General features: G+C 42.7%; 6 protein-coding genes and 1 non-coding gene across 15 annotated transcripts; 5 read left to right on the plus strand and 2 right to left on the minus strand.

The window, feature by feature from the left end:
* The first annotated feature begins 3632 nt into the window (after positions 1-3632).
* On the plus strand, positions 3633-6283 carry LOC121536108 (gamma-crystallin M2-like). Its single transcript, XM_041843407.2, has 3 exons — positions 3633-3715; positions 5283-5525; positions 5957-6283. The coding sequence occupies exons 1-3, from the start codon at positions 3662-3664 to the stop codon at positions 6230-6232; spliced, it is 573 nt and encodes a 190-aa protein (XP_041699341.2). The 5' UTR covers positions 3633-3661; the 3' UTR covers positions 6233-6283.
* Positions 6284-6829: 546 nt separating this feature from the next.
* On the plus strand, positions 6830-12801 carry LOC121536098 (gamma-crystallin M2-like). Its single transcript, XM_041843401.2, has 3 exons — positions 6830-6908; positions 11618-11860; positions 12181-12801. The coding sequence occupies exons 1-3, from the start codon at positions 6900-6902 to the stop codon at positions 12454-12456; spliced, it is 528 nt and encodes a 175-aa protein (XP_041699335.1). The 5' UTR covers positions 6830-6899; the 3' UTR covers positions 12457-12801.
* Positions 12802-14392: 1591 nt separating this feature from the next.
* On the minus strand, positions 14393-30554 carry LOC121586398 (delta-1-pyrroline-5-carboxylate synthase-like). Of its 6 annotated transcripts, none has more exons than XM_045225946.1 (18): positions 30530-30554; positions 25657-25796; positions 24352-24503; positions 24031-24180; positions 23624-23728; positions 23357-23515; positions 22660-22750; positions 21962-22086; positions 21567-21711; positions 21210-21283; positions 21022-21121; positions 20559-20779; positions 20264-20401; positions 18129-18324; positions 17706-17827; positions 16657-16843; positions 15975-16070; positions 14393-15892 (listed from the first exon to the last, which is right to left on the minus strand). In XM_045225946.1, the coding sequence occupies exons 2-18, from the start codon at positions 25745-25747 to the stop codon at positions 15687-15689; spliced, it is 2358 nt and encodes a 785-aa protein (XP_045081881.1). In that variant the 5' UTR covers positions 25748-25796; positions 30530-30554; the 3' UTR covers positions 14393-15686. The 6 variants fall into 6 exon arrangements, with proteins under 6 accessions (XP_045081881.1, XP_045081879.1, XP_041758981.2 ...); XM_045225944.1 differs by lacking the exon at positions 30530-30554 and adding an exon at positions 26503-26650; XM_041903047.2 differs by lacking the exon at positions 30530-30554 and adding an exon at positions 25987-26474 and having other exon boundaries at positions 23363-23515.
* Positions 20024-20154, minus strand: LOC121537453. Its single transcript, XR_005995077.1, has one exon. It is a non-coding gene; the product is annotated as a small nucleolar RNA SNORA15 (small nucleolar RNA).
* On the plus strand, positions 29519-55835 carry grnb (granulin b). 4 transcript variants are annotated; one of them, XM_041903017.2, is made up of 17 exons: positions 29519-29706; positions 29881-29982; positions 31108-31239; positions 31532-31669; positions 31864-31977; positions 34603-34738; positions 35293-35384; positions 35630-35759; positions 35953-36044; positions 36159-36306; positions 36464-36561; positions 36825-37076; positions 37433-37669; positions 38694-38963; positions 39203-39436; positions 50255-50512; positions 54408-55835. In XM_041903017.2, the coding sequence occupies exons 2-17, from the start codon at positions 29980-29982 to the stop codon at positions 54555-54557; spliced, it is 2484 nt and encodes an 827-aa protein (XP_041758951.1). In that variant the 5' UTR covers positions 29519-29706; positions 29881-29979; the 3' UTR covers positions 54558-55835. The 4 variants fall into 4 exon arrangements, with proteins under 4 accessions (XP_041758951.1, XP_041758941.1, XP_041758960.1 ...); XM_041903007.2 differs by lacking the exons at positions 29519-29706; positions 29881-29982 and having other exon boundaries at positions 30753-31239; XM_041903026.2 differs by lacking the exons at positions 29519-29706; positions 29881-29982; positions 31108-31239; positions 31532-31669; positions 31864-31977 and adding an exon at positions 33908-34231.
* A 17840-nt stretch (positions 55836-73675) lies between these two features.
* On the plus strand, positions 73676-80039 carry LOC121586369 (ADP-ribosylation factor 1). The gene is made up of 5 exons (XM_041902997.2): positions 73676-73778; positions 77393-77545; positions 77669-77779; positions 77913-78037; positions 78269-80039. The coding sequence occupies exons 2-5, from the start codon at positions 77398-77400 to the stop codon at positions 78428-78430; spliced, it is 546 nt and encodes a 181-aa protein (XP_041758931.1). The 5' UTR covers positions 73676-73778; positions 77393-77397; the 3' UTR covers positions 78431-80039.
* A 2905-nt stretch (positions 80040-82944) lies between these two features.
* grb7 (growth factor receptor bound protein 7) lies at positions 82945-100275 on the plus strand. The gene is made up of 14 exons (XM_041902985.2): positions 82945-83023; positions 88464-88645; positions 88957-89077; positions 95233-95389; positions 95698-95819; positions 96477-96551; positions 96894-97031; positions 97586-97696; positions 97788-97886; positions 98086-98277; positions 98668-98725; positions 98852-98939; positions 99059-99152; positions 99425-100275. Exons 2-14 carry the CDS (start codon positions 88473-88475, stop codon positions 99569-99571), a joined length of 1575 nt encoding a protein of 524 aa, XP_041758919.1. The 5' UTR covers positions 82945-83023; positions 88464-88472; the 3' UTR covers positions 99572-100275.
* Positions 100276-130869: the final 30594 nt, after the last annotated feature.

Genomic DNA, 130869 nt, shown 5'->3' on the forward strand with positions numbered 1-130869 from the left:
AACGGTAGTGTATATATTTTTTTACTCCATATACAAACTTATACATCTGCCCAGACCCGCATGCTCACACCCCCATCCCTAGTGCCTGCATTATTATTTGCCACTTGGCCTTAAATTTTATCAATTTGTTTTTCTCGGTCGCCTATGCTATTTCAATATTTCAATAATAAATCATTAAAGTTTTCCATTGTGAAAATGATGGCGGATTTATTGATTTCCACGTTTTTAGTATACGTTTTTTCAAGATGAGCGATGAGAAGAGAATCTTCCAGCCCATTGGGTATCTCACTACACCCCCATATGCCATGTCTTGAATGCAGACAGATGGATTAAAAGTAAGTTTACATTGTAATACTTCTGACAGCCAACTTTCTAGCTCCGTCCACAACTTTCTGACTTCATAGCGTTCCCAGAAAGCATGGAATATTGAGTCATTCTTAGTGAGTTTTCCATGGATAGGATTCCCCACTCTGCTTCATCCAGGCGCCCCGTGTTGAGGGCTATCTTGTTGTTGATGGCAGACAGACAGGGTGTTTTCCAGGGTTGTCACTTTGCCCCCTATCTCACTGAGCTGAGAGTTAATGCCATCTAGTTTGTTGTGGAGTTCTGTATGGTGGGATCTCAGCTCGGAAATAATTTATTTGACAGAGGACGTGGTTGGCAGTTGTTGGGCCTCGGGAGGTGGCGGGTCCTCCTGCTCCTGGCTAAAGGCGCTAGCATTTTCTGCTGCTATTGCTCGAGTCCTGGTAAAAATGTCACATTTAATGTCGCCTTTTGTAGCTGCCATGGCTTTTTTGACAAAAGATAGTGGGTTTTAATTTGAAAGTGGAGAATAGATTAATATTTGAAAATAACTTGTGTGGAACTCTCAGTTTATGCAGCTCGTTCAAGGGTCATGCGATTCCCCCCTTATTTCTAACCAGATGTAAAATGTTCCTGTTTTGATTAATTTAATAGAGTAAGTTAGGTCTGCTCTATAGCAAATTAACATACCCCCTGAGTCTCTTCCTTGTTTCACACCTGGTAGTTTGGTGGATGGGACTAACAGCTCTCTGTAACCTAGAGGGCAACCAGTGGGTCCGTCTCCTCTATAGCATGTTTCTTGTAGGATGACAATGTCTGTATTTCCGATTTCTTTGGTGAAGTCTGGGTTCCTGCTCTTTAGGCCAAAGGCCTTGTATTATCCAGCATGAGATAGTAAAAGCTTTGCGTTCCATAGTGTCCAGTGTTGCTATTTCTGTGGTTTAGGTTCGGACGATTAGGTGCGAGCAGAACATGCTGAGCATCTGATACATGCCTCTTAAATCAAATCACATTTTATTGGTCACATGCACGAGCCCATTCCCAACAGTGGTGTCTGCTGGGTCCTGTGTTGTCTGTCCCACTCTGGTGTTGAGGCTGTGGTCCGGGTCTGAGGTGGGCTGTTCTACAGGCTTCTTTGGGGGAGTGGCCTGCTCTCTGTCACACCTCAGATTTCTCACCTCTCCCTCACTCTCTCACTCTCTCTTTCTCTCTCTCTCGCTCAATTCAATTCAATTCAATTTAAGGGCTTTATTGGCATGGGACACATATGTTAACATTGCCAAAGCAAGTGAAGTAGATAATAAACAAAAGTGAAATAAACAATAAAAATGAACAGTAAACATTACACTAACAAAAGTTCCAAAAGAATAAAGACATTTCAAATGTCATATTATGTGCAAATAGTTAAGGTACAAAAGGGAAGATAAATAAATGGATAAATAAATTGTATTTACAATGGTGTTTGTTCTTCACTGGTTGCCCTTTTCTTGTGGCTACAGATCACACATCTTGCTGCTGTGATGGCACACTTTGGTATTTCACCCAATAGGGAGTTTATCAAAATTGGGTTTGTTTTCAAATTCTTTGTAGGTCTGTGTAATCTGAGGGAAATAATTATCTCTCCTTTCTCCTCCTGGAGTACCAGAGATAGCAGGCAGCAGCGTATGATGTTGCTTTCCCTTCAGCTTGGGGAGGAGAAGTCTTGTAGCTCTGCTAAAGACGATCATTTGAGAACCTCTGAAACAAGGTTCCCCTTTGCAAAACACAGGGGCACACAGATGCTGCAATCAGAACTAATGAGTGGAAATGTTGGAAACCGTCCCTGATGGTGAAAATGTTGACAACAACAACAAAGATGGTGGTGGTTGACTTGCTGTGATGATGGGTATGATAATAAAGATTCCGACCTATTAGGTTTTAGGAAAGAACCGGATGATGATAGTGGTGGTAACGACAATGATGAAGATGAAGTCCAAAAGCTTTAGCAAAAAACCTAAGGTGATTGTAACGAGAATGATGAAGAGTCTGACGAAGAGGCTGTTTAAGACAGTCCTATTATACACCCAATACCTCAATTTGGTCACATTTTCTACTCTATGTTGCCCAAAAAAGTACAAAAAACATAAAGAAGCCAACCCATCTGATAAATCAGATACAATTACACTGCACAACGTGATAAAAGGATATCAATGATCTATTTATGTCGTAGAAAAAGAGAGCTGCTTGAAACCTATTGAAGCCTATGGGAATTTCAAGGCAATGATTGATCAAAAAATGAAAGTTTATCAACACAGTTCCTTAACTCTGAAAATGAGTCACATCTGGTTAGAGAAACTGCCAGAGTAGCAGGTTTTTGCCCAGGAACAGAATGGCTATTGTGTTTCAGAAACCATTGTCTTTCTACAGAGTTGAAGCAGAAAAAAGCATACACAGTAGAGGACATGGGCTCTTTATCCTCATGAAAGGCTAAAGGATGAGACTGACCTTTCTAGCATCAGCTGGGCTTTGGGAACAGAACACACAAGGGCAACTCTTTCTGGCTTTTCCCCTTCCGCTCTGGGGTATGTTTTACAAGCCAAAGACAGAAGTCCAAAGCACTATTACTTTTCACATAGACTCAGACACACAACTATCCCCTCCTTTTGATAACACACACACACACACACACACACACACACACACACACACACACACACACACACACACACACACACACACCACATAACACTGTTATCTGTACATGGCATCAGAGTAGGTCTGCAGGCTATGGAAGCAAAAAGAGAACATATCACTCTAGATTACATCAACACAAGGGCTTGATTCAATCAATACCATCAGAATCACTTACACACACACAGGTCTATGAACAGTACACAACCAAGACTCCGTGACCTGCGGTCAGGGAGAGGGAAAACATGAACCCACACTGAAATAAACGATGATAATCCATTTACATTTTCATAACATTCTATTATCAACGTTCAATAATTTTTTTCATATCAACTCCAAATATTTTTTGAATATATGGCTTTGTTTTGTTTACTAGAGAGTGCATGAACCGTCTCACCTCCTGTAAACGTTAAAATCTCTGTTGTTCACACTACATACCTAAAGGCCTTTTGTGTGATGTTTCAATGGGTGCATGGCTGAACAAGGGTCTGTGTACAGAAAACATAGAATGGGGCAGGCATATGGGGTGGAGGTTTCATATTTGTATAGGTAAACTAGCACTTGCGGGGAAAAGACTAGCCTATGGTTTGAGAGACAATGGGAATGGTCAGTGACGTTTAAAAACGTAACATCTAGTCACTTCGACACATCAGAGCACTCTTGTCAGTAGAAGAGTATAAAAGGCCCTATGACTCTGTTGAAGGCTACGGTGCCGACATCAAGCCCTCCAACCATGGGAAAGGTATGAGCTAACACACGTTTAGGTTACTTGTTTGATGACTGCTGATATAATTAGGGAGAGCACCAAATGCTGTTAGGCGTATAGTGAAGCTATTTTGCAAGTAAGCTACGCATACAGTTTATGAAGCTATGTCAAATATTTCAGTTGTGAAACTAATACCAGTACATAAAAGGACTTGATACGAGGGACTTTTTTCCACTTGTTTTCCAAAAATTGTATTACTTGGATTATATAAAAAATCCCATCTATACTGGATAGGATAAACCAGGAACCCAAAGAAAAGGTCAATTAAAGATGCACTCTGGGAGCACAACAAATGTGCAACATATTGTACAAATTGGATTTGTAACATATCACAGGAATTGCAAAATGATATCATACAAAGCAATTTATAACATATTACAACTGTAAGTGCTGTTATTGTGAAGTGGAAACGTCTAGGGCCAACAATGGCTCAGCCGCGAAGTGGTAGGCCACACAAGCTCACAGAACGGGACCGCGAGTGCTGAAGTGTCCTCAGTTAACGTTCGCTACCGAGTGCAGTCTGACCTCGGTAGTGAGCGTTGCAGAACTGTTTGTCCACAAACAAGCCTAAGATCACCATGCCCAATGCCAAGCGTCGGCTGGAGTGGTATAAAGCTCACCGCCATTAGACTCTGGAGCAGTGGAAACGCATTCTCCGGAGTGATGAATCACGCTTCACCATCTGGCAGTCCAACGGACAAATCTGGGTTTGGCGGATGCCAGGAGAACGCTACCTGCCCGAATACATAGTGCCAACTGTAAAGTTTGGTGGAGGAGGAATAATAGTCTGGGGCTGTTTTTCATGGTTCGGGCTAGGCCCCTTAGGTCCAGTGAAGGGAAATATTAACGCTACAGCTTACAACAGTTTCAGCATGACAATGACCCAGTGCATAAAGCGAGGTCCATAAAAAAATGGTTTTTCGAGATCGGTGTGGAAGAACTTGACTGACCTGCACAGAGCCCTGACCTCAACCCCATCAAACACCATTGGGATGAATTGGAAAGCCGACTGCGAGCCAGGCCGAATCGCCCAGCATCAGTGCTCGACCTCACTAATGCTCTTGTGGCTGAATGGAAGCAAGTCCCCGCAGCAATGTTCCAACATGTAGTGGAAAGCCTTCCCAGAACAGTGGAGGCTGTTATAGCAGCAAAGGGAGGACCAACTCCATATTAATGCCCATGATTTCGGAATGAGATGTTCTACGAGCAGGTGTCCACATACTTTTGGTCTTGTAGTGTATCTCAATATAGTGAGAGATATCTATGGTGTGCAGCAACCCTTTACAGACCAGATAAACATACATAGCATAGGCACAATGCTTCTTAAGCTTGTCACATTTTCAAATACAACTATATTCGTCACGTACGTAGTTTACAGCATGTATAAAAGGTGCAGTGAAATGTGTCCGCTATTGGCCAATCAACACCACATCCATGAGTACTTCTTTCAGTCAAAAATCATTCGCCTTTTACTATCATCATTCTTGACTCAGTCTAAATAACACTATATATAAACTATTTTATACATTTCTGTTCTTCGTAGATTATCTTTTACGAAGGCCACAACTTCCAGGGCCGTCACTATGAGTGCAACAGCGACTGTGCCGACACCTTCGGGCACTTCAACTACTGTAACTCTATTAGGGTGACCGGCGGTCACTGGGTGGCCTACGAGAAGCCCAACTTCAACGGCTACCAGTACATCCTGAACCAGGGCGAATACCCAGACTACCACCGCTGGATGGGCTTTAACAACTGCATCCGTTCCTGCCAGATGTTCCCCCCCGTAAGTCAATCAAATTGATAGGGTTAACCCTGCCACACATCAAACTGTGCTTTAGAAATCAGCATCAATCACCAGCCTTTTGATGTCATTTATAGATAAGGAGAGGAGTCAAAGCATGAAATCTCTGTGGCAAGGTCCACAAGGAGATCCAGTCATGTTATAAAGGAATAGGCTGCACACCCCCAAAGACTTCTTCATTTTCATTCTATTCATCATCGCTCAGTGTTTTTGGCAGTTAAGAAAAAATATATTATGCTTTGAACAGTTGCTCCTCATTTGACTGAACATCTCTTTCTAAAGGAAGCAAGTCTCTGGTATTATTCGATGTGTAGAAATGTATGTTTACCTCTACTGTGAACCTCTGTGATCATTTGACCCCTAATCACTTCATGTCCTCCCTATCCTCTCCTTTCTGTCTCTTCCGCCAACAGTACAGAGGATCCTACAGGATGAGGATCTACAACAGGCCCGAGATGTCTGGTCACATGATGGAGTTCATGGACGACTGCCCCAACGTGTACGAGCGTTTCCGCCACCATGACATCTTCTCCTCCAATGTCATGGAAGGCTACTGGGTGTTCTATGAGCACCCCAACTACAGGGGTCGTCAGTACTTCCTCCGCCCCGGCGAGTACAGGGCCTGCAGCGACTGGGGCTGCCACAACCCCATGGTGGGCTCCTTCAGGAGAATGAGGAGTGGCCTGTAAGCTTCTCACCTCTGGACTGTAACAAAGTGATTAAACGTGCTGGTTTTTAAACATGGCTTCCCTGTGTGATTTTCTTTCCATCTCAAATCATTGGCAAACCAATAGCAAAGTTAGCTTGTGTGTAAATAATTAAGTTTCAGCAATTGGTAAGTGTTGGATAAAGTGTATGGCTATTAGACTGGGAAATTAGATGCCCTACAAGTTGACTGCACCCTCATTAAAGGTTTATTTGCACAAATCAGTTGTGAACAAGCATGTCAAAAGCGCAGCCAAATCACCATACAAAATATACCGTTAAGTATATTATTGATTAACTAACTGATTGACTGAACTAACTGCAAATCAGAAACTCATTGCAACCAGTTAAATCTATTCAAATATGTTTAGGAGGCCCTAGTCATTCTCTCCCTTCGGCTGTCTATACATTGCTGGCCTCCATGCCAATAAAGGCAGATGTTGCAACTCTTATTGTGGGACTTCGGAAAGTGCAGTTACAGTATTTTCCATAGAGAGAGAGAGTGCTTTTGACAGAGACAAAGAGCTACTGCTGTGGTGCTGACGCGACAAAGCTTTGTGTCACATTTACAAAACCCTGATCCCTGCAGGGTCTATAAAAAGGTCCAGTAACGCTCACTACCCGGTCCGGTCTGAACTAAACACAGTCACAATGGGAAAGGTAAGCATGATCACACTATGCGTTTCACAGGGAAATACAGGAATGAGGCTCATTTAACTATTTTCTATGATAAACATGTCAACAGAATACGTTTCATATTTGGATTTGCTGGATAGTATTATAAATAACAAATTAGCTTGCAATTCATGCAGACATTAATGGCCATTAATGATAATGGATGGGGACTTTAGGAGATATTGAATAGAATGTGTCAAAGGCTCAAAGATCATGTGCAAGTATGAGTAGACTGGACAAAGGAGGGCTGCACAAATGCCTCAAAGGCAGCAGATGTCAAATGGCACCCTATCCCCCACATAATAAATGTTTAGCCAGGACAAAAGACATAAGAATATCATTATCAATCATTATTATTATTAATATTATTATTATTAATAGCCAACTATATGGGCAAAAGAGTGTTTGTCTGCTGCTGTAGGTTACTTAGTTGAATCATAACGTTACTGCTGTGAGAGTTGGCACACCTGATTTCTGCTAATTGCGCACTGCGGCCTAGCTCTCGAAAACCCTTCTTCTCCGTCTGTAGGGTTTTCAGCAGTTACATTCGCCCACTGTTGGCTCCATGTGAATTACAATTCCGACGCTGTGTTTTAACATTTAGAAACTTCAATAATCATCGCTTTCAAACCTCTTTTCGAAACATATGCTGCTATGCCCCTTATCTTTCATATCAGCGAGAAAGAATCTTTCAAATAAAAAAAGATACACTTACTGTAGCAGTTTTGCACAGATCCACAAGCTGTGTGTGCCTCCAGTTGACAAACTAACCTCCTCCAAAGTTACACTTATGGGAAACACTATTTTTTCGATGCCAAAGTTACTTTTTTGTAACAGGTTAGGAGAACTTACGCAGCAGTTTAGGAGTATTAACGTAGCAGGTTAGGAGACTGAGGTTAAGGTTAGGAAAATGACTTTGTATTGAAGTGGCGTGAGAAGAATGTGTCCCTTATGCTTACACACGTGTCTGGAGCACGCTAGATAGCTAATTAGCACAGACTGCTGCCTATGTCTTCCGTCTGTCTTCCGTAAACAAGCGTGATAAGATGGAGATATGGCTGTGTGGGAACACTAACCCTAACCCTTTAAAGGTGTGTAGTAATTTAACCTTTTTTTTTCATTATTTCTCTCAGATATGAAAGATACATTCCTAGTGTTTCCAAAACCGTACCGCAAATGATGCATTTTAACATTCAGAATGAGGGTTGGGGATCTTAACAAAACTCCCCCGACCAGAAGATACTATCGTCAATAGGCCCTAAAGTAAAAGTGTCTATAAATGGGTTAACTGCGGCCAGACAATAAATTGATATTTTGCAACACATTATGTAGATTATTCTTGTATTTAAAAACAAACACTTTTGTTATGATACAATTTTGTAAATTAACAGATTAATTTAATTCACATGTAGGACTATATGGACTTCAATAAATGCTAGGTGCCTACTTGTGTAGGTAGGTAGGGTATCTTTTTGAATTTTACAAACGTTTTTCACTTGTTCAGTCTTGCAGTTCAACTTAAAAGAAAACTCCACTCAAATACGATATTTTGGTATTTGTTTCATTAGTCCATTGTTGACATACAGTTGAAGTTGGAAGTTTACATGCACCTTAGCCAAACACATTTAAACTCAGTTTTTCACAATTCCTGACATTTAATCCTAGTAAAAATTCCCTGTCTTAGGTCAGTTAGGATCACCACTTTATTTTAAGAATGTGCAATGTCAGAATAATAGTAGAGAGAATTATTTATTTCAGCTTTTATTTCTTTCATCACATTCCCAGTGGGTCAGAAGTTTACATACACTCAATTAGTATTTGGTAGCATTGCCTTTAAATTGTTTAACCTGGGTAAAACGTTTCGGGTAGCCTTCCACAATAAGTTGGGTGAATTTTGGCCCACTCCTCCTGACAGAGCTGGTGTAACTTATTCAGGTTTGTAGGCCTCCTTACTCGCACACGCTTTTTCAGTTCTGCCCACACATTTTCTATAGGATTGAGGTCAGGGCTTTGTGATGGCCACTCCAATACCTTGACTTTGTTGTCCTTTAGCCATTTTGCCACAACTTTGGAAGTATAATTGGGGTCATTGTCCATTTGGAAGACCCATTTGCGACCATGCTTTAACTTCCTGACTGATGTCTTGAGATGTTGCTTCAATATATCCACATAATTTTCCTTCCTCATGATGCCATCTATTTTGTGAAGTGCACCAGTCCCTCCTGCTGCCACCCCCGTGCTTCACAGTTGGGATGGTGTTCTTCGGCTTGCAAGATACCCCCTTTTTCCTCCAAACATAACGATGGTCATTATGGGCAAACAGTTCTATTTTTGTTTCATCAGACCAGAGGAAATTTCTCCAGAAAGTACGATCTTTGTCCCCATGTGCAGTTGCAAACCGTAGTCTGGCTTTTGTATGGCGGTTTTGGAGCAGTGGCTTCTTCCTTGCTGAGCGGCCTTTCAGGTTATGTCGATATAGGACTTGTTTTACTGTGGATATAGATACTTTTGTACCTGTTTCCTCCAGCATCTTCACAAGGTCCTTTGCTGTTGTTCTGGGATTGATTTGCACTTTTCGCACCAAAGTACGTTATTCTCTAGGAGACCTGAGCGGTATGATGGCTGCGTGGTCCCATGGTGTTTATACTTGCGTACTATTGTTTGTACAGATGGATGTGGTACCTTCAGGCGTTTGGAAATTGCTCCCAAGGATGAACCAGACTTGTAGAGGTCAACAATTTTTTTTCGGAGGTCTTGGCTGATTTCTTTTGATTTTCCCATGACATCAAGCAAAGAGGCACTGAGTTTGAAGGTAGGCCTTGAAATACATCCACAGGTACACCTCCAATTGACTCAAATGATGTCAATTAGCCTATCAGAAGCTTCTAAAGCCATGACATCATTTCCTGGAATTTTCCAAGCTGTTTAAAGGCACACTCAACTTAGTGTATGTAAACTTCTGACTTCAGCTTTTTTCAGGTCTCTCCAGAGATGTTCAATTGGGTTCGTCCGGGCTCTGGCTGGGCCACTCAAGGACATTCAGAGACTTGTCCCGAAGCCACTCCTGCATTGTCTTGGCTGTGCTTAGGGTCGTTGTCCTGTTGGAAGGTGAACCTTTACCCCAGTCTGAGGTCCTGAGCGCTCTGGAGCAGGTTTTCATCAAAGATCACTCTGTACTTTGCTCTGTTCATCTTTCCTTCGATCCTGACTATTCTCCCAGTCCCTGTCGCTGAAAAACATCCCCACAGCATGATGCTGCCACCACCATGCTTCACCGTAGGAATGGTGCCAGGTTTCCTCCAGACGTGACACTTGGCATTCAGGCCAAAGAGTTCAATCTTGTTACTCATGGTCTGCGAGTCCTTTAGGTGCCTTTTGGCAAACTCCAAGCAGGCTGTCATGTGCTTTTTACTGAAGAGTGGCTTCCGTCTGGCCACTTTACCATAAAGGCCTGATTGGTGGAGTGCTGTAGAGATGGTTGTCCTTCTGAAAGGTTCTCCCATCTCCACAGTGGAACTCTAGAGCTCTGTCAGAGTGACCATCGGGTTCTTGTTCACCTCCCTGACCAAGGCCCTTCTCCCCCGATTACTCAGTTTGGCCGGGCGGCCAGCTCTAGGTAGAGTCTTGGTGGTTCCAAACTTCTTCCGTTTAAGAATGATGGAGGCCACTGTGTCCTTGAGGACCTTCAATGCTGCAGACATTTTTTGGTACCCTTCCCCAGATCTGTGCCTCGACACAATCCTGTCTCGGAGCTCTACGGACAGTTCCTTCGACCTCATGGCTTGGTTTTTGCTCTGACATGCACTGTCAACTGTGGGACCTTATATAGACAGGTGTGTGCCTTTCCAAATCATGTCCAGTCAATTAAATTTACCACAGGTGGACTCCAATCAAGTAGTAGAAACATCTCAAGGATGATCAATGGAAACAGGATGCACCTGAGCTCAATTTCGAGTCTCATAGCAAAGGGCCTGAATACTTATGTAAATAAAGCATTTCTGTTTTTAATGTTTAATACATTTGCAAAAATTTGTTTTCGCTTTGTATTGTGTCTAGATTTATGAGATGTTTTTTTTTTTTTCATCCATTTTAGAATAAGGCTGTATGTGGAATGTGGAAAAAGTCAAGGGGTCTGAATACTTTCCTAATGCACTGTATATAATGAAACCAGAAGATGGAAGTCATTTGCTCCTCCTGTCAACGTTGTTTTGCTTGCTTTCTTTTGACATTTAAAAATTATTTTACTAAATTGCTGGCATTCTTTCTAGCCTTTCAAAACATTGAACATCAAATGGGTCACGTGGTGATGAGCAGCATCACCTGTGACAAGGGAAGTGCGTGCAACAATGAAGTATCACCTGTGGGCAGGGCTTGGGGCCTCAAGGATGTGTGGTTTTTGGGATGTGAAAAAGAGAAGTGGATCATTTATTATTGGTCCAATAACACTATTTTCTTAGTCACATGTACTAAAAATATATATTATGATGATAGGCTTGATCTATTTCAATAACACATCATAAATGGTGCATATTGGATTGCAGTTAATGATAAAAATCATTTATATGAAAATGTAATTGTTTTTATTCTGTGCTATGTTATAAGAAACAAAATTAGAAGAGCCAAAACATTTCCTCAATATGTGTGTTATCATGTGTGTATAATTTTGATTTGAAGTTTCCATCTCTCTTTTGTAGATAATCTTCTACGAGGACAGGAATTTCCAGGGCCGCCACTATGAGTGCAGCAGCGACTGTGCTGAGATGCACAACCACTTCAGCCGCTGTAACTCCATAAAGGTGGAAAGTGGTTGTTGGGTGGCCTACGAGAAGCCCAACTACGCTGGCTACCAGTACATGCTGAACAAGGGCGAGTACCCCGACTACCAGCGCTGGGCTGGCTTCAACGACTGCATCCGCTCCTGCCGTATGGTGCCCCCTGTGAGTGTACCACATCGGGTGTCCTCAGTTCCACATAGTTTTCAGTCCCTTGAGTTGAGGGCCGCACTGTCTACTGTTTTTTTTCTACCTTAGCATTTATTGTCATTGTTTGGCTAGAGATGCTATGACAAATAGATTCACAAATTCCACCCTATTTTGAACACCTTTTTTTAACACGGTCAATTTCTTCTTCACAAACTTCATGGTTGAAGATATGTTTTATTCTCATTTTGGAACATTACCATCAATATATTGTTTTTCAAGTCAACAGTATAATTTACTATACCATTCTCCATTTCGGCTGTCTTCTTCTTTCCCAGTATCGTGGAAACTACAGGATGAAGATCTACGAGCGCTCTGACTTCAAGGGTCAGAACATGGAGGTGATGGAGGACTGCCCCGACCTTCATGAGCGCTTCCACAGCCGTGACATCTCCTCCGCCAACGTCATGGAGGGTTACTGGATCCTCCACGAGCACCCCCAGTACAGGGGTCGTCAGTACTTCCTTCGCCCTGGCGAGTACAGGAGGCACAGTGAGTGGGGAAGCTCCAGCCCCACCATCGGCTCTCTGAGACGGGTCACCGAGACCCCCTGAAGGTCAACTGAGACCCCCTCTTCCTCCCCTAATGCAACCCTATTATAAATCCTGTACTGTACCCCTACCCTTTTATTGCTAGCACTGTTTGAGTGTTGTGTATCTACTGTGGACTTCTGACCCTGAAATCACATTCATGTGATTGGGGGTTTTGGTCCAGTTGGTGTTGGGTCTTTGCTGCTCAGCTTAGACTGGGAAAGTAGACCTTGGGGCTCAGGCGATGCTCGTATGGTAACAGTGATGGTCTCTCTAGCTTGTTGTTACAGAGCAGAATGATGTGCTTTGCCAGTCCTCAACCTCCTGTCCTATTAGAACCAAAATAAATGAAAACTTGATGAAAGTCAACCAAAGGGCCTTTTGTTTTTATTAACTACTGTCATTATCAAAAGAGGTTACAGGAACACACTTTATTGCATACTTTTATTAATGGTGATTCTTTGGAGTTTCAAACAATAGTCATGGAGTTGGATAGCAACAGAGGGAAAGACACCAAGGTCCAACTCCACCAGTTTCTGCAGACTGATATGAGATCATCATTCCCCCCTCCCCCCACCCCTACACAGAGCAAAATTATCATGGAAACAGATATTATTCTTTGAAGCCGGTTATTAAAGAACAAAAAAAGGCTATATGAGGATAGGCTTGTAGGAGACTTTATGAGATCACATGGTGCCGAGCAGGCGCTTTGGGTCCATGAAAGAAGCCCGTATTAGACCCACATCACAGGGCTAGCGCCAACTCAAAGAGGAAGAGTCAAAGTGTCCTGGTACTAGCCCCGAGCATCAAGCCCTCTCAGAACAAAAAAACTAAACCAAGTTTGCATCCCTGCTCATGCATTTTTCATCAGCCAGAGATACGAAACCCTTTCAGAAATAAATATCAATTATTGAAATTGTTAATTAGACGTCCATAATTGGCAAAGATACACATGAATAAATAACTTTGACCATTAATTATTGATTTTAAAAAAATTAAAGCTCAGCAGGGAACACTTTTGAGTCTCTAAAGATCAAGCAAAATAAGAAATATGAGTTTTGGCCTTGAGTAATGTTCAATTAAAGGACTGTCAACTTTGCTGTAAAAGTCCAGTGATTTGCCCTGCGTCCTCTGATATATGTGGATTCCAATCCCCACGGTCGTCAGTATGTCAAGAGGGTGCAACATGGGATCTGGCTCTGCCTAAACGGGGAAACGTCAGATAAAAGATGACAGGAGATTCACAGGGTGGTTGACGTCTGTCGTAAATGGAAGTTAATGCAGGAGGTCATGAAGATGCAGTGATCTCAATCTAGTATCAGCTATGTACATTATGTACTGTATGTGTTCCAGTATGTTTACCTCTTTATGGTAATGCCGTAAACACGTATAGGCCCTACTAGGCCAAAAGCTGCATGATCCCTCATCAATAGGCCATTCTAGACCAGCAAAATATTCCTTAACATCCACGTATCCGACTCTCTACCTCCGCAAGTCATTCTTTGCGTTACAAATATCAAGCTCCTTCCAAAGAGAAACTACAAAAACAGTGAGATCTCAGTAGACCCCGTCTATTCTTCATCAATGAACCCTTTGTATTTGTGATGGGAGGCTGATTGAAGGGTAAGTAGTGCATTTTGGAAGATTAATTCTTTAGCTGTGAGTAGAAACCCACAGAACATACTCTGTGATTCCATTATTAGTCTCAGTTCTCTCCCCCTTTCTTTCATTTCTGATAGCTGGATAATTAAACCTCTATAGTATTGTCTTCCATCTCCCATGCCCCACTTACAGCAAAGTCTCATTCCCAGATGATAACCATTAAAAAGTCCCTTTTTAGACATTTGTTTTCAGATCATTATGACTTCTTTGGTGCTAATTTGTTATTTGTGGAAGTAGAAAGAGTGGTGGTAGGACAGAGACGGATATACATGTAAAAGCCCATACAAAAGAAATCCAATTAATATTCAACAAAAACTTTTATTTTCCAATACGGTCTATAAATTACTAAACACTTGAACTGATCTGTAGTGTGCGTTACTTGACATCAGATATAAAGCTCATAAGCTGGAATGTTACAGCAGCACTGTATCTTAAGGCAGTAGTCCCTCGGATGAGATGGGAAGCAGCTTGTCAATTACTGCTCTTGTTTCTGACAGAGGCTCTGGGCACTGTAAATTCCACATAAATAGACATCATGAAAAAAGCAAAAGCAGGAGAATAAATCATTTGTATTCAAAAGAAGAACATAAAGTCTTATATATAAAATCTAACTTGAATGCTTATGAATCAGATCAGATCAATTTCTTTCTTATTCATTCATCTCATATTTTTATTATAAGACATTTAAGACTATTAAATATTGTTTATCCAGTGGTTAATCACTAGTCATTTAACTGCATATAAATAAGGATTGCAGTAGTAATGTTAATAGCAATTCATACAATTTGTGACCATGAAGACCTATACTTCAAGCACTATTTAATGACACATCAGTACCTCTCCCAAATTAGGTTTAGCCTTAAACCAAGCATAAACACTGTTTGGTTGTGCAATTGTATCACTTCTAATTGAAGGACCACAATGGAAATAAGCTTTTAAACTTTATTGTGTTATCCTTGATGATTTTCTTCAATTGTATGTGGAGGCGTCACCGGCTGGAGTGCCCTTATATCTAATAAATTCAATCAATCAATCAATTAGACTAAATGTAAATGTTAGTCTCTTGTGTGAGACCAAATCAATACTTTGAGGGTAAGGGTCTCACCTGATTGAGCAGCCATTCATAAGTGTATAGCACAACAGACCAATCAACAGGAACTAAAACCAAGGGGGAAACCTCTTGATAGTGATAATAACTCTGATGTAAACTAGCTTAAGCGAAAATTCCCATTAAGTGTGGGTCCTGGAGAGCATACGTACCAAACTCATCACTATTGCGCATAAGATCTTCTACACCAATTAAGGTCTGAACCAAGGATGTGAGACCTTCTACAGTCCAACAGGGTCAATGTTACCAATAATGAGTTGATTCACTGCTTGGTCACAGGCAGGGCCCATGAACAAGCAGCGACTGGAATACTGAGTGAGGTAAACACCGCAATTAAACTTTTGAGAGCCGAGGTAGAATTAAAATTGATGTAAACTCTGATCCAGACTGAATGAATAAGACAACGGGAGTGTTTTTTTGGTAGCAGGGGATAGCTTCTCTCTCTGGGAAGTGGTTGAGTGTGTCTCTATGTGGACCTCCCCTGTCAGTCCTCACTCTGGGCAGCCATCTGTCTGGGCTGTGGCTGTGTAACTGGCAGGTTCTCGTGGAGGTACTTCATGGTGCCGTGTTCAGAAAAGTCTGCTGCGGTGTGACCGTCTCCTCTCAGGACCCACTTGGTGGTGAGGAGACCGTCCAGGCCCACGGGACCCCGGGCATGGATACGAGCTGTACTGATGCCCACCTCAGCACCTAGAGGAGGGAGGGAGACATGGAGTGAGTGAGTGGAGTAGTTGAACAGGAAGTCAGGTAATACAAATAAAACGATGCATACCCAGTCCGAAGCGGTATCCATCTGCGAATCGTGAACTGGCGTTCCAGAACACACAAGCACTGTCCAGCTGCTGCAGGAACTGCTCCGCTGTGTCCTCTGTAAGAATCATCATCACAACTACCATCATTGTCACAGTCATCATCTCTCTTCAGCTAGATTTCCTCTATTACACACAATGGATCATTCCATTTAGTTCTACATATTATATAATCTGTGGCCACTAGATGGTAGAACTAAGACAGAAAATGCTCTGTCCTCTGCAGGGAACCAACTAAAAACCCATCTATAATTCAACCCATCTTGGATATTGTCAGTAAAGTACTCAATCAAAATGAATTATAAAACTTGAGGGGACAATAACTTTTAAGAAGAATATCAATCATATAACTAAATATAAATTAATAACACTGATCCCTAAGCAAAACCTGTTCTACATTCAAATCAGTTCTGCCCTCTTCAAAGTAGTCTCGTGGGGAGGTTTTACACGAAGCCAAAAAGTGCTGTCATTACTTATTAGAGAAAGAGAGGAAGAGATAGGGGGGAAAGATAGACAGACAGGTCTCTCTTGAAAGAGAGATTTGGTCTCTCTCACCCAGACTAACCTGGGTGAATCAAGGTGAGAAAAAAAAAGACAAAAGAGAAAGAAACTTCTCACAACTAACTATTACATAGTCATACCTACCGTTTTCGGTAACAATGACGTCGGTGTGGGAGCTGCCATATCTGTGGATATGATCTATAGCCTCCTGCATGCTGTCCACCACCTCGATGCAGCACTCCAGATCCCCGTACTCTGTCCTCAGAGACTTGACCTCCGATGGGCTAAAGGTCAGGTAGGAGGCGAACCTGGGGCCAGCGTGGATCTTCACCTAAAGGGGTCACACAGGGAAGGGGGTCATCATTACATACGGCGATCGGTCAATGAATCAATCAATCGGGGAGTTAAGATTGTCTGACTCAGCCAGTTTAGCAATCATGTTTAATATGAGGGTTTCAGCATGGAATATCCTTTATATTTTTACATGCTTTTATTTATTTTATTATGTCAATATGTCTTTGTTGTAAATGTTTTGACGCCAAACCGTTGGCAGTTGTGAAAAGTCAGTAGTTGGAAGAGTTGCAGAAATAATTGCAAATTATGTTATTGTTGATTTGATTATTTTTTCATTAATCAGGCTATTTTCTCTTGAACCATATGGTCTATCTACTAGAGACTCATGGGCAATACAGACAGTTATACAGATCAAGAAAAAATGAATATTTTATTTGAATACATTAAAAAAAAAAGTTATTAAGAGTATAAATTACCAAGGTTTCCATAGATTGCCATAGATAGATCTGTCATTGCGAATCACAACCTAAGTTTTAGTGATACTTGGAAGTCTTTTTGTTATGATTATCATCAACTGGATTGTAAATTGTTAAGTGTTCATTTTTGTGAATTGGGGTTTTAGAAGCATAAACCATCAACAATGAGACATGAAAAATGCAGTTAATTAACATGCGTAAACCCATCCACCTCAACCCAACCTCATGGAAATAATAAATATTTGATTTGAAGTTGTAGTCAAATGTAACCAACCATTCCACCAAACAACCAGCCAGTCGGCCATTACTGTGATTTGAACCTGTATTTAAGAGGAGATGAAGAGGAGGATAATATCACTTGTGGTACACTTGTTTATGTCAGTGTGTCTGTACCAGTGTATTTGAGTGTGTGTGTGGTCTTACCCGTTCGGTGCGGAGCATGTCTATGATCTGGTCAAACAGAGTGGTCCTGAGGATGTCCCTGTGCACCAACAGCGTTTCCATAGCATTGCAGGCCGCAGGGTAGTCACATTTAGAGTCTCTGACTGGAGAGAGAAAATGTCAATCAACCACTCCTTGTACTTCATTGGTAGTAAATTCAAACGTGTGTGTCGCTGGAAAGGTCGCTGGTTTGAATACCCGAGCCGACAAGGTGACAAATCTGTCGATGTGCCCTTGAGCAAGGCACTTAACTCTAATTTGCTCCAGAGGCGCCGTACTACTATGGCTGACCCTGTAAAACCACACATTTCAAAGCACCTATCGGTGTGTGACATTAAAACATCTTTTTTAAAATCTTTTTTTTTATTCAGTGACAGGTGTGTCTGTGTGTATTGTCCCACTGACCGATCTTGATGACCTTGTCGATGGTGGCCTCTGAGTCGATGTAGACGTGGCAGATGCCCTCACTGTGGCCCAGCACTGGGATGCTCTTGGCTGCTCTCTGGATGTTCCTGACCAGCTGGGAAGAGCCTCGCGGGATGATCAGGTCTATCATCTTATCTAGTCTACACAGGTCCTCCACCTCCTCACGGGTACTCACCTGGAACACGCATAGAATATATACAGTACCAGTCAAAAGTTTGGACACACCTACTCATTCAAGGGTTTCTTTACTTATTTTCTACATTGTAAAATAATAGTGAAGACATCAAAACTATGAAATAACACATATGGAATCATGTAGTAAGCAAAAAAGTGTTAAACAAATCAAAATATATTTTATATTCTTCAAAGTAGCCACCATTTGCCTTGATGACAGCTTTGCACACTCTTGGCATTCTCTCAACCAGCTTCACCTGGAATGCTTTTCCAACAGCCTTGAAGGAGTTCCCACACATGCTGAGCATTTGTTGGCTGCTTTTCCTTCACTCTGCGGTCCAACTCATCCCAAACCATCTCAAGTGGGTTGAGGTCAGGTGATTGTGGAGGCCAGGTCATCTGATGCAGCACTCCATCACTCTCCTTCTTGGTCAAATAGCTCTTACACAGCCTGGAGGTGTGTTGGGTCATTGTCCTGTTGAAAAACAAATGATAGTCCCACTAAGCGCAAACCAGAATGCTGTGGTAGCCATGCTGGATAAGTGTGCCTTGAATTCTAAATAAATCACCGACAGTGTCAACAGCAATGCAACCCCACACCATAACACATCCTCCTCCATGCTTCATGGTGGGAACCACATATGCGGAGATTATCCGTTCACCTACTCTGCGTCTCACAAAGACACGGCGGTTGGAACCAAAAATCTCAAATTTGGACTCATCAGACCAAAGGACAGATTTCCACCGGTCTAATGTCCAATGCTCGTGTTTCTTGGCCCAAGCAAGTCTCTTCTTCTTATTGGTGTCCTTTAGTAGTGGTTTCTTTGCAGCAATTCGACCATGAAGGCCTGATTCACGGAATCTTCTCTGAACAGTTGATGTTGAGATGTGTCTGTTACTTGAACTCTGTGAAGCATTTATTTGGGCTGCAATATCTGAGGCTGGTAACTCTAATGAACGTATCCTCTGCAGCAGAGGTAACTCTGGGTCTTCCTTTCCTGTGACGGTCCTCATGAGAGCAAGTTTCATCATAGCGCTTGATGGTTTTTGCGACTGCACTTGAAGAAACATTTCAAAGTTCTTTAAATTTTCCAGATTGACTGACCTTCATGTCTTAAAGTAATGATGAACTGTCGTTTCTCTTTGCTTATTTGAGCTGTTTTGCCATAATATGGATTTGGTCTTTTACCAAATAAGGCTATCTTCTGTATACCACCCCTATCTTGTCATAACACAACTGATTGGCTCAAACGCCTTAAAAAAGGAAAGAAATTCCAGAAATTAACTTTTAACAAGGCACACATGTTAATTGAAATCCATTCCAGGTGACTACCTCATGAAGCTGGTTCAGAGAATGCCAAGAGTGTGCAAAGCTGTCATCAAGGCAAAGGGTGGCTACTTTGAAGAAATATATTTTGATCTGTTTAAACTTTTTTGGTTACTACATGATTCCATATGTGTTATTTCATAGTTTTGATGTTTTCACTATTATTTTACAATGTAGAAAATAGTAAAAATAAAGAAAAAACCTTGAATGAGTAGGTGTGTCCAAACTTTTGACTGGTACTGTATACACACAGTTACACACACAAAATGTGTATGCATTCCTATTACTATCAAGAGATTGTCATATCAGGACTCAAAATAAACTCTACGGCATTCTAGGATTTATTTTTCTATAGGGGGAATACACTGTGCTACATTGTATTCATTTCTCCGTTGAGTATGTACAGGACAGGACTCTACTTAGGAAAGGAGGAATGAAAGGATGCGTTTGCATGGTGTCTGACTATATTTACTACTGGACGAGTAACACAGAATTCGCCCATGCCTAGTGTTCTATGATTTAGAATACTATGATTTCAGTATAATGTATGGTATTTAAATATTTTCCATGACGTTTTTTCTTAAATGGGATGTTTTTTTCCAGCTAAGATTACCAGCTGTACAGCCTCTTTGACCCCGTGGATGTCCAGTGCTTCCTGGGTCAGCTCATGTAAGACGCGGTTGGTGTTGGCTGCTTCCTTACCCCCCTTCGCCAGCAGAGCATTACCGCTGGCTATGGCTAGAGCTGATACCTACACACAAATGAGAGCAATAGCCTTTTACCCACAGAACTGCATAACCAGCAGCACGAACACCACCCCATCTTACCAAAAGATGATCCGCAATGCACACACACATCCCCAAACTCTCACACACACAGACAAGTCCAAACACACACACCAACATTACCTGTGGCAGGCAGTCGGGGCGGGCCTCGAAGATGACCAGCAGTACTCCTATGGGCACAGTGATCTGCTCCAGCTCTAAGTTGTGGGCTACTCTGGTCCTACGCAGCACTCTGCCCACACTGTCCTGAGAGGCCACAGCTATCTGTCTCAGACCTATAGCCAGGCTGTTTAGCTTGGCCGGGGACAGGCTCAGACGATTGAGCAGGGCTGACGACAACTGGCCTGATAGGGGATGGAGAACACAAATAAATAAATAAATATAGTAGAAAACCCCTGATATCACTTCAATTACTCAGTGCTGCTCTTATATACGTTCAAATGCAACAGCACCCTCAAATTATCAACATCCTATCATAGTCCCACAATGGGATGTTGATAAGTAAATGTCCCTACAAGTAGGACCTGTTTTGACAAATACCATAGATTCATTCAGAGAGATAGACAGACATGACAGGAATAGTTACCTGCATTGACTGCTAGGTCCATGTCCACCTTGTTAGCAGCAAGGATCTCCTCTTTCTTCTCAACCAGCAGGTCCGCCAGGTAACAGATGATCTCACGTCTCTGGGGCGGAAACAATGAATTAAGATTAAACAGTAAGAAGTGCTACTGACACACCTGGGATCACGTATACTGTATAACTGGGTCTGACCTGGTCTGGGTGCAGGGCTGCCAGGGTTCTGCCTGAGTTCCGGGCCAGCTCAGTCTGCTGCTCCACGGTGGGGCCTGGAGATAGACACATTACCGTGATGAGCACAGACAACAGATACAAACAGCAAAAGGGACCATTGGACATCAGCGTGCATCATCGTGATCATTATCCTAATGTTATTCATTAAAAGAACTACAATAATCATCATCATCATTATTATCACCATCATGATCCTCACCATAATTATCACTGTTATCATTATGCTCATTGTTGTCATTGTGACCATCACCATCATCATCATTCTAATAACCTTCATCATCAGTGTCAGTCACACAGAGATGACCCAGTAGAACTCACCGGCAGGTTTGACCTCGGAGAAGAAGGTGCCCACTTTCTTGCCCTCCACGATGTCAGTGATCACGTGGCCCGTCACCTTGGGGTGGGTGCCGTTGGCGATGACTACTGATGTGCCCCCCTGTAAGGCCCACAGGGCAGCCTTTACCTGGGGGATAGAGGGGGGATACACTTAGCTCATTTGAATGTCCCACTTGTTTCTCGAGTAAGGATTTCACCCCCAAAGTAAAGACTTGCCTTGCGGGTTTATGCCAAATCTCACTCTGACACACAGAGTTCCAAAGTCTGTAACTAATTCCAAAGACTTTCTTAAAATCTGATTACAGACATGTAGTTCTCCACTCTTACATGTATTGAACGACAGTTTTCTATTCTAATCTACGCGTCTTTGTAATTACCTTTGCCTCCATGCCTCCTATCCCCACCCTGGATTTTGTCCCATAGGTGATCGACTGCTGGTCACCAGGGTAGAAGATGTCAATGAGTTTGGCGTCATCCGTTCCAGGAGGGCTGTCGTACAGTCCTAGAAGAGATAGGAGGTAACTATGGTTACATGATTGTTTACTTTAGTGCTAGCCTAACATGGGCAAAGATTACATTCCTGTCCAATCCATCAGTGATTTCCAAATACAACCAGGGTCGTGTTTATTAGGGTACGCAACGGAAAACATTTTAAAAGGTTTTCTGATAGAAAACGAAAATGTTTCCTATTGTACAGGTTGTCACGGCCTGTTTCAGTCTGTTTTCTTCCATTCAGTGCCTAATAAACACAACCCAGAAGACCTGAAGGGTATACTACGAAGCAGGTTAAACAACCAGAAATAACTACTGATTTCTGGTTCATTAAGAAAGCTAAACTTCAATGTGTTTTTGGTTGTTGAGTCAATTAGACCAAAATTACTAATTATTTCATAATATGTAGGCACTTTAGCTGGCTATCTCCTTGATCCTACTTTGTAGTATACTAGTATACCCCTCTGTAGTTCCCCCTCTTTCAGTAACGCTCCTAAATGACGGTGCATTGTTTTGAGCCAGAGTGCAGGCAGATGGCGCGTTCCCTAATGGGTGTTAATATGTTGCTGTGTTAGCAGCGTACCTTCTACGTCAGAGAGAGCGATGAGCAGGTCTGCCTTCATCTCCACGGCCAGGCGTGCAGCCAGACTGTCATTGTCCTTTATACTGATGACCTAACGTGGAGGAAAACACACCGAGTTAGTCTCACAGAAAGACATTGAAATTGATGGGGTAATTTAATAGACTGTTTTCTGACATTTGTCATCAGTCGAAATGGAGGTCAGTGTATAAGAAAAATGTGTCATTGAAATCCAAGCTTTTTATTATAAAGTGAAGCATCACTATGTAGATTGGCTATAGTTGATATTGCCTTTAGTACTGTGTGGGTTAGCAAAGCTACTGACACTACTACTAGTACTAAACAACTAAAGATTGTAGTGTGTTTTCTACACCGGAAGAACTTGTTCGTTCCGCCTAAGCTTGCGGAAGGAAAAAGAAGCGCGCTTCTACCTCCAGGAGTGAGCCCAGACAGCCACACTTTTAGGCCCAGTCGGCTACCATATAGAAGAAACTACAGCGATGCATGTACCTCTCCCAACTCCTCAACTCTCCCTGCATGCACATCCTTTGGGGGGAAAGGAGGGGTAGCGGGCGGGTAGAGCGAGGCGGTGAAGAGAACCAGCTGTATGGTAGTATGCTAGCTGCTAACACTACACCGCTATACACACCCCTCGCCCCTGTCCTGCCCGCTCCGGACCCCCCCTGTGCTCTGTACCCACGTTTACCCCCTGGAGGTCGCTGTTGGGCTCGGGTGGGGGCACCACGGCGTCGTTGGTGTTGATGATGGGCACAATGTTCATGCGGAGCAGCTCCTGCAGTGTGCTGTTTAGGTTCCGCCGCTTCTGGTCGTCGTGGAAGTCCAAGTTGGTGACTAGGACCTGGGATTAAATCAGAGCAAATCCTCTTTCAATTCAATACAACTTCATTGAGAGGTAATTGTGCTGGGTAACAGTGTGAATTCAAATACATAGAGAAAGTGTGCATACCTGTGCAGTGCATGTGCTATACTGCGTGAACATGGCCTCATACAGGGCCATCAGGCCACTCTGTCCAGCTGCCGCACAGGCCCGCGCCTCCAGAACTGGTACTGACTGAAACCGACAGAGAGAAATATTGAGAAAGGGAGGAATATTTTGAGTAGATTTTTTATAAGTTGATTTCACCATATTTTGGAGCAGTTTGTATAAGACTTGGGCCCGTATCCACAAAGAGTCCCAGAAAGGAGTCCTAATCTTTCCATATAAGCTTATTCATTATGATCTAAAGGGAAAAACGAATCCTAGATCAGCACTCCTACGCTGAGAGGCTTTGTGGATATGGGCCCTGGACTCATCATGTCTTTGAGCTGGTAAGCTTCTATAAGAACTGGACTCTGCATAACAAGTAGTCTCACCATGTCTTTGAGCTGATTCTGTCCAGAGTGCAGGGCCTGTCGGACACTCTGGGAGAGCAGGATCTCGTGCCTCAGTCTCTGCTTGCCGAAGGCCACCGCACCGCTGGTGACGATCATCATCTCTCTGCCCTGGTTCTGTAGCATGGCCACCTGCAACACAAACAAACTATCTCAGTGACCCACATTTAAAGCCTTCCAAGTAGCCTTGCAACAATTAATAAACTACAATAAGCAGACAGTTGTTAAAATACATGCTTTAAGCCATGTCTTGTGTGAAAGTCTTGTTCTCCTGTCAGCCTTTTTACCTTTGACCTTCCTCACCTGCTCCACGACGGAGGCCAGCCTGCCCAGCGCCAGGCCGCACTCGTCACCCCGGGTTACCACGGCGCTCCCCAGTTTGACCACAATCCTCTTGGCCTGGCGGAGCTCCCCACGATGAGCAAAGGAGTTACTGTTGGCACGCGCCAGGGACACTGTGAAAGAACAGTGAAACGTTACTACCCTGCCTTATGGTGGTGCCAATCTGAAGCACTGGTCAAATGCTTTAGAAATGTATCCTTATTGCCTCCCTTACTTGGTTAGCTTGAGGCAATGTTCATAAACACTGTGCCTAACCAGCATGAGCACACACATCAGTACATCTCCTACCAGTAAGATTGTGTGGTAAGTGTGTGTTCAGGGTTCTGTTTTGTTCCATCATTGATGATTTAAAAGTGTTAGGCAAACAGAGCAGCCAGGACCCCCTCACCCCCCTCCTAAATTCCCTGGTATCCATGGAGTTGGAAAATGCAGGGTGCAAACTGCCACATCAGCACGGCAACTGGCAAAGCCATCGCTGACTGCACACATCTCTCCACTAAAGAGCTCTCCACTAAAGCGCAGTCAACCGCATGAGAGAGAGAGAGAGAGGGAGATAGAAACAGAGAGGGGAAGAGAAAAAGACTGGGGTGAGGGGTAATAACAGAAACAAAGAGATAGATAAGGTTGGACAGAAAGGGATAGGCCTCCATTATCTTGATGCAATCAATTCCAACTCATGTTAAGAGTGCCCCAGGAGGATAAACAAGTACGCACAGGTATGCAAGAGGATGGCATTAAAACGATTAGGACTTCATCAATTTAGGGAACTAGGCTATCCTTCTTGCTTGAGGGAAGAAAACAAACAAATACATCACTGGCTTGTCGTCCCATATTAAGGCTTACATATGTTATGCAGTTATCATGCCATTACTAAAATCTCAAGCTACAGAAATAATTGAAATTGAAATCACTGGAATAACAGCCTAATATTTTCCAAATGTATCCTACATCGACATCTATACCTCTCCTCAATGACTGGTGTAGCCTACTGTATGTGTGCATGTAAGCCTGTATTATGTGTGTGGGTATGTTAATAATAATAAAATAATAATAATAATAATAATAATAATAATAATAATAATAATAATAATATGCCATTTAGCAGACGCTTTTATCCAAAGAGGCTTACAGTCATGTGTGCATACATTTTTACGTATGGGTGGTCCCGGGGATTGAACCCACTACCATGGAGTTACAAGCGCCATACTCTACCAATTGAGCTACAGAGGACCAATGAATGTATGCATGTTTGCCAGTCCCACTTGCCTTGTGTCAGTGCTTTAGCTAGAAGAGGGCAGATGATGGTGCGTTGAGTCCTGGGGAGCCCAGCACACAGAGACAGCCTCTGTAGCAGCATGGTCAACTGACCCGCACTTCCAATAGTTAGAGAGGCGCACTTCCAACAGCTAGAGAGGAGAGAGAAACATTTAATCACTATCAAATCTTCAATATTCCAAGTTCTCTCTTTTCATTTCTTTGACTTGACGAATTCACATCACAGCTCAACATTTAAAAGTCACAAAAGTAAGGATTACGTTTTATTGAATGGCATTTGGTCAGTCTTTTTGCATTTGGATAAAGGACAGAAAAACTCACACTAATACTTGCTTATCCTCCAAGTCCTGTTCATGTCTGTTATGCAGCCACGTCTATCAAGCCCATCTCGTTTAAAAAAGGACTACTCTCCAACCTCTTTGTTCCACATTCCAGACAGTATAAACAAGGCATGCCCTAAACCAATAGGAGAGCTGAAGCCGGTCTAAATCAGAAACTCCTCCCTCTCATGTGCTTTTAAGTAGCTGATGAAACTATCCCTGCCCCTTGCAGGATCACTTATTATGTGCCCCTTATTGATTTTAAAAAAAGGCAGAGCAACTCAGGTCGGTCTCTTCTCAAGAATGACAGTTCAAACAGAACATATCACCCACACAAAGCTTTCATTGTCAACAACTTGTCACAGAGCAGCCCGAGATAGAATGATCTGTATCATGCTCGGACAGCAAAGGCTCTAGCTCCACATGGCTGTGCCAGAATGAGCAGTTAGCTACCTGGTTAGCTAACTAGCTACTTACTATACAGGTCAGGTGGCTATGTGTGCGTTCACTCACTCACCACCTGAATTCGTTGCAAATTCTTGCAAAACTTCGCCCGCCACAACACACTCACACGTTACAGTACACGCTCAGTGATTTATTTCATTTAAATTATAGGGCTTCACTTCTCTTTCGGGATGGTGAGGGGAAAGTCATTTGGGAAAGGATGGCTGCGCGTAAACGGAAGTTACGGAACCATAGAACCATAAACCTAGCCCAGTGATTGGAAAGAAATCAGACGTAGGCAAAGACTGGGCGCGTTCCAGGTTACCCTAGCACTACACAGCTGATTCAAATAACCAACTCATCATCCAAATCAAATTGTATTTGTCACATGCATCGAATACAACAGGTGTAGACCTTACAGTGAAATTATTACTTACAAGCCCTCAACCAAAATGCAGTTTTAAGAAAAATAAGTGTTAAGTGAAAAATAGATAAGTAAAAATAAAAAAAGAAGAAAAATAACAAATAATTAAAGAGCAGCAGTAAAATAACAGTAGTGAGGCTATATACAGGAGGTTCCGGTACAGAGTCAATGTGCGGGGGCACAGGTTAGTCAAGGTTATTGAGGTAATATGTACATGTGGGTAGAGGTAAAATGGCTATGCATAGATAATAAACAGCTTTGATTATTTGAATCAGCTGTGCATTGCAAGTGTAACCGGTGTGAAATGGCTAGCTAGTTAGCGGTGCGCGCTAGTAGCATTTCAATCGGTGACGTCACTCGCTCTGAGACCTTGAAGTAGTTGTTTCCCTTGCTCTGCAAGGGCCGCGGCTTTTGTGGAGCGACGGGTAACGGTGCTTTGAGGGTGACTGTTGTCGATGTGTGCAGAGGGTCCCTGGTTCAAGGCCAGGTAGGGGCGAGGAGAGGGACGGAAGCAACACTGTTACCCGTTGCAGAGCAAGGGAAACAACTACTTCAAGGTCTCAGAGTGAGTGACGTCACCGATTGAAATGCTACTAGCGCGCACCGCTAACTAGCTAGCCTTTTCACACCGGTTACACAAGGGCAAAAACCAAAACGCGCACACAGGGAGGGGCCCTGAACCGAGTTTGGGAAACCCTGAGCTACACTATTGACAAAGACAAAGATATTTAACAATCATTTATTATATTGATGTTCCTGAGAAGTCAGTTCTCTTTTTTTTTTTTTTTTTTTGCCACTGGGCTGGCAGGTAAGATTTAGTTTGTCCCTGTCTCTTTTATTTTATTTTTTTTATTTCACCTTTATTTAACCAGGTAAGCCAGTTGAGAACAGGTTCTCATTTACAACTGCGACCTGGCCAAGATAAAGCAAAGTAGTGCAATAAAAACAACACAGAGTTACATATGGGGTAAAAAAAAAAAACATAAAGTCAGAAATACAACAGAAAATATATATACAGTGTGTGCAAATGTAGCAAGTTATGGAGGTAAGGCAATAAATAGGCTATAGTGCAGAATAATTACAATAGTATTAACACTGGAATGCTAGATGTGCAAGAGATGATGTGCAAATAGAGATACTGGGGTGCAAAAGAGCAAAATAAATAACAATATAGGGATGAGGTAGTTGGGTGGGTGGGCTAATTTCAGATGGGCTGTGTACAGGTGCAGTGATCGGTAAGGTGCTCTGACAACTGATGCTTAAAGTTATTGAGGGAGATAAGAGTCTCCAGCTTCAGAGATTTTTGCAATTCGTTCCAGTCATTGGCAGCAGAGAACTGGAAGGAATGGCGGCCAAAGGAGGTGTTGGCTTTGGGAATGACCAGTGAGATATACCTGCTGGAGCGCAGACTACGGGTGGGTGCTGCTATGGTGACCAATGAGCTAAGATAAGGCGGGGATTTGCCTAGCAGTGATTTATAGATGGCCTGGAGCCAGTGGGTTTGACGACGAACATGTAGTGAGGACCAGCCAACAAGAGCGTACAGGTCACAGTGGTGGGTAGTGTATGGGGCTTTGGAGACAAAACGGATGGCACTGTGATAGACTACATCCAATTTGCTGAGTAGAGTGTTGGAGGCTATTTTGTAAATGACATCGCCGAAGTCAAGGATCGGTAGGATAGTCAGTTTTACGAGGGCATGTTTGGCAGCATGAGTGAAGGGAGGCTTTGTTGCGAAATAGGAAGCCGATTCTAGATTTAACTTTGGATTGGAGATTCTTTATGTGAGTCTGGAAGTTGAGTTTACAGTCTAACCAGACACCTAGATATTTGTAGTTGTCCACATACTCTAGGTCAGACCCGTCGAGAGTGGTGATTCTAGTCGGGTGGGCGGGTGCTAGCAGCGTTCGATTGAAAAGCATGCATTTAGTTTTACTAGTGTTTAAGAGCAGTTGAAGGCTACTGAAGGATTGTTGTATGGCATTGAAGCTCGTTTGGAGGTTTGTTAACACAGTGTCCAATGAAGGGCCAGATGTATACAAAATGGTGTCGTCTGCGTAGAGGTGGATCTGAGAGTCACCAGCAGCAAGAGCGACATCATTGATATACACGGAGAAAAGTGTCGGCCCAAGAATTGAACCCTGTGGCACCCCCATAGAGACTGCCATAGGTCCAGACAACAGGCCCTCCGATTTGACACACTGAACTCTATCTGAGAAGTAGTTGGTGAACCAGGCGAGGCAGTCATTTGAGAAACCAAGGCTATTTAGTCTGCCAATAAGAATGCGGTGGTTGACAGAGTCGAAAGCCTTGGCCAGGTCGATGAAGACGGCTGCACAGTACTGTCTATTATCAATCGTGGTTATAATATCGTTTAGGACCTTGAGTGTGGCTGAAGTGCACCCGTGGCCAGCTCGGAAACCGGATTGCATAGCGGAGAAGGTACGGTGGTATTCGAAATGGTCGATGATCTGTTTGTTAACTTGGCTTTCGAATACTTTCGAAAGGCAGGGCAGGATGGATATAGGTCTGTAGCAGTTTGGATCACACTCCAGTACAGTAGGTGGCGGTAATGCACCATAACGTTGGATAGCAACCACCGATAAGCCCCACTGAAGAAGAAGAAGTCAGTTCTCCAGAGTTGAGTGATCTGATCATTATGTGCAGCGCGACTGATGTAAAGACGACTTGGAACAGGCCCTTGGTCATAAAGTGCGAGTGTCATGTGATAACCATTGTTGTAAAAAAAAGTTGTTTAATCTCAAATCACCCCATATTGCAAAATACTCCAGCGTCGATTCGATTGAAAGATAATTTAACTGGTTTGAGCTTTTACATCGAAAACGGACGAAGGTAAAGAACACATTTTATTTATTTTGTCTGGCGTTACGCCTAACCAATTGATTTTATGCTTAACTTGCTCTGCTAGCCAGCTAGCTAAGTTTGCTAGCAACAACTGTCAGCTCTGCCATTCATTGTTTTGATCAGCTAATAATGATGGACTTGTTTTCTTGCAACTATCTTTAGGCTATATGAAGAGTATGCATTGCAGTTCCCTGCTTGAATAACACATCTGACGATATTCCCTCATCTGCCGTCTTGCTCTTCTCAGATTCTCTGAACACAATGGTACGAGATTCTTTGGACCAAAATATTTTTCAATTTGGTTGAGACCAAATTAAAATGATTGTAACTATCTTGCTAGTTTACTAATTAACTAAGCTCAACAGTCTTTACTCTTCCTCCACCCCAATGGACATGTATTTATTCTTCACTGCCACAGTTGTTATTATGTATATAGTGTTATTTATATTGTTTTATTACCATTTTCATTTTATTTCACTTAGTCCTGCATGTTGGAGCTCGAAGCCTAAGATTTTCACTGTACCCTGCAATCACACCTGTAACCTGGTACATGTGACTATTAAACACTGATTCGGAGTGAGTGAAGTAGGCCATTTCAGGTTAATACATCCACAGATAACATACTAGATATAAAGGTTTTGTGCCATGTAGATATAAAGACCTAGAGATTGGAGATTACATTTTCAGTGTGATGCAGTATGTATAAATATTTGCCTAGAAAGTACATGAACCTTGGAGCAAATGTATGGAGTTATGAACAGATTTCTGCATTCTTAGACTGGGCAAACCCGTCCACAGTATCTAGACCTACAGCTGAACAGGTCAGGGTTCCATAGCCGCAGGCAGAAGAGTTGAAACTGGAGCGGCAGCAAGACCAGGTGGACTGGGGACAGCAATGAGTCATCAGGGCAGGTAGTCCTGAGGCATGGTCCTAGGGCTCAGGTCCTCCGGGAGGGGAGGGAGATAGAGAGAATTAGAGGGAGCATACTTAAATTCAGAGAGGACACCGGATAAGACAGGAGAATAACACCAGATATAACAGACTGACCCTAGCCCCCTGGCACATAGACTATTGCAGCATAGATACTGGAGGCTGAGACATACATTTCCCATTGTGTTTATTTGTTAAAGGGCCAGCAATGAGAGAGAGCATTCGTTTGCTACATTTTATGCTCTTAACTTTTTGAACTTATCCTTGTTTTATCCTTTTAGATCATAGCCTGATTTTTAAGCCGTATTTGTATTTTTCTATTTATTCAAATCAATTCAACATTTTGGAGTTAAACTGTACCCGGCTTCAAGAAACCTTTTTATGTGCACGAGGTAATGGCCAACTTCGTCATAACACGAGTCTTAGGTTTTCTTAATCCCTCTTCTCAAACTGTGCAGATAGGGGTGGTGTGTCTGGCCCTCCTAGGCCTGACCTCAGCCCTGATTTGTCCCGATGGTGGGATGTGTGAAGATGGGAACACCTGCTGCAAGACCCCCAGCGGTGGATATGGCTGCTGTCCATTACCAAATGTAAGTGATTAGTCTCTGGTCGTCTAAAGTTTGTATGTGAGTGATTGCTTGATTAAATGAGGTAACTGCAGGACAGATTGTCGGTCCAGCTGACCCTGCTTTGAACTAGTAGTGTGAAAATGCTTACTCAGCACCATAGTGTGAAAGAACAAAGCTAAGAACATAGCTAATATTATGGCCATAGCTCAGCAACACCATCATCAGTGATGGGTTCTATTCATTCAAATGTTGTAACATAGCTATAAAATCATGACTTTTTCAAAGTACACACTGTCTTAAAACCCTTCTCCAGGCTGAGTGCTGTTCCGACCACCTGCATTGCTGCTATGAGGGGACAGTGTGTGACTTAGTCCACTCCGAGTGCCACAATAAAACCGTCTCTCTGCCGTGGGTCAGAAGAGTCCCTGCACAACACCTAATCAGCCCTCTGGTAAAGGGAATGCAACGTTATTCTCCATATCTCTGTGTATTATAATCTATAGTGTCTGTTTTGTTTAATATAGATTAGATTTTAATAATGATTCTTTTAAGCCTTTTCGACAATGTTATTTAACTCTAGTTGCATGAATGGGATGCATGTGTCAACCCCCCCTCATTGGTATGCATTGGCTGTCACTCCATTAGATGCTGGAGGGCGTGAGGGCAGTCATTTGTCCCGACGGCGAGTCGGAGTGTCCGGACGACACCACCTGCTGTCAACTCCCAGAAGGCTCCTGGGGCTGCTGTCCGCTGGCCAAGGTACGTTACACACTTGTCCCATATTCTGTATCTGGAAGTCCTCTTTGAGTGCAATTTTGACAGTGTTAAATTGCCGAGATGTATGGAGGTGATGTGAATAATAGAGTAGGGGTTTGCATATTTTAGCGCTGTCAAAATGAGGCTCTTTGCGTTGAACTGTTGCCTCAGGACCATTGTCTCTTCCTATGGTTGTACAATGTTCACCCGGAACCACCACTGTAATGTGTTGCAAAGATGTATCAGTTGATTCTGCAACTGTCAACAATGCCCACTAAAATACCCTAGTGACCCTTTTGAGATAATTGATTCATCCGCACATTGTAAGTCCCTCTGGTCTTCTTGAGTGTCATAAATTACATGTTAAGTGTCAATACCCCTTATGCTTGGCTTCAGCTATTAACAGAGTATACATTTGGGTATAAAGTGACCTGACCTGACCTGACTACTAGGCAGCAGATTAGTCATAGTTAATGAAGTGAGTCACAGTGACTGCTGGAGGGGGTTTTCACTAAGCGGAATCAAGGGGTTAATGAGAAACTTTTTTTCTACAGTACTTGCAAAAGCGGGCTCACTTTGTCAAATACTCTCTTTGTCTCAGAATTGTTATTGTAAATATTTGATTGTAATGGTTAACACTTCAGGGGGCAAAATGCTACTTACTGTATTATTACGGTATTAATAATTTGAAACAGCTTACCCTGTCCCAGGTGGTAAATGTAGTTGATTTGGGTATGGATATACACAGTGTTGTGGCAAATATCCGGAATAACTGTTAATGTACTTCTTTATTACGAGTTGCAGCAAGGGAGACTCACTCCAGACACAGCTAGAGTAGGACTGAATAAACCTTTGTTCATACACTATAGTTATAGGGACTGTCTATCTCTTGCAGAAACTGTTTGTGTTCCCACAGCACCTGCTCTCAGTCAAACACACAATATTCTGGGCGTTCTGCCAATTACCCTCCCTACATCATGTTATCGCATGGTTCCTCTCATAGTTCTGCAAAGCTGGTTACCCTCAAGTTACCAAACATAGGCATTTTACTATTCAGCAACAGTTCCTTTATTGTTCACGTAAAGAATTAACATAAGCATGAATATATGATTTGACATAAGCATATAGTAAATATTCCTCAACAACAGAGTAGGCCTATTTCTGTTACATGTATTTCAATAACTTTTTGAGTATTTTTTAAAGTTTGTATTTGAAAGCGTTGGAATAAATCACCATGTAATTTGTAACAAGATACTTCAGAGAATGGTACTTTGTATTTTCAGTTTTATAGCAATTCACAATTTTGTGGCCCCATATCACCCCAGATTTGCTGCATTGGTATCAGAAAGAGGGGTGAAAGTAAGCCGGTACTGTCCCTTACGTAATAGTGGGGGTACGCCATACCTGTTGAACAGGAGCCTATGACAATAATTAAACAAAGATGCCAAAGAAACTAATCTACAGTGCCTTCGGAAAGTATTCAGACCCCTTTACTTTTTCCACATTTTGTTACGTTACAGCCTTATTCTAAAATGTCCATCATCAATCTACACACAATACCCCATAATGACAAAGCAAAAACAGGTTTTTAGAAATGTTTGCTAATTTAAAAACCGGAAATATTACATTTACATATTTATTCAGACCCTTTACTCAGTATTTTGTTGAAGCACCTTTGGCAGTGGTTACAGCCTTGATTATTCTTGGGTATGACGCTACAAGCTTGGCACACCTGTATTTGGGGAGTTTCTCCCATTCTTCTCTGCAGATCCTCTCAAGCTCTGTCAGGTTGGATGGGGATCGTCGCCGCACAGCTATTTTTAGGTCTCTCCAGAGATGTTAGATGGGCTCTGGCTGGGCCACTCAAGGACATTCAGAGACTTGTCCCGAAGCCACATCTGCGTTATCTTGGCTGTGTGCTTAGGGTCGGTGTCCTGTTGGAAGGTGAACCTTTACTATTAGGCCCACAGAGATCCTATTAAATTAATAGAGATTCTATATGTAATTCTGTGTTTATAATTGCACACACAGGGATGTACCGTACTGGGAATAAATTAAGTCTACTTTCACCCCTGATCAGAAGTCTTATGGCACTATTGTGTGAAGCCATGAGAGGTGTTGGATGTGTGGAGGACCTTGAAAGAAAGTTGAAGCACAAGGATGCGCGTCCAGAGCGAGGATAATTCAGTGAATTTGGTCGAAAAGGGGGAAGTGAACTCGGGAAGTGAGTCCTGTGCCTCAACCTTCGCACCTGGTGGTAATGCACACAGGATCTCATTTCTAACACCAATTCTGCAATTTTTTAGTAATCGGTAGCCACAAAGCTCTGAAGAACTGTGCCAATTGTCTGGGCTATTGGTACTGTTCATAGCATGTTAACCAACGGTCACAGGATGTTTTGTAACACATTTAAGGAGGCTTCTTGCAAATGTATTTTCTGTATTGTAATAATTTTTTTAAATGTTTTTGATACATTTGGTCTTTACGGTATTTTGTAACGAGATACATTAAAATGTATCTTTGCCAATCTCTGCATATACACACATTAAGTAATGGCAGAGTTGGATTTGCTATTTAATAACCCTATTCTGAAGCATTCTAAACCTTGTTTTTCTATTCTCTCTCAAGGCGGTGTGCTGTGAGGACAAGATGCACTGCTGTCCAGAGGGCACCAAGTGTGACCTAGCCCACTCCAAGTGTGTGTCGCCCACCCTGGATTCCTTCCCCATGAGGGGAAAGGGGCCTGCAAGGAGGAGGCAGACGGGTACTGAAGGGACAGACAGAAATAAACAACAAGATCATCATGAAGTTGTTGAATTATGTTCTAGGGTTGTGTCCATTAGAGCATACAACAGAAAACATCATTCTGTTTTCTTCGGTTTAGAGCCTAATAATAAAAAAATAAAAATAAAAATTTAACTAGGCAAGTCAGTTAAGAACAAATTCTTATTTACAATGACGGCCTATCAAAAGTTAAAAGGCCTACTGCGGGGACGGGGGCTGGGATTAAATAAATTAATATATATAAATATAGGACCAAACACACATCACAACAAGAGAGACAACACAACACTACATAAAGAGAGACCTAAGACAACAATATAGCATGGCAGCAACACACGACAACACAGCAAGGTAGCAACCCAACATGACAACAACATGGCAGCAGCACAACATGGTAGCAGCACAAGACATGGTACAAACATTATTGGGCACAAACAACAGCACAAAGGGCAAGAAGGTAGAGACAACAATACATCACGCGAATCCTATTTATTTTCCCATTTGTCTGTCTGTTCCTGGTGATTGGACACACAGTGACATGCCCAGGTGGTACGAGCAGATGCCCAGACGGAACCACCTGTTGCCTGCTGACCAGTGGAGACTATGGCTGCTGCCCCTACCCGGAGGTGAGTGGAGCTGGGGCAGTACAGACGACCATGGGGTCACATAATCTCAAGCTATTTTATTCAGCTGTGTGTTGCACAATATGTGTTGCACACAGTCTGTGTAAGATACATGTGACGGACAGTTATTAGTCTAAGAAAGTGTTTCAAAATGAGGAAAGTGTAGCTAAAGGCACAGGGGGAAATGCAGAGGTTGAACATTTCAAAACGGATAAACTACGTGTTTAATCAATGTGTGTTCTGTACAGGCTAGGTGCTGTACCGACAAACTCCACTGTTGCCCCAGCAATACAACCTGTGACCTGGAGCATGAGATGTGCACTTCCCCCGACACACAGACCCCACTGGCCAAGAAGATCCCTGCCATCCCCAACAATGGTGAGGCACCAACCCCTTCTCCCCCTAATCCCTGGCTACTGAATGTTACTAATTGATTTTGTAGTGTAAACCTGTAATTTTCCAGTGGAATCAATGGTTATGCAGTCATGTAGTCCTCTGTAAGAAAATACAATATATATATTTTTGTTTCTGTTTGTATATTACATTTTTTAAATGTGCATCTCTCTTTCAGTGGATTGTGCAGACAAGGTGTCATCGTGTCCTGACGAGACCACTTGCTGCCTGCTGGGAAATGGGAGTTATGGCTGCTGCCCTATGCCAAATGTGAGTCCTCTGCTCTCAGCCCAATAACTCACCACACATCCATAATCAGCTGCCAGGAAATATCAGCTCCTGTAGGATTCAGCTGTATCAAGACCCCTCTGTTGCTCTCCTCAGGCTGTGTGTTGTCCGGACCACCTCCACTGCTGTCCTGAGGGAACCACCTGTGACATGGAACAGAGCACCTGTGTGTCTAAACACGGCCAAACTTCCATGGCTGTCAAATTCCCCGCCACATTGACCACGACATCCCTACAGAGCGCAGGTCAGAGACAAAGTTCTACATCAAACATTGGCGCACGATGTTAACATTGATTTGCAACAGACTATCCAAGTCGGAATATTCAAGATGAAAAGCTACATAGCGACAGAAGTGTAATGTCCATACATTAACATGAATGTGTGTGCTCTGTGCCCTTCAGTCAATGCTGTGCCCTGCAACGACTCTGTGGCCTGCGCTGACGGGACCACGTGCTGTAAATTACTAAATGGAGAATGGGCCTGCTGCCCCCTGCCCAAGGTACTGTAAACTATTTTTGTATGTGTGTCAGCCATAATTCCTGTCACACTTGACAGTAGAGCTCAGCCCTTGAGACCCTGACCTGATGTATTATTCTTGAGTAATTCCATGTATTAATGTTGAAAGTGAGTGCCGCTCTTTTACGATCAGTGGTGTTACATTTGTCTTGTAGCATTACAGATATGAGAACAGAAACACTATATACACTGTAGACTCCTCCTGAGCCAATGAGCCCTGCACTAATTCCTTTGACTTCCCCGTAGGCTGTGTGTTGTGATGACCACCTCCACTGCTGCCCCCACGGGACCATCTGTAACTTGGTAGAGAGTACGTGTGATGACCCTTCTTCGGGCTCTGCCCTGGTACCCATGCTGGACAAGGTGCCGGCCTTTAGCTATGCGTCGAAGGATGAGCCGCTGCCCAATAGCAAATGTGACAAATCCACGTCGTGCCCGGGCAAATCCACGTGCTGCAAGACCACCACAGGAAACTGGGCATGCTGCCCCCTGCCCAATGTATGGACATTTCCACATATACCCCCACTGACTTATTTGCCATGTCCTTGTTAAGGGTCTTACCTTTTAGCTCTCTTTGTTCACTTTAGGTAACCTCAGGTTGAATTTGATTGAATGATGTCCATGTTAAATTCTATTCCTAAAGTAACTGGACTGACTCTAATTGGAAAACACTACTGTCCCTGTACAGTCATTCCGAGTGGTGCTAATTTGGTGCTAAAATATTCATTTTTTCCAATCATCTCAGTGAGACATTGAATTAAATCCGAGGCAAATAAGCATCACGTTTCTAGCCTAAAGGTAACCTAACTGTTATGTCAGTACTAACAAGCCCATGCGTTCTCTGTGCCCCTCAGGCGGTGTGTTGCAACGACCACCTCCACTGCTGCCCCCACGGCACTGTGTGTAACCTGGAGGCCAGTACCTGTGATGACCCCTCAGGCTTCAACATGCCGTGGGTCACCAAGGTGCCAGCACTCACCACCCAGGCACCACTGGCCACTGAGATGTGTGACGAACAGACCATGTGCCCCGGGGGCACCACCTGCTGCAGACAGAACTCAGGACAGTGGGCATGCTGTCCTCTACCTGATGTGAGTTAACTTTTTCCCCATCTGATGGTTTCAGTAGCTAAGTTTCCATTCAATTGGCGACAGATTTTCATGCGAATATTCAAAACAAATATATATAATATGCGCATTTTCCCACTAGAGATGTTTCCATCAAATTGACTTGTTGCAGATAAAAGACTGTGCGTGATGACGTAGTACACATAAAAATACCTTTTGTGGTTAAATTCCCATTTACCAAATACATTTAAAAAAAAAAAAAAGTTAAATGGGTTTCCATTGCATTTTCAACTATTTTGGTTTTCTCACAAAATAAATTGCGTTTTAAATAGCGAGTGTGCCCACTCTGGTATTGGCACGTCCGCTCCAGTCAACAGCGTGCAGATACACGTATAGGCCACCATTTTTATTTGTCAAACGGCAGCCAAGCATCAATGATCATGTAACCAGAATAAGACCCTCGAGATTTATTGGGAAGGAGCATCAAGCTCATCACCTTGCACTTTCACCACCCGGTGAAGTTCCTAACTTATTTAATCTGTAGCCTAATAAACTGCATGCTTTCCCGACGAGTTGTAGTGGGAGGACCACATGTCGTCGCGTGACTCCCAAGTTTACTTCGATATGATGGTTATTATATCAATATTTGCGCATAAGCGTTTCCACCAATATTTCTCGCATAATTCATTTTACAGACACAAAAGATCCCACCTTGTCTAGTGTATTTTTGTATTGTCGACATTTGGAAAGTTTACCGAAAAATTCAGTTTCCATCAGGCCTGTCATGACATTTATGTGCTTTACTCGCATAAAAAAAGTTGGATGGAAACCTGGTTAATGACTCTCTTCATAGACGAATGAAGATTCATTAAGATGAATTGAAGAGTTTTGTAAAATTCTGAAGGAACATTGATTTAAGACTTGACACAAACCTCGTGTGGTCTCAGCACGCCTCTTTATGAATACCAGCCTCGATTTTTGGTGATTGCAAAACAAGGGCTCTTAACTGTAAGTTAAGATTTGATTTTTTTTTATTGTTGCCCCTTAGGCGGTGTGCTGCGACAACAATGAGCACTTCTGCCCTAAAGGCTACACGTGTAACGTGGCCGAGCAGACCTGTGACAAAGCCGGGACCCTCAGCTTGCCCTGGGTCCCCAAGGTGCTAGCCCTGCTCGTGCACAGAGTGCTTCCCCAGGCCAGTGCCCCCTCCGTCCCCCCAGCCAAGAACATGTGTGACCCCCACACCAGCTGCCCCAAATATACCACCTGCTGCTTCATGAACAAGGCTGGCAAGTGGGGATGCTGCCCCCTGCCAAAGGTAAGGAGGCTACTCTGTGGCAACTTTTCAAGATATTATTATTTATGATGAACAAAGCAATGGCAACACTATTTTAAGTAACAGAAAATTGACAGTTGAAATTATAAAAATGGTTAATTGTTACTTACTCCTCTTTGCTCCTTGTGGAGCATAAGGCCTGCCTGAAATTACATGGTGAAATAGTGAATATACACTATTCATCTCTGTGTGACCTCTGTAAATGGTCTGCTCCTCCCCAGGCGGTGTGCTGTGCCGACGGAGACCACTGCTGCCCCAGCGGCTACAGCTGTGATGACCACAAGACCTCCTGCACTAAGGGCCACCTGACCATCCCCTGGTACCGCAAAGAGAAGGCCCTGACTGAGGGAGCCATGTTGAAAGACGTAAAGTGTGACGACAAGAGCAGCTGTGCCTCGGGGGCCACCTGCTGCAAGCTGCCCACAGGCGAATGGGGCTGCTGTCCCCTGGTCAAGGTGCGTCTCCATTGACTTTCTGTGATAATGGATTGGATTTATATACAGTGCATTTGAAATTATTCAGACCCCTTCACTTTTTTTGTGTTTTACTATGTTACAGCCTTGTTCTAAAATTGATTAAATTGTGTTTTTTTTGCCCTCAATCTACACACAATACCCTGTAATGATAAAGCAAAAACACGTTTCTTTTTTTTTGTGCAAATTTATAAATCTAAAAAAACTGAGGGGGCTCCCGAGTGGCGCAGTAGTCTAAGGCACTGCATCGCAGTGCTAGAGGCGTCACTACAGACCCTGGTTCGTTCCCGGGCTGTATCACAACTGGCCGTGATCGGGAGTCCCATAGGGCGGCTCACAATTGGCCCAGTGTCGTCCGGCTTATGGGAGGGTTTGGCCGGGGGGGCTTTACTTGGCTCATCGCATTCTAGCGACTCCTTGTGGCGGCCGGGTGCCTGCAGGCTGACCTCGGTCGTCAGGTGAACAGTGTTTCCTCTGACACATTGGTACGGCTGGCTTCCGGGTTAAGCAGGCGGGTGTTAAGAAGCGCGGTTTGGCGGGTCATGTTTCGGATCAAGCATGACTCGACCTTCGCCTCTCCAGAGCCCGTTGGGGAGTTGCAGCGATGAGACAAGATTGAAATTGGGGAGAAAAGGGGGGTGAATAAAAAAAATATATATATATATATATATATATATATATATATATATATATATACACACACACACACTACCAGTCAAAAGTTTGGACACACCTACTCAAGATCTCGCGATATATGGCCCCATCCATCCTCCCCTCAATACGGTGCAGTCGTCCTGTCCCCTTTGCAGAAAAGCATCCCCAAAGAATTATGTTTCCACCTCCAAGCTTCACGGTTGGGATGGTGTTCTTGGGGTTGTACTCATCCTTCTTCTTCCTCCAAACACGGCGAGTGGAGTTTAGACCAAAAAGCTATATTTTTGTCTCATCAGACCACATGACCTACTCCCATTCCTCCTCTGGATCATTCAGATGGTCATTGGCAAACTTCAGACGGGCCTGGACATGCGCTGGCTTGAGCAGGGGGACCTTGTGTGCGCTGCAGGATTTTAATCCATGATGGCGTAGTTTGTTACTAATGGTTTTCTTTGAGACTGTGGTCCCAGCTCTCTACAGGTCATTGACCAGGTCCTGCCGTGTAGTTCTGGGCTGATCCCTCACCTTCCTCATGATCATTGATGCCCCACGAGGTGAGATCTTGCATGGAGCCCCAGACCGAGGGTGATTGACTGTCATCTTGAACTTCTTCCATTTTCTAATAATTGCCTTCTCACCAAGCTGCTTGCCTATTGTCCTGTAGCCCATCCCAGCCTTGTGCAGGTCTACAATTTTATGCCTGATGTCCTTACACAGCTCTCTGGTCTTGGCCATTGTGGAGAGGTTGGAGTCTGTTTGATTGAGTGTGTGGACAGGTGTCTTTTATACAGGTAACGAGTTCAAACAGGTGCAGTTAATACAGGTAATGAGTGGAGAACAGGAGGGCTTCTTAAGGAAAAACTAACAGGTCTGTGAGAGCCGGAATTCTTACTGGTTGGTAGGTGATCAAATACTTATGTCATGCAATAAAATGCAAATTAATTACTTAAAAATCATACAATGTGATTTTCTGGATTTTTGTTTTAGATTCCGTCTCTCACAGTTGAAGTGTACCTATGATAAAAATTACAGACCACTACATGCTTTGTAAGTAGGAAAACCTGCAAAATCGGCAGTGTATCAAATACTTGTTCTCCCCACTGTATATACCTTAGCCAAATACATTTAAACTGAGTTTTTCACAATTACTGACATTTAATCCTAGTAAAGATTCCCTGTCTTGGGTCAGTTAGGATCACCACTTTATTTTAAGATTGTGAAATGTCAGAATAATAGTAGAGTGATTAATTTTCTGCTTTTATTTCTTTCATCACATTCCCAGTGTGTCAGAAGTTTACATACACTCAATTAGTATTTGGTAGCATTGCCTTGAAATTGTTTAACTTGGGTCAAATGTTTCGGGTAGCCTTCCACAAACTTCCCACAATAAGTTGGGTGAATTTTGGCCCATTCCTCCTGACAGAGCTGGTGTAACTGAGTCAGGTTTGTAGGCCTCCTTGCTCGCACACACGCTTTTTCAGTTCTGCCCACACATTTTTTTATAGGATTGAGGTCAGGGCTTTGTGATGGCCACTCCAATACCTTGACTTTGTTGTCCTTAAGCCATTTTGACACAACTTTGGAAGTATGCTTGGGGTCATTGTCCATTTGGAAGACCCATTTGCGACCAAGCTTTAACTTCCTGACTGATGTCTTGAGATGTTGCTTCAATATATCCACATAATTTTCCTTCCTCATGATGCCATCTATGTTGTGAAGTGCACCAGTCCCTCCTGCAGCAAAGCACCCCCACAGCATGATGCTGCCACCCCCGTGCTTCACGGTTGGGATGGTGTTCTTCGGCTTGCAAGGCACTCCCTTTTTCCTCCAAACATAACGATGGTTATTATGGCCAAAAAGTTATATTTTTGTTTCATCAGACCAGAGGACATTTCTCCAAAAAGTATGATCTTTGTCCCCATGTGCAGTTGCAAACCATAGTCTGGCTTTTTTATGGCGGTTTTGGAGAAGTGGCTTCATCATTGCTGAGCGGCCTTTCAGGTTATGTCGATATAGGACTCGTTTTACTGTGGATATAGATACTTTTGTACCTGTTTCCTCCAGCATCTTCACAAGGTCCTTTGCTGTTGTTCTGGGATTGATTTGCACTTTTCGCACCAAAGTACGTTCATCTCTAGGAGACAGAACGCTTCTCCTTCCTGAGCGGTATGACGGCTGCGTGGTCCCATGGTGTTTATACTTGCGTACTATTGTTTGTACAAATGAACATGGTACCTTCAGGCGTTTGGAAATTGCTCCCAAGGATGAACCAGACTTGTGGATGTCTACAATTTTTATTCTGAGGTCTTGGCTGATTTCTGTTGATTTTCCCATGATGTCAAGCAGAGGCACTGAGTTTGAAGGTAGGCCTTGAAATACATACACAGGTACACCTCCAATTGACTCAAATTATGTCAATTAGCCTACCAGAAGCTTCTAAAGCCATGACATCATTTTCTGGAATTTTCCAAGCTGTTTAAAGGCACAGTCAACTTAGTGTATGTAAACTTCTGACCCACTGGAATTGTGATACAGTGAATTATTAATTAAATAATCTGTCTGGAAACAATTGTTGGAAAAATTACTTGTCATGCACAAAGTAGATGTCCTAACCGACTTGCCAAAACTATAGTTTGTTAACAAGAAATTTGTGGAGTGGTTGAAAAACGAGTTTTAATGACTCCAACCTAAGTGTATGTAAACTTCTGACTTCAACTGTATACAGTGGGGAGAACAAGTATTTGATACACTGCCGATTTTGCAGGTTTTCCTACTTACAAAGCATGTAGAGGTCTGTAATTTTTATCATAGGTACACTTCAACTGTGAGAGATGGAATCTAAAACAAAAATCCAGAAAATCACATTGTATGATTTTTAAGTAATTCATTTGCATTTTATTGCATGACATAAGTATTTGATACATCAGAAAAGCAGAACTTAATATTTGGTACAGAAACCTTTGTTTGCAATTATAGAGATCATACGTTTCCTTTAGGTCTTGACCAGGTTTGCACACACTGCAGCAGGGATTTTGGCCCACTTCTCCATACAGACCTTCTCCAGATCCTTCAGGTTTCGGGGCTGTCGCTGGGCAATACGGACTTTCAGCTCCCTCCAAAGATTTTCTATTGGGTTCAGGTCTAGGCCACTCCAGGACCTTGAGATGCTTCTTACGGAGCCACTCCTTAGTTGCCCTGGCTGTGTGTTTCGGGTCATTGTCATGCTGGAAGACCCAGCCACGACCCATCTTCAATGCTCTTACTGAGGGAAGGAGGTTGTTGGCCAAGATCTCGCGATACATGGCCCCATCCATCCTCCCCTCAATACGGTGCAGTCGTCCTGTCCCCTTTGCAGAAAAGCATCCCCAAAGAATGATGTTTCCACCTCCATGCTTCACGGTTGGGATGGTGTTCTTGGGGTTGTACTCATCCTTCTTCTTCCTCCAAACACGGCGAGTGGAGTTTAGACCAAAAGCTCAATTTTTGTCTCATCAGACCACATGACCTTCTCCCATTCCTCCTCTGGATCATCCAGATGGTCATTGGCAAACTTCAGACGGGCCTGGACATGCGCTGGCTTGAGCAGGGGGACCTTGCGTGCGCTGCAGGATTTTAATCCATGACGGCGTAGTGTGTTACCAATGGTTTTCTTTGAGACTGTGGTCCCAGCTCTCTTCAGGTCATTGACCAGGTCCTGCCGTGTAGTTCTGGGCTGATCCCTCACCTTCCTCATGATCATTGATGCCCCACGAGGTGAGATCTTGCATGGAGCCCCAGACCGAGGGTGATTGACCGTCATCTTGAACTTCTTCCATTTTCTAATAATTGCGCCAACAGTTGTTGCCTTCTCACCAAGCTGCTTGCCTATTGTCCTGTAGCCCATCCCAGCCTTGTGCAGGTCTACAATTTTATCCCTGATGTCCTTACACAGCTCTCTGGTCTTGGCCATTGTGGAGAGGTTGGAGTCTGTTTGATTGAGTGTGTGGACAGGTGTCTTTTATACAGGTAACGAGTTCAAACAGGTGCAGTTAATACAGGTAATGAGTGGAGAACAGGAGGGCTTCTTAAAGAAAAACTAACAGGTCTGTGAAAGCCGGAATTCTTACTGGTTGGTAGGTGATCAAATACTTATGTCATGCAATAAAAAGCAAATTAATTACTTAAAAATCATACAATGTGATTTTCTGGATTTTTGTTTTAGATTCCGCCTCTCACAGTTGAAGTGTACCTATGATAAAACTTACAGACCTTTACATGCTTTGTAAGTATGAAAACCTGCAAAATCGTCAGTGTATCAAATACTAGTTCTCCCCACTGTATATACACACACATACACACTACCGTTCAAAAGTTTGGGGTCATTTTGAAAATCCTTGTTTTGTAAAGATGGAAAAGGGTTTTCTAATGATCAATTAGCCTTTTTAAAATGATAAACTTGGATTAGCAAACGCAACGTGCCATTGGAACACAGGACTGATGGTTGCTGATAATGGGCCTCTTTACGCCTATGTAGATATTCCATTAAAAATCAACCGTTTCCAGCTACAATAGCCATTTACAACATTAACAATGTCTACACTGTATTTCTGATCAATTTGATGTGATATTAATGGACAAAAAAATTGCTTTTCTATCGAAAACAAGAACATTTCTAAGTGACCCCAAACTTTTGAACGGTAGTGTATATACAGTTGAAGTCGGAAGTTTACATACACTTAGGTTGGAGTCATTAAAACTAGTTTTTCAACCACCAGACTACGGTTTGCAACTGCACAAATTATGTGGATATATTGAAGCAACCTCTCAAGACATCAGTCAGGAAGTTAAAGCTTGGTCGCAAATGGGTCTTCCAAATGGACAATGACCCCAAGCATACTTCCAAAGTTGTGGCAAAATGGCTTAAGGACAACAAAGTCAAGGTATTGGAGTGGCCATAACAAAGCCCTGACCTCAATCTTATAGAACATTTGTGGGCAGAACTGAAAAGGCGTGTGCGAGCAAGGAGGCCTACAAACCTGACTCAGTTACACCAGCTCTGTCAGGAGGAATGGGCCAAAATCCACCCAATTTATTGTGGGAAGCTAGTTGAAGGCTACCCGACACGTTTGACCCAAGTTAAACAATTTAAAGGCAATGCTACCAAATACTAGTTGAGTGTATGTAAACTTCTGACCCACTGGGAATGTGATGAAAGAAATAAAAGCTGAAATAAATCATTCTCTCTACTATTATTCTTACATTTCACATTCTTAAAATAAAGTGGTGATCCTAACTGACCTATAACAGGGAATTTTTACTAGGATTAAATGTCAGGAATTGTGAAAAACTGAGTTGAAATGTATTTGGCTAAGGTGTATGTAAACTTCAGACATATATATATATATATATATATATATAATATTATATATATATATATATATAATATTATAATTATTCAGATCCTTTACTCAGTACTTTGTTGAAGCACCTTTGGCAGCGATTACAGCCTCGAGTCTTCTTTGGTATGATGCTACAAGCTTGGCACGCCTGTATTTGGGGAGTTTCTCCCATTCTTCTCTGCAGATCCTCTCAAGCTCTGTCAGGTTGGATTGGGAGCGTCGCTGCACAGCTATTTTCAGGTCTCTCCAGAGATGTTCGATCGGGTTCAAGTCTAGGCTCTGGCTTGGCCACTCAATGACATTCAGAGACTTGACCCGAAGCCCCTCCTGCGTTGTCTTGGCTGTGTGCTTAAGGTCGTTGTCCTGTTGGAAGGTGAACCTTTGCCCCAGTCTGAGGTCCTGAGCGCTCTGGAGCAGGTTTTCATCAAGGATCTCTCTCTTTGTTCCGTTCATCTTTCGCTTGATCCTGACTAATCTCCCAATCCCTGCCGCTGAAAAACAAATCAAATCAAATCAAATTTTATTGGCCACATGCGCCGAATACAACAGGTGCAGACATTACAGTGAAATGCTTACTTACAGCCCTTAACCAACAGTGCATTTATTTTTAACAAAAAAGTAAAAATAAAACAACAACAAAAAAAGTGTTGAGAAAAAAGAGCAGAAGTAAAATAAAATAACAGTAGGGAGGCATATATACAGGGGGGTACCGGTGCAGAGTCAATGTGCGGGGGCACCGGCTAATTGAAGTAATATGTACATGTGGGTAGAAAGTGGGTTAAAGTGACAATGCATAAATAATTAACAGAGTAGCAGCAGCGTAAAAGGATGGGGTGGGGGGGCAGTGCAAATAGTCCGGGTAGCCATGATTAGCTGTTCAGGAGTCTTATGGCTTGGGGGTAGAAACTGTTGAGAAGTCTTTTGGACCTAGACTTGGCACTCCGGTACCGCTTGCCGTGCGGTAGCAGAGAGAACAGTCTATGACTAGGGTGGCTGGAGTCTTTGACAATTTTGAGGGCCTTCCTCTGACACCGCCTGGTATAGAAGTCCTGGATGGCAGGAAGCTTGGCCCCAGTGATGTACTGGGCCGTACGCACTACCCTCTGTAGTGCCTTGCGGTCGGAGGCCAAGCAGTTGCCATACCAGGCGGTGATGCAACCAGTCAGGATGCTCTCGATGGTGCAGCTGTAGAATTTGTTGAGGATCTGAGGACCCATGCCAAATCTTTTCAGTCTCCTGAGGGGGAATAGGCTTTGTCGTGCCCTCTTCACAACTGTCTTGGTGTGTTTGGACCATGATAGTTTGTTGGTGATGTGGACACCAAGGAACTTGAAGCTCTCAACCTGTTCCACTACAGCCCCGTCGATGAGAATGGGGGCGTGCTCAGTCCTCTTTTTTTTTTCCTGTAGTTCACAATCATCTCCTTTGTCTTGGTCACGTTGAGGGAGAGGTTGTTATCCTTGCACCACACGGCCAGGTCTCTGACCTCCTCCCAATAGGCTGTCTCATCGTTGTCGGTGATCAGGCCTACCACTGTTGTGTCGTCGGCAAACTTAATGATGGTGTTGGAGTCGTGCCTGGCCATGCAGTCATGGGTGAACAGGGAGTACAGGAGGGGACTGAGCACGCACCCCTGAGGGGCCCCCGTGTTGAGGATCAGTGTGGCAGATGTGTTGTTACTTACCCTTACCACCTGGGGGCGGCCCGTCAGGAAGTCCAGGATCCAGTTGCAGAGGGAGGTGTTTAGTCCCAGGATCCTTAGCTTAGTGATGAGCTTTGAGGGCACTATGGTGTTGAATGCTGAGCTGTAGTCAATGAATAGCATTCTCACGTAGGTGTTCCTCTTGTCCAGGTGGGAAAGGGCAGTGTGGAGTGCAATAGAGATTGCATCATCTGTGGATCTGTTGGGGCGGTATGCAAATTGGAGTGGGTCTTGGGTTTCTGGGATAATGCTGTTGATGTGAGCCATGACCAGCCTTTCAAAGCACTTCATGGATACAGACGTCAGTGCTACGGGTCGGTAGTCATTTAGGCAGGTTATCTTAGAGTCCTTGGGCACGGGGACTATGGTGGTCTGCTTGAAACATGTTGGTATTACAGACTCAGTCAGGCACATGTTGAAAATGACAGTGAAGACACTTGCCAGTTGGTCAGCACATGCTCGGAGTAAACGTCCTGGTAATCCGTCTGGCCCTGCGGCCTTGTGAATGTTGACCTGCTTAAAAGTCTTACTCACATCGGCTACGGAGAGCGTGATCACATAGTCATCCGGAACAGCTGGTGCTCTCATGCATGCTTCAGTGTTGCTTGCCTCGAAGCGAGTGGTTTAGCTCGTCTGGAAGTCTTGTGTCACTGGGCAGCTCGCGGCTGTGCTTCCCTTTGTAGTCTGTAATAGTTTTCAAGCCCTGCCACATCCGACGAGCGTCAGAGCCAGTGTAGTACGATTCAATCTTAGTCCTGTATTGACTCTTTGCCTGTTTGGTGGTTCGTCGGAGGGCATAGCGGGATTTCTTATAAGCGTCCGGGTTAGAGTCCCGCTCCTTGAAAGCGGCAGCTCTACCCTTTAGCTCAGTGCGGATGTTTCCTGTAATCCATGGCTTCTGGTTGGGGTATGTACGTACGGTCACAGTGGGGACGACATCATCGATGCACTTATTGATGAAGCCAGTGACTGATGTGGTGTACTCCTCAATGCTATCTGAAGAATCCCGGAACATGTTCCAGTCTGTGCTAGCAAAACAGTCCTGTAGCTTAGCATCTGCGTCATCTGACCACTTTTTTATTAACCGAGTCACTGGTGCTTCCTGCTTTAGTTTTTGCTTATAAGCAGGAATCAGGAGGATAGAGTTATGGTCAGATTTGCCAAATGGAGGGCGAGGGAGAGCTTTGTATGCATCTCTGTGTGGAGTAAAGGTGGTCTAGAGTTTTTTTTCCTCTGGTTGCACATTTAACATGCTGGTAGAAATGAGGTAGAACGGATTTAAGTTTCCCTGCATTAAAGTCCCCGGCCACTAGGAGCGCTGCATCTGGATGAGCGTTTTCCTGTTGATTTATGGCCTTATACAGCTCATTCAGTGCAATCTTAATGCCAGCATTGGTTTGTGGTGGTAAATAGACAGCTATGAAAAATATAGATGAAAACTCTCTTGGTAAGTAGTGTGGTCTACAGCTTATCATAAGATACTCTACCTCAGGCGAGCAAAACATCGAGACTTCCTTAGTATTTGATTTTGTGCACCAGCTGTTGTTTACAAATATACACAGACCGCCACCCCTTGTCTTACCGGAGTCAGCCGTTCTATCCTGCCGCTGTAGCGTATAGCCCGCTAGCTGTATGTTATCCATGTCGTCGTTCAGCCACGACTCGGTGAAACATAAGATATTACAGTTTTTAATGTCCCGTTGGTAGGATAACCGTAATTTTAGGTCATCCAATTTGTTCTCCAATGATTGAAGATTGGCTAATAGGATTGATGGGAGCGGCAGTTTACTCGCTCGCCGTCAGATCTTTACAAGGCACCCCGACCTACGTCCACAATATCTCTGTCTCTTCCTCATGCCAATGACGGGGATTTGGGCCTTGTCGGGTGTCTGTAGGATATCCTTTGCGGCCGCCTCGTTGAAGAAAAATTATTCGTCCAATACGAGGTGAGTAATCGCTGTCCTGATATCCAGAAGCTCTTTTTGGTTATAAGAGACGATGGCAGAAACATTATGTACAAAATAAATTACAAATAACGCGGAAAAACACACATAATAGTACAATTGGTTAGAGGGCTGTAAAAAACATCCCCACAGCATGATGCTGCCACCACCATGCTTCAACGTAGGGATGGTGCCAGGTTTCCTCCAGATGTGACGCTTGGCATTCAGGCCAAAGAGTTCAATCTTGGTTTCATCAGACTGAAGAATCTTGTTTCTCATGGTTAGAGTCCTTTAGGTGCCTTTTGGCAAACTCCAAGCGGGCTGTCATGTGCATTTTACTGAGAAGTGGCTTCCGTCTGGCCACTCTACCATAAAGGCCTGATTGGTGGAGTGCTGCAGAGATGCTTGTCCTTCTGAAAGTTTCTCCCATCTCCACAGAGGAACTCTGGAGCTCTGTCAGTGACCTCCCTCACCAAGGCCCTTCTCCCCCGATTGCTCAGTTTGGCCGGGCGGCCAGCTCTTGGAAGAGTCTTGGTGGTTCCAAACTTCTTCCATTTAAGAATGATGGAGGCCACTGTGTTCTTGTGGACCTTCAATGCTGCATTCATGTTTTGGTACTCTTCCCCAGATCTGTGCCTCGACACAATCCTGTCTCGGAGCTCTACGGACAATTCCTTCAACCTCATGGCTTGGTTTTTGCTCTGACATGCTCTGTCAACTGTGGGACCTTATATAGACAGGTGTGTGCCTTTCCAAATCATGTCCAATCAATTTAATTTACCACAGGTGGACTTCCATCCTTAAGATGTTTCTACAACTTGATCAATGGAAACAGGAAGCACTTGAGCTCGATTTAGAGTCTCATAGCAAAGGGTCTGAATACTTATGTAAATAAAGTATTTCTGTTTTTAATTTTTTATATATTTGCAAAAGAATCTACACCTGTTTTTGCTTTGTCATTATTGGGTATTGTGTGTAGATTGAGATTTTTATTTTTATTTAATCCATTTTGGAATAAGGCTGTAATGTAACAAAAAGGGGAAGGGGTCTGAATACTTTCCGAATGCACTGTACACCACACACACATCTCGTTGACTCTCTCCTTCTCTCCCCTCATCCGCAGGCTGTTTGCTGTACAGACCACGAGCACTGCTGCCCCCAGGGCTACAGCTGCAACATGCAGACTGGGACCTGTGATAAACCTGTAGAGGGTGTTCTCCTACATACGGTACCCCTGACAGAGGTGGCAGAGTCCCAGCAGAGGGCAGCAGAGATGGGTATGGATGTGAAGTGTGACAGCACCGGAGAGTACAGCTGTCCCAAACTGGAGACCTGCTGCAAGACCTCACCCACAGAATGGTCCTGCTGCCCTGCACCAAAGGTAGCGAAACGGCTACTTGGAATGAAAATCCTATGAATCCCAACTTGAAATTTTACTTTTGATGTAGAAGGGAAATTTGTGTGTAAATTTGACAAGTTGAGATGTTTTCTTAAATCACCTGAAATCAACTCCATATTTGGTTTGATGTTACATAAAGGATATTTGGCCTTTTTATTATTTATTTTTTTGGGCTGAGGCTGCACGACCAGATCAAACTTCCCCGCCCCCCAGGACACCTCTTTCCCATATATAAACAACCTTAAAACGTTCTGTACATTTGTTACTTTATGCAACAACAACAAATATTGTAGCATCTGCGCACCCTCCCCCTCCCTTCAGGATGTATAAGTACTATTTTGTGAGTGAATTTTAGAGCAGATGGTGTGAATAAGCTAGCCTACCTGTATTTTGTTTCAATCAAAACACATAGTGGTGTGCACTGTTGAGTTTGGGCTGCATGAGAGAGAAATTCAGCACATGAGAACACTCATCCTAAAATCTCATAAGAAATTGCCTGGTGTCTTTAGTCTAACATAAGCATTATACAATGCTGTTATATTGCTATTTTATATTCATTAGTCATTAAGTGATCTTGTGAGACATTGATTCAACTTTGATCCAACTTATTTAAATGAGCAACATTCGGAGAAGTGGCAGGGCGTCGCTCCGGTGTGTGCGCTCTGGCTGCACTACACTCCTGCCTATATGACAACATACGTAGCCTACATGTAACATTTAGCCTACCCTGTCTACACATTGCATTGGGGCAAAGCGATCTGCATTTTAACCATAAATAACATAACTGTTATTACTCTTCTCAATGATCATGCAACACTGCACGATTTGATGGTCAGCACATCATTTGAAATTCGCCAGAGTAGCCTCTGGGCACCTTTGGGCAAACTTTCTGCACAAGTAGGCAGAGTTTGACAACATGCCTGTCGATTTAAGTGATAAGTCTGCCGCACATAGGGTACAATGTGTGTGGGCAGTAAATTCAATTTGTGTGGTTATAGTTACAACAGACAAAGAAGTTTGTACAACGTGTCTTACACCCGGGGGAGAATGACTGCCCCCTCTCATTGAAACCACAGAAGTACAAGGTCAACTGCGGTACTGCAGGCATTGTTAGCAGAAAAAAGGATCCTTATTATAGTGAATGGAAAAATTTCGATCTTCGTGGTCAACTGTGTAAATAAAAAATATCCACCAGATGCATGAACTGATTATTTTAAAATCGCACACAGAAGTTATACCAGTGGTATTCAAACCTTTTCAGCGGGGACACTTATTTTTTTTCCCCGGCAGAATTTCTTGGGACCCAGTTTTTTTTCCGGGACCCCACACCAAATATGACAACCTTAAAATCGGTACATTTCTATTGTTACATCAACAAATACTTCAATTCATTACTTTTCCATCTCTTATCAAAATGAAAAGAAACCAATAAATACATTTACTCTAACATTAGTGCAACGCCAGGGTTGTGGGTTCGATTCCCACGGGGGGCCAGTATGAAAATGTATGCACTCACCTAACTGTAAGTCGCTCTGGATAAGAGCGTCTGCTAAATGACTAAAATGTCATTGTCTTTTTCAATAATTTGTACTCTACATTTTTTATACAAAAAAAATGATATATATATATATATATATATACATACATACATACAGTGGGGAGAACAAGTATTTGATACACTGCCGATTTTGCAGGTTTTCCTACTTACAAAGCATGTAGAGGTCTGTAATTTTTATCATAGGTACACTTCAACTGTGAGAGACGGAATCTAAAACAAAAATCCAGAAAATCACATTGTATGATATTTAAGTAAATAATTTGCATTTTATTGCATGACATAAGTATTTGATACATCAGAAAATCAGAACTTAATATTTGGTACAGAAACCTTTGCAATTACAGAGATCATACATTTCCTGTAGGTCTTGACCAGGTTTGCACACACTGCAGCAGGGATTTTGGCCCACTCCTCCATACAGACCTTCTGCAGATCCTTCAGGTTTCGGGGCTGTCGCTGGGCAATATGGACTTTCAGCTCCCTCCAAATATTTTCTATTGGGTTCAGGTCTGGAGACTGGCTAGGCCACTCCAGGACCTTGAGATGCTTCTTACGGAGCCACTCCTTAGTTGCCCTGGCTGTGTGTTTCGGGTCGTTGTCATGCTGGAAGATCCAGCCACGACCTATCTTCAATGCTCTTACTGAGGGAAGGAGGTTGTTGGCCAAGATCTCACAATACATGGCCCCATCCATCCTCCCCTCAATACGGTGCAGTCATCCTGTCCCCTTTGCAGAAAAGCATCCCCAAAGAATGATGTTTCCACCTCCATGCTTCACGGTTGGGATGGTGTTCTTGGGGTTGTACTCATCCTTCTTCTTCCTCCAAACATGTCTCATCAGACCACATGACCTTCTCCCATTCCTCCTCTGGATCATCCAGATGGTCATTGGCAACCTTCAGACGGGCCTGGACATGCACTGACTTGAGCAGGGGGACCTTGCGTGCGCTGCAGGATTTTAATCCATGACGGCGTAGTGTGTTACTAATGGTTTTCTTTGAGACTGTGGTCCCAGCTCTCTTCAGGTCATTGACCAGGTCCTGCCGTGTAGTTCTGGGCTGATCCCTCACCTTCCTCATGATCATTGATGCCCCACGAGGTGAGATCTTGCATGGAGCCCTAGACCGAGGGTGATTGACCGTCATCTTGAACTTCTTCCATTTTCTAATAATTGCGCCAACAGTTGTTGCCTTCTCACCAAGCTGCTTGCCTATTGTCCTGTAGCCCATCCCAGCCTTGTGCAGGTCTACAATTTTATCCCTGATGTCCTTACACAGCTCTCTGGTCTTGGCCATTGTGGAGAGGTTGGAGTCTGTTTGATTGAGTGTGTGGACAGGTGTCTTTTATACAGGTAACGAGTGGAGAACAGGAGGGCATCTTAAAGAAAACCTAACAGGTCTGTGAGAGCCGGAATTCTTACTGGTTGGTTGGTGATCAAATACTTATGTCATGCAATAAAATGCAAATTAATTACTTAAAAATCATACAATGTGTTTCTGGATTTTTGTTTTAGATTCCGTCTCTCACAGTTGAAGTGTACCTATGATAAAAATGACAGACCTCTACATGCTTTGTAAGTAGGAAAACCTGCAAAATCGGCAGTGTATCAAATACTTGTTCTCCCCACTGTGTGTATATATATATATATATATATATATATATATATATATATATATATATATATTTGTAATTTTGGGTGACCCCAATGCAGTTCCCCCGGCCTTCAACTTGAGTTACTCAATGAGAGGGGGCAGCACTGAGCTAGCCTGCAACGTCTCATCCTGGAGTAGCTCAAACTGCGCATGTTAGGTTTCCATGAGACATCATCTTAACCAAATTAATTTGGCTACAATGCGCAATTGAGTCTTCACATAGGAATGACTGGTGTCACGTGATCGATGGCTTTGTCCATTCATGTATACAGTCAATTGCTTACACCAGACAAAGACGTCCGATCATCGCGGCGGGTTGAGGGAGAACAGGAAGGGAGGGGGAAGTGGCAGCAGATTAATAGTAGCAGTTACATAAAACAATTGTGTGTAAAGTAGCACATGTGCGTAAGGTTGTTTAGCCATCAGGAAGAGGCTTCTGAGAGTCTGGTCACGCAGTGATGCTGTAAAAAATGCTCAAATGCCCCCATCATTTCCATTGATTGTTTGCTTGTGGGGCTAAAGTTAGTTCAAGTTTGTGGTGGCTGTTTAAAGAACCTAACCATGGATTCTTTTCTCCTGACCCATAGACTACTTTCAGGGTGAGCAACCTTCTAATATCAAGTTGTAAAATCCTGAACTACTCCTTTAAACTCGCTTTCTCTTCACAGGCCATATGCTGCGCAGACACCAAGCACTGCTGCCCCATGGGATACACATGTGACCTGGAGCGGGGAGGCTGCTCCCAGCAGGCTGAGTTGAGCTGGGACATTTTCTACACCCACAACATAAAGAGAGACTTTGTTCCTTTTGGACTCTGAGCTAATCGGGATGCACTGATCTGGACTCTGAGCCAATCAGGATGCAGCACTGATCTGATGTTCCTCACTCCAGCACACAACCTAACCTGCAGAACATGCCATAAGAGGAACAAACAACCTTATGGACACTGGACAAGGGAAAGGAGATGTATTTTGTATGTTTTTTTTGTTGGGGGTAGAACCAGGAAATAGAAATGGTTAGAGGTAGCGAATTCAGCATCTCCACCCAATGCCCATCCAAAACAGTTTTTTTTTTTTTTTTTTAAAGCAGCTAGCTTGTAGGTTTGTCTCAATGTCTTTACGTTTAGTTACTACTGCCCCAAATGCCATTTTCTCTATGTAAATGAGAAACATGAATGTATTATAGTCTCTTAGAACAAGAACTATCATTCTCCAGAATAAGCCTGCATTAAGATGTATCAAAAATGTATTATATTCCAAACTCTTTCAAGAACACAGCTACATTGTATAAGAAAGCTGATTTTCATGTTTCGTTGATGCAGGGCACAACCTAGCATTAGTAAGTGACCGGTAGTGTATCATTCTTTCTGGAAGCACTACAGAGCCATTGATCAGCCGACTGAGTGTTACTTTGATTGAACTTTTTGCTTGATTTTATGTCGTTTTGCCCACTGGCCTGGGTTCTTCACTTTCTGTGAAAATCAAAAAGGTCCAGTCTCTGACAGTTTTCTGTCATTAAAATGAAAATGCTGTCACTCAAACCCCTTAATTCATAGCCATTTTATTTTCTTGATATCATAATACCCATTGTTGATCAAAACTAAAATGGACTTGTGATCTATACAAATTATCATAAATAACTTGGTTTTAAATAAAGGGTTGTGCCATTTTGATTTTCAGTATAGGAATTACTGGTAAACCCCAGTTAAATGGTTACTACATGCAATTTGTGCATTTGTAGTGCTTGAACAAAAGTGATAGGGAAGTGAATCCAGTTCATAGGAATGATATATGATTGGTTAGTACAATGTTAGTTGATATCGAAATTGACACTAAGCACTCTGTGTTCTACCAGCCGTAGTAATGCTAACCAGTAATAATAATTTGAAAGTCAATGCAAACAATACTAGTTAGCACATCATAACTCTCATCCCATTCCCGACTAACGTCCCAAATCTGTATCTGTACTCTCTAGCTTTTTGTTTTGGATTTTTTTTATTTTTTTATTTTTTTATTTTTACATGAATGTCATGTTAAATGAAGTACTCGTTTCTCATTTAATTATAGTTTCCTTATAAAATATTTTATCTCATTGAAGAGGGTGTTGAATTTGTGTCACTGAGTGTATGCCACTGAGGTGAAATGAAATTGTTTCAAATATTCGGTAGTGAAACAACCATTTTGGGTTGAGCTGAACTGTAGTACAATAATAAGCAATGGATGAGTCATGTTTTTGTCTGAACCTGGGAGGGTATGGTTTATGGATATACAGTGAGGGGAAAAAAGTATTTGATCCCCTGCTGATTTTGAACGTTTGCCCACTGACAAAGAAATGATCAGTCTATAATTTTAATGGTAGGTTTATTTTAAAAGTGAGAGACAGAATAACAACAAAAAAATCCAGAAAAACGCATGTCAAAAATGTTATAAATTGATTAGCATTTTAATGAGGGAAATAAGTATTTGACCCCCTCTCAATCAGAAAGATTTCTGGCTTCCAGGTGTCTTTTATACAGGTAACGAGCTGAGATTAGGAGCACACTTTTAAATGGAGTGCTCCTAATCTCAGCTTGTTACCTGTATAAAAGACACCTGTCCACAGAAGCAGATTCCAAACTCTCCACCATGGCCAAGACCAAAGAGCTCTCCAAGGATGTCAGGGACAAGATTGTAGACCTACACAAGGCTGGAATGGGCTACAAGACCATCGCCAAGCAGCTTGGTGAGAAGGTGACAACAGTTGGTGCGATTATTCGCAAATGGAAGAAACACAAAAGACCTGTCAAACTCCCTCGGCCTGGGGCTCCATGCAAGATCTCACCTCGTGGAGTTGCAATGATCATGAGAACGGTGAGGAATCAGCCCAGAACTACACGGGAGGATCTTGTCAATGATCTCAAGGCAGCTGGAAACATAGTCACCAAGAAAACAATTGGTAACACACTACGCCGTGAAAGACTGAAATCCTGCAACGCCCGCAAGGTCCCCCTGCTCAAGAAAGCACATATACAGGGCCGTCTGAAGTTTGCCAATGAACATCTGAATGATTCAGAGGAGAACTGGGTGATGTGTTGTGGTCAGATGAGACCAAAATCGAGTTCTTTGGCATCAACCCAACTTGCCGTGTTTGGAGGAGGAGGAATGCTGCCTATGACCCCAAGAACACCATCCTCACCGTCAAACATGTAGGTGGAAACATTATGCTTTGGGGGTGTTTTTCTGCTAAGGGGACAGGACAACTTCACCGCATCAAAGGGACGATGGACGGGGCCATGTACCGTCAAATCTTGGGTGAGAACCTCCTTCCCTCAGCCAGGGCATTGAAAATGGATTGTGGATGGGTATTCCAGCATGACAATGACCCAAAACACATGGCCAAGACAACAAAGGAGTGGCTCAAGAAGAAGCACATTAAGGTCCTGGAGTGGCCTAGCCAGTCTCCAGACCTTAATCCCATAGAAAATCTGTGGAAGGAGCTGAAGGTTCGAGTTGCCAAACGTCAGCCTCGAAACCTTAATGACTTGTAGAAGATCTGCAAAGAGGAGTGGAACAAAATCCCTCCTGAGATGTGTGCAAACCTGGTGGCCAACTACAAGAAACGTCTGACCTCTGTGATTGCCAACAAGGGTTTTGCCACCAAGTACTAAGTCATGTTTTGCAGAGGAGTCAAATACTTATTTCCCTCATTAAAAAGCAAATCAATTTATAACATTTTTGACATGCGTTTTAATGGATTTTGTTGTTGTTATTCTGTCTCACTGTTCAAATCAAATCAAATAAAATCAAATCAAATCAAATTTTATTGGTCACATGCGCCGAATACAACAAGTGCAGACATTACAGTGAAATGCTTACTTACAGCCCTTAACCAACAGTGCGTTTATTTTAAACAAAAAAAGTAAGAATAAAACAACAACAAAAAAAAAGTGTTGAGAAAAACAAAGAGCAGAAGTAAAATAAAGTGACAGTAGGGAGGCTATATATACAGGGGGGTAACGGTGCAGAGTCAATGTGCGGGGGCACCCGGCTAGTTGAGGTAGTTGAGGTAATATGTACATGTGGGTAGAGTTAAAGTGACTATGCATAAATACTTAACAGAGTAGCAGCAGCGTAAAAAGGATGGGGTGGGGGGGCAGTGCAAATAGTCCGGGTAGCCATGATTAGCTGTTCAGGAGTCTTATGGCTTGTGGGTAGAAGCTGTTGAGAAGTCTTTTGGACCTAGACTTGGCACTCCGGTACCGCTTGCCGTGCGGTAGCAGAGAGAACAGTCTATGACTAGGGTGGCTGGAGTCTTTGACAATTTTGAGGGCCTTCCTCATTAAAATTATAGACTGATCATGTCTTTGTCAGTGGACAAACGTACAAAATCAGCAGGGGATCAAATACTTTTTTCCCTCACTGTACCCTAGGAAAGGATGCTGAACTTCCTATGCACTTCTGCCCTCTCCCCTTACCCCCTTTCCCTTTCACCCCCTCAGAAGTTATGTACTTGTCCGTGAGAGTCTCACCTTATCATAGAGGGGTCATATTAGTGTTTAGCCCAAATATTTTCGGACTCTACAGACACAAGTTGGCAGATCGGCGATACCGACTTCAGACGAGTCCCGTGGGGGTCGTCGAGCAAAACCGATTTTTGGGATGTCTCATGGTCTGACAAACGCCACTGTAGCTCTGCCATCCTTCACCTCAGATGAGGAAGGCCGACATCGGCGGATGCGGTGGATTGAGATGCAGCCCATGCAAAAAACATATATCTAGCTTAAAGAGCCACTGAACATTTGTTGCTTTTTAAAGGCAGTCGCTCTTTTTGTATTATACTAATTATTACCGCGTGGACATCGACTCTAGGGGGTTTGACTCCAATGAGGCACGTTAGCACTGTAATGCTCTGGCCCATGGGCCCTTTGGCTTTTACAACCCTCTGTTCTATTCTGTCACATGGACACGATTGTAAAGAGCCACATTCTGTAAGGTTTCCAGTCATTTCAATTCATGATCCGTGATTTGTGGTCCTCTGTAGCTCAGCTGGTAGAGCACGGCGCTTGTAACGCCAAGGTAGTGGGTTCGATCCCCGGAACCACCCATACACCCCAAAAAAAATATGCACGCATGACTGTAAGTCGCTTTGGATAAAAGCGTCTGCTAAATGGCATATTATTATTATTATTATGATTTTTAAAGTGAATAATATTATTTATACATTTTGTACCTTAGTGTGCCAACTACACGATTTGTATGAAAGGTTTAACTTCTCTACCATAACTTTTACCAGCTTCACTTACTCTGATTAAATCTTTTAGTGGACTAAATTGCACTTTTTTGTCAATCAGTCTCAATACTGCTATTCTACCTTAATTGAGTTACACTCCATTGTGATTCTTACTTTTATTTTGTTTATTTATTGATGTTATATCCATGTATACAACATATATATACAACATATCTTTGAAGGTGATTGTACAACAGAATGAAATTAGGACAGAGGCCAGTTAGATGAAGGGAGGTGTATGTATTTGTTTGTTTGTTTAACTCCAAATTAACAATGACTACCTGCTTAGTCAAAAGACACATTGAAAAAAAAAATATTCTAATAGTAAAACTGCTAGAGAGACTCAAGACAGTACCGAGCCTAGAGGAGTACAGTAGTGTGTTTCTGGGGCCGGGGGGCTGGGGGTGGAAGTTCTCATAACTCTCACATATGGTCTGTCAGCAGAAAGCTGGTGGGTTACACTTGGAGACAGCACACACAGACATACACAGACACCCACACACAGAACAGACACAAGTAGCTGGCCAACTGGCCGATGTACTCCCTCTGTCTCTACTACTACTACTACTACAAAGAGAACCTCTCACAGAATTTTACAAAAAAATATATGGGGAATTGGAAATGATGCAGACAACTACGTTGATGGAAGCTACAATCTATCTGCAATTTTAAAGCTGATCTAAAAAATAAAAAAATAATAGAACTTCTCACAGAAAAGGAGCAGCTGTTTTGCCTTTCGGGTAGGTTGGATTACTACCTATTTGTTTTCTTGTCATTAAAACCAATGTATTTTATTGGCGTTAGAGGTAGGGCTGTTACGGTGACCGTATTACTACATCAACGGCGGTCACGAGTCATGATGGCAGTCAAATTCAATGTGACCGTTTAGTCATGGTAATTAGGCTTCTCCAAGCTCTAATGCTGCTGATGGTTATTAGCAGGGGCGCAACATTCACTGGGGACGAGGGGGGACATGTCCCCCACACATAATGAAATTGCATTTTTGTCCCCCCAAGTTTTATCATTGGAATGTGATACTACATTGGCAACGGTGTGCTTTAGGACCATGCGTACGCCTCCGAGCGGTCGGGTAGGCTGTTTGGAGTGTTTATCTGACTGGGTAAAATATATATATATATATATATATATATATATATATATATATATATATACAGTGGGGGAAAAAAGTATTTAGTCAGCCAACAATTGTGCAAGTTCTCCCACTTAAAAAGATGAGAGAGGCCTGTAATTTTCATCATAGGTACACGTCAACTATGACAGACAAATTGAGAAAAGAAAATCCAGAAAATCACATTGTATGATTTTTAATGAATTTATTTGCAAATTATGGTGGAAAATAAGTATTTGGTCACCTACAAACAAGCAAGATTTCTGGCTCTCACAGACCTGTAACTTCTTCTTTAAGAGGCTCCTCTGTCCTCCACTCGTTACCTGTATTAATGGCACCTGTTTGAACTTGTTATCAGTATAAAAGACACCTGACCACAACCTCAAACAGTCATACTCCAAACTCCACTATGGCCAAGACCAAAGAGCTGTTAAAGGACACCAGAAACAAAATTGTAGACCTGCACCAGGCTGGGAAGACTGAATCTGCAATAGCAGCTTGGTTTGAAGAAATCAACTGTGGGAGCAATTATTAGGAAATGGAAGACATACAAGACCACTTATAATCTCCCTCGATCTGGGGCTCCACGCAAGATCTCACCCCGTGGGGTCAAAATGATCACAAGAACGGTGAGCAAAAATCCCAGAACCACACGGGGGGACCTAGTGAATGACCTGCAGAGAGCTGGGACCAAAGTAACAAAGCCTACCATCAGTAACACACTATGCCGCCAGGGACTCAAATCCTACAGTGCCAGACGTGTCCCCCTGCTTAAGCCAGTACATGTCCAGGCCCGTCTGAAGTTTGCTAGAGTGCATTTGGATGATCCAGAAGAGGATTGGGAGAATGTCATATGGTCAGATGAAACCAAAATAGAACTTTTTGGTAAAAACTCAACTCGTCATGTTTGGAGGACAAAGAATGCTGAGTTGCATCCAAAGAACACCATACCTACTGTGAAGCATGGGGATGGAAACATCATGCTTTGGGGCTGTTTTTTCTGCAAAGGGACCAGGACGACTGATCCGTGTAAAGGAAAGAATGAATGGGGCCATGTATCGTGAGATTTTGAGTGAAAACCTCCTTCCATCAGCAAGGGCATTGAAGATGAAACGTGGCTGGGTCTTTCAGCATGACAATGATCCCAAACACACTGCCCGGGCAACGAAGGAGTGGCTTCGTAAGAAGCATTTTAAGGTCCTGGAGTGGCCTAGCCAGTCTCCAGATCTCAACCCCATAGAAAATCTTTGGAGGGAGTTGAAAGTCCGTGTTGCCCAGCGACAGCCCCAAAACATCACTGCTCTAGAGGAGATCTGCATGGAGGAATGGGCCAAAATACCAGCAACAGTGTGTGAAAACCTTGTGAAGACTTACAGAAAACGTTTGACCTGTGTCATTGCCAACAAAGGGTATATAACAAAGTATTGAGAAACTTTTGTTATTGATCAAATACTTATTTTACCTTTATTTTACCAAAATCCTACAATGTGATTTTCTGGAGAAAAAAAATATCATTTTGTCTGTCATAGTTGATGTGTACCTATGATGAAAATTACAGGCTTCTCTCATCTTTTTAAGTGGGAGAACTTGCACAATTGGTGGCTGACTAAATACTTTTTTTCCCCACTGTATGTCCCCCATAGTACAAAAGTTGATAGGCTAGTGCTTTTGCTGTTCATTAGGCCTACTCATCTTGTTGGCTGACGAAAAGTAAATGTGGACATTTCCTCTAATATCTTCAACGTGCGCCTCAGAAATGGATAAGGACGCGCACAGTTGCGTCCCCGATGTGTCAGTCTTCACTTGTAGCCTGTGAGAAAGACCCGATCATGTGAATAAGAATTGAGCTATCTGACAGAGCCATGTGAGTGAGCGGAGCTTCGGAGCACGCAACCGGGAGAAGGGATTTATAATTCTTATATTCAGCCCAAGGGCACAATGGCCATTGGCCGCAAAAGGCATGGGTTTTTTAGGGGGCATTACGGCCACACAAAGAGGATGCCGCAGGGAAATTCGAGGCATTATCAAGCGCTTGTCAAATTGTGAATGAGAGACTGATGAAATGTATGCAGCCTGCGCAAATAACAAAGCAAAGCTCATGCCTTTCATGGGACTTTTTTCAAATCATCATTTCTTTTGGAGAAAACATCCTTTCTATTTTATTCAGCTATCTTCAATTGTATTCTTCATACCATAAAATAATGCCACGGAATTCTAAGCAAATCTTGTTTGCTAAATGAACTAGTGTAGCCCACAGCTATTGTCACACCCTTATCTGTTTCACCTGTCTTTGTGATTGTCTCCACCCCCCTCCAGGTGTCGCCCATCTTCCCCATTATCCCCAGTGTATTTATACCTGTGTTTTCTATTTGTCTGTTGCCAGTTCGTTTTGTTTCGTCAAGCCTACCAGCGGTTTTCCCCTTGCTCCTGTCTTTCTCAAGTTCCTGTTTTCTAGTTTTCCTGGTTTTGACCATTCTGCCTGCCCTGACACTGAGCCTGCCTGCCGTTCTGTACCTTGTCACACCACCCTAGGTTATTGACCTCTGCCTGCCCCGAGCCTGAGACTGCCTGCCGTTATGTACCTTTTGGACTCTGATCTGGTTACTGACCTCTGCTTGACCTGTCGTTTGCCTGACCCCTGTTTTTGTAATAAACTTTTGTTACTTCGACACTGTCTGCATCTGGGTCTTCTCCTAAAACGTGATAGCCATATGGCATAGCCATATCAGTGCCTAACATAAAGGACAAGGAGTATGCTATTTTGTTCTCTGAAAAAGACGACATTTTCATCATATCATGTTTCTTTTCACCTGTCTAAAATACATAATGGATTTATTGTGATGGTGTAGGCTATGGATTTATTAGACTTTTTAAAATGTACAGTAAATAATAATAAGCCATTTAGCAGACGCTTTTATCCAAAGCGACTTACAGTCATGTGTGCATAAATGTTTACGTATGGGTGGTCCCGGGGGATCGAACCCACTACCCTGGCGTTACAAGCGTCATGCTCTACCAATTGAGCTACAGAGGACCACAACAGTCAAAAGTTTGGACACACCTACTCATTCCAGGGGTTTTCTTTATTTTTACCATTTTCTACATTGTAGAATAATAGTGAAGACATCAAAACTATGAAATAACACATGGAATCATGTAGTAACCGAAAAAGTGTTAAACAAATCAAAATATATTTTATATTTGAGATTCTTCAAAGTAGCCACCATTTGCCTTGATGTCAGCTTTGCACACTCTTGGCATTCTCTATTAGGGCTAGGAAGGGGGTGTTGGTGTTGGCCGACAATGAAGATAACAGGAAGTAAACGTTGTAGATGTGCCATTATTTTACCTTAGGTGTACAGAGGCCTTAGATGTCAAGGTTCTGACACAGTAAGATTCTAGATTTGGTTGAGGGTGTTAGCTGAATGCCTAACTTTACACAGAATGGGAACTTTACAGTTGTGCATGTACACGAATCAGGATTACTTTCTGAAATTCCTACAACTTTGCATTGGAACCACACATAATAGTGAACAAATATGAAATGGAGAACTTTACAAGTTATACTTTGGGATAAGATTGATTGTTTTCCAAAACTTACGAAATAAGACACATAGGAAACCCTTAAACCTATGAGACAGATAGTTTAGATACTGTACCTGTGGTTAAGTTAGTCCAAGTGGTACATGCAGTTATGAGAGTACAGGGACACAGATAACCTGTGAAGCGTTGTCTGTGTGTGTGTGAGTTGACTTTGAGCTGGGGAAGGATTGTTTAGATCCCCGGCCTTCCCTTTCATTACAGGGTTGGGTAGGTTACTTTCTAAATGTAATCCATAACCGTTACTAGTTACCTGTCCAACATTTTTATCAGTAATGTAATTTTTGGATTACCGAAACTAAGTAACATAATCTGATTACTTTTATTTACTTTTGGATTACTTTCCCCTTAAGAGGCATTAGAAGAAGACAAAAATGATCCACCAAACGCATTTGGTGTGTCATCAAAAGTGATCTCTAACTTGTGGTCAGACTCACTCAGGTGGAACTCAAAGGATGCCCCACAGAGGAAGTGGCCGGAAATATTTCAATGTAATTTCCAGTCTTAAAGAGGAAATGCATGTTTAAGTTCCACCTCCGAAGAATGACAAAGGTTGCTTATACAGTGAGGGAAAAAAGTATTTGATCCCCTGCTGATTTTGTACGTTTGCCCACTGACAAAGAAATGATCAGTCTATAATTTTAATGGTAGGTTTATTTGAACAGTGAGAGACAGAATAACAACAAAAAAATCCAGAAAAACGCATGTAAAAAATGTTATAAATTGATTTGCATTTTAATGAGGGAAATAATTATTTGACCCCCTCTCAATCAGAAAGATTTCTGGCTCCCAGGTGTCTTTTATACAGGTAACGAACTGAGATTAGGAGCACACTCTTAAAGGGAGTGCTCTTAATCTCAGCTTGTTTCCTGTATAAAAGATACCTGTCCACAGAAGCAATCAATCAATCAGATTCCAAACTCTCCACCATGGCCAAGACCAAAGAGCTCTCCAAGGATGTCAGGGACAAGATTGTAGACCTACACAAGGCTGGAATGGGCTACAAGACCATCGCCAAGCAGCTTGGTGAGAAGATGACAACAGTTGGTGCGATCATTCGCAAATGGAAGAAACACAAAAGAACTGTCAATCTCCCTCGGCCTGGGGCTCCATGCAAGATCTCACCTCGTGGAGTTGCAATGATCATGAGAATGGTGAGGAATCAGCCCAGAACTACACGGGAGGATCTTGTCAATGATCTCAAGGCAGCTGGGACCATAGTCACCAACATGGGCGGTGTGTTCAATAGGGCGATATGGGCGACGCACTGCCAAACGGGAAAAGGAAGGGATTTTTTTTCTAATCAATTATATCATGGCAACAGTAGTTCAGTGTTCACGTCTGATCTGCCAGCCACTAAATGTCCAATCAGGCTAAAGTCGTGCTTCAAATGTCCCCGCCCGTTTTGGGGCGATTTCAGTCAGGTTGAAAATCGCCCAGAAGTCTCTCATAGCCTCTAATGTAAAATATTTTTTTTTCTAATTTCTGAGCTTTCAATACATTCTCTATGGGTGTCTGAGGGCTTGCACTTACGCGCTTTCGTCATACGTAACGTAACGTAACCATGAACGGCAGACAGCAACGCTTGGACAGCGACTGGTGTAACCGACATGCACCATCTTTCAGAAAAGATTAAGAAAAATGAGCTGTCAAAGACCCACATTGATAGCTGTTTGAGATTGTCTGCTTTGGTGAGAGTGAATATTGCCACTCAACTGGATGAGGGATACAGGCTAGCTGTCCGCCGCCACAACGATGAGGTTAGCAACAGCAGAGTCGTGAACACTGTCTACGAGAATCGAGACGACCTCATAGAATGTTTTGAAGCCATCCGGACGGGTTCATTGGGTTCATTTGACCAGCCCACCGTACCAGAAGCTACAGAATAAGGACATCGATGCTGTCTTTATCAAACGTGCCCTCGACAGCTTCGCAAGCAGTGTGCAGGCCATAAGGTAAGATAAAGATTAAACAATATCATTCGATCTTTCTCAAAGCAGAGCTTTATTTGAAAATGTATGCATGAAAGGAGACTGCATTTGTGTTTGAAATTACATTATTGTCATTATATATGGCCAGTGGTGTAATCTATCTTATTTTATATACTATGTGTACTGTACAGTGGTGCTCATAAGTGTATGAACACATTCTAAAGCTGACTAAAAAGAGGAATAAAAAATAAAAAAATCATCTTTTGGAAATTGATCTTAATGACTTAATTAAAAAAAGTTGGAAAATCCAACCTTTAAGGACACCAATTTTCTTTTCTTTTTATTCCTCTTTTTAGTCAACTTTAGCATGGGATCATAAGCTTATGAGCACCACTGTATACTGTGCTGAACATCCAGGCTATGTGAGACACAAAGGCTAACTTAAACACTAAAGACTTTATGCATCCCTGCCCATTTTAAGTGGAACTGAAGTATTTGTACTATACATGGATACATTGCATATACCTGTGCATCACATAGACAACAATACTGTACAAAGCCAACAAACACATTGGTCTGTTTGCCTTCAGGGACTCCTCTCAACAGCAGCTGCAAGAAGCAACAGGAGCCAAAAGACCCAGAACAGCTTTGAGAGAAGAGGAGAAGCAGAGGCTGTCTGAAGAGGTCTGCAACACCATCCTGGATCACACCAAAGAAAGGTTCTCTTTCTCTGGCCACCTTGTGAGTGCTACCTTACTGCAAGCAGACATGTTTGAAAGGTACTGCCATTCAAAAAAATCTGTTCATGTTCATTTTTACAAATCTATACAATTGGCCAGAATATGGTTGTTCATATTTACAAATCTATACAATTGGCCAGAATATGGTTGTTCATTTTTACAAAGCCATACATATTGTTTATGCAGTGTTGAGGAATGTGAAAGAACACCCTTGATTATTTTTACTGTGATAACTTATTTTGCTTTTGTAAGCCAACACTTTTGAGATCAGTCAATAAATGCTTCTGGTATTGACTTATATGCTGCCCCTGTCTTCATGTTGTTGCTGGACATATCTTTTTAAAAATGTGTGTAGGTCACCTAAATCATCAGAAAAATTGCCCCTCCTGAGAATTTTTTCAGGAGCCGCCACTGGTCACCAAGAAAACAATTGGTAACACACTACGCCGTGAAGGACTGAAATCCTGCAGCGCCCGCAAGGTCCCCCTGCTCAAGAAAATACATATACAGGCCCGTCTGAAGTTTGCCAATGAACATCTGAATGATTCAGAGGAGAACTGGGTGAAAGTGTTGTGGTCAGATGAGACCAAAATAGAGCTCTTTGGCATCAACTCAACTCGCCATGTTTGGAGGAGGAGGAATGCTGCCTATGACCCCAAGAACACCATCCCCACCATCAAATATGGAGGAGGAAACATTATGCTTTGGGGGTGTTTTTCTGCTAAGGGGACAGGACAACTTCACCGCATCAAAGGGACGATGGACAGGGCCATGTACCGTCAAATCTTGGGTGAGAACCTCCTTCCCTCAGCCAGGGCATTGAAAATGGGTCGTGGATGGGTATTCCAGCTTGACAATGACCCAAAACACACGGCCAAGGCAACAAAGGAGTGGCTCAAGAAGAAGCACATTAAGGTCCTGGAGTGGCCTAGCCAGTCTCCAGACCTTAATCCCATAGAAAATCTGTGGAGGGAGCTGAAGGTTTGAGTTGCCAAACATCAGCCTCAAAACCTTAATGACTTGGAGAAGATCTGCAAAGAGGAGTGGGACAAAATCCCTCCTGAGATGTGTGCAAACCTGGTGGCCAACTACAAGAAACGTCTGACCTCTGTGATTGCCAACAAGGGTTTTGCCACCAAGTACTAAGTCATGTTTTGCAGAGGGGTCAAATACTTATTTCCCTCATTAAAATGCATATCAATTCATAACATTTTTGATATGCATTTTTCTGGATTTATTTGTTGTTATTTTGTCTCTCACTGTTCAAATATACCTACCATTAAAATTATAGACTGATCATTTCTTTGTCAGTGGGCAAACGTACAAAATCAGCAGGGGATCAAATACTTTTTTCCCTCACTGTACATGTTCACAAATTGGGTGTGGGAATTCCCATGTGGAGTTGATAAACATCAACAAATAGGACACTGACAGCTGTCAGTGTAGCTAGCTAGCATGCTAACCTGTGTTTGCACCTCTACTTTTATTTTACCAAAAAATTATCATAATCCATTGGATAATTTGTATATTTTCACATTTGTTTTAGCTAGTCTGTACAAAAAAAAAAAAAACATATATAGTACCAGTCAAAAGTTTGGACACACCTACTCATTCCAGGGTTTTTCTTTATTTGTACTATTTTCTACATTGTAGAATGATAGTGAAGACATCAAAACTATGAAATAACACATGGAATCATGTAGTAACCAAAAAAGTGTTAGAAAATTCAAAAATATTTTAGATTTGAGATTCTTCAAAGTAGCCACCCTTTGCCTTGATGACAGCTTTGCACACTCTTAGCATTCTCTCAACCAGCTTCATGAGGTAGTCACCTGGAATGCATTTCAATTAACAGGTGTGCCTTGTTAAAAGTTAATTTGTGGAATTTATTTCCTTCTTAATGCGTTTGAGCCATTCAGTTTTGTTGTGACAAGGTAGGGCTTGTATACAGAAGATAGCCCCATTTGTTAAAAGATCAACTCCATATTATGGCAAGAACAGCTCAAATAAGCAAAGAGAAATGACATTCCATCATTACTTTAAGACATGAAGGTCAGTCAATCCGGAATATTTCAAGAACTTTTAAAGTTTCTTCAAGTGCAGTCGCAAGAACCATCAAGCGCTCTGATGAAACTGGCTCTCATGAGGACCACCACAGGAATGGAAGACCCAGAGTTACCTCTGCTGCAGAGGACAAATTCATTAGAGTTACCAGCCTCAGAAATTGCAGCCCAAATAAATGCTTCACAGAATTCAAGTAACAGACACATCTCAACATCAACTGTTCAGAGGAGACTGCTTGAATCAGGCCTTCATGGTCGAATTGCTGCAAAGAAACCACTACTAAAGGACATCAATAAGAAGAAGAGACTTGCTTGGGCGAAGAAACATGAGCAATGGACATTACACCGGTGGAAATCTGTCCTTTGGTCTGATGTCCAAATTTGAGTTTATTGGTTCCAACCGCCATGTCTTTGTGAGACGCAGAGTAGGTGAATGGATGATCTCCGCATGTGTGGTTCCCACCGTAAAGCATGGAGGAGGAGGTGTGATGGTGTGGGGGTGCTTTGCTGGTGACACTGTCTGTGATTTATTTAGAATTCAAGGCACACTTAACCAGCATGGCTACCACAGCACTCTGCAGTGATACGCCATCCCATCTGGTTTGCGCTTAGTGGGACTATAATTTGTTTTTCAACAGGACAATGACCCAAAACACACCTCCAGGCTGTGTAAGGGCTATTTGACCAAGAAGGAGAGTGATGGAGTGCTGCATCAGATGACCAGGCCTCCACAGTCACCCAACCTCAACCCAATTGAGATGGTTTGGGATGAGTTGGGCCTCAGAGTGAAGGAAAGCAGCCAACAAGTGAAAAGCATTCCTCATGAAGCTGGTTGAGAGAATGCCAAGAGTGTGCAAAGCTGTCATCAAGGCAAAGGGTGGCTACTTTGAAGAATCTAATATATAAAATATATTTTGATTTGTTTAACACTTTTTTGGTTACTACATGATTCCATATGTGTTATTTCATAGTTTTGATGTCTTCCCTATTATTCTACAATGTAGAAAATAGTAAAATATAAAGAAAAACCCTTGAATGAGTTGGTGTGTCCAAACTTATGACTGGTACTGTATATTTAAAAGTGTCATTTTATAAATGGTATAATTGTGTGGTATGATAGCATTTTTCAAACCCCAGTCGCCCCAAGATGAATGGTTTTGACCACTAAAGTTTTGCTTCACTACACGCTCTACTGTTTTGATTGGTCTAACGTTAGCTAGAAACCACAAGTGTCGATCCAGATAATGAAAAGGGACCCGTGAAAGAAAATTCAGTAACACTTTACTTGACACCCAGCACACGGTCATAACATGTCATAACAGCTGACATAACGTGTCATATCCTTTTATAATATGGTCATAACACTGTCATGACACATATTTAGACCTGTTGTGTCATATATTGCATTATTTTATCAAAACCCACAAAACCTACCACACAAGGCAAAACATTCCATTACACCATAGCCTACATGTCAATAGTATGTTTCTGCTATATATATATATTTTTTTTATTGACCATATTAAGTTAGCATTGTAATTGATGTCAGACAACACTCTGTTGCTGATGATTGGGATGAATGCAGAAGATTTCAGGAGCATGACAAGACACCCTATTTTTGACTAACATAAGTGATGGTCATAATGACAGTCATAAAGTTTAGTCCAAGTAAAGTGACACATGATGGTCATAATGCTTCATGACAGTGTCATAAGGTGTATTTTCTACAAGTTATTTAAAATATGAAAAAAAACATGACTGTAAAGATTTCATAACAAAAGAAAGGAAACCTCTTAGCAGGGAAAAAAACAATTTGAATAAATGTGGGTTTTGACACTCTTATGTAGGTGTCATAATCAGCCATAAAATAATGCAATATGTGTCACAACAGGTGTAAATATGTGTGTTAACAGTGTTATATCAGCTGTTATGACATATTATGACGTTTTTATGACCGTGTTATGACACTGGGTGTCAAGTGTTACCGAAAATTCAAGGAACTTATGATCATGAGCAAAGTCATTGTAGCCTTTCATTTCACTTCCCCTGTGAGAACCATGAGCACGGGCTGACTTGGCTTTGCTGTATCGAAACTTAAGCCTGCCAGCAGATGACCTACCAAAGGCCCATTACAATGTAGAAAACGGATATATGCTATCTTCAAATCAAATCAAGATGTATTTATACAGCCCATTTCAGATTTAAAAATAAATTATAATCAGCTGAAAAATGTACTACACAACAAACATAAGATTAAAAAAACAAAAGAATGACACAAACTGAACAACTAAAAAGCACCCTAAGGAAAAGCAAAGCTAAAAATATGTGTTTTAAGATCTATTTTAAATATATGTCCACAGTTTCGGCCCCCCTCAGGTTCTCTGGCAGGCTATTCCAGAGTCTGGGGGCATAGTAGCTAAAGGTTGCCTCTCCATGCCTATTGGTCCTAGGCTTTGGGATAGTTAAAAAGGCCAGTGCCAAAGGACATGAGGGACCTGCTGGGTACATAACTTAAAAGCATGTCTGACATGTATTGGGGTGCACAATCGTGGATTGATTTAAAAACCAATAGAAGAATCTTAAAATGTATTCTAAAACTCACAGGTTGCCAGTGCAGAGACCTTAAAACCGGTGTAATGTCTGCTCTCCGTCTGGCCTTGGTCAGTACCAGTGCTGCAGCATTCTGTATGTTTCACATGATTCGAAATTTAGTTCAGAATCTAAAATAACACCTAGGTTTTTTACCTGGTATTTTATATTTTACATTTTAGTCATTTAGCAGATGCTCTTATCCAGAGCGACTTACAGTTAGTGAGTGCATACATTTTTCATACTTTCCACCCAAGCCATAGATTGTTGTCTCTGCTTCCGCATGGCAAGCAGTACCGGTGCATCAAGTCTGACACCAACAGGCTCCGGAACAGCTTCTATCCCCATGCCATAAGACTGCTAAATAGCGAACTACACAGCTAACAAAATGGCTACACGGGCTATCTGAGTTTACCCTTGTTTTTTATTTAAATTTTTGCACTGTCTCGATGCACACTCATAGGGCCCTACACACTTACAGACACTCCAACACACATAAAAACACTCACTCCATCATTTGCTCACACACACATACATTTATACTGACTCTACACACACGCACACCCACTCACATACAATCATCATATACGCTGCTACTACTCTGTTTATAATATCCTGATGCCTAGTCACCTTACCCCTATACATATCTAACTCTATCGATCCAGTATCCCTGCACATTGTAAATATGATACTGGAACTGACCCAGTATATAATATGCTCACTTTATCGTGTTCTTCTTATTTTTATATCTTGTGTGTTTTTGTTCTACCTTGTTATTTTTAGTATTACATTGTTATTGATTACTGCATTGTTGGGGTAAGAGCTTGCAAGAAAGGCATTTCACTGTACTTGTGCATGTGACATTAAAAATTTGAAACTCTCTTTTAAACTCTGTTGTCCTGCACATCTGGTGTGCTTCCTTGTGTCTATAGTCAGAATGAACAACAATCAACTGGGATCGCTGGCTGGACAGTCCTTTCTTTAAAAACACAATGCAAGAGAGTTACGAAGTAAGATCACATCTGTTACAGATCCATGGATTTTTTTCTCGGACTAATGTTTTGCCTATAATAATAGGTCTATAGCTACTTATAACAATAGATGGTCTATGTCCCTCAACAATTCTGCCTTTTATCTGTGTGATGTAGGCGTGATGCATACCATTCATGTTTTGAAGACAATCCATCATGTTGAGAATAATTCATCATAACATCTGTTTTCTTGGGTTGGAATACTTCTGAAAAGTTTGTGTTTAAAACAAGCTCTGTGGATTTGGGAAAGAAGACACCCTGATATATCACCTAACTGGAGAGTCAGTGCACATTGAGTTGAATGACAGAAGATTCTACTACTACTGCATTGATCCGAATCTATTATCTGCCACTGCACATCTTGCATTGATAATGAGAATCAAAAGTAGTTGGCTAAAATGTGTAGCTAGGTTCACTTCCTTGTTGTCTACAAATCCTTTCGGCCCCGTGATTGGATGACATGGTATAACAGGAGGGGTCTTTAAATGCAATGGGTGATATGATTGGATAAGATTAATAGTGGGAATTGCCCATCTTGTTTAGATTTTTGGTGCTTCTGTGGATCAGAAGAAACATGTGTTGCGTCTCACCCGATTTGATAAGTTTGAAGTGTCGTGTGTCTCTCTTAGGAACAGGGCACCTCTCAAGGGGGTTATATCTGGCGTCTCGTGGGAAGTCGATGTTGAAGAGATGAAAGATATTCCTGGAGTGATTGATGCACGTCGGATGAATCGTGTGGTGAATAAAGAAAAAGTGAAGAGTCAGTTTTTTTGTTTTTTGATATGGAGTCTCTCCCTACTCAAGTGCAGTTAGGGTATATTAACTACAGATTCAGAGCATTTATCCTAAGACCAATGTGATCATTGTAAAGCTTTTGGTCATGTTTCAAGTGTTTGCAGAAGCTGAGACGTCCAAGTTGTGGAAAAGATCATATAATGTGTTATAAAAGTGATGAAAATGTGACATGTTGCAATTGTGGTGGGAACCATGAAGCCACGTCTTTCGAATGCCCCACAAAGGTGAAATAGAATGAGGTGGCCAAAGTCAGGGCTGTCCAGAGCATTTCATATGTAGCAGCTGTTAAAAGGGTTTGAATGGTGCACCTGAGGAGTCCATAGTGGTGGATAGGCCTTCACTGCAGGCTGCAGGGGTTGCCTTTCACCAGCAGGATCCTGACATTTTAAAGGTTAAGAAGGTGGACTTTGTGGCCTTTATAGCTATGGTGATTAATGGCACTGCCAAGGTGGAGAGAAGGTCCAGGAAGATAGAAATCATTGTGGATGTGGCGTAGCGGTTCCTGGGGCTGAAAGATTTCTCTGCGAAGGAGTTACATGGAATATTGTCAAAAACAGTTCCACCCTCTCAGGCTGTAGAGCCTGAGAAGGGAGTTATGGAGATTTGAAAAAAGGAAGAAGTGGGAGTTTTTTTGTTTTGTTTTGTCAATGTACTATTTTTATTTGGGTGGATTAAGTTAGTTTCCCTATTATGTATGGATTTTCTTTTGACCTTGTTTTGTTTTCAACCCGTTCAGTTGGTGGCGGCAATACACCTTTTTGGGTTGTAGTCCGCCATAAAACCCACAGAAGAAGAAGAAGGGAATTGACCACACACCGGTGTCTCATGAGTTGCGCAAAACGCCATTTTGGAGTGACTGAAAGAGACGAAAGATCGAGAAGCCGAGTTCTAAGGTGAATATATCATACTTACATGACGTTATGTTAACATACAATAATTTACATGTTCGAGTGAACTAAAATCGGACAAAAACATCCCGTTTCCGCTTGTTCAAATGACGTCACCATTGCCTCTACATCTGACGCGGCATTAGCTAGCTACAGTTGCTATTGCTAAGTTAACTAACATTGCCTCGTCCTTCAGGCTATTGCTGACTATAGTTTTGGCATACGACTGGTACCAAATGTGTGTAAAACGACACGTTCGGTAAACGTATGAAATACCTGAGATTCTCCGTTTGTGTTATGGTTGTCTGTTAACTAGCATCCGCCCATGTTGGCTAACTAGCTAAGCTTCTTCGTTTAGCTTTAGCCAGCTAGTTGGAAATATAATATTGTCGGCCGTCCAGTTCACTATCTATCGGGTACGGCTGTTGCCAAGTAAATACTGATATTTTAATCACAATTCTATGTTGCTTTCTAGATCTGATGGGAATCATTCAGGCTTAGCTAGGCGGCAGGCCTTCCCCGGCCAGTGCTAATCATGCTCTGTTTGTTTGCATAGCAAGGCTAACGTAGATTAATTCATAATTGTATAGAGTATTGAAGCTAGGACTGAGGAACAAGGACAAACTTGGCATTATGGTGATGATTATTGTCCTAGAACTCCAGCTATCGAGCTCATACACCTGACACGCTTGCAGTGGCGAGTCAGCTGACATCAGGTACTCATTCATTGTACTGCAAGTTGTATGCAGCGTTGACGGGAACTCGGACATTTCCGACTTGGAAATTCGTTGTAGACAGATGAGGTCCGAGTTTCCCACTTGGAAAGTATCAGAATCAACCAATAGGAAGCTCTACGCAAAAAAACGTACGCAAATTTTAACTCATAGGTTCCGAATTGTCTTAAACAAGGCAGTAGTTTTATGGCAGTCCCCTGTAGCTCAGTTGGTAGAGCATCGCGCTTGCAACACCAGGGTTGTGGGTTCGTTTCCCACGGGGGGCCAGTATGAAAATGTATGCACTAACTGTAAGTTGCTCTGGATAAGAGCGTCTGCTAAATGACTAAAATGTAAAAAATGTTAACACGGGTGGGTGGGCAATAATTTTGGGGACCACATTGGGATTTAAAAATTCAGCAGAGCCACACAGATTTTTTTTATGGACCAATTTGTTAGTCAAAAGCAATTTGCGGGGCAGAAAAAGTGCAGTTATTTGAAAATGTATAGGTCCATTATAATTTCTACAAATCAAATTGTATTTGTCGCATGCACAGAATACAACAGGTGTAGACCTTAAAGTAAAATGCTTACTTACAAGCCCTTAACCAACAATACAGTTTTAAGATAGAATACCAAAAAGAAACACACCAAAAAATACAATATAAAATAATACAAAATAAAAGTAACAAATAATTAAAGAGCAGCAGTAAAAATAACTAGTGAGGCTATATACATACTTTCTGTCTAGTTTTAGACGTTCAGGAGTGGCCTGGAGTGTTAAAAAAAAGAAAAAAGTGTGTATATATACATAAAAGTACAATACCAGTTAAAAGTTTGGACACACCTACTCATTCCAGGGTTTTTCTTTATTTGTACTATTTTCTACATTGTAGAATAATAGTGAAGACATCAAAGCTATGAAATAACACATGGAATCATGTTGTAAGCAAAAAAGTGTTAAACAAATCAAAATATATTTGAGATTCTTCAAAGTAGCCATCCTTTACCTTGATGATGGCTTTGCACACGCTTGGCATTCTCTCAACCAGCATCATGAGGTAGTCACCTGGAATGCATTTCAATTAACAGGTGTGCCTTGTTAATTTGTGGAATTTCTTTCCTTAATGCATTTGAGCCAATCAGTGTTGTGACAAGGTAGGGTTGGTATACAGAAGATGGCCCTATTTGGTATAAGACGAAGTCCATATTATGGCAAGAACAGCTCAAATAAGCAAAGAGAAATGACAGTCCATCATTACTTTAAGACATGAAGGTCAGTCAATCTGGAACAGTTCAAGAACTTTGAAAGTTTCTTCAAGTGCAGTTGCAAAAACCATCAAACGCTATGATGAAACTGGCTCTCATGAGGACCGTCACAGGAAAGGAACACCCAGAGTTACCTTTGCTGCAGAGGATAAGTTCATTAGAGTTAACTGCACCTCAGATTGCAGCCCAAATAAATGCTTCACAGAGTTCAAGTAACAGACACATCTCAACATCAACTTTTCAGAGGAGACCGTGTGAATCAGGCCTTCATGGTCGAATTGCTGCAAAGAAATCACTACTAAAGGACACCAATAAGAAGAGACTTGCTTGGGCCAAGAAACACGAGCAATGGACATTAGACCGGTGGAAATCTCTCCTTTGGTCTGATGAGTGCAAATTTGAGATTCTTGGTTCCAACCGCCGTGTCTTTGTGAGACGCAGAGTAGGTGAACGGATGATCTCTGCATGTGTGGTTCACACCGTGAAGCATGGAGGAGGAGGTGTGGTGGTGCTTTGCTGGTGACACTGTCAGTGATTTATTTAGAATTCAAGGCACACTTAACCAGCATAGCCTCCATAATCACCTGACCTCAACCCAATTGAGATGGTTTGGGATGAGTTGGACCGCAGAGTGAAGGAAAAGCAGCCAACAAGTGCTCAGCATATGTGGGAACTCCTTCAAGACTGTTGGAAAAACATTCCTCATGAAGCTGGATGAGAGAATGCCAAGGGTGTTCAAAGCTGTCATCAAGGCAAAGGGTGGCTACTTTGAAGAATCTAAAATATATTTTGATTTGTTTAACACTTTTGGTAACTACATGATTCAATATGTGTTATTTCATAGTTTTGATGTCTTCACTATTATTCTACAATGTAGAAAATAGTAAAAATTAAAGAAAAACCCTTGAATGAGTAGGTGTCCAAACTTGACTGGTACTGTATGTGGACACCCCTTAAAATGAATGGATTCTGCTATTTCAGCCACACCCGTTGCTGACAGGTGTATAAAATCGAGCACACAGCCATGCAATCTCCATAGACAAACATTGGCAGTAGAATGGCCTTACTGAAGAGCTCAGTGACTTTCAACGTGGCACCGTCATAGGATGCCACCTTTCCAACAAGTCAGTTTGTCAAATTTCTGCCCTGCTAGAGCTGCCCCGGTCAACTGTAAGTGCTGTTATTGTGAAGTGGAAACCTCTAGAAGCAACAACGGCTCAGCTGCAGGCCACATAAGCGCACAGAATGGGACCGCTGAGTGCTCTGAACCTTATTTGCGTAGAGCTTCCTATTGGTTGATTCTGGTACTTCCAAATGGGGAAACTCCATCTTTCTACAACTAGTTTCCAAGTCGGAAATGTCTACGTTTCCTATTTCCGACTAGCCTGTGAACGTGGCATTAGCTCTGACGTGCTAAATGAACTGAATGCATGCACAGTCATACAGCTAACTAAAGCTGTTGGCTACATAACGTAGGCTGTTGGGTTTGGGGAATAAGTTGGTGGTTGGGAGTTAATTTCTGCAGACTTATCTGCCCCCTTGAATTTCCATAGCTAATGCCATTCTGTTAGAAATGTAAACGTGTACCATTACTGATTACCTCACTTCACCTTGCATTCCTCTTTCTCCTCACATAAGTTACCATGGGGAATATTTTTGGAAGCCTGTTCAAGGGCCTATTTGGCAAGAAGGAGATGAGGATTCTCATGGTTGGACTTGATGCTGCCGGAAAAACAACCATCCTGTACAAACTCAAACTAGGAGAGATTGTTACCACCATTCCTACAATTGGTAAGGACAATTTTCCTTGAATGCATTAGCCTCACCAAAAGGAATTCCACTGCCAGATTAGGCTATGTATGGAATATGTGCCTCACAAGTGCCTCTATATAACATTCTGTGTTCTTTGTCCAGGTTTTAATGTTGAAACGGTAGAATACAAGAACATCAGCTTCACAGTGTGGGACGTCGGCGGTCAAGACAAAATCAGGCCGCTGTGGCGCCACTACTTCCAGAACACTCAAGGTAAGATCCAATGGCGCTTTGAGGAGCGTTGGCAATGGTGGTCTATAGATTGCCCCATCATTACAAGAACAAGGGTTGCTAGTCGGAGAACCAGTGTCATATTCTCATCATCTAACTGTGTACCTCTTTGCAGGGCTTATCTTTGTGGTGGACAGCAACGACAGGGAGCGAGTGAACGAGGCGAGGGAGGAGTTGCAGAGAATGCTCGCAGAGGACGAGCTGAGAGATGCCGTGCTGCTCGTTTTTGCAAACAAACAGGTGAGCTTGGTTACTTTGTTCAAAGGAGAGTGTTCATATCTGAATTCTGACTGCCTTACCTCCTTGTAGTGCTCTTTGCTCCTGCTAAACATTATGAGTGGACCATACTCATTGACCATGCACACACAATCATTATTTGCATTGCCAACCCCTTGCACTATGACTGGGCTTGAGTAAGATATTATTAATTGCACAGTGTGTTACATATATAATTTGAACCCCGTTTCTCAGGACCTTCCCAATGCAATGAATGCTGCAGAGATCACAGACAAGCTGGGGCTCCACGCTCTCCGCCAGCGCAGCTGGTACATCCAGGCCACCTGCGCTACCAGCGGGGACGGCCTCTACGAGGGCCTCGACTGGCTCTCCAACCAGCTCAAGAACCAGAAATGATCCATTCCACTTTTTTTTTTCTTTTTTTCTGTCTGACAAGATGGCAGCACCGGTTCCAAGCCCCTGACCCCCTCGGAACTCCCCTCCCTCCACAGTATTTCTCCAAAAACCTCATCCTCCATCTCTCTTTTTCTGTATCAATCCTTACTCCAGGGGCTCTAGCCTGTGCTGCGTGTGTGTGTGTGTGTGTGTGTGTGTGTGTACTGTGTATTTGCAGTCGGGTGTGTTTAGTGTGTGGGTGTGAAGGCGTGTCTGTTAGCTGGGATTTGGAGTAACCCTGGTGTGCCTTTAACACACCTCCTGTGGAAATGGTGGTCTGGCTCCTCAAGCGCCACCCCACCACATCCCACCCAGGCCCACTCTGTCTTGCACGATCTCCTCTCCCCTCCTCCCCATGCCAAGCATGGTTTTTACAAGTCAAAGAAAGAGCAAGGGTGCAAACGGTCCTCCTCTCTCTCCTTGGTAGATATTTCACTTTATTTGTCCCACCAATGTTGAGACTGAATAATAGGACTTGCATTTTAACGTGTTTGTTTTGATACCTTACCTAGCCCCACCTGTGATAAAACCACATCGTGACCTGTATCAGGTTGAAACAAATCAAAAAGATCCCCTTCCACTCTTGGTCATTCTTTGCATCATTTGAAATCCATGCTTTTCTTTTTTTATTATTATATTATCAACATCTCTTAGCAATGGTTCTTCAGCGAACACTACCTTTTCCCCTGCAAGAGGGAGAGACCATGAAGCACAAACCAACAACCATATGGAAATATTATCCTTCTAATGTTAAAATTAGCTTTGAATTTAAAAACGGTAAATGTTACATGACTTTCTCTTGGTCATATCTGAATTGTGAAAACTTGACATTTTGACTACATTTATTGACTGAATTTAAAGCAAAAGTTGTCCTAATGGTAAAAGTTGCTCCTCTTGAGCATTTCAATACATGGTTATTTTGACAGGCTGCATTGGGCTGGTCGACTGTTGACATTCAGAAGCTTCTAACTTTATTCCTTGAAATGTTTCATGTCTGTCTCTAGTTCTAGCATTTCTGTTTGTACAACTGCTGAACCAAATGCAATTGAGCAGTATGACATCTTGTATATTAAACGTAGTGTACCCTCTAGGGCGTAAATGCTCTACATTTTGTGTTATACCTGGAAATATTCATGAGATTATTATTCTTGTCTCAAAGGTTGGCTGTACCTCAGCAAGCTGTACCCAGCAGCTTGCTAAGTTTGTGGCTGTGATGAAGGAAAAGCACCAAATATGAATGCTCTTAACTGTAACGCGCTAGGCTAATGAAGAAAATAAGCCTAGCTCAAGGGTCTGAGCGCTAACATTGGCTACATTTAGCAACTTTGTGCTTCATACTTGAGTTACTAAGACCAACAGGTATTGGTACCAGTACCTCCATTCCAAGAGCTGTAAGAAGGACTACAGAGGGCATGGGCCGGGGGGGGATAACTGGTCACGAGCTAAGCGCCGTCTTAAATTGTGTGACTGGAGGTTATGCTGGCACTTCTGTTAAGAATGATTGTACGTTTTCCCCTGCAACTGTTTCTGTGGGGTTTTCCTGAACACATTAAATATGATTTGATCCTAACATCTGGTGTTGACAATGAGATGATTTGTGTGACAGTGGGAACGAGGGTAGAATTTAGCTTTGAAGAAACATTTATGGATTCCACAAAGCATTTACCGACTGCTACGTGTCTTTTTTTGGTGCAGTCCGGATCGGCCTTGATTTCAACATCCGAGGACGTTGATTTTTGGTCCGGACCAAATCCAAACCAATCATAGATGTCTATGTTTGGACCGGCCTTGATTTCAACATCCACAGACCTATTTAGCCCAAACATAGATGTCTGTAATTGGTTCAGATTTGGTAGACATCTATGTTTCACATGTTTGGACAGTAGAGTACAGTAAAGGAAATTATAAACTGGTTGGTTCGAGCCCTGAATGCTGATTGGCTGACAGCCGTGGTATATCAGACCGTATACCACTGGTTTGACAAAACATGTATTTTTACTGAACTAAACTGCCATAATGTGATGTTTAAACTTGTGAAAAGCCTAGACGTCTATGATTCGTTCAGATTTGGATCTGATCCCACCAACCAAATTTGTACTTGTTCAGGGGCAGAGCTCAAGTGTTTATTTTTACATTTACATGTTGGTCACTCAGCAGTTTTAAAGCTTTTGAAAAAAATAGAACATAAGTGCATGTGACAGATGGGACCAATAATAAATACAGTGCTATGAAAAAGTATTTGCCCCCTTTCTAATTTTCTCTACTTTTGCATATTTGTGATACTGAATGTTATCAGATCTTCAACCAAAAGCTAATATTAGATATAGGGAACATAAGTGAACAAATAACACAACAATTACATATTTCATTTATTTCATAAACAAAGTTATGCAACACCCAATTCCCCTGTGTGAAAAAGTAATTGCCCCCTTACACTCAATAACTGGTTGTGCCACCTTTAGCTGCAATGACTCCAACCAAATGCTTCCTGTAGTTGTTGATCAGTCTCTCAGGTCGCTGTGGAGGAATTTTGGTCCACTCTTCCATGCAGAACTGCTTTAACTCAGTGACGTGTGGGTTTTCAAGCATGAACTGCTCGTTTCAATTCCTGCCACAACATCTCAATTGGGATTAGGTCTGGACTTTGACTAGGCCATTCCAAAACTTCCAATTTGTTGCTTTTTAGCTATTTTCATGTAGACTTGATTGTGTGTTTTGGATCATTGTCTTGCTGCATGACCCAGCCGCGCTTCAGCTTCAGCTCACAGACGGATGGTCTGACATTCTCCTGTAGAATTCTCTGATACAGAGCAGAATTCATGGTTCCTTCTATTAAGGCAAGTCGTCCAGGTCCTGAGGCAGCAAAGCATCCCCAAACCATCACACCACCACCACCATGCTTGACCTTTGGTATGATGTTCTTACTGTGGAATGCAGTGTTTGGTTTTCGCCAGGCATAATGGGACCCATCTCGTCAAAAAGTTGACTCAAGTTTGCCAAAAAGCACCAGGATGATCATCAAGACTCTTGGAAGAACGTTCTATGGACAGATGATTCAAAAGTATAACTTTTTGGACGACATGGTTCCAGTAATGCCTGGCTAAAACCAAACACTGCATTCCACAGTAAGAACATCATACCAAAGGTCAAGCATGGTGGTGGTGGTGTGATGGTTTGGGGATGCTTTGCTGCCTCAGGACCTGGACGACTTGCCTTAATAGAAGGAACCATGAATTCTGCTCTGTATCAGAGAATTCTACAGGAGAATGTCAGACCATCCGTCTGTGAGCTGAAGCTGAAGCGCGGCTGGGTCATGCAGCAAGACAATGATCCAAAACACACAATCAAGTCTACATGAAAATTGCTAAAAAGCAACAAATTGGGAGTTTTGGAATGGCCTAGTCAAAGTCCAGACCTAATCCCAATTGAGATGTTGTGGCAGGACTTGAAACGAGCAGTTCATGCTTGAAAACCCACACGTCACTGAGTTAAAGCAGTTCTGCCTGGAAGAATGGGCCAACATTCCTCCACAGTGATGTGAGAGACTGATCAACAACTACAGGAATCATTTGGTTGGCGTCATTGCAGCTAAAGGTGGCACAACCAGTTATTGAGTGTAAGGGGGCAATTACTTTTTCACACAGGGGAATTGGGTGTTGCATAACTTTGTTTATGAAATAAATGAAATATGTAATTGTTGTGTTATTTGTTCACTTATGTTCCCTTTATCTAATATTAGGTTTTGGTTGAAGATCTGATAACATTCAGTATTACAAATATACAAAAGTAGAGAAAATTAGAAAGGGGGCAAATACTTTTTCATAGCACTGTAGTCTGTTGCGATCTTCACTTGGCTCCTCTTTCCTATATTAAGGGGCTTGAAAATACATATTTTCGACTTCTGGAAAATGTATTTTCACCTTTCTTTCAGCACCTAAAATGCACCTGATGTCAATGTCTGGAAAAGACGTCTAAAATACTAAAGTACTAAATTGAGGGAAAGAAACATCCCAAAGCATACGAATTGCCCTGGGGCCACGTTGGAGTATCATCTGTCTTTGACGTCTTGTTTTCAGGGGGAGGAAGGATGTGCTAAATGTCAAAATAACACTTTAATTTGCCTACATAATATGGTCATTATCATAATAAAATATGTGATTGACTTGATTGATATTGGAAATTGACATAAGATATTGACATGACGCATTTCACAGCTTTAAAAGTAGGCTGCTACTGGACCTTATGCAATGAAATAATTGTGAAGGGTTACACACAAGGTTACATTACACACCTTGATAAAACATATTAAATATTACATGTGTTCAAATACTATCTGTGAATCTGTCATTATTTGAACAATATGACCTACTTTCTGGAACTGTTCCCAATAGGTGAGGTGAGGAAAGACATGTAGCCTACTTTACTTTAGAAGAAAGGGGTGTGTGTAGCTCACCTACCACCATGCAAGGCACGCTCCTCCCGAGGGTGTGTGATAAAGGCAGAAGTGAAGTTACGGTTGAGGGGAAGCTGAAAACACTACGTCGGAAGGAAGAGGTAGGTGAAATTCGCTGGTGGTAGTTGTTCAATATGCCCGGCAGCTGACATCTCGCCGTACCCAATTATAAGGTAAATTTATTGGATTGAAATGGCGCAGTGTCTGGACCAGATATAGCGAGGAAGCGCTTCATATAAGAATAGAACAGAATCTGCGAGCGACGCGTGATCTACAGGTGCACTGGTAACACTATCCCTGTTGTTGACGGCTGAGGTGCAAATTATATATAGTTTAACAGAAGTGTTCTCAAAATGAAACGACAACTACCAGTTTTTCCCCACCGATTTTCACCGTACAATGAAATGCCTAGTAGGATAGGAAAATGTATCCCAATACAGTTTAATTGAGGTTGAGCATAAGCTAGTCTACATATCATTTTAAATGTTGATATTTGGTTGGGTTGTTAACCAAACACATTAATTTTGTAATGCAGTAAATAGCCTAAAGTTAAGGCTATCTTACAAACTAATGTAACGGTATTTATTCAACCTTTAAAATGAGTAACATCCGTGTCTACATTTTGAGGTTAGCCCAATATAACTATTAATGTCTTCTTATGTAATCATAGAAAGCGTGTATGTTCAAGATAACATGCAAAAGTCGCAGGTCTTCACAATTGCTATAAAAATCTTCGCAGAATCTCGAACAGCATTGATCACTTGCACTATGTACTTTAAAAGTGAACTCAACGGCAATCCAGGACATTTGGTTGTGCTGTTAGATGAAGCACAGTGATAACACATAAGTTGTTGTATAAATACAAACTATCTAACATTGTATTCCCATTGGACCTTTTTTCTCCTTTTAAATGATTGAACACGCAGTGATAACACATTTAGATGACAACTAAACCAAAAATCAGACATTGTTTTTCCATTGGAATTTGGTTGTGCTTTTATACTGAACAGAAATATAAACGCAACAATTTCAAAGATTTTACTGAGTTACAGTTCATATAAGGAAATCAGTCAATTTAAATGAATTAATTAGGCCCTAATCTATGGATTTCACGTGACTGGGCAGGGGTGCAGCCATGGGTGGGCATGGGCGGGCATAGGCCGACCCACTGGGCAGCCAGGTCCACCCACTGGGGAGCCAGGCCCAAACAATCAGAATACGTTTTTCCCCACAAAAGGGCTGTATTATAGACAGAAATACTCCTCAGCACCCCCCACCCCACCGCAGACTGCGTCTGCGTTTGTGAGGCCGGTTGGACGTACTGCCAAATTCTCTAAAACGACTTTGGAGGCAGCTTATGGTAGAGAAATTAACATTAAATTCTGTGGCAACAGCTCTGTTGGACATTCTTGGAGTCAGCATGCCAATTGTACGCTCCCTCAAAACTTGAGACATCTGTGGCATTGTGTTGTGACAAAACTGCACATTTTAGTGGCCTTTTATTGTCACCAGCACAAGGTGCACCTGTGTAATGATCATGCTGTTTAATCAGGTTCTTGATATGCCACACCTGTCAGCTAGATGGATTATCTTGGCAAAGGAGAAATGCTCACTAACAGGGATGTAAACAAATTTGTGCACAACATTTTAGAGATACGCTTTTTGTGTATGGAATATTTCAGGGATTTTTAATTTCAGCTCATGACACATGGGACCAACTTTACATGTTGCGTTTATATTTTTGTTCAGTGTAGATAGTTGTAAGCATAGTGATATCACATTGGGAATTCTACAAACTTTTGGCAATTTTTGAGTGGGTGAATAAAGGTTGAAATCTCATTGATCAACGTCAACCAAATATTACCCACATTTCCATGTTGAAGTGACGTGGTGTTCCCAGGGGGATATTAAATGAATTTGGCCAAGGGGTATGTCAAACAAATTTAGAGGGTACAATAAAATACAATGTAATAGTATTCTTCAACAATAGGCTACCCTTAGATGCACAACAGGGCCTGGGAGGCTCACAGTACTCCATCAATTATCCAGTTTTCAACTCAATACTTGTATTCCCTAAAAAATGTTATTTAAGATTTAAAACTGCAAAATGTTCTCTCTGTCCCATGGCAAAATGTGTAGAATTTCCCGAGACGTGGTTAGGCCAGCCATGCGCTGCAGCAGTCATAGTAAAACAACTTGTATGCTATTTTTATCGCATTCTAAAGTCAGAGTTGTGTTCTGATTTTGACGCTGTCCCTGATTAATTGAAATCTCAAAAGGGGTCCCTGAACCCCTGGGCTAGCCTACCTGCCTACCAATATTACATTTAAAATTTGAGTCTTTTCTTTTTATTTTCTTTCTTTCTTTCTTTCTTTTTCTTTCTTTCTTTCTTTCTTTCTTTCTTTCTTTCTTTCTTTCTTTCTTTCTTTCTTTCTTTCTTTCTTTCTTTCTTTCTTTCTTTCTTTCTTTCTTTCTTTCTTTCTTTCTTCTTTCTCTTTCTTTCTTTCTTTCTTTCTTTCTTTCTTTCTTTCTTTCTTTCTTTCTTTCTTTCTTTCTTTCTTTCTTTCTTTCTTTCTTTCTTTTTCTTTCTTTCTTTCTTTCTTTCTTTCTTTCTTTCTTTCTTTCTTTCTTTCTTTCTTTCTTTCTTTCTTTCTTTCTTTCTTTCTTTCTTTCTTTCTTTCTTTCTTTCTTTCTTTCTTTCTTTCTTTCTTTCTTTCTTTCTTTCTTTCTTTCTTTCTTTCTTTCTTTCTTTCTTTCTTTCTTTCTTTCTTTCTTTCTTTCTTTCTTTCTTTCTTTCTTTCTTTCTTTCTTTCTTTCTTTTTCTTTCTTTCTTCTTTCTTTCTTTCTTTCTTTCTTTCTTTCTTTCTTTCTTTCTTTCTTTCTTTCTTTCTTTCTTTCTTTCTTTCTTTCTTTCTTTCTTTCTTTCTTTCTTTCTTTCTTTCTTTCTTTCTTTCTTTCTTTCTTTCTTTCTTTCTTTCTTTCTTTCTTTCTTTCTTTCTTTCTTTCTTTCTTTCTTTCTTTCTTTCTTTCTTTCTTTCTTTCTTTCTTTCTTTCTTTCTTTCTTACTCTAGACAGGATGAGGACAGGTGTCTGAGTATCAGTATGAGTTGTTGGCACAGAGTCAAGACATGCCAGTGCCACAGACAATTGTCTGGAGTTTCTGTCTGTCCGGACTCTATGTCCTGAACCTTTCCGGCAGGGTACACAGCTCGCTCTATTGCTCTATTGCTCTCTCGCATGTGTGACCTCATCACTGCTTATCTATTTGTTGATTGATGGCCAACTAATCCGTTTCCAAATGTTTGTCCATCCTCGAGTTAGTATCAGGAGTAATAGTATGTTTTTTGAAGGATTATTTTTATTATGTCTTTTGTGGCCTAGTTATACCTAGTTATGTAATACTATTTGCTGATGTATTTAAGAACATACACACACACAAACACACACACACACATAAACAAACACTAATTGGTGCTCAAATAAGGAGCAGCAGCAAGCTTTACGTGATACACATTGTAAATCTTGTACATACAATGGCCCTTTGTGTCCACTCAGTGGGAGCCCCATAACGCTGCCACCCACTGTTGTTTGCTCTGTAGAAACAATTACTGCACCTCACCCAGTCTAGTCTGCCTGCCTGATCCAGGCAATTTGTTCCTTTCGAAACTGTAGTCTGCCAGCATTCTTCTGATCATTATAAGCACTATATCCTGCATAGCAACACAAAACAAAGGATATAAACTCACTGTCAACTGCGTTTATTTTCAGCAAACTTAACATGTGTAAATATTGTATGAACATAACAAGATTCAACAACTGAGACATAAACTGAACAAGTTCCACAGACATGTGACTAACAGAAATTGAATTATGTGTCCCTGAACAAAGGGGGGGGGGTCAAAATCAAAAGTAACAGTCAGTATCTGGTGTGGCCACAAGCTGCATTAAGTACTTCGGTGCATCAGATTTGCCAGTTCTTGCTGAGAGATGTTACCCCACTCTTCAAACCAAGGCACCTGCAAGTTCCCGGACATTTCTGGGGGGAATGGCCCTAGCCCTCACCCTCCGATCCAACAGGTCCCAGACGTGCTCAATGGGATTGAGATCTGGGCTCTTTGCTGGCCAATGCAGAACACTGATATTCCTGTCTTGCAGAAAATCATGCACAGAACGAGCACTATTGCTGGTGGCATTGTCATGCTGGAGGGTCATGTCAAGATGAGCCTGCAGGAAGGGTACCACATGAAGGAGGATGATGTCTTCCCTGTAACGCACAGCGTTGAGATTGCCTGCAATGACAACAAGCTCAGTCCGATGATGCTGTGACACACCGCCCCAGACCATTACGGATCCTCCACCTCCAAATCGATCCTGCTCCAGAGTACAGGCCTCTGTGTAATGCTCATTCCTTCGACGATAAACGCGAATCCGACCATCACCCCTGGTGAGACACAACCTTGACTCGTCAGTGAAGAGCACTTTTTGCCAGTCCTGTCTGGTCCAGCGATGGTGGGTTTGTGCCCATAGGCGACGTTGTTGCCGGTGATATCTGGTGAGGACCTGCCTTGCAATAGGCCTACAAGCCCTCAGTCCAGCCTCTCTCAGCCTATTGTGGACAGTCTGAGCACTGATGGAGGGATTGTGCGTTCCTGGTATAATTGGCAGTTGTTGTTGCCATCCTGTACCTGTCCCGCAGGTGTGATGTTCGGATGTACCGATCCTGTGTAGGTGTTGTTACATGTGGTCTGCCACTGCGAGGACGATCAGCTGTCCGCCCTGTCTCCCTGTAGCGCTGTCTTAGGCGTCTCACAGTACGGACATTGCAATTTATTGCCCTGGCCACATCTGCAGTCCTCATGCCTCCTTGCAGCATGCCTAAGGCACGTTCACGCAGATGAGCAGGGACCCTGGGCATCTTTATTTTGGTGTTTTTCAGAGTCACTAGAAAGGCCTCTTTAGTGTCCTAAGTTTTCATAACTGTGACCTTAATTGCCTACGGTCTGTAAGCTGTTAGTGTCTTAACGACCGTTCCACAGGTGCATGTTCATTAAAATATTTATGGTTCATTGAACAAGCATGGAAAACAGTGTTTAAACCCTTTACAATGAAGATCAGTTAAGTTATTTGGATTTTTACGAATTATCTTTGAAAGACAGGGTCCTGAGAAAGGGATGTTTCTTTTTTTGCTGAGTTTAGCTTGTCAATTTGAAAGAGAGAGAGAGAGAGCTTTGATGCTTGTTGTGCCAGCATAGTGGTTGAGGATGCCATGGAGTTGGCAGCAGGTGTGATGTTTTCATTCTCAACTGTTGCTTCTGTGACTAATACCGTGTCATAACACTGAAACCGAGCAAGGTGTTAGGACATGAATACATGTTGTGACATTTTTCACGCACTATGGAAATACTGGTTTCCTTGTTTTTTTTAGGCACATTGGCAATTGGCTGTAAATTATATTGTCACAAAACTCTGGCTGAACTCTTGAAACTACTGCATGTGATTACTAAGATACTTTCACTCTCTCTCACTCACTCACTGAGCCAGGTCATTTTAATGGAGGTCCAAGGTCAATGGCCGGAGGTCTTCGAGGGCTCTGACAGACAAGAGGACTCTGGTTGGGAGGATGAACTGCTGGGTAGCTCCACAATCACCTTGGCTCCTCTGGTGGCCAACCCTCCTCCCCCTCCCGTTCGCCGCTCCCAGCCCCTCGTCATCCGCAGAAGCAGGTAGGCCTACCTGACTTGACTTACACAATGGCCATGACTCTTTGGTTGGCAGTGAATGACTCAATAGCGCTTGACACGTCTTATACTTGCTACCGGCACAGAAGTCAATGAGACATGTTCGAATATTGCGTCATATGTCACATCATGTTTTTGTAACCTTCATAAACAGACTATCCTGAAAATAGAGACACTTTTAATATAAATGTATTGTGTAATCGATTGGTTATATTGTGTGAAAAATGTTATTTTCCTTTTTATACATTGTTGTATTATTGTATTTGCGACTCACTTGTTTTTATAAATTTTTCCAGAATGAAAAGCGTGGAACTGTCCTCTGTTCCCTCTATACCCAATCCCTTTCCAGAGCTGTGCAGCCCCTCTCAATCCCCAGTCCTGATTGGCTCTCTCTCACCGCCGAGAAGTGACACACATGTAAGTTCAAGGGCTGAATTCAGCCAAGCCTACATTTATAATATTATTATTATTATTATTATTATTATTATAATGTGATTGGCTATGCAATCTTCAGGGATATTTTGCTGCATTCATTTGATTGGCCATGGGTAGGTAGAACTGTCATATTGATAACATTGCCTCTTTGGAATACAGTATAAGTTAATTTGACTGGGTCTGGCAGAGAGGCCTCCAGAGGGGATATCATGGATTAATGTTATTGACTGTGTGGTTCGCAGGGGTTAATTTGATTTGCAGAGGCCCCTGGGTATGCTTGTGTGTATTTAACGCCAGGCGACAGACTGAAACAATGCCATAGATGCTCCTGGGCATGACAACACTCACTCACCACATACAAGCGTGCCACACGCACATTCTAATACACACACATAAAGACAAACAAAAACACACCATTTTCCTCCAATTACTTCCACGGTATCTTTACTTGTGGTATAGTTGCACAAACAAATTCCATAACGTTGTGACACCATCCATCACTGTCCGGATTAACATAGGTTTGAAGGTTAGTTTTTAAGGTCAGTAGAGCTATGTTAGTAACTTTAAGTTCATGCAATCTTCTCTTTGCCTCAGGCTAAAGCCTTAAAGTAGTTGCATATTTTTGAAAACAGCTCAGAACTGACCTTCGATCTCCATACAAATAAATGTCAGTTTACATTCAATGTAAGGCGATTGTAAAATGGCAAATTATGCCATGTCAAGGACATTTTGTTTAAAATGCCCTACTTATGTGTTTATTGTACTGTATGTACCTAGCTACTAGGTACAGATTGGTTTTGTTTTGCCCCATGGCTACTGCAAACATCAGAGCAAAAATGTTCAACATTTCACTAAGCTATTTTGCTGACGGGTTGAATTCAGCGGATATTGATATCTTGCTCGGAAAGAATGTGCAAACATCCCCTATGAGCAGCGTTGGAGAATGTTCTTTTTTAAAAATAACTTGTTACAATGTTACTTACTATGAAAAGTAACTTGTTACATTACTTTTGCGTTACCAAACACCTCTGAAGATGCCTTAATTCCTATGCCCAGTAAAAGGCGCACACTACCTTTTGAATGGCTTGCATAGCCTAAACAAGGGGTGCAACTTTCACTGGGGACAGGGGGGACACCCCCACATTCTGAAATAGCATTTATGCCCCCCCCCCCCCAGTTTTATCATTGGAATGTGATACAAACGAGGCAACGGTGTGCTTTAGGACCATGCGTACGCCTCCGAGCGGTCGGGTAGGCTGTTTGGAGTGTTTATCTGACTGAAAAAATATGTAGTAATTATGTCCCCCTCCCACTTCTAAAACCAAAGTTGCGCCCCTGGCCTAAACTATCTGCAGTCTATAACTCTGGGCTATACCAACTCTACTAATAATGACAGACGCAATATCTCCTTTACAATACTTAAAATAAATTATTTGCCTTTGTTGAATTATTTACACAGTGCTTTCGGAAAGTATTCAGACCCCTTGACTTTTTCCACGTTTTGTTACGTTACAGCCTTATTCTAAAATGGATTAAAAAAAACAAAATCCTCATCAATCTACACACAATACCCCATAATGACGAAAAGCGAAAACAGGATTTTTAGACATTTATGAAATGTATTACAAAATAAAAACAGATACCTAATTTACATAAGTATTCAGACCCTTTGCTATGAGACTCGAAATTGAGCTCAGGTGCATCCTGTTTCCATTGAGCATCCTTGATGTTTCTACAACTTGATTGGAGTCCACCTGTGGTAAATTCAATTGATTGGACATGATTTGGAAAGGCACACACCCGTCTATATAAAGTCCCACAGTTGACAGTGCATGTCAGAGCAAAAACCAAGCAATGAGGTCGAAGGAATTGTCCGTAGAGCTCCGAGACAGGATTGTGTCGAGGCACAGATCTAGGGAAGGGTACAATTTTTTTTTGCAGCATTGAAGGTCCCCAAGAACACAGTGGCCTCCATCATTCTTAAATGGAAGAAGTTTGGAACCACCAAGACTCTTCCTAGATCTGGCCGCCCGGCCAAACTGAGCAATCGGGGGAGAAAGGCCTTGGTCAGGGAGGTGACCAAGAACCCGATGGTCACTCTAACAGAGCTCTAGAGTTCCTCTGTGGAGATGGGAGAACCATCCAGAAGGACAACCATCTCTGCAGCACTCCACTCATTTTATTTATTTTACCTTTATTTAACTAGGCAAGTCAGTTAAGAACAAATTCTTATTTACAATGACAGACTACACCGGCCAAACCCGGATGACGCTGGGCCAATTGTGCTACAGCCTGGAATCAAACCAGGGGGTCTGTAGTGACGCCTCAAGCACTGGGATCCAGTGCCTTAGACCGCTGCGCCACTCGGGAGCCCATCAGGCCTTTATGGTAGTGGCCAGACGGAAGCTATAACAGCCTGCTTGGAGTTTGCCAAAAGGCACCTAAAGACTCTCAGACCATGAGAAACAAGATTATCTGGTCTGATGAAACCAAGATTGAACTCTTTGGCCGGAATGCCAACCGTCACATCTGGAGGAAACCTGGCACCATCCCTACGGTGAAGCATGGTGGTGGCAGCATCACGCTGTGGGGATGTTTTTCAGCGGCAGGGACTTGGAGACTAGTCAGGAAAGAGGGAAAGATGAACGGAGAAAAGTACTGAGAGATCCTTGATGAAAACCTGCTCCAGAGTGCTCAGAACCTCAGACTGGGGCGAAGGTTCACCTTCCAACAGGAGAACGACCCTAAGCACACAGCCAAGACAATGCAGGAGTGGCTTCGGGACCTCTCTGAATGTCCTTGAGTAGCCCAGCCAGAGCCCGGACTTGAACCCAATCGAACATCTCTGGAGAGAACTGAAAATAGCTGTGCAGCGACGCTCCCCATCCAACCTGACAGAGCTTGAGAGGATCTGCAGAGAGAAACGGGAGAAACTCCCCAAATACAGGTGTACCAAGCTTGTAGCGTCATACCCAAGAAGACTCGAGGCAGTAATCGCTGCCAAAGGTACTTCAACAAAGTACTGAGTAAAGGGTCTGAATACTTACACTACCGGTCACTTACACACCTACTCATTGAAAGGTTTATCTTTATTTTTACTATTTTCTACATTGTAGAATAATGAAATAACACATGGAATCATGTAGTAACCAAAAAAGTGTTAAACAAATCTAAATATTTGGTATATTTGATATTCTTCAAATAGCTACCCTTTGCCTTGATGACAGCTTTGCACACTCTTGGTATTCTCTCAACCAGCTTCACCTGGAATGCTTTTCCAACAGTCTTGAAGGAGTTCCACATATTCTGAGCACTTGTTGGCTGCTTTTCCTTCACTTTGCAGTCCGCCTCATCCCAAACCATCTCAATTTGGTTGAGGTTGGGGGATTGTGGAGGCCAGGTCATCCGATGCAGCACTCCATCACTCTCCTTCTTGGTAAAATAGCCCTTACACAGCCTGGAGGTGTGTTGGGTTATTGTCCTGTTGAAAAACAAATGATAGTCCTGCTAAGCCCAAAGCAGATGGGGTGGCGTATCGCTGCAGAATGCTGTGGTAGCAGAGCTGGTTAAGTGTGCCTTGAATTCTCAATAAATCTCAGACCGTGTCACCAGCAAAGAACCCCCACACCATAACACCACCTCCTCCATGCTTTACGGTGGGAAATACACGTGCAGAGATCATCCGTTCACCCACACCGCATCTCACAAAGACACGGCGGTTGGAACCAAAAATCTCCAATTTGGACTCCAGACTAAAGGACACTTTTCCACCGGTCTAATGTCCATTGCTCTTGTTTCTTGGCCCAAGCAAGTCTCTTCTTCATATTAGTGTCCTTTAGTAGTGGTTTCTTTGCAGCAATTTGACCATGAAGGCCTGATTCACACAGTCTCCTCTGAAAAGTTGATGTTGAGATGTGTCTGTTACTTGAACTCTGTGAAGCATTTATTTGGGCTACATTTCTGAGTCTGGTAACTCTAATGAATGTATCCTCTGCAGAGGTAACTCTGGGTCTTCCATTCCTGTGGCTGTCCTCATGAGAGCCAGTTTAATCATAGTGCTTGATGGTTTTTGCGACTGTACTTGAAGAAACTTTCAAAGTTCTTGACATGTTCCGTATTGACTGACCTTCATGTCTTAAAGTAACGATGGACTGTCATTTCTCTTTGCTTATTTGAGCTGATCTTGCCATAATATGGAATTTGACTTTTACCAAATAGGGCTATCTTCTGTATACCCCCCCTACCTTGTCACAACACAACTGATTCTCTCAAACGCAGTAAGAAGGAAAGAAATTCCCCAAATTAACTTTTTAAGAAGGCACACTTGTTATTTGAAATGCATTCCAGGTGACTACCTCATGACGCTGGTTGAGAGAATACCAAGAGTGTGCAAAGCTGTGATGAAGGCAAAGGGTGGCTTTTTGAAGAATCACACTTTTTTGGTTACTACATGATTCCATATGTATTATTTCATAGTTTTGATGTCTTCACTATTATTCTACAATGTAGGAAATAGTCAAAATAAAGAAAAAACCTTGAATGAGTAGGTTTTCTAAGACTTTTGACCGGTAGTGTATTTACATTTTAGTCATTTAGCAGATGTGATATGTCCGGTTTTTTTTCTTCACATTTTTATAAATTTCCAAATTTTCTAAAAACCTGCTTTTGCTTCGTCATTATGGGGTATTGTGTGTAGATTGGGGGGGTGATTTAAGCAATTTTAGAATAAGGCTGTAACGTAACAAAATGTGGAAAAGGTCAAGGGGTCGGAATACTTTGCGAATGCACTGTATCAAACCAACTGGGCAAAGTGAAATGAGAGTTGAAATATCAGAACAACTGGCTACCAATCTGTTTTACCCACTGATATGAACTGGGCAGAGAGATTATATGTATAACTATACAATCACATTGTGTTGTGACCTTTCCATTATGTTTAATTTTATATTCTTATCAACTGAGCCTAACTCTTATCTAGCTACATTGTTTGCTTTATTACCAGACAATAAATGGGGCACTCGCCTGAACCCGATGATCCTGTGTTTGTGTGTGAATCCTGCAAGTAGCATCAGTCAAGATTCAATGGGTCACATCTTGCCTTTTCTTCTACCAATTCAAAGTAATGCGAATACTGCCACGATAAAAGCTATTGTCTCTCATCTCGCTAGATATCTAACTGCCGGCTACCATGCCAGCTACCCACCTCAACGTTCGTGCAGGAACAGGAAAAGCGTGACGAACGTTGCCTAGGTGGAGAGATCACATTTTATTTTATTTGCGCCAAGAAAGAAAAAGGGAAATAATATTGTAGAAGTAACTGATTACTTTAAAAAAAAACAACGAACGCTTTAGTTTACTCGTTACCACCAAAAAGTAATCTGAGATTACTCTAACGCATTACTTAACACTGCCCACGAGACTCCAAGCATTTGTCCATTATCTGGCCTGTCGTCATCTCTTGCGGAACGAGTCTGCGTTCGCTAAATAACAGGTGAAGTTTAAATCCGGTTGTACTGGTTTTGGAGTTGGCTGAGGAGATCGCTAGAGGCTGCATCGGGAGTGTCACAAGTCCTCAATGTAACCTGTACCTGGCTCTCCTCTCAGGCCTTGGGGGCCCGGGCTAGGCCTTGTGCCAGTCCCATCAGACCGGTTCTGGAACAAGGTAGGAGGAGGGACAGAGGAGGTGAAAGATCTTGTAAATAAGAGGGGGAGAGAGAGAGCGGTAGAGAGATTGAACAAGACAAGTTCAAGGGGAGGGTGAAGTGTCAAGGGAGATAAAGGATTATTTTGAGCTGTCACTATAAAAGCTGTTGACTGATTCTTGCCATCAGAAACCCAGTCTCTCACCCTGGTTAAGCTTTGATGTGACAGTTCCTATTGCTATTTATTCCTATTGTTCATTTATGATGTTCATTTATGATGTGCACTTTGCCCGTTGACACTAGCGTGCCAGCAGTAACATCATCTCTTTTTAATCCTTTAATTTATTTTCATTGTTTTTTTTTGTTGTTGCCTTGACGTTGGATTTGTTTTGTTTGTGTTTGTCTTGGTATGCATGTGTATGTACGTTGAATATTGCACAATGTACTCTGTTTTCTCAATGTAGTATCTCTTTCTCTGTCTGGTTCTCTGTCTAGCTGATCAAGGTGTTTGGTGAGGACAGTCACAGTCGGTCCCTGTGGGTGATACCCAGGGCCACAGCCAGGGATGTGTGCCATTTGTTGGTGCAGACAGCCCACTGCAGCGACCAGGAGAACTGGGCTCTGATAGAGCTGCATCCAGCCCTGGGCCTGGGTAAGACTGGACTGCACACTGTCCAAACATTGCCCAGCAAAATGCCATCATTGGCATTCCAATTATTTGCAATTGTTTTTGGAATGTTCGTGGGTTTTCTAAAGGCGAGTTTACATCAAAAATATTAGACGAGATGAGACAACTGGAGTACGGTGTCCATATTAGGACAGCCTCAGACTCATAAGGAGTTGGTTTCAGACTCACTCTGACTTGAAAAAGCCTGCATACCCAGTAGCACTCCAGGAGGACGGTTGGCCACCCCTGTCCTACACTGTGTAAAGTATTTCTCCCTGGGTTTTCCCCCCCAGAGCGAGTTCTGGAGGACCACGAGGTGGTGGTGGAGGTGCAGACTGCCTGGCCCCCAGAGAGCGACACCAAGCTTCTGTTCCGCAAGAACTACGCCAAATATGAGTTCTTCAGGAAACCTGTGGTAGGCCTGCTGAGCTCTTCTGCATCCTCTATCATTTGTCTAGGAAGAGAAGCTATTTCAAAGCCAAATGCCAAAGGCCCTGCTCAATACATAGTCACTCAGAGATCAGCTTAGATGGATGGAAGGAAATTGTGATGAACAGTATAACATACAAGGTGCTCTAACATTATGCATTATATAAAAGGATTCTGATCGGATCTTATGTTATGCCAGATTGTTGGCTGTACTGCTTTTAGTCAGACGTATGAGTAACTGTTTGTTAATAATCACTGTCATCTAGACGTCCTGGTAGAATCAGTGTTAACATTGTGTTCTTATCACATTCACGTTTCTCTTCCTGTTCATTTAACACGGCTGACTTCATACACGCACGCATACACACACTCACATGGTATTTAAAAAAAAATATATTTCTTAACTTATTAGCATGGTAGGCAAGTTGATTCGCACAGGTGTGCGTGTCTTTGCATGTACAGACAGTAGGCAAAATAAACCTTTGTCAGGTTTTAAACATTTGCTTTGATTTGCATGACATATTGCCTCAACCCCTTGAAACACTGCTATCAAGACTTGCTCATAACCCTCCATAAAGGCTCTAGAGATACATTATGTTATCTAAATAGCCCTTTGGTTTACAACTGTAGCTTCCTGTTACAGCTGTTCTTCCCCGAGCACATGATCTCAGACAGTGCTGATGTCACCAAGGGCATGACCTCAGCAGAACTCATCCAGGTAAGCAGCCTACTGTAGGGAAATAGAACAAGGCCTACTGCCCTGGCATAGCTTCTCCTTTGTTCTGTATGTTAGGTTTCACTCTAGCTGTGGATAAACTAGATGTGAATCCCTATATCAGGTTGTCAGGAAAGTATATCAGGAAACACATTTAATTGGCAGATATTGAGAATGACATTTCAATCATGTCAGAGGATGTACAGAAACAGTCTTTTGGAATGGTTTTTAGTTCAGTAGTTCAAGTGATTCAATTTTGAACCTTGTTGATTTCAATGCTTTTCTTTGGTTTATCCACTGTATCTTTGTCTTTGACCCAGATGTTGTTTCCTTGCCTCTCTCCAGAATCTGCTGCAGTTGGGGACATGTCCTGAGATCCAGGGCTTCCTCCACGTCAGAGAGCCCAGCCGCAAAGCCTGGAAGAAAGTCTACTTCTTCCTCCGACGTTCAGGCCTCTACTGCTCCACCAAAGGCTCATCAAAGGTTAGCCATGGAGCACAACATTTTGATAGAAATAGAACATCCAGAACAGCTAGCCCCACTGAAAGTAATTTACAAGAAATGGCAAAGGTACATAAAGATGGTGGATTTCAGAAATTACGTTATTGTTTTAGCACTATGCACAGAGTTTCTAAACTACGGTGTGCGACATGGTTTAATAAACCAATAAATCAGCACAATCTACTTTTTTGTTTTTTCAAATTGGTGACGTCTTGGAGCTAAAATTGGGATCATGTATATTGTGCTAATGACGACACAAAAAAAGGGTAACAGAGAGTAATGTACAATACGCCAAACTTAGCACACAATACGTTTGTGGTAAGTGCATGGAGGACACCATTTTCATACATATCCACTATTTAATGCACATTCATTTAGTTTTAGGCTTTCCATTTCAAATCAATGGTTAAATAACTTGGGGCGGCATAGTTACTGTACATGTATGTAGATATTTGTAGTATATTGTTTCGATATGCCCCATCGACAGATAGCATGGACTGTCTGATTGTCTGTCTCTGATGGTCTGTGTGTCCTAGGAGCCCCGTCACCTCCAGTACGTGGCTGACCTGGAAGACCTGAACGTCTACAGTATCACCAACAGCCGCAAGCTCTATGGTGCCCCTGTGGACTTCACCTTCTGCGTCAAGGTAACCATTACAACCGTCCAGGGCTCCGTTCAAGAGAGCAATGTTTAGAAATGTTCTGAAATAGGATGCTTAGATGTTTCTTTGTGTGTAGCCCAGCAAAGACCGTATTCGTGCGCAGGACTTGAAGCTGCTGTGTGCGGAGAACGAACAAACACGCACCTGCTGGACCTCTGCATTTAGACTATTCAAGGTGAAGAGAAACCAGTACTCGAATATCATTACATCATGACCTGAACTTTATTATGGAAGCAGATTCATGCCAAAACAAACACAAATAAAAGCATACAAAATGTGGCATACTGGGTAAGATGGTGGATAAATAAAAATAAAAAAACTTGATAGATACATGTGCTTACCTTTTTACTTTCCTCCTGTGTCTGCCGGAGCAGTATGGGAGGCAGCTGCATTGTAACTACCAGCTGTCCCAGTCAGCACCTTGCCTTCTGGAGGCTGTGTCTCAGCGGTGTGAGTCGGAGGCCAGCCTGGTCGCCATGGACTTTTCAGGGAAGGCGGGGGGCCGGGTCATCCAGAATGCCTGGGAGGCCCAGAGTGCAGAGAGGGAGGAGGGACAGGCATGGAGGGTAAGGATAACTGGGTAGGATGGTGGGGTGGAGAATGAAACTGGACAGAGATAAAGATCGTTGAGGTGTATTTATTTTTTATCCTTTATTTAACCAGCTAAGTCACATTAAGAATTACATCTATTTTTCAAGTACGCCCAGCATACATATAGTTCCACATGAGACAACACCACATAAAACATAACAATGAATGGAAGTTAAAACAGTGCAAAGTGTTCCAAGATAATACAAAAATAGAGAGGTCAGGTGACAAAGAGCAGGAACATGGGGATTGGGGTAAGAGGGTCACGGGAGGAATAACAAGCCAACAGACCAGGTTGTTGTTGGAGGTGTGTTAGCATTGTGTGCAGTCTGGAGTTACTAGTGAGTATGACCTCTCTTGTCTCTCAGAGGAGAGAAGCCTTGAGGTGCAGCCTACCCAACCTTACCCCAGGATCTCGGCCCTCTTGTGAGTCCAGTCAAACAAATACTGTGTCAAATTGTTTCACATTCACAGTGATTCCCAAACAGAATATATTTGTTCAGGACATTGATCTAAATGGTAAATGAGTGTGTGTTTGTGTGTATTACACAGCCATCCACAGGACCCAGCCCTGGTTCCATGGTGGTGTGTCGCGAAAGCAGGCCCAGAGGCTGATCGAGGAGCAGGGATTGGTGGACGGGTGTGTGTGCTTGTTGTGGGCACAGCTTTGCATGTAGCTCCTTTGCATGTAGCTTAGTTTGTAAACAACATGCTCACCTTGGGTGACATCTACCACATTGTGTGTGTGTGTGTGTTTAGGATGTTCCTGATTCGTGAGAGCCAGCAGCATGCCCAGTGTTTTGTCCTCTCGCTGTGTTACAAGCTGAAGACCAAACACTACCTCGTCATCCCTGTGAGTGGACTTTCCTCTGCCCCGTCATGTCAGCCTTGCATTGTCCTTATAGCCTTGCTATCTCATAGTCTCATACTAGATATATATGATACTGATAGAGTAACAGTGTTTTTCATCATAATTTGGCACAAACAGGTATGCAGATTACAGCTAGTTATCTAACTCTGGTATCATATATATGTTTTTGCGCTAATTGTGTGATCCTGACAGATGAGCATATAAATGATTATTTTATTGTGAAACCCTTTCCTTAAACTCGTTTCTCTGTGCAGTGTGAGGAGGGCGGTAGGAAGTACTACACCATGGACGATGGCCTCACCCTCTTCATTGACCTACTGCAGCTGGTGGAGTTTCACCAGATCAACAAAGGCATCCTCCCTGTCTGCCTCAAACACCCCTGTGTCTGTGTCGCCCTCTGACCACTGTGCTAGGGACACCCCATATGACTCCAGGGACACCCCATATGACTCCAGGGACACCCCATATGACTCCAGGGACACCCCATATGACTCCAGGGACACCCCATATGACCCCAGGGGCACCCCATATGACCACTGGACAAGCGAAACCCAATATGACAACTGGCCTAGGTATATCTGCAAAGTAGTTAAAACGCTGTCAGTTCCACGATAGCTAGCTAGCTGTACACCGGTAGACTGTGTCCTTCGCCCCTGTGTTTCAGGCACTGTTTTCCCGATGGCGAGGGCAGGCGGGAGGTAGGCGGGAGGCGGATGCGACACCTTGTGCTAGCTGACTAGCACACTGTGTCGCTAACTATCAAACTAGCTAGTACACAGTATCACCGTAGCCCACCGTCTGCTGTGCTAGCAGGAGGCGGGGACGACCGGTAGACAGTGTCCTTCAACCCCGCCTGTCGGGCATTCATGCAGGAACCAACGGGATGCTCGGGGGGGCGTTACGTTACTGCAGATGTGGGAATGCCCCAAATTGTGAGCTGCAGTTGCACACTATTGAAAAAGTAATATATTGCAGCTTTAAGTCCATGCTATAGGTAGTGTGGAAGGGTCTAGACATGGGAGGTCACAGCTATACACCCCTAGCAGTAGCTTTTAAATTATGTATTTTTAATTGAACTTAACTTATTGTAGTTTCAGACATCACCCCCCCCTTCCCTTTGAGGGTAAGTTTAATTACGCATTTTGCACTGACTTTAGCAGGCACAGCTTTAGGATCTTAGAAAGAGCGCCAGCATTCATGGTAGGATTTTGTGCTATAACCTAAAGAATTTGACTTGCTAAAGGGCTTGTTCACTCCCTTGTGAAGCAGTACCTCTGTGGATAGTTGGCTGGATTGCTACAACTGATATCACTGAGTAGATTCTTCAATTTAGAAAGTAACATTGTTGACGCACATCCTTAGGGGCTAGGTGATTTGCAGGTGGAATTGTTGCACATAGAGCCCCTTTCAATGTGTGGGATACAGTGTGCACGTTCTTCAGTGTACCACTAGAGAGCACTCTTCATACACGGGTAGCAGAGCCAAAGATGTGAGAGTTGATTTGTCGTTGAGGAATTGATCAGGGGCTTACCCAGAAAGGTGCAATGTTTTAGAATCAGTTAGAAATAAACTCTATAGAGCTATTATAAATCCATATTCTTCATTTCAGGAATTATCAAGCCTTTTCTGCACAATACATTTCTATCCGAATGTTCTGTAATATTGCACCATCTTGAATAAGCCCCAGGTTTGGTGAAATACTGTAGCTACTCTGAATGCCTTCTGAATGTTTTTCAATGATGTGTATATGTATATTTAATTATTGTTTTAAGGTTCACTGTGTATGGTTTTCATAATAGGACACAATACTAAGTGCCTTGTATATTCATATAACACTTAGAACTCTTAACCCTCCCGTTGTCCTAGGGTCAAAATGACCCGCCACTGTGTTGAACCAACTTTATTTAATTTGTATATTTTTTGGATCATTTGTGAGAAGGAGGCAGTGATACTTTAAAGAAAGTATCACTGCCTCCTTCTCACAAATGATCCCAAAAATATAAAAATTTAATAAAGTTGGTTCAACACAGTGGCGGGTCATTTTGACCCTAGGACAACAGGAGGGTTTTAAATGCATATTTCTGCACAATGTTGGTTGAGGGAGAACTATTTTTATATTTTGCTTTTTGTAGTTAGCTGAAAAAGAGATGTGGGCTGTTCATTCCTACTCTGCATGTTCATAGTGTAAACTTACATGTATGGGATTTCTATCAATTACATCAGACTTATTTGAAATCTTGCACTTGCTCATATCTTTTATATGAATAAGTGGTGTTAGATGTGCAACATATACATCTCAAGTTATTCAATGCACAAGGCCAGTTTACATTTGTGCCACATTTTATTATTTAAAAAATTGAATTAAATTGTATTGTGTGATATGCAACATGGCAAATATCTATATCTCTTTCATAACTGTTTAATAAATAAGTGATTTCTTATGATTTCTTAAATTGCATCTAATTTTCATTTTTGCACTGTAATCATGGCCAGGACCAGATGGAGTTGTCTTATCACTATGGCTACATTATCTGCATTTACTGTAAATATCTACCAATGAGAGCGCTTTACAACATAAACATAACAAGAATGGACCTCAATATTACTGATGAATTTACAGCCTACCGACATGTACAGTGCCTTCAGAAAGTATTACATTTACGTAATTTAGCAGACGCTCTTATCCAGAGCGACTTACAAATTGGTGCATTCACCTTATAGCCAGTGGGAAAACCACTTTACAGTATGTTTTTTTTTTTTTTTTTTTCTTTGGGGTGGGGTAAGGGCGGTAGAAGGATTACTTTATCCTATCCCAGGTATTCCTTAAAGAGGTGAGGTTTCAAGTGTCTCCGGAAGGTGGTGAGTGACTCCGCTGTCCTGGCGTCGTGAGGGAGCTTGTTCCACCATTGGGGTGCCAGAGCAGCGAACAGTTTTGACTGGGCTGAGCGGGAACTGTGCTTCCGCAGAGGTAGGGGGGCCAGCAGGCCAGAGGTGGATGAACGCAATGCCCTCGTTTGGGTGTAGGGACTGATCAGAGCCTGAAGGTACGGAGGTGCCGTTCCCCTCACAGCTCCGTAGGCAAGCACCATGGTCTTGTAGCAGATGCAAGCTTCAACTGGAAGCCAGTGGATTGTGCGGAGCAGCGGGGTGACGTGAGAGAACTTGGGAAGGTTGAACACCAGACGGGCTGCGGCATTCTGGATGAGTTGTAGGGGTTTAATGGCACAGGCAGAGAGCCCAGCCAACAGCGAGTTGCAGTAATCCAGACGGGAGATGACAAGTGCCTGGATTAGGACCTGTGCCGCTTCCTGTCTAAGGCAGGGTCGTACTCTCCGAATGTTGTAGAGCATGAACCTACAGGATCGGGTCACCGCCTTGATGTTAGCGGAAAACGACAGGGTGTTTTCCAGGGTCACGCCAAGGCTCTTCGCACTCTGGGAGGAGGACACAACGGAGTTGTCAACCGTGATGGCGAGATCATGGAACTGGCAGTCCTTCCCCGGGAGGAAGAGCAGCTCCGTCTTGCCGAGGTTCAGCTTGAGGTGGTGATCCGTCATCCACTCTGATATGTCTGCCAGACATGCAGAGATGCGATTCGCCACCTGGTTATCAGAAGGGGGAAAGGAGAAGATTAGTTGTGTGTCGTCTGCGTAGCAATGATAGGAGAGGCCATGTGAGGATATGACAGAGCCAAGTGACTTGGTGTATAGCGAGAATAGGAGAGGGCCTAGAACTGAGCCCTGGGGGACACCAGTGGTGAGAGCACGTGGTGCAGAGACAGATTCTCGCCACGCCACTTGGTAGGACCGACCGGTCAGGTAGGACGCAATCCAAGAGTGAGCTGCCCCGGAGATGCCCAACTCGGAGAGGGTGGAGAGGAGGATCTGATGGTTCACAGTATCAAAGGCAGCAGACAGGTCTAAAAGGACAAGTGCAGAGGAGAGAGAGTTAGCTTTAGCAGTGCGGAGAGCCTCCGTGACACAGAGAAGAGCAGTCTCAGTTGAATGACCAGTCTTGAAACCTGACTGGTTTGGATCAAGAAGGTCATTCTGAGAGAGATAGCAAGAGAGTTGGCTAAAGACGGCACGCTCAAGAGTTTTGGAGAGAAAAGAAAGAAGGGATACTGGTCTGTAGTTGTTGACATCGGAGGGATCGAGTGTAGGTTTTTTGAGAAGGGGTGCAACTCTCGCTCTCTTGAAGACGGAAGGGACATAGCCAGCGGTCAAGGATGAGTTGATGAGCGAGGTGAGGTAAGGGAGAAGGTCACCGGAGATGGTCTGGAGAAGAGAGGAGGGGATAGGGTCAAGCGGGCAGGTTGTTGGGTGGCCGGCCGTCACAAGTCGCAAGATTTCATCTGGAGAGAGAAGGGAGAAAGAAGTCAAAGCATAGGGTAGGGCAGTGTGAGCAGGACCAGCAGTGTCATTTGACTTAACAAACAAGGATCGGATGTCGTCAACCTACTTTTCAAAATGGTTGACGAAGTCATCCACAGAGAGGGAGGAGGGGGGGAGGGGGAGGAGGATTCAGCAGGGAGGAGAAGGTGGCAAAGAGCTTTCTAGGGTTAGAGAAATGAGTCAAAGGTAGACGTAGGGAGGTTAAAGTCACCCAGAACTGTGAGGGGTGAGCTATCCTCAGGAAAGGAACTTATCAAGGCGTCAAGCTCATTGATGAACTCTCCAAGGGAACCTGGAGGGCGATAAATGACAAGGATGTTAAGCTTGAATGGGCTAGTGACTGTGACAGCATGGAATTCAAATTAGGAGATAGACAGATGGGTCAGGGGAAAAAGAGAGAATGTCCACTTGGGAGAGATGAGGATTCCTGTGCCACCACCCTGCTGACCAGATGCTCTCGGGGTATGCGAGAACACATGGTCAGACGAGGAGAGAGCAGTAGGAGTAGCAGTGTTTTCAGTGGTAATCCATGTTTCCGTCAGCGCCAAGAACTCCTTGACTTTTTTCACATTTTGTTGTTACAAAGTGTTATTTGAAATGGATTGAATTGTCATTGAATTGTCATCTACACAAAATACTCTAAAGTCAAAGTGGAATAATTGTTTTATTTATTAATGGAAAATAAAAGACTATCTTGATTAGATAAGTATTCAACCCCCTGAGTCAATACATGTTAGAATCACCTTTGGCATTGATTACAACTGTGATCTATTTCTGGGTAAGTCTCTAAGAGCTTTGCACACCTGGATTGTACAATATTTGGCAATTATTCTTTAAATAATGATTCAAGCTCTGTCAAGTTGGTTGTTGATCATTGCTAAACAGCCATTTTCAAGTTTTGCCATTGATTTTCATTCCGATTTAAGTCAAAACTGTAACTAGGTCACTCAGGAACATTCAATGTTGTCTTGGTAAGCAACTCGTGTACAGTGCATTCGGAAAGTATTCAGACCCCTTGACTTTTTTCACATTTTGTTACGTTACAGCTTTATTCTAAAATTGATTAAATTGTTTTTTCCCCTCATCAATCTACACACAATACCACATAATGACAAAGAAAAACCTGGTTTTTAGATTTTTTGGCTAATTTAAAAAACAACTGAAATATCAAATTTACGTAAGTATTCAGACCCTTTACTCAGTACTTTGTTGAAGCACCTTTGGAAGCGATTACAGACTTGAGTCTTCTTGGGTATGACGCTATATGCTTGGCACACCTGTATTTGGGGACTTTCTCCCATTCTTCTCTGCAGATCCACTCAAGCTCTGTCAGGTTGGATGGGGAGCGTCGCTGCACAGTAGATCAGTGACACAAAATCCCAGTTTAATCTATTTTAAATTCAGGCTGTAACACAACAATGTGGAAAAAGTCAAGGGGTGTGAATACTTTATGAAGGCACTGTATGTACCATTTGACAACGGAGTACACAGACCATGCTATATAGCTTTGTGTAGGTTATAAAGCTCAATACTTGATTTCTCTGGTGGTCTAGAACTGTGTGTGTGGTTAAATAAATAGCTTCGCTAACCCTTCAGATCCACTCGGGAAAGATTCCCCAGCCCTGCACCAAGGGGTTGCCACAGCAACAGGTTTTTCCCATAGGCCTTTAGATTGGCAGGTAAATTAATGGCTTAAAGAAGGGGATGGGTCAGATGATCGTGAAAGGCTAGATTCTAATGAATGGTGGAGAGAAGTGGACCAAGACTGCAGCAGTATAAGAGGGTTAAATATCCTATACATATATTTGACAGATTGTAATCGTAAAAGACAATGTCTTGATATCCTACATGGGAGGCAATATATTAATACATCTGTTCACCAATGAAAATGTATTAAAATATCATTTCAAAAAAAGAAATCTAATCTCCCATCTATCTCCCTCCCTCCCTCCCTCCCTCCCTCTCTCTGTGTGGTGATTGCTGCTGGGTCAGTCTAATGAATGTAGATTTACTGAATCTTTCTGAAGCGTTGCCTGGAACCAGATTCATTATTCAGCTGCTGTGCCTAGACAGTGAGAGAGGAACTGCACTTGCTGTCAAAGGGCAGCAATGAATCTGTCACTATACAGTCTCTCTCTCACTCCATCCCTCCCTCCCCCTATCTCTCTCCCTTTTCCTCTCTGTCACCCTCCCTCTCCTCTCTCTCCCTCCACTCTGTCTTCTTCTCTCCCTCCACTCTGTCTTCTTCTCTACCTCCCTCTCACTTTTCTTCCTTCTCTACATTCACCTTTTTCCTTCTGTTCACTCTTTGCCTGCTCTTCCTATCTTCTCTGCAGATCTCATTAACCTCTCACTCTTTGTAGGTGTGATTAACTCTCCATGTCTACATTTCTTAATTATACTCTGGAGGAATTCAAGTGTTTTGAACTGCATAGAATTCAGTGGAAACAAAGATGAATCTTGCAGTATCTTCCCATCTTGACCCGTCATTTCTTCCTCTCAATATATAGGTCTCTGAAAGTGACGTGCTGTTCGAGAGAAGCGCTCCTAGTGAATACAGTAGCTCGCTCAAGGGCATAGTGACGCTCTCACTCCAACTTGGCCCAGTGAGAGCATCACCCAATCACAAGACTCAAGGCCAGGCCAGTCCATCTTTAATTTATCGCTATGTTTTATTAACCAGCCAAGAAAACAAACAGACCACTAGAGAGGCACTGTGGCACATCATGACTAAACACACATAGGGTATACAGTACTCTCTTGCATGACACACACACACACACACACACACACACACACATAAGCACGCATTTCTTACAAAGCCATATGCATCAATTTCTGTGCAACAAACCAACTAAATTGGACTTTATGGTCAACAGACAGTAGCCTTCATGTTGTGTGTGTTATCTTGTGTCATACAGCATATGATTTATACCAGTCCTGGACTCCTGACCCTGAAAACACACCGCTACCTTCTCATTAATTCATGGCCTTTAATACTGGATTGAATTACAGCCTAAGGTAATCCAGGAATGACTTTGACTGTGTCTGTCCTGCGTCCATTATCACACACACACACGAACGAATGCACACACAAATACACACACAACACACACTTCTTATAGATCATTTGTGTCCACTTTGTATCATGTACACGCATACAAAATACTAGACACTAACCCACTTGTGGGACTCTTTTTAGTGTTCTTGTCGAGACACATCATCTTTGTAAATTATTTATTGCTACCATCAGTAAGTTTGGTGAAAGCGTCAGACACATCAAAAAATAAAAGAACGTAAGAGACGACTCCGCACACTGTCACAAATGTCACACCTTCAACCAATGGTAAACATAGTGGGAGGTGATAAATACATAGTTGGGATTTTATCATTGGTTGAAAAACATTTGTCATACATAACGACATAATTCCCCTAGAAGTCATACTTCCTGAATAGTATCCAATGAAATAACATGCCTAGATTAAATCTAACATCCATGGTCATTTGGACCCGATATCAGTCCCTGATTTTAAGGCCACTGTGCCTTTAAGAGGAATGTGTAGTGTGTGTGTGTGTGGGGGGTTCTACATTTATAAAACATGAGTTTATTCAGTGGACATGCAAAGACATGGGTAGAGGCTCTCCTGCACTGTAGCATGCTGGCTTTCACATACACACCCACCCAACCACCCATGACAACCCACCAAACACAGACACACTCGCACCATACCTAACACACTCTCCCGTGCAGTGTGGTTGTACCAGAAGAACTGAACAGAGACAAAATATGGATGCAGAGAAAACAGAAGAATGAAGAAAATAGCAGAAGAAGATAGAAAGCAAGAAGACCTAATAGAAGAAGAAGAAATACCAGGAGGGGAGCAGAAAACAGAGTGAAAGGATAAAAAGAAGGAGAGCTGTGGAGAGAGAGACCCAGTACTAACACGGTACAGGACAGTATAGAAGTGTGACTGTCGTGGTGCAGAATGGGCAATTCTTCATCCCCAGGCATGTCAACTCTATCTCTGTGCATACTGTAGTTACTGCAGGTATTTGTTTTAACTTGAGTGCCTTTCTCTCAAACATTGGAGCTGGAAGTTCTCTTTGATCGGTTTAGCTAGGGGATGGAAGCTGATTTGAAAATGTATTTAGGATATTTTCATGTTCACATTGATATGCTAATATTTAATTTCCTGGTTTGAAGTCTTATTTGTGCATATGTTTCATCGCCTCCATATGATGATCATTGATAAATGTTTTAAATGTACAGTATTGTATTGAAATGCTGTATTTCAAATACTGTTGCAGGTAGGATGTCAGTGGCTTGGACTATCAGTTGGTTGAATTGAATTCTTTAAGAATGAGACAGTTTATGTATAAAGAATTACAGTGGTTTGAAGGGGCATTTCACAGGAAAAATTGGAATAAAATGAGGTAGAGAGAGAGAGAGAGAGAGAGAGAGAGAGAGAGAGAGAGAGAGAGAGAGAGAGAGAGAGAGAGAGAGAGAGAGAGAGAGAGAGAGAGAGAGAGAGAGAGAGAGAGAGAGAGAGAGAGAGAGAGGGAGGATGAAATAAGACTGAAGAGGATAGGGATATGGGTTGCACATGCTGTGCTCAGTGCTCTATGGTCATGATGTTGACATTATCCCCACTGTGACATTAGATTGGTATTACTGAACTCCATGTAAAGATGTTGCCTTGGGCTGTACATCAAGGTAGCCCTCACTTTATATACAATTTGATATTGATTCATAAACAGGAAGTTTATGTACAATTGATATTGATTTATAAACAGGAAGTTGTCCTATGCTGAGTGGAAAGGACGATAGAGTAAATTTAAGAGTAAATATACTGGCAGTAGTGTATTAGGTTTGACGTTTTCTGTGCATAAAGATTTCATCATTACGCACTGTGAGAAAAAAATTATTCCCACTCTGGGAATAAGTTTTGCCTTACACATGAGTTGATATTTTCTACTGAATGAAGAAATTGCCCTGTGTTGTTCCATAAATGTCTGTCATACGTTATGTGATTGTATTTAGAGCAGTTATTTGACCTGTACAGAGTGAAAGAGGTTTTCTATGTACTGTGCGTTTTCTCAGACTTGCCTTGAATGCCTGAAATTGGCCTCTTCATCTGTAGTGATAACGAGTCAAGCTCAATCTTCTCTGAATGAGTCAGGCTCTCTCTTCAAAAAGCCTTGCGGAAAAGACAAAAATGATATCAGATACATGGAGAGTACAAGTGACCGACTGAGGAAGAAAAGGGATACAGGAAAGAGTCGGTAACACGGAAATAGCAGTTTTTGGAGATGGGGAAACGGAGCTGAACTAAATGGAGGTTTTCCTGTGCAGTGGTGGAAAAAGTACCCAATTGTCATACTTGAGTAAAAGTAAAGATACCTTAATAGAAAATGACTCAAATATAAGTCAAAGTCTTGGTTTTAAATATGCTTAAGTATCAAAAGTAAATGTAATTGCTAAAATATGCTTAAGTATCAAAAGGTGCAATTTATGGAGTAAGAAGTACATTATTTTCTTTAGAAATGTAGTGAAGTAAAAGTAAAAGTTGTCAAAAATATGAATAGTAAAGTAAAGTACAGATACCCCCAAAAACGTTAAAGTATTTTTACTTAAGTACTTTACACCACTGTTCCTGTGTTGACAGTGGGAGAGATGGCAGGAGCAAGGAGACACACAGAGATACAGAGAACACTAGGAAGGACACAGAGGCATAGACCTGAAAGAGCTCATTCAAACCGAGCACACACAGCAGGTGTGATGACTTTGAGTCCTCATGATTACTCAGGCCAGTCAACTGTAAGAGAAATGGGATTGAATTTTTGAGAGAAAGCCAGTTACTCCTTGTGACCAGGGTTCAAGTAAGATAATGTAGCCGTTCGAGTTGGATTTTATCGTTGCCAAATTAGCATTTTTTAAGGATAAGGCTATGGTTAAAAGGGAAGAGACTTGCTGGCACGAAAATAGGCATGAATGATCAGTTCCCGAGGGAGATTGCAGAAAGGCGCAAAGTTCTGTATCCAATCTTCAAGGAAAACAGATTAAAAGGGAAACGTGTTGCACTCGTGGTGGATAAACTGTATATCGACAATCAAATGTTCAGAGACACAAAGACTACTCAATGGCTATTCTAAAAGTTGTAATAGAGTCGAATAATGGAACACCCAATACTAGCAATGATAGAGATTGTAATATTAAAGAACATTTATAGTAAGTATAGGATTTTATAAAAGGATAAAACGATATAACAAGAAAAGAGAACAAGCGGAATAATACATCTTCAAATACAACTAATTAGAACATGGCTTTTTTGGTGGGCGGTTTTTGTTTTGGCGGATGGTTGTTGTGGTTGGTCCTGTGTTCTCTCTGGCGTCCTTTCCCCCTTGCGGCAGGTGTGGATGCAGGTGCGTTTGCACGCTCGGCCCATTTCTTCCGCAGTCAACCATGTGGTGTGCATTTTTGTGTTTGAAAAGGTGCGGCGTTAAGTGAGTGAGAGGGAAAATGGTTCCATATCCCAGAGCCGACAGGGGTCTATGAGCAGGGGTAGTGAGAGAGAGCTTTCAATTTTGTGTAGATGAGGGATATACATTTTTAAATACAGTGGGGAAAAAAAGTATTTAGTCAGCCACCAATTGTGCAAGTTCTCCCACTTAAAAACATGAGAGAGGCCTGTAATTTTCATCATAGGTACACGTCAACTATGACAGACAAATTGAGAGAAAAAAATCCAGAAAATCACATTGTAGGATTTTTTATGAATTTATTTGCAAATTATGGTGGAAAATAAGTATTTGGTCACCTACAAACAAGCAAGATTTCTGGCTCTCACAGACCTGTAACTTCTTCTTTAAGAGGCTCCTCTGTCCTCCACTCGTTACCTGTATTAATGGCACCTGTTTGAACTTGTTATCAGTATAAAAGACACCTGTCCACAACCTCAAACAGTCACACTCCAAACTCCACTATCGCCAAGACCAAAGAGCTGTCAAAGGACACCAGAAACAAAATTGTAGACCTGTACCAGGCTGGGAAGACTGAATCTGCAATAGGTAAGCGGCTTGGTTTGAAGAAATCAACTGTGGGAGCAATTATTAGGAAATGGAAGACATACAAGACCACTGATAATCTCCCTCGATCTGAGGCTCCACGCAAGATCTCACCCCGTGGGGTCAAAATGATCACAAGAACGGTGAGCAAAAATCCCAGAACCACACGGGGGGACCTAGTGAATGACCTGCAGAGAGCTGGGACCAAAGTAACAAAGCCTACCATCAGTAACACACTACGCCGCCAGGGACTCAAATCCTGCAGTGCAAGACGTGTCCCCCTGCTTAAGCCAGTACATGTCCAGGCCCGTCTGAAGTTTGCTAGAGTGCATTTGCATGATCCAGAATAGGATTGGGAGAATGTCATATGGTCAGATGAAACCAAAATAGAACTTTTTGGTAAAAACTCAACTCGTCGTGTTTGGAGGACAAAGAATGCTGAGTTGCATCCAAAGAACACCATACCTACTGTGAAGCATGGGGGTGTAAACATCATGCTTTGGGGCTGTTTTTCTGCAAAGGGACCAGGACGACTGATCCGTGTAAAGGAAAGAATGAATGGGGCCATGTATCGTGAGATTTTGAGTGAAAACCTCCTTCCATCAGCAAGGGCATTGAAGATGAAACGTGGCTGGGTCTTTCAGCATGACAATGATCCCAAACACACCGCCCGGGCAACGAAGGAGTGGCTTCGTAAGAAGCATTTCAAGGTCCTGAAGTGGCCTAGCCAGTCTCCAGATCTCAACCCCATAGAAAATATTTGGAGGGAGTTGAAAGTCTGTGTTGCCCAGCGACAGCCCCAAAACATCACTGCTCTAGAGGAGATCTGCATGGAGGATTGGGCCAAAATACCAGCAACAGTGTGTGAAAACGTTGTGAAGACTTACAGAAAACGTTTGACCTGTGTCATTGCCAACAAAGGGTATATAACAAAGTATTGAGAAACTTTTGTTATTGACCAAATACTTATTTTCCACCATTATTTGCAAATAAATTCATAAAAAATCCTACAATGTGATTTTCTGAATTTTTTTTTCTCAATTTGTCTGTCATAGTTGACGTGTACCTATGATGAAAATTACAGGCCTCTGTCATCTTTTTAAGTGGGAGAACTTGCACAATTGGTGGCTGACTAAATACTTTTCCCCCCCACTGTATATAGAGAGAGAGGTGACAGCATTGGAGGTGCTTTTGGCGGTTGATCTGCTTCTGTTTTGTGGGTGGCACTGTGTGCTGTTTTCGATGGATGGGTCCTGGCCTCTCGGGGCCTTGGGGATCCGGAGGGACGTGGGTGGGATGCCGATCACTGGGATGGCGGCTCGACTTGGGATGGGGAGGAGTTTTAGCGGGGGAATTAGTGGAGAACAATTGAAGGGTTACTCAGTAGCAATGCAAATATCACTGTACAGCTACAGTGGGGAAAAAAAGTATTTAGTCAGCCACCAATTGTGCAAGTTCTCCCACTTAAAAAGATGAGAGAGGCCTGTAATTTTCATCATAGGTACACGTCAACTATGACAGACAAATTGGGATTTTTTTTCTCCAGAAAATCACATTGTTGGATTTTTTATGAATTTATTTGCAAATTATGGTGGAAAATAAGTATTTGGTCACCTACAAACAAGCAAGATTTCTGGCTCTCACAGACCTGTAACTTCTTCTTTAAGAGGCTCCTCTGTCCTCGACTCGTTACCTGTATTAATGGCACCTGTTTGAACTTGTTATCAGTATAAAATAGCATTTCAAGGTCCTGGAGTGGCCTGGCCAGTCTCCAGATCTCAACCCCATAGAAAATCTTTTGAGGGAGTTGAAAGTCCGTGTTGCCCAGCAACAGCCCCAAAACATCACTGCTCTAGAGGAGATCTGCATGGAGGAATGGGCCAAAATACCAGCAACAGTGTGTGAAAACCTTGTGAAGACTTACAGAAAACGTTTGACCTGTGTCATTGCCAACAAAGGGTATATAACTAAGTATTGAGAAACTTTTGTTATTGACCAAATACTTATTTTCCACCATAATTTGCAAATAAATTCATAAAAAATCCTACAATGTGATTTTCTGGATTTTTTTTCTCATTTTGTCTGTCATAGTTGACGTGTACCTATGATGAAAATTACAGGCCTCTCTCATCTTTTTAAGTGGGAGAACTTGCACAATTGGTGGCTGACTAAATACTTTTTTTCCCCACTGTATATGGACACTCAATCATTATGGTATTTTTTATTGGTAAATTTATAAACATATATAATGATAAATAGACTAGAAGCTTGTATCTCACTATGGTGTATGGTGAAATAAGTATAGCCAGTTATAATTGTAATGGCTTAGCTGATAATAACAAAAGAAGAACAATATTTACATGGCTCAAAGAGGGGGGGGGGGGGTGTATACTTCTCCCATGGGCAAAGAAATTAAAAAGGGGTGATGATATTAATTAATAGTAATTTCGATCCGAATGTGCAAATTGTCCAAATAGATACGCAAGGTAGCTGGATTATTTTAAATATGTTATTGGACCATAAACAGATATGGCTCATTAACCTTTACGGACCAAATAATGATGATCCACACTTCTTTGACAATACAGTGGGGAAAAAAAGTATTTAGTCAGCCACCAATTGTGCAAGTTCTCCCACTTAAAAAGATGAGAGAGGCCTGTAATTTTCATCATAGGTACAGGTCAACTATGACAGACAAATTGAGAGAAAAAAATCCAGAAAATCACATTGTAGGATTTTTTATGAATTTATTTGCAAATTATGGTGGAAAATAAGTATTTGGTCAATAACAAAAGTTTCTCAATACTTTATTATATACCCTTTGTTGGCAATGACACAAGTCAAACGTTTTCTGTAAGTCTTCACAAGGTTTTCACACACTGTTGCTGGTATTTTGGCCCATTCCTCCATGCAGATCTCCACTGTATATATAATAAATTATCAACCCTGCAAGCAATTCAGAATGGAATATGGGGAAAAATGCACAAAATTCTTTTTTAATCTTCAACATAGGAATGCTACCAAAAATAATTTAATGAAATTGGTTACAATTGACGGAGTCACCCATGATTCACCAAATTATATTTTGAAGGAGGAAACAAGGTACTTTAAGCATATGTTTTCTTTTCAGTCGCCTCCATCTCCTCTAACTGAAGCTAATTGTAGAGATTTTTTTCTATTGATAATGTAAAATTAACAGCCATACAGAAAGACTCATGTGAAGGTGAAATTACAGAGGAGGCATTTCTGGATGCAATTACAGACTTTAAGTCCGGGAAAACTCCAGGGTTGGATGGCATACCAGTCGAGGTATACCAAACCTTTTTTGATATACTAAGAGGACCGTTATTAGCATGTTTTAATCACTCCTATGTAAATGGTAGATTATCTGACACTCAAGAAGAAGGTCTGATTATTACTGAAACAGGATACAAGTGGAAAATATAAAGATCCAGTCAATTAAAAAAATTGGAGGCCCCTTACACTTCAGTGTTGTGATGCAAAAATTCTAGCAAAATGTATAGCGCATAGAATTAAAAAGGTATTGTCGGATATTATTCATTCTAATCAGACAGGTTTTTTACATGGAAGATACATTGGAGATAATATAAGGCAAGTATTGGAAACAATAGAACACTATGGAAAATATGGGAAACCAGGCCTGCTATTCATAGCAGACTTCGAAAAGGCATTTGATAAAGTACGACTGGGGTTTATATATAAATGCCTGGAGCATTTCAATTTTGGAGAATCTCTTATAAAATGGGTCAAAATCATGTATAGTAACCCTAGGTGTAAAATGGTAAATAATGGCTATTTCTCAGAAAGTTTTAAACTGTCAAGAGGCGTGAAACAAGGTTGTCCACTATCGGCATATCTATTTATTGTGGTCATCGAGATGTTAGCTATTCAAATCAGATCCAATAATAATATCAGAGGATTAGAAATCCAGGGCTTAAAAACAAAGGTGTCATTGTACGCTGATGATTCATGTTTTCTTTTAAATCCACAAATAGAATCCCTCCACAGCCTCATAGAGGATCTAGATACATTTTCTAATCTCTCTGGATTACAACCAAATGATGACAAATGTACTATATTACGTATTGGATCACTAAAAAATACAATTTTTACATTACCATGTAGTTTACCAATAAAATGGTCTGATGGTGATGTGGATATACTCGGAATACATATCCCAAAGGAAATAAAAGATCTCACTTCAATACATTTTAATAGAAAGTTAGCAAAAATAGATAAGATCTTGCTACCATGGAAAGGTAAATACCTGTCAATTTGTGGAAAAATCACCCTGATTAACTCTTTAGTATTATCCCAGTTTACCTATTTGCTTATGGTCTTGCCTACGCCTAGCGAACAGTTTTTAAAATTATATGAGAAAAAAATATTCAATTTTATTTGGAACGGCAAGCCAGACAAAATTAAAAGGGCCTATTTATATAATGAATATGAATTCGGAGGACAGAAATTATTAAATATTAAAGCATTAGACCTATCACTAAAAGCTTCAGTCATACAAAAGTTATACTTAAATCCGAACTGGTTCTCAAGCAAATTAGTAAGATTGTCTCACCCAATGTTCAAGAATGGCCTTTTCCCTTTATTCAGATTACAACTGCTCATTTTCAGTTATTTGAAAAGGAAATCATCTCCCAAATATCACTATTTCTAAAACAAGCAATTTCAATTTAATCCTCCAGAAACGACAGAACAAATAATGCAACAAATATTGTGGTTAAATTCAAATATACTAATTGACAAAAAACCTTTATTTTTTGACAAAATGTTTACAAAAGGTATAATCTTCATAAATGATATCATCGGTAGGACTGGTGGAGTTATGTCGCACATGCAGCTAACAAAAACATATGGAAATGTCTGCTCTACCCAAAATTACAACCAAATAATTGCAGCCTTACCGCAAAAATGGAAGAGGAAAGTGGAAGGGGGAAAAAGTAAGGAACTTGTCTGTCGGCCTTGCATTAAAGAACATAATTGGTTAAGGAAAACTGTGATAAATAAAAAAGTATATCAGTTTCATTTAAGGACCAAAGGATTGACAGCCGTCCCATATAGATTGCAAAATAGTTGGGAAGAGATTTTTGACGTACCGATCCCATGGCATAGTGTTTATGAACTGACACGCAAAACCACACCGGATTCAAAAATGTTAATCGTTCAATTTAAATTATTATATAAAATTCTTGCTACCAATAGAATGTTATTTATATGGGGGATACAATCTTCCCAGCTCTGCAGATTTTGCTGTGAAGAGACAGAATCATTAGATAATTTGTTTTGGTTCTGTCCATTTGTAGCTTGTTTTTGGACACAGGTCCAGGAATGGCTAAAGGATTGCAATATTTACTTGGAGCTAACCTTGCAGATAGCATTACTGGGTGATCTGAAAAGTCATAGTCAATCGATCAATAATATAATAATACTTTTAGCAAAAATGTTTATTTTTAATTCACAATCTGTAGAAGCAATGAGAATAGAAAGGTTCAGAACTTTTGTAAAACATCACAGTACAGTTGAAATATATATGGCAAATAGAAATCCTATATGGATGGTGTTAAGTGATAGATGGGAGGTGTTGAATGGAGTTGAAGGATGGGACTAATAACAAATAACAACAAATAATAACAAGATAACTAATAATGTAAGCATACTGTGTCCATAATAAGTATATAGGTTGTATGTTGGGAGCTTTTGGGAAAGAGCACAGTTAGAAAGATATGGCATATAGAAGCAAACCGGATCATGAAAATGATCGGAGAGGTTGAGAGTAGAAGTAGTTCAGGAGCAAAAACAAATAAAATAGAATTATTGTAAAATTGACTGTGTCCATAAAATGTAGATAGTATGTATAAGCTGGAAGTAGAGGCCTAAGCATTGTTGTTCACTAATTTACCCCAAGTAGGGAAAGGATGGCGGGGTTGAAAAGTAATAAAGGGGAGTATATATATAAAAAACATGGGGTATTGGAAGTGATAAAGACAATTACATTGATGGAAGTTACAATCTATCTGCAATATTAAGCTGATCTACCCCCCAAAAAAAAGAAGAAAAAAAAAGATAATGTAGCCTTCAAGTGAGGTATAGGGTTCTATACATTTATATATACTTATATACAGTATGTACATACAGTACCAGTCAAAAGTTTGAACACACCTACTCATTCATGGGTTTTTCTTTATTTTTACTATTTTCTACATTGTAGAATAGTAGTGAAGACATCAAAACTATGAAATAACACTTATGAATCATGTAGTAACCAAAAAAGTGTTAAACACATCAAAATATATTTTAGATTTTAGATTCTTCAAAGTAGCCACCCTTTGCCTTGATGACAGCTTTGCACACTCTTGCCATTCTCTCAACCAGCTTCATGAAATAAAGAAAAACCCTGGAATGAGTAGGTGTGTGTCACGCCCTGACTCATGGGACTCTTGTATGTTGAGTCAGGGTGTGGATATTCTATGTTGTATTTTCTATGTTGGCAATCTATGTTGTGTGTTTCTATGTTTGGCCGGGTGTGATTCCCAATCAGAGGCAGCTGTCGCTCGTTGTCTCTGATTGGGGATCATACTTAGGCAGCCTATTGGCAATCACTAGTTGTGGTATCTTGTTCCGTGTTTAGGCTAGTTTTGTGTTCAGCCTTTGGACTTCACGTTTAGTTTGGTTTGTTGTTTTGTCGTGTGTTTATTCGTTGTAAATAAACATGTATGCATATCACGCTGCGCCTTGGTCTGACCCGTCCTTAAACGAACGTGACAGTGTGTCCAAACTTTTGACTGGTACTGTATATCACAAACTTTTAAACACATAACCCACAATAACCAATTACGCTGGAGAGAGTGAGAGTTCCCAAAGTGAAAATCTCAGGGGGAATTTATACATTTTGACTTGTGAAAAGGGTTCTTAGCTGAATGGCTTTGGATACAACAGTTTTGAATTCCCATACTGATTTGCCCCAAATCCAGTCCCATGGTGTAAACTATAAGGTTGAACGTTTTATGGCCGAAGCTCCCATAATATCAGCCCAGTGGAAGGCTACGTTGAACCATGACAGCCAAGATATAGTGGGCAAGGGTTTATTTTTACTCTGGTCATACTGACAGAGTATTGTTATGGTGGAACTTGAGCCATGAATTGTGTCTGCGTTCAGAAATAGACATCTGTCTTCGGGGTTCTCTCTCCTGCATTTTGTCTGTGTCACGGTTTCGGCCGAGGCTGCTCCTCTTCCTTGTTCGGGCAGGCTTCGGCGGTCGTCGTCTCCGGAGTACTAGCTGCCACCGTTCTATGTTTCATGTTCATTTGGTTTTGTCTGTTCATAACACCTGTCCCTTATTTGTGTCTTAATTGTTTCCCTATTTAGTTTCGTGTGTGTGGGTCAGGTGTTATGCGTGATTGTTTGTTGTCAGACTGCCTCTGATGGTTTTTTTTCTCGTTGTTGGCGTGTCCCGAGAGTTCAGCACTGCGTGCGCTTTTCCTGTGTATTTTCGCACTGTGTTTTGTGCGTAATTGTTTGCGCCACCGGTTGGGTAGGCGACTATTTTTGTTCACGTGTTGAACAGTACTATAAAAGACGGTTGTAGTCATCCTGGTTCCTGCGCTTGATTCCTTCCACTCATCTACACACACCACTCTGACAGAATCACGCATCGTATCCATGGAATCAGCAGGAGCGACCGAGCCGACAGCCGAGATGGCTGAACGTCTTCGTGGCCAGGAGGACCGCATCAACCAGGTCTGTCATGCCCTGGAGGGGGTGATGAATACTCTGCACCGATGGGAGACCAGCGGGGTTCCCACACCTCCACGAACCGAACCAGCCCCATCGGTCAGCCCTCCTGTCTCATCTCCGGAACCTAGTGGGATTCGGCTCTCGCTCCCGAGGGCGTACGACGGCTCCACTGCCGGGTGTCAAGGGTTCCTGCTGCAGGTGGAGCTCTACCTCGCCACCGTACACCCGGCGCCCTCGGGACACGAGAGCGTCTCAGCCCTCATCTCCTGTCTCACCGGCAAGGCGTTGGAGTGGGCCAACGCCGAGTGGAGGAGAATGGACGCCGCTACCACGAACTATGCGGGAGTTCTCCCGCCGCTTCCGTGCTGTGTTCGACCATCCACCAGAAGGGGAAGGCGGGCGGGGGAGCGTCTATTCTACCTCCGACAGGGGATGAGGAGCGCCCAGGACTTTGCCTTGGAGTTTCGGACCCTAGCGGCTGATGCAGGGTGGAATGAGCGGGCCCATATCGACCATTTCCGCTGCAGCCTCCGGGAGGACGTCCAGCGAGAGTTGGCGTGCAGGGACACTCCGTTGACTTTCGACCAGCTTGTCGACATGGCCATCCGGCTGGATACCCTGCTCGCCACCCGTGGGACGTTCGGGAGGGGGTTGCCCATTCCACTCTCCAGCACCTCCGAGCCGAGCCCTATGGAGCTCGGAGGTGCTGGCGCTAGGGAACGGAGGAGGAGGAGCCCGAGGGGACCCGGCCCTTGCACCAACTGTGGTCGTGGAGGGCACACCGCGGCTAGGTGTTGGGGCGGGTCCTCCAGTGAGGGAGAAGGCAGGTCACGCATTGGGGGTCCACCCAGGTGAGTAGGCGCCCTGCTTACCCAGAGCTTTCTGTCGTGCACCTAACCTTGCCTGTTTGTTTCCCACAGGTTGCACCTCGTTCCCAGCATAAGGCGCTGGTAGATTCAGGCGCAGCTGGGAATTTTGTAGATCGCCAGTTCTGTATAGAGTTAGGGATTCCCCTCCTTCCAGTGGATAAGCCTTTCCCCGTCCATGCCCTAGATAGCCGTCCGTTAGGGTCTGGGTTGATTAGGGAGGTCACAGCACCCCCTTCAGATGATGGCGCAGGAGGGTCATGAGGAGAGAATTCAGCTCTATCTGATTGACTCTCCTGCGTATCCGGTAGTGCTGGGTCTTCCCTGGTTGATGACTCATGACCCTATTATTAGGTGGCGAGAGAAAGCTCTTAAAGGGTGGTCTGCTCAATGTGAGGGGCGGTGTCTGGGTGTTTCCATAGGGGCGACCTCGGTGGAGAGTCCGAATCTAATGCCAGCACTGCAGATTCCCCCCGAGTATGAGGATTTGGCACTGGCGTTCAGTAAGACTCGGGCGGCGCAGCTGCCGCCTCATAGGCGGGGGATTGTGCGATAGATCTCCAGTCAGGAGCAGCTCTCCCGCGGAGCCATGTGTATCCCTTGTCTCAAGAGGAGAGAAAGGCTATGGAGACGTACATCTCTGAGTCTCTTAGACAGGGATACATACGGGCCTCCGTTTCACCCGCTTCCTCAAGTTTCTTTTTGTAAAGAAAAGGATGGAGGTCTGCGCCCGATGTATTGATTACCGCGGTCTCAATCAGATCACAGTGAAGTACAGCTATCCACTTCCTCTGATTGCGACTATGACGGGAGTCACTGCACGGTGCGCGGTTCTTTACAAAATTGGATCTTAGGAGCGCATATAACTTGGTGCGCATTCGAGAGGGCGATGAATGGAAGACAGCGTTTAGCACGACTTCCGGACACTACGAGTATCTAGTCATGCCATATGGGTTGATGAATGCTCCCTCAGTCTTCCAATCCTTCGTCGATGAGATTTTTCCGGGACATGCAGGGACAGGGAGTAGTGGTGTACATCGACGACATTCTGGTGTATAGTCCTACCCGTGCTGAGCATGTAGCCCTGGTGCGCCGAGTATTGAGGCGGCTGTTGGAGCATGACCTATATGTCAAGGCAGAGAAATGTCTGTTTTTCCAGAAGTCGGTCTCCTTTCTGGGTTACCAGTTGTCTGCGTCAGGGGTGAAGATGGAGGTAGACCGGGTGTCAGCTGTGCGTAATTGGCAGACCCCAACCACTGTGAAGGAGGTGCAACGGTTCTTGGTTTTGCGAATTATTACCGGAGGTTTATCCGGGGGTTTTGGACAGGTGGCAGCTCCCATAACGTCTCTGTTAAAGGGGGGTCCGGTGCGCTTGCGGTGGTCAGCTGAGGCGGACAGGGCATTTGGGAGACTGAAGGACCTGTTTACCTCGGCGCCGGTGTTGGCGCATCCGGATCCCTCTTTACCGTTCCAAGTAGAGGTGGACGCGTCAGAGGCCGGGATAGGGGCCGTTCTTTCCCAGCGTTCTGGCACTCCACCTAAACTCCGTCCCTGTGCGTTTTACAGTAAGAAGCTCAGTCCGGCGGAGCGGAATTATGACGTAGGAGACAGGGAGCTGTTAGCCGTGGTCCAGGCCCTAAAGGTGTGGCGGCATTGGCTCGAGGGGGCTCAACACCCTTTCCTCATTCTAACTGACCATCGTAACCTGGAGTACATCCGGGCAGCTAGGAGACTGAATCCTCGCCAGGCTCGCTGGACTATGTTTCTAGCCCGGTTTGTGTTTAAAATCACATACATCCCTGGGTCCCAGAACGGGAAGGCAGATGCTCTGTCTCGGCGGTATGACGCAGAGGAGAGGTCAGTTGAGTCCACGCCCATACTACCGGAGTCTTGTCTGGTTGCTCCGGTGGTGTGGGAGGTTGATGGTGAGATCGAGCGGGCGTTACGCACCGACCCGAGTCCTCCACAGTGTCCTGTGGGTCGGACGTACGTTCCGCTCGAGGTACGCGATCGCCTCATTTGTTGGGCTCATACGTCCCCCCTCCTCTGGCCATCCGTGTATCGGCCGGACAGTGCACTGCCTTAGCACGAAGTACTGGTGGCCAACGTTAGCTAGGGATGTGAGGATTTATGTCTCCTCCTGTTCGGTGTGTGCCCAGTGTAAGGCGCCCAGACATTTGCCCAGGGGTAAGTTACAACCCCTGCCTATTCCACAACGACCCTGGTCCCACCTCTCGGTGGATTTTGTTACCGACCTTCCCCCCTCACAGGGGAATACTACCATCCTGGTCGTTGTGGATCGGTTCTCTAAGGCCTGTCGTCTCCTCCCCATGCCGGGTCTACCCACTGCCCTACAGACCGCAGAGGCTCTGTTCACCCATGTCTTCCGGCATTACGGGGTACCCGAGGATATAGTGTCTGACCGAGGCCCCCAGTTCACCTCTAGAGTGTGGAGAGCATTTATGGAACGGTTGGGGGTTTGGTAAGCCTTACCTCGGGTTACCACCCGGAGAGTAATGGGCAGGTTGAACGTGTCAACCAGGATGTGGGTAGGTTTCTGAGGTCATACTGTCAGGGCCGGCCGGAGGAGTGGGCGAGATATGTGCCCTGGGCCGAGATGGCACAGAACTCTCTTCGCCACTCCTCCACCCAACTAACCCCCTTTTCAGTGTGTATTAGGGTACCAGCCGGTTCTGGCACCATGGCATGAGAGCCAGATCGAGGCCCCCGCTGTGGATGAGTGGGTGCGGCGCTCGGAGGAGACGTGGGACGCTGCACACGTCCATCTGCAGCGTGCCATACGTCGACAGAAGACGAGCGCCGACCTACACCGCAGTGAGGGGCCAGTATACGCACCTGGAGATCGAGTCTGGCTCTCAACCAGAAACCTGCCCCTCCGCCTGCCCTGCCGGAAGCTGGGTCGGCGGTTTGTGGGGTAATTTAAAGTCCTGAGGAGATTGAACGAGGTGAGTTATAGGTTAGAACTACCTGTTGATTACAAAAATATTAACCCCTCGTTCCATGTGTCTCTCCTCAGGCCGGTGGTAGCTGGTCCACTCCAGGACTTTGAGATTGAGGAGACTCCTCCGCCCCGTTGGACATCGAGGGGGCTCCGGCGCACACCGTGAGGTCCATCCTGGATTCTAGACGCCGGATGGGGGTCTTCAATATCTCGTGGAGTGGGAGGGTACGGTCCGAGGAGCGGTGCTGGGTGCCAAGGAGGGACGTATTGGACCAGTCCCTACTGACCGATTTCCATCGGGGTCATCCTGCGCGCCCTGCTCCGCGTCGTCGGGTCGTCCCCGAGCTCCGGGTCGGCGCACGGCTGGAGCCGCGGCGTCAAGGGGGGTACTGTCACGGTTTCGGCCGAGGCTGCTCCTCTTCCTTGTTCGGGCAGGCTTCGGCGGTCGTCGTCTCCGGAGTACTAGCTGCCACCGTTCTATGTTTCATGTTCATTTGGTTTTGTCTGTTCATAACACCTGTCCCTTATTTGTGTCTTAATTGTTTCCCTATTTAGTTTCGTGTGTGTGGGTCAGGTGTTATGCGTGATTGTTTGTTAGCAATCTTATTAGGATAAAGACCTCCTCCATTCCTGCCATTATTGAAAGAGATCGTGATACCTCACATCTCAAAATAGGGTTACTTAATGTTAGATCCCTCACTTCAAAGGCAGTCATAGTCAATGAACTAATCACTGATCATAATCTTGATGTGATTGGCCTGACTGAAACATGGCTTAAGCCTGATGAATTTGCTGTGTTAAATGAGGCCTCACCTCCTGGTTACACTAGTGACCATATTCCCTGTGCATCCCGCAAGGGCGGAGGTGTTGCTAACATTTACGATAGCAAATTTAAATTTACAAAAAAAAATGGCGTTTTCATCTTTTGAGCTTCTAGTCATGAAATCTATGCAGCCTACTCAATCACTTTTATAGCTACTGTTTACAGGCCTCCTGGGCCATATACAGCGTTCCTCTCTGAGTTTCCTGAATTCCTATCAGACCTTGTAGTCATAGCAGATCATATTCTAATTTTTGGTGATTTTAATATTCACATGGAGAAGTCCACAGACCCACTCCAAAAGTCTTTCGGAGCCATCATCGACTCAATGGGTTTTGTCCAACATGTCTCTGGACCTACTCACTGCCACAGTCATACTCTGGACCTAGTTTTGTCCCATGGAATAAATGTTGTAGATCTTAATGTTTTTCCACAAAATCCTGGACTATCGGACCACCATTTTATTACGTTTGCAATCGCAACAAATAATCTGCTCAGACCCCAACCAAGGAGCATCAAAAGTCGTGCTATAAATTCTCAGACAACACAAAAATTCCTTGATGCCCTTCCAGACTCCTTCTGCCTACCCAAGGACGTCAGAGGACAAAAATCAGTTAACCACTTAACTGAGGAACTCAATTTAACCTTGCGCAATACCCTAGATGCAGTTGCACCCCTAAAAACGAAAAACATTTGTCATAAGAAACTAGCTCCCTGGTATACAGAAAATACCCGAGCTTTGAAGCAAGCTTCCAGGAAATTGGAACGGAAATGGCGCCACACCAAACTGGAAGTCTTCCGACTAGCTTGGAAAGACAGTACCGTGCAGTACCGAAGAGCCCTCACTGCTGCTCGATCATCCTACTTTTCCAACTTAATCGAGGAAAATAAGAATAATCCAAAATTTCTTTTTGATACTGTTGCAAAGCTAACTAAAAAGCAGCATTCCCAAGAGAGGATGGCTTTCACTTCAGCAGTAATAAATTCATGAACTTCTTTGAGGAAAAGATCATGACCATTAGAAAGCAAATTACGGACTCCTCTTTGAATCTGCGTATTCCTCCAGGGCTTAGCTGTCCTGGATCTGCACAGCTCTGCGAGGGCCTGGGATCGGGAGAGACACTTAAGTGTTTTAGTACTATATCTCTTGACACAATGATGAAAATAATCATGGCCTCTAAACCTTCAAGCTGCATACTGGATCCTATTCCTACTAAACTGCTGAAGGAGCTGCTTCCTGTGCTTGGCCCTCCTATGTTGAACATAATAAACAGCTCTCTATCCACCGGATGTGTACCAAACTCACTAAAAGTGGCAGTGATAAAGCCTCTCTTGAAAAAGCCAAACCTTGACCCGGAAAATATAAAAAACTATCGGCCTATATCGAATCTTCCATTCCTCTCAAAAATTTTTTGAAAAAGCTGTTGCGCAGCAACTCACTGCCTTTCTGAAGACAAACAATGTATACGAAATGCTTCAGTCTGGTTTTAGACCCCATCATAGCACTGAGACTGCACTTGTGAAGGTGGTAAATGACCTTTTAATGGCGTCAGACCGAGGCTCTGCATCTGTCCTCGTGCTACTAGACCTTAGTGCTGCCTTTGACACCATCGATCACCACATTCTTTTGGAGAGACTGGAAACCCAAATTGGTCTACACGGACAAGTTCTGGCCTGGTTTAGATCTTACCTGTCGGAAAGATATCAGTTTGTCTCTGTGAATGGTCTGTCCTCCGACAAATCAACTGTACATTTCGGTGTTCCTCAAGGTTCCGTTTTAGGACCACTATTGTTTTCACTATATATTTTACCTCTTGGGGATGTTATTTGAAAACATAATGTTAACTTTCACTGCTATGCGGATGACACACAGCTGTACATTTCAATGAAACATGGTGAAGCCCCAAAATTGCCCTCGCTAGAAGCCTGTGTTTCAGACATAAGGAAGTGGATGGCTGAAAACTTTTACTTTTAAACTCGGACAAAACAGAGATGCTTGTTCTAGGTCCCAAGAAACAAAGAGATCTTCTGTTAAATCTGACAATTCATCTTGATGGTTGTAAAGTCGTCTCAAATAAAACTGTGAAGGACCTCAAGGCGTTACTCTTGACCCTGATCTCTCTTTTGCGAACATATCAAGACTGTTTCAAGGACAGCTTTTTTCCATCTACGTAACATTGCAAAAATCAGAAATTTTCTGTCCAAAAATGATGCAGAAAAATTAATCCATGCATTTGTTACTTCTAGGTTAGACTACTGCAATGCTCCTATTTTCCGGCTACCGGATAAAGCACTAAATAAACTTCAGTTAGTGCTAAATATGGCTGCTAGAATCCTGACTAGAACCAAGAAATTTGATCATATTACTCCAGTGCTAGCTTCCCTACACTGGCTTCCTGTTAAGGCAAGGGCTGATTTCAAGGTTTTACTGTTAACCTATAAAGCGTTACATGGGCTTGCTCCTACCTATCTTTCCGAGTTGGTCCTGCCGTACATACCAATACGTACGCTACGGTCACAAGACGCAGGCCTCCTAATTGTCCCTAGAATTTCTAAGCAAACAGCGGGAGGCAGGGCTTTCTCCTATAGATCTCCATTTTTATGGAACAGTCTGCCTACCCATGTGAGAGACGCAGACTCGGTCTCAACCTTTAAGTCTTTACTGAAGACTTATCTCTTCAGTAGGTCATATGATTGAGTGTAGTCTGGCCCAGGAGTGTGAAGGTGAACGGAAAGGCTCTGGAGCAACGAACAGCCCTTGCTGTCTCTGCCAGGCCGGTTCCCCTCTCCACTGGGGTTCTCTGCCTCTAGCCCTGTTGCAGGGGCTGAGTCACTGGCTTGCTGGTGCTCTTTCATGCCGTCCCTGGGAGGGGTGCGTCACTTGAGTGGGTTGAGTTACTGACGTGATCTTCCTGTCTGGGTTGGCGCCCCCCCCTTGGTTTGTGCTGTGGTGGGAGACCTCTGTGGGCTATACTCGGCCTTGTCTCAGGATTGTAAGTTGGTGGTTGAGGATATCCCTCTAGTGGTGCGGGGGCTGTGCTTTGGCAGAGTGGGTGGGGTTATATCCTTCCTGTTTGGCCCTGTCCGGGGTTTCTTCGGATGGGGCCACAGTGTCTCCGGACCGCTCCTGTCTCAGCCTCCAGTATTTATGCTGCAGTAGTTTATGTGTCGGGGGCTGGGGTTAGTTGGTTATACCTGGAGTACTTCTCCTGTCTTATCCAGTGTCCTGTGTGAATTTAAGTATGCTCTCTCTAATTCTCTCGTCTCTCTTTCTCTCTGAGAACCTGAGCCCTAGGACCATACGTCAGGACTACCGGGCATGATGACACCTTGCTGTCCCCAGTCCGCCTGGCCTTGCTGCTATTCCAGTTTCAACTGTTCTGCCTGCGGTTACGAAACCCCTACCTGTCCCAGACCTGCTGTTTTCAACTCCTAATGATCGGCTATGAAAAGCCAACTGAGAGACCTGAGCCCTAGGACCACACGTCGGGACTACGGCCGTGGTGACTCCTTGCTGTCCCCAGTCCGCCTGGCCTTGCTGCTATTCCAGTTTCAACTGTTCTGCCTGCGGTTATGGAACCCCTACCTGTCCCAGACCTGCTGTTTTCAACTCTTAATGATCGGCTATGAAAAAGCCAACTGAGATTTATTCCTGATTATTATTTGACCATGCTTGTCACTTATGAACATTTTTGAACATCTTGGCATGGTTCTGTTATAATCTTCACCCGGCACAGCCAGAAGAGGACTGGCCACCCCTCATAGCCTGGTTCCTCTCTAGGTTTCTTCCTAGGTTTTCGCCTTTCTAGGGAGTTTTTCCTAGCCACCGTGCTTCTACACCTGCATTACTAGCTGTTTGGGGTTTTAGGCTGGGTTTCTGTACAGCACTTCGAGATATTAGCTGATGTAAGAAGGGCTATATAAAATAAAATTGATTGATTTGTTGTCAGACTGCCTCTGATGGTTTTTTTCTCTCGTTGTTGGCGTGTCCCGAGAGTTCGCACTGCGTGCGCTTTTCCTGTGTATTTTCGCACTGTGTTTTGTGCGTAATTGTTTGCGCCACCCGGTTGGGTAGGCGACTATTTTTGTTCACGTGTTGAACAGTACTATAAAAGACGGTTGTAGTCATCCTGGTTCCTGCGCTTGATTCCTTCCACTCATCTACACACACCACTCTGACAGTCTGTGACAGCTGTGGCATTTTCCCACCTTTCTTAGCTCATAAGCAGGTATATGATTTATACCAGTCCTGGACTCCTGACCCTGAAAACACACTGCTACCTTCTCATTAATTCATGGCCTTTAATACTGGATTGAATTACAGCCTGAGGTAACCCAGGATTTCCTTTGACTGTGTCTGTCCTGCGTCCATTATCACACACACACACACACGAACGAATGCACACACAGATACACACACAACACACACTGCTTATAGATCAGTTGTGTCCACTTTGTATCATGTACACGCATACAAAATACTAGACACTAACCCACTAGTGGGACTCTTTTTAGTGCTCTTGTCGAGACACATCATCTTTGTAAATTATTTATTGCTACCATCAGTAAATTTGGTTAAAGCGTCAGACACACCAAACATTTTTTTTAAAAGTAAGAGACGACTCTGCACACTGTCCCAAATGTCACACCTTCAACCAATGGTAAACATAGTGGGAGGTGATAAATACAGTTTACATACACCTTAGCCAAATACATTTAAACTCAGTTTTTCACAATTCCTGACATTTAATCCTAGTAAAAATTCCCTGTCTTAGGTCAGTTAGGATCACCACTTTATTTTAAGAATGTGAAATGTCAGAATAATAGTAGAGAGAATGATTTATTTCAGCTTTTATTTATTTCATCACATACCCAGTGGGTCAGACGTTTACATACACTCAATTAGTATCTGGTAGCATTGCCTTTAAATTGTTTAACTTGGGTCAAACGTTTCGGGTAGCCTTCCACAAGCTTCCCACAATAAGTTGGGTGAATTTTGGCTCATTCCTCCTGACAGAGCTGGTGTAACTGAGTCAGGTTTATAGGCCTCCTTGCTCGCACACACCTTTTCAGTTCTGCCCACACATTTTCTATAGGATTGAGGTCAGGGATTTGTGATGGCCACTCCAATACCTTGACTTTGTAGTCCTTAAGCCATTTTGCCACAACTTTGGAAGTATGCTTGGGGTCATTGTCCATTTGGAAGACCCATTTGCGACCAAGCTTTAACTTCCTGACTGATGTCTTGAGATGTTGCGTCAATATATCCACATAATATTCCTTCCTCATGATGCTATCTATTTTGTGAAGTGCACGTCCCTCCTGCAGCAAAGCACCCCCACAACATGATGCTGCCACCCCCGTGCTTCACGGTTGGGATGGTGTTCTTCGGCTTGCAAGTACCCCCTTTTTCCTCCAAACATAACGATGGTCATTATGGCCAAACAGTTCTATTTTTGTTTTATCAGACCAGAGGACATTTCTCTAAAAAGTACGATCTTTGTCCCCATGTGCAGTTGCAAACCGTAGTCTGGCTTTTTTATGCTGGTTTTGGAGCAGTGGCTTCTTCCTTGCTGAGCGGCCTTTCAGGTTATGTCGATAGAGGACTCGTTTTACTATGGATATAGATACTGTTGTACCTGTTTCCTCCAGGTCCTTTGTTGTTGTTCTGGGATTGATTTGCACTTTTCGCACCAAAGTACGTTCATCTCTAGGAGACAGAACGCGTCTCCTTCCTGAGCGGTATGACGGCTGCGTGGTCCCATGGTGTTTAGACTTGCGTACTATTGTTTGTACAGATGAACGTGGTACCTTCAGGCGTTTGGAAATTGCTCCCAAGGATGAACCAGACTTGTGGAGGTCTACAATTTTATTTTCTGAGGTCTTGGCTGATTTCTTTTGATTTTCCCATGATGTCAAGCAAAGAGGCACTGAGCTTGAAGGTAGGCCTTGAAATACATCCACAGGTACACCTCCAATTGACTCAAATGGTGTCAATTAGGCTATCAGAAGCTTCTAAAGCCATGACATCATTTTCTGGAATTTTCCAAGCTGTTTAAAGGCACAGTCAACTTAGTGTATGTAAACTTCTGACCCACTGGAATTGTGATACAGTGAATTATAAGTTAAATAATCTGTCTGTAAACAATTGTTGGAAAAATTACTTGTGTCATGCACAAAGTAGATGTCCTAACTGACTTGCCAAAACTATAGTTTGTTAACAAGAAATTTGTGGAGTGGTTGAAAAACAAGTTTTAATGACTCCAACCTAAGGGTATGTAAACTTCCGACTTCAACTGTACATAGTTGGGATTTTATCATTGGTTGAAAAACATTTGTCATACATAAGGACATAATTCCCCTAGAAGTCATACTTCCTGAATAGTATCTAATGAAATAACATGCCTAGATTATATCTAGCATCCATGGTCATTTGGACCAGATATCAGTCCCTGATTTTAAGGCCATTGTGCCTTTAAGAGGAATGTGTAGGGGGAGGGGCCTACATTTATAAAACATGAGTTTATTCAGTGGACATGCAAAGACATGGGTAGAGGCTCTCCTGCACTGTAGCATGCTGTCTTTCACATACACACCCACCCAACCACCCCTGACAACCCACCAAACACAGACACACTCACACCATACCTAACACACTCTCCCGTGTAGTGTGGTTGTACCAGAAGAACTGAACAGAGACAAAATATGGATGCAGAGAAAACAGAAGAATGAAGAAAAGAGCAGAAGAAGATAGAAAGCAAGAAGACCTAATAGAAGAAGAAGAAATACCAGGAGGGGAGCAGAAAACAGAGTGAAAGGATAAAAAGAAGGAGAGCTGTGGAGAGAGAGACCCAGTACTAACACGGTACAGGACAGTATAGAAGTGTGACTGTCGTGGTGCAGAATGGGCAATTCTTCATCCCCAGGCATGTCAACTCTATCTCTGTGCATACTGTAGTTACTGCAGGTATTTGTTTTAACTTTAGTGCCTTTCTCTCAAACATTGGAGCTGGAAGTTCTCTTTGATCGGTTTAGCTAGGGGATGGAAGCTGATTTGAGAATTTATTTTGGATATTTTCATGTTCACATTGATATGCTAATGTTTAATTTCCTGGTTTGAAGTCTTATTTGTGCATATGTTTCATCGCCTCCATATGATGATTATTGATAAATGTTTTAAATGTACAGTATTGTATTGAAATGCTGTATTTCAAATACTGTTGCACTTAGGATGTCAGTGGCTTGGACTAACAGTTGGTTGAAATGTGTTCTTTAAGGATGAGACAGTTTAGGTATAAAGTATTACAGTGGTTTGAAGGGGCATTTCACATGAAAAATGGGAATAAAATGAGGTATTGATATTGATGATATTGATTTAATATTGATGGTCATACAGTACTTGCTATTGGAGAGAGAGAGAGAGAGAGAGAGAGAGAGAGAGAGAGAGAGAGAGAGAGAGAGAGAGAGAGAGAGAGAGAGAGAGAGAGAGAGAGAGAGAGAGGGAGGATGAAATAAGACTGAAGAGGATAGGGATATGGGATGCACATGCTGTGCTCAGTGCTCTATGGTCATGATGTTGACATTATCCCCACTGTGACATTAGATTGGTATTACTGAACTCCATGTAAAGATGTTGCCTTGGGCTGTACATCAAGGTAACCCTCACTTTATATTTAATTGATATTGATTCATAAACAATAAGTTTATATACAATTTATATTGATATATGAACAGGAAGTTGTCCTATGCTGGCCTGAGTGGAAAGGACGTTAGAGTAAATTTAAGAGTAAATATACTGGCAGTAGTGTGTTAGGTTTGACG

The sequence above is a fragment of the Coregonus clupeaformis genome, chromosome 2, assembly GCF_020615455.1.
Source record: "Coregonus clupeaformis isolate EN_2021a chromosome 2, ASM2061545v1, whole genome shotgun sequence".
Lineage (NCBI taxonomy): Eukaryota > Metazoa > Chordata > Actinopteri > Salmoniformes > Salmonidae > Coregonus > Coregonus clupeaformis.

Bases quoted from the DNA above. Each gene is read 5' to 3' on its own strand.
- LOC121536108 (XM_041843407.2), top strand. From the start codon at position 3,662: ATGACTCTGTTGAAGGCTACGGTGCCGACATCAAGCCCTCCAACCATG. The intron at 3,716-5,282 runs GTATGAGCTAAC...TGTTCTTCGTAG, and splicing joins GCCCTCCAACCATGGGAAAG to ATTATCTTTTACGAAGGCCA. The intron at 5,526-5,956 runs GTAAGTCAATCA...TTCCGCCAACAG, and splicing joins CCTGCCAGATGTTCCCCCCC to TACAGAGGATCCTACAGGAT.
- LOC121536098 (XM_041843401.2), top strand. The intron at 11,861-12,180 runs GTGAGTGTACCA...CTTCTTTCCCAG, and splicing joins CCTGCCGTATGGTGCCCCCT to TATCGTGGAAACTACAGGAT.
- LOC121586398 (XM_045225946.1), bottom strand. From the start codon at position 25,747: ATGCTGCTACAGAGGCTGTCTCTGTGTGCTGGGCTCCCCAGGACTCAA. The intron at 22,751-23,356 runs GTGGGTACAGAG...CCTCCACGTTAG, and splicing joins GCGACCTCCAGGGGGTAAAC to GTCATCAGTATAAAGGACAA. The intron at 16,071-16,656 runs GTAGGTATGACT...TGATTCTTACAG, and splicing joins CGTCATTGTTACCGAAAACG to AGGACACAGCGGAGCAGTTC.
- grnb (XM_041903007.2), top strand. From the start codon at position 31,045: ATGGCCAACTTCGTCATAACACGAGTCTTAGGTTTTCTTAATCCCTCT. The intron at 34,739-35,292 runs GTACTGAAGGGA...TTGGACACACAG, and splicing joins TGCAAGGAGGAGGCAGACGG to TGACATGCCCAGGTGGTACG. The intron at 35,760-35,952 runs GTGAGGCACCAA...TCTCTCTTTCAG, and splicing joins CCCTGCCATCCCCAACAATG to TGGATTGTGCAGACAAGGTG.
- LOC121586369 (XM_041902997.2), top strand. From the start codon at position 77,398: ATGGGGAATATTTTTGGAAGCCTGTTCAAGGGCCTATTTGGCAAGAAG. The intron at 77,780-77,912 runs GTAAGATCCAAT...ACCTCTTTGCAG, and splicing joins CTACTTCCAGAACACTCAAG to GGCTTATCTTTGTGGTGGAC. The intron at 78,038-78,268 runs GTGAGCTTGGTT...CCCGTTTCTCAG, and splicing joins TCGTTTTTGCAAACAAACAG to GACCTTCCCAATGCAATGAA.
- grb7 (XM_041902985.2), top strand. From the start codon at position 88,473: ATGGAGGTCCAAGGTCAATGGCCGGAGGTCTTCGAGGGCTCTGACAGA. The intron at 97,032-97,585 runs GTTAGCCATGGA...TGTGTGTCCTAG, and splicing joins CCACCAAAGGCTCATCAAAG to GAGCCCCGTCACCTCCAGTA. The intron at 98,278-98,667 runs GTAAGGATAACT...CTTGTCTCTCAG, and splicing joins AGGAGGGACAGGCATGGAGG to AGGAGAGAAGCCTTGAGGTG.